Raw genomic sequence first — 144,179 nt, forward strand, 5'->3', positions numbered from 1 at the left:
TGCCACATATATCTGTTCTGGTGGCTATGCCACGATTATCTGATTTGGTGGCTCTGCCACATATATCTGTTCTGGTGGCTCTGCCACAATATCTGTATCTGGTGACTTCGTCACAATATCTGGCAGCCTCGCTGCGATTTCTGTGGTGTGTAGCGGTTGGGTGGGTCGAGTAGTCTCCCCACATGGTGTAAGGCTGGTACGGAGGTGTTATGGATGAATCTGGATTGGGTTTCTGCATAAACATGTAATATCTGTTCTATTCTGTTATGGGCCTATGGGCTTTATTCTGAATTTCTGTTCTGGGCTAAGGCAAACTTATTCTGTTTCTGTGGTTTGAGCTGATTTAGAATATGGTTGGGTTTTTTTACACATTGAGTTTTCTCAAACTCACCCCTTATTTTTCATCCACGTAGGTAAGCCCCAACCATAGTGGGCTTGGAGCTGTGAGGGAATTCGGTGAATTGGACATCTTTTCTTTTATTTTTATGATTTGGGTTTTAAGTTGTATTAACTGTTGGAATTGGATAGCTTTAGGGTGCGTTTTCAAAAACAGTAATTGATTTCAAAATAACACAACAACAAGCAAAGCTTCTGCAATGAAGATATTTTCCAAAATTAATCAGTTTTCCTAAAAAAGACTTAATCAAATCGGTTTCCTAGAAATATACACGACGTTAAGGTGTGGCAATGGCGGTGTGCATGTCTAGGATTGGATCCGAAGGGAGCTTGGTACTTAAGCAGTCCGATGGACTCACCTCCTCTTTTCTGATTTCCTACCTGGTGCACAGCTTCCATTCACTTTAACCTATACTGAAATTATCTTTTAAAACACTAAGTAAGTTTTTCTGGATCAACAATATAAAATGTTTTGAACGCTTCGATGTGGCATGTCAGATCCGGCCATAACGTCTGGGCCGGGTTTGGGGTGTTACATTGGCGGTCCTTAAAGATTGTTTGGAAGGATATTCAGGGGAAAATGTCTTGGAAGGTGGTAACTAGTCGAGAGGTGAAATTCTAGACAGATACCTGGTTCAGGGACTTAGGTCCATTGAGTGAGTATTGCATTATACTACAGCCAACATTTTCAAATACTACGGTTTACACAATGGTGACACCAGAAGGTGATTGGAATTGGTTGTGTTTCATTGGTGAATTACCTCACCAGATTATTCATTTGTTGGTTGAATCTTGTCCACACTTTGAAAGTGAAAGAAGAGATATTTTCTATTAGATGGCGGCTGGATCTGGTAGATACACAGTAGTAGGGGTTATAAAAATCTCAATTAGAATTCTTGGACAGGGGTGGAGGCAAAATGGAAAATGATTTGGAGAGTGAGGGTGTGTTAAGTTTAAATCAGTATCCAAAGATCAAAACATCAAAAACTTGTGTTTGAAAGATGAAAAAAACAGAAGCAAAAAAAGATGTTGGATGAGAAAAAAGTGTTGACTTATCTCATTACTTGAATAAGCAATATAACATGTACATAAGTAGCTCTAATACATTGGAAGAAAACAAGCTTACCTTGTGCTAGTATCTAAGCTGTAAAATCAGCTTAATGATAACCTATGTAATAGGCCCAATTCGCCCGACCCATTATAGACCAAAAATAATAAATATAAAATCAAAAATAAAAAAAACAATAAATGGCCCAAAATTAATCAAAGTCCAAGTTCTTTTACAAATTATAAAACCTAACCTAACTATTAAGCCCAAATCGCCTAGCCCGGTTGTTAAAACTAACCCAATTATCAAATAACCTAAATTCCAGGCCATTTGAAACACAGCCCAATCACAGCACTGGCCCAAATGTCTGAAGTCTGGTTTCAGAGGCCGAAATCCTAGCCATCTTCCCTCGCGCCGCAACCAGTAGTCGGTCTTCAGCACCACATGTGCACCACCAGTCCCTCGCGCTCCGCTCGTGTCTTTGTACGACCATTCCTGCGTTAGAATACACGAGAAGAAGCAGACTAACAGAATACACAACAAATGAAAACAGAAAAATGTAATTTTTATTTTTTATTTATTCTATAAAATCCGGTTATAAAAAGCCACCAAATGTACTGGAAAATCTTATGCACACTGAATAAAAAGGAAGCCATTAAAATTTTAAAGGTGATTTCTTACTCGAATTTTTTTCAGTTTTTGAGTTTTCTTCCGATTTATTTCTTTTTGGTCTTTCATTTTTGCATTTGGAAACAGAAAAAAAGAGGAAAATGAAGTCTGACCTTGAAAGAATGCCATGAGATTCCTTCTTCTTCGTTGTAATCGAAGTATAGAGGAGGTCCTAAGGCTAAAAAAGCACCTTCGAGGCTTGAGCATGCTGATCGCCGTTCATGGTGGCGAATCAGTGCTTAAGAGGAGCATTTAGGGTTCGGCTGAAGGAGAGGGGAGAAGCTAGGTTATTTTGGCCGAATGGTTCAGTTTTAGTCTTTATATAGGACCAAATACGGTGTCGTTTTGAGCCTGATTTAGTGGTTCCAAAACGGTGTCGTATAGAGCTAACTCGGCCTGATCCGATCCCTTGCCCCCAGGATCCGTTCGTTTTTGCGGAGAAGGGATAATTGCGCGCTAGGTCCTCCTCTTTTATACGGGCATTCAATCGCGCATTACTTGTTTTCTTTCATTTTGGAATTTAGCCCTGTAATTTGAGCATGTTTGCACTTTGGTCTGCATATCAGTGCCGCGTTTTGGGGCCTGGAATAATTCTAGCTTTAGTTCCTGGGCAGTTGCGCGCATTGCGCGTTGGACCTCATTTTAATTTCAAAAGTTTATAAATTATCCCTTTTATTTCAATTTTATTTTAATTAAGTTTTTTCCCCTCCATCAATTTGTTTTAAGATCCATTTCACATTCATTTTCAACTCTTGTTTACTTATTTTTATATTTTGAGCTACTTTGGATAATTGTATTTTTTTTAAATCATTATTGCAAAATTTTTATATCATATCATTTTAACATTTTGAATAATATTTTGTTTTTATACATTATTATATATAAATAATTCATGATAAAGTTAATTTTATTCTATGTATATTATTAATCTTATGTCATTTTATACATATAATTTCTTTTAAATCTATTCACATACTTTATTATGTATCTTTGTTATTTAAAGGAAAATATCCTACATATCTTATGTACTATTTAAATTATTATTATATATACATATATGTTGGTACATATGTTTGATCTATAAATCTATTTATACATATAATTTCTTTTAAATCTATTTGTATACATAATTATGTTATTAAAATCTATTACATATTCAATTTATGATAAAATTAATTTAATTTTATATGTATTATTGATTCCATGTTATTTTTACATATAATTATTTCTAAAGTTTATTTATGTACATATATATGTTTTTTAATCTATTATGTATGTAGTTTATTTTCTAAGATTATATTTTATTATATACTTTTATTATTCTTTCATATTTTAGGTATTATTTAAGTTATCCTTTATTGTGTCAATATTGTCAATTTTAAATAATTTTTTAAGCATTTTGCATATTATTTGATTCAAATGCCTTCACTCCATAACATTTATTTTAATAATTATATATCCCTAGCTTTTTATGCAAATTATCTCAAATTCATCAATTCATATATATGTGTATTATGTGTTCATCAATTCATCATTATTTTAAAATTGTCTTATATCACATTGGCTTCTAATTTCTATTTTGTTTTATACATTTTGCATTGATTGTTTTATATTATGCCATATATATTATTGTTGTATTTTTTTTGTATTATTATATCAATTGTTCTCCATCCATGCTTGAAAATTTGGTTACATTTCTCTTGAAAATTTGGTTATATTATCTTCATTCACCAAGTATTGTACTTTATGTATGCATATTATCCCATGTTTATTATTCCTCTTTTTTTTACAAATGTTGCTTTGTAATTTCCAACTTTTTAAAATCAATTATTCCATTTTATTTCAAGTCAAATTAATACGTTTTGAGTTGGTTTTACAATTATTCATTTAAATTTTTTTTAAGATAAGACAATGTTCAATGTTTGGAAATACAAGGAACCGTGTCCTACCGTGCTGGGTTTCAATTTTTTTCATTGGACTAAATAGTTGAGCATCCTTTTGTAACTTTCAACGTATGAGCTTTTGGAAGTAAAAAAATAATCGCGTTTTCAGAGGTATAAAGGATTGTGTCCTATTGTGCTGGATATGATGCTGTATTCCTTCGAAACGAGAGCATTTTGACAACTAATGTGAGCCACTCAAATGTTTTTAAAGGAACCGTGTTTCAAAATATTTTAAAATCTTAGACATAAGTACAGTGCTTAATCAATTTGGTACCAATTTTGGGCGTAGCGGGGGTGCTAATCCTTCCTCGCACGTAACTGACTTCCGAACTCGTTTTCTCAAATTTTGTAGACCAAAAATGTTTTATTAGGTGATCCAATCACACCTTAAAATAAAAAAGGATTGGGGGCGACTCCACACTTTGTTTTAAAAGTCGATCTCCGCTTTTTTTTCCAAAAAAAACAAAAAAATGGTTTCGACAGCCTAAAAAGCTACTAAATCAGCTAAGTACCTTAGCAAAACAAAAGTTACAATTAAACCAACAAAAATTCACATGTTACAAAAGTTTAATGGCCAAAATACACAATGGACATTTGCTTGCTGCTGCATTGTTGACAACTTTCAACACTCCTCATTGGCTACAAAGCATCAAACTCTAATCTTTTTTCTCAAATACTCAAATCTTGTAGTAGCCAATGGCTTAGTCAGAATGTCTGCAAGCTGAACCTCCGAGCAGCAATGAATCAGATTGACTTCCTTTGACAATTCTGCCTCTCTTACAAAAAGATACTTAATCTTGAAGTGCTTGGTCTTGTCATGAAATACAAGATTCTTGGTAATAGAAACAGTTGATTGGTTATCTACTTTGATCTCTGTTGCTTCCTCTTCATCAGCATTCAGATCACTTAAAAGTTTCCTAAGCCAAATGGCTTGATTAACAACTGTAGTAGCTATAATGTACTTTGCCTCTGCAGTGGATTAAGCTACTATTTGTTGCTTCTTAGAACTCCAGTGGAAAACTCTTGATCCTAGAATGAAAAAATAGCCCAATGTGCTCTTCATGTCATCAACTGAGCCTGTCCAGTCACTATTTAAATAGCCAACCAGCTTCACCTCCTCAGCCTTCACAAACTTAACTCCATAGCTTAAGGTCCCTTTGACATACCTTAAGACTCTTTTAGCAGCTTTGAAATGAACAGCATTGCAGCACTGCATGAACCTCGATAGAAGGCTGACTGTATACATGATATCTGGCCTTGTTGCTGTCAAATAGAGCAGGTAACCAACTAGACTTCTGTAGCTCTTCTCGTCCACTTGTTCATGGTCACTGTTGCTGGAGAGTTTTTCTCCTTATGCTACAGGAGTGCTAGAAGGTTTGCTGTTTGCCATGCAGCACTTGCTTAAAATTTTTGAGGCAAAAGCCTATTGGCTTATGAAGATGCCATGTTCATTCTGTTTTACTTCCATACTAAGAAAGTAGGTCATCAATCTTAGATCAGTCATTTCAAAAACATCTTACATCTGCTTCTTGAATTCTTCAATCAACTCACTCCTACAACCAGTAACTAATAAATCATCCATCTATAAAGACACAATCAACAAAGTTTTTTTCTCAACTGATAACATATTAATTTGCATGATATTTTGTGTTTAATTCGATTTATTTATGAATTGATCCCTGTTAAAATTAGTACTTTTATGTTTTAATCTTGCTATGGATGCATTTGGAATGCTAAGGGACAAAAACGAGCAGAAAAAGGACCAAATTGAAACACAATCAATAAAAATGAGGCAGAATAAAAAATGTGGAGAGAAGGCAAGTGCTCATCAGAATTTTTAACTTTGTAAAAGCCAAAAACAGAAAAAAAATATTATTTTATTTTTATTTATTTTATTTTACTTTGATTTTATGTTAAATTAGTTAAGGCCAAAATTGCAAATTTTATGTATATAAATAGGGCCTTAATGTTCTTTGGAAAATCATCACTTAATTCTACAGTCCTACTTCAATTTGGAATTGAATGATTCTCTTTTGTCTTTCAAATTGGCATGAGCATACTTCTATTTTCATTTGTATTTTTCTTGGTTTTATAAAATTAGGCTAATTTCTTTCTAAGTCCTTTCTGTTCCTTTCTTCACCATAATCATCAAACCACTTCCCAAAGTTTACAAAGTATGAATAATTTCATGCTTCACTAAATTTCATCTTAGCCTTAGGCCAGTGTTCTTTCCGGTCGAGAATCGTGAGATACGAATTCGTGCTAAAAATCCTTCCAATTGGTATTCATTTTTTTCCTAAGTATCGAGATAGACCAATCATCCCTTAAAGTTAAACTCAATTTCAAGTCAAAGTGCACATTGGGTTGGAGTTGTGTTTGCTGACAATTGGAGAAACGAGTTAGCCGTGCTGTATTCGAATCTCCAAGAACAAATCAAGGAAGAAGTGATCGGGTTTAAACTACCCACACTGTGAGGCCATTAATTCGATTGGGTTCTTCAGAATGCAAGGCTACAAGAATCTTGAATTGGGAACTCGTGTATCTCGGTTAGATAATCTGTAAGGGTTGGTTTGCAGGTCGTATCGGGACCAGCTACGAAAGGAAGGATTGGTGGTTAGGAATTCTTAACTGCTATAACCAACTTATTATTGGAGGAGAAGATTAATTTTCAAGGATCGATCCTTGATACAAAATTTACCGAGTCTAAGGCTAAGATTATTATTTCTATTTGCAAAATTCTGAATTTATTTCCCTAACTAAATTTATTTCTATTATTATTTAATTGTTTATTTACCTTGATAGATTATTTACTTTCTAAACATTCTCGAAACCTTCTGATTACTTGTTTATTTTTGTTACAGGTACGTTTGGAGTCGTGGGCACGACTCTTGCCATAACCTTGATACAATGAACATTCTGTTCGTAAGTAAACACGGAAGTTGATTACGACATCCAATCCCTATGAACTCGACCCTACTACCACTCTTTACTACAATTTAGAGTTATTTTTGTAGGAATTATTTTTGGTGGTTTCGACGCTCATCATCAACCTTATTCATATAGAGTGTAGGCTCACTAATGCTCTTTTCGAACCCCAGCCTTAATAGGTAGGCATCAATTCTGTCATACTAGACCCTTGGAGCCTGTTTTAGGCCATACAAAACCTTCTTAAGATTGTAAACCTTGTGCTATTCACCGAGAGCTTTGAAACCATCTGGCTGCTCAACAAAGATCTTTTCATTGGGAAATCCATTCAAGAAAGTTGATTTGACATCCAGCTGGTGTGCTTTCCATAATTTTTAAGCAACTAAGGCAAATAAAAGCCTTATGGTGTCCAACCTTGTAACTGGTGCAAAGGTTTCAGAGAAATCAACACCATGCTGTTAATTATATCTTTTCACAACCAGCCTTACTTTGTGTAACACCCCTATCCCGTAACTATCGCCGGAATAGGACGAGATGTTACCAGAAATTAGGAATCGAATTAGAACAATAAAATTTTGAACCTTTTCTTAAATAAAAGATCATTTATTTATATAACTAATAGACAAAAACAAAGATCTAATTAAAAACTTATAAAAGTAAACTTCCATAAGATGCTATATTCACATGGCTTATATACAATAGTCAAAATATCATTCTATTTATAGTCTATCCTATACATGCCATAAGCTAAGTCCAAATCACATGATTACTACAATAGTAGATAGTGTGACAAAGTGCTGACGATCCCCGAGCTAATAGTAAGAGTCAACGATCTACAAAAATAAACAGAGAAACATAACATTCAAAGTAAGCTTTCATAAGCTTAGTAAGTCTTAAGCAATTTAAACAGTTGAACTTAAAAACAAACCAAATGTTCGAAATCACATAACACTTTCTAAGTACAATACTATTTGGCTAATTATGCACAAACACATATCATTTTACTCCGTTTATACTCAAACTCATATAAACATAGTATTTACAAGCTTCCGGATTAACTTTAATTCTTTCAAATTTCACTAGCGTATCATTTCTTACCCACACTTACTTTCAACATTCATAGTTAAATAGCATATCAAAAACTATCTTGTAACTTTGCATAATAACTGAATGCACACATATACAAATATACATATGAATTTACAACATCTTTTCATATGCTTCTCATTACACATTCTTAATTCCCTTCAGATCAATCTCACATAATATATATATATCACATACCTGAATCACTTAATGTGTAATACGAGTTCAATTTATCATCTTAGAATAGGATCTCATAGTCATATACTTTATCAAATTCACTAACACTTGGCCTGCGAGGTATAAAACCCAAACATAACACCAGCACGAAGCCTACGGGACTTTAAACTCAGATATAATACCAGCACTAGGCCTGCGGGATTTAACCCGGATATAATACCAGCACGAAGCCTACGTGATTTAACCTGGATATAATACCAGCATGAAGCCTGCGGGATTTAACCCGGATATAATTCCAGCATATAGCCTGCGGGTCTTTAAGCCCGGATACACATCAAATATCATGCATATTTAATCATATATTAACACATCTCATTCAACATATCACATTAGTAGTCATTTGCTACATTCGGATATAAGCTCCATATGAATACCATAATTTACATTTCGGTTCAAAAGTCATACATAAATATCACATATCCATTTCACCATTCAAGCTTAACCCATAGTGACTATTCGACTATAAGTCATATACATAAATTATTTATCACACAACTTAATTCAAGTAGAACCAAAAGGTCACAATTCACCTAATATATACATATTGCTCACCGATTCGCACACAACCTTTCAAATTAGCAATTATAAGTTGGTTCCGCACATAGCCCATCCTTATCGATAATTTACGATGGTTTTACCCTTACTCACATATATGACATAGGCATTTTTACCTATGCTTCTCAATTCACATTCATGATTCAATTCCAATTGATTTAACATGCATAAGTACATATCGCATACCTGACCAACTTAATGTATTGAACGAAATTGATTGTCGATTTAACACAAGGTCTCATAGTTGAACATAAACATGAAACCATTTCTTATATGTTCGATTCACATCAATCATCAAATTCATTTAATTCACATATACTTAATTAGGTTATTCGTACCTGAATAATTTACTTTACGGAACGAATCCACATATCGTATTAGCCCATAGTATTAAAACACCACACTTTTAATAGTTTACCTCATCGAAGTTCACATTTAATCACTTTAGTGCCAAGCCATATTTGGCTACCACAAAGGACTAATAATAATAATTTTATACACATCATGGTTTCCTTTAGATATTTAATAATCACAAATCGTGATATCTCTACCAACACATATACGGCATAGTTTACTCATTGTAACACTCATTTAGTGCATCAAATTTCCAAATCCAATTCAACTTAAGCATAATAGCCATAATCGGGTTATAGCCTTCAATCATTACATATTCGACACATTAACTAAATAAAATTTACATTCTCTTTGCCATATTAATTTAACTCTTAGGCATATAAAAAGGAATCAAGCTTAAACACTTAAGAACTTACCTCGAATGTTGCCGAATGATTACAACGGCTATTCGATTACTTTCTCTTTTCCCTTATCCGAATTTGTCCCTCTATGCTCTTGAGCTTAAATTCAAAGATTTTAAACTAATCATTATTCGACTATTCAAGCATCACATTATAAATATAATATATATATATTCGACTTTCACACTTACTGATCATAGTAAGCTTATAAGAAATCAATAAGCAACTCATTAACAAATTTTTGTCAATGTTTACCACATAATCATAATTTCGCTGCAAGCTGTCTTCCTAAGCAACAGTCACTAAATCATTTATGACTGGAGCTACGAAACTCCAAATCAAGTGCCGTTAATTTTTCCTGAAAATAGACTCATATATCTTTTATCCATAAAATTTTCAGAATTTTTGGTTTGGAAAATCAATACCATATTTCTTCTTAAATTTTCCCTTGTTTCACTGTTTGACTAATCTGACCACTCTTCACTACGAATCAAAATTCTCATTGTACCAAATTCAAAATATGTTCTCGTTTATTGCATTTGAAACTAGACTCATTAATGAGTTTAAGAATATAAACTTCATCTTATAACCATTTTTGTACAATTTATAATGATTTTATAAAAACAGAACAGGGGATCTAGAAGTCATTTTGACCTTGTCCTACATCACTTCAAATATCTCATTATCAGAAATTCTTTTGCTTTCACAGTTTCTTTTATAAGAAAATAGACTCATTAAGATTTAATTACATAATTTATTCAGCTTCTAACTCAACTCCAACAATTGATGGTGATTTTCCAAAATCACATTATTGTTGCTGTCCCAAGCAGATTTATTACCAATTCATTCTTTCACACATTCTTTGCATGCATGTTATTTAAACATGCATATCACCAATCAGTCATCACATATCTATAATTTCACTTAAGCATAATCTCTATTTCATCATTCTAAAACATTCAACACCGACTAATCATGCTTACAAGCCTAAGCCGAATATCATTTTAGACATTTGAGAAATCATTTCTCACTCAACTTAATAGTGTAAACCTCACTCAAAACATTCACACCAATTTATTATATTAAAACCCTTGTTCAAATTAATAGTCACTATAATACTATGGCCGAAACCTATGCATAACATTATTCAAGATTTATGCCCTTAAAAATTCATTTACAAGGCCGAACCTCTTGATAGGAAAAGCTCTAATTATTTCATTCAATCACCCAACGACATTTGCTCACATTTAACACTTGAAAACCAATTATTTGTTCAAGTAATTCAACAAGTCTGAGTTCATCCATTTCACATGTAAATACTAACAATTAAGTATTATCTAGCTCAAACTTCATTAAACTATAAGAACAACAATCTATCCCCTTCAATTTCTCCCATGGCCGAATGCTCAAGACACCACACAACTCAAAATTTTGTCATGGGCTAAGTAAGAAACTTAATACCTAACTTAAAATATGATAAAAATCCAAGAAATGACATGAATTACTTACCTTATTCAAGACTATAAAGGAGTAGCCGAATGCTTGTTTCCCTTCCCTTCTCTTCTTAGAATTTTCGGCCAAAGAAATAAAAAAGATGAGCACTTTTCTTTCTTTTCTTTGTTTTATTCACTTCATTAATTTAACACAATTTTTTATTACATGTTTCTTACCACTATTTATTATAATAATATTAACCCATGCATGTAATGCCCATAAGTATGAGGTTGGCCGGCCACTATTGTCAAAAAGGGATATTTGACATGCAAGTCCCATCTTTTTATAACATGCATTAATAGACCACTTTTAAATTTAGCTATCACATTTCACAATTGTCTCACATAAGTCCTATTTAATAAATTTCACATTCAAATGACAAAATCAAAGTATGAAACTTTCACACATGCATGTTCACATACAATAAGCATAAAATATAACGGTTAATTATTTTTATAACTAGTTTTGTGGTCCCAAAACCACTTTTCGACTAGAGTCAATTTAGGGCTGTCACACTTTGTGCTTGTTCAATGACCTATTTGCATTGTGTTTGGTCCTGAATACCTATTTCACACTTATAACTTTTTTATTTGCTAGGCTATTAACCAACTCCCAAGTGTCATTCTTGTGGATCATTTTTATTTTTGCCTCCATTGCTTCTTTCCAACAGCCCTCCTTTGCAGCCTCATCAAAGTTGGAAGGCTCAACAATAGTCATATCACACCTTTCATAGATGTCCATAATAGTCTTTGTACCTTTGACAGGTACATCATGATATCCATCCTCAGTTTTAGCTTCATTCTTAACATGCTACAGGTCAAGGTCTTGCTGGTCTTGCTCAGACAGGCTTGCATCTGTTCCATCTCATTTCCAACAGCTGCCCTCATTGAAATTCACATCTCTAGTCACAAAAATCTTTTTAGTGGATAGATTAAAGACCATATACCCTCTTTTTATGCTGCTATAGCCAACAAAGACTCTAGGCATGGACCTTTTTTCAAGCTTGGTTCTCTTTTTAGTTGGCACAAGTGTGTAGCATATGCAGCCAAACACCTTTAAGTGTGAGACAGTTGGCTTGTGTCTAAACCAAGCTTCAAATGGTGTTTTACCTTTGACAGCATTTGTTGGCAATTTGTTAAGCAAATACACAGAGGTATTTACTGCCTCAGCCCAAAAAATGTTATGCATTTTGCCTTAAAAAATAGGCACCTTGCCATATCTAGAATAGTTCTGTTCTTTCTCTCACAAACACCATTCTGCTGTGGTGTGTAGATAGTGGTTAATTTATGATGAATTCCAACTTTATCACAAATCTTCTGAAACTTTTAAGACACATATTCAGTCCCATTGTCTGACCTTAATATCTTCAGCTTACAACTTGCTTGAGTCTCAGCCAATGCCTTAAACTTGCAGAAGAAATCAACCACATCTGGCTTTTGTTTCAGAAAACTCACCCAATAGAATTTGGTGCAATCATCAATAAAAAATACAAAATACTTGCTGCCTTTTAAGGAAGAGGTTTTCATGGGTCCACAAATATCAGAATGGACCAGTTGGAGCCTTTCTTAAGCTTTCCAAGCTTTGTTGATAGGAAAAGGTATTGCCAAGCTGACAGACCTCACATACATCATTCTTAGGCTCAATCTTGAACATGTCTTCAACTAGGCTTATCTTATACAGTAAACTAAGTGACTTATAGTTCACATACCCCAATCTTTTGTGCCATAAACATGATTCATCAGTCAGAGCAGTATGTGCCTTTGCTTCTAACCGATTCACATATAAAATGAAGGATCTGTTATGCATAGTTATTGTAACTACCTCTTAATCAAAAGAATCATTGATCACACAAGTCTTTCCTTCAAAAATAAGGGAGTAACCCTTCTCTAACAACGGACCAACTCTAAGTAAATTCTGGTCAATACCAGGTACAAAAAGAACTTCTGAAATGGTTTTGTTACCTAATTGAGTGCAAATCACAACCTTGCATTTGCTTTTGGCCTCAATAAACTCACCATTATCAATTTTGACTTTAGACACAAAACTGGTGTCTAACTCCCTAAAGATACCTTTATCTGATGCCATGTAATGAGTGCAGCCACAATGAATCAACCAATTATTTCTAACTTTGATTGAACTTGAAAAACAAGAAGCAGTAAAAACATGCTCCTCTTGAGCTTGAACATCCTTAACAACTTGAGCTTGATTCTGCTGTTGTGGTTGTGTTTTTGCCTTGTTCTTTCAAACTTTTTCAATGTGGCCAAGTTGTTTGTAGCTTTTACATTGAATGTCTGGCCTGTACCAATAATATTTTTCTAAGTGAGTGGACTTTTTGCAGTGAGTGCATGGTGGAAACTTCCTTTTAGCAACATCCTTCTTTCATTTTTCTTTCTTTTTTGACCAAGGCTTCTTGCTCTTGTATCTTGAGCTCGAGCTTGAGCTTTCTTTTTTTCTGGCCTGAAAGGCTCATTTAGAATATTCCTCCATCTTGTTTGTCCTTCTCTGCTCTTGTGCATAGAGAGCATTTATCAGCTCTATCAAGGATATAGTTGATAGGTCCCTAAAGTCTTCTAAGGAAGAAATCTTTGACTCATACTTCTCTAGAACAGTTGTAATGACCTTTTCAACTATTCTTTTGTCATTGAAATCATCCCCAAGAAGCCTTATGTTGTTGACTGTAGCCATAATCCTGTTAGAATACTGCTTGATGGTTTCAGACTCCTTCATCTTCAGATTCTCGAAATCCCTCTTTAGGTTGATCAACTACTGCTTCCTAGTTTTGTCTGACCCTTGAAACTCTTCTTTGAGTCTATCCAGGTTTGCTTTAGAGTGTCGTAAGCCATTATCCTTATGAAGATCACATCTAAAACTCCATTTTGAAGGCATGGCACAGCCTTATAATTTTTGGCACAGTCCTCATTATGCTGCCTAATTTGAGATATGGTTGGATTAGCTCTCAAAGGTGGTGGCTCTGTGTCAACTTGAACGACACTCTACAGATCATGAGCTTGCAAATATGTTTTTCATCTTCACAGGCCAAATGTTGTAGTTTTCACCAGTAAAGACAGGTGGTGGTGGTGGTGGTGAAAAACTCATTCTTTTGTAACAACTAAATAAACCAACAAAAACAACTTCTATTTCTTTTTTTTTCAAGCACGAATCACTCAAAAAATAACACACAGCAAAAGGCCCTCAAAGATGACAGCTCTGATACCATTTGTTAAGTTTAAATTAGTATCCAAAAATTAAAACTTCAAAAATTTGTGTTTGAAAGATGAAAAAAAAGCAAAAACGGATGTTGGATGAGAAAAAAATGTAGACTTATCTCATTACTTGAATAAGCAATATAACATGTACATAAGTAGCTCTAATACATTGGAAGAAAACAAATTTAACTTGTGCTAGTATTCAAGCTATAAAATCAGCTTAATGATAACCTAAAAAGCTACTAAATCAGCAAAGTACTTGACTAATCCTTAGCAAAACAATAGTTACAATCAAACCAACAAAAAGTCACATGTTACAAAAGTTTAATGGCCAAAATACACAATGGACATTTGCTTACTGCTGTATTGTTGACAACTTTCAACAGGGTTCCATAAAGAATAAGGCAATTCATGTGGTTATGCATTTATGGTATAGTGTTAACTAATGAAGAAAGGTGCCGAAGGGGATTATTCGACGATAAATCTTTCTATATGTGTGGCCATATGTTAGAAAATATTGATCATGCTCTAAGAACTTGTCCATTAGCAAGCAGTTTAGAAAAGGTTAGTTCCTGATGGCCTGTCTAATGGTTTTTTTACTCTTGATTTTGAACATTGGTTACTGGTTAACATTAAGAATGAGGATAATTTGTTAGTTAAGGGGGTAAGATGGGAAGTCATATTTTATAATATTGTTTGTAGGTTATGGAAAGGTAGGGATTTGGCGATATTTACTGACCAACATCTGTGTTCAGATGATATCGTCATGACTAGTTGGTCTTAGGCTATGATGTCAATGAAAGCGGGGGAATGATGTCAGAAAAATTCCATGGGTTGGGAAAAACCTTCAATTTGATAGGTTAAATTGAATGCAGATGGTGGAGTTGATGTTAAATTTGGTAATGCCATGACTGAGGTTGTGGTGAGAGGTCCTAAGGGGGATTGGATATTTGGTTATGGTCACAACTTAAGGGTGAGCTCGATTTTGGACGCTAAACTTCAAGTGATTTTGGAAGGTGTTAGAATAGCGTGAGACAAAGGGGTGTGTAGGTTGTTAGTTAAGAGTGATAGCAAGAGTGCAGTGGAGACAATACTTGGTATAGTGAAGACTGGAACTCATAAGGTGGGGTTGGAGAGTTGTAGCTGGATGAAGAGGGATTGGTAAGTTCAAATCAAGCATGTGGCAAGGATGACAAACATGACGGCAGATGCGATGTTTAAATGGGCTAGAGATTGCACAATCGGGTTGCACGTCTTCACACAACCACTTCCATTGGTGCAGGACATTTTGTTAGAAGATCAGTGTTAAATAGTAATTTTGGTTTTTTGGTTGAGGCTTAAACTCAACTTCCTCTTTTGTAGCTATAAAAAAATATTATAGTTAAATCATTATTTATAATTGAATAAGTAAAATGAAAATTTCATTTATTTATTTAAGTTTTATTTGTCTAAAATTAATTTTTTTTATAAAAAGGAAGAGGTTATCATTTGTGGAAATATGAATTTGTGTACCTTATTATATTGAATATATATGATATATTAGATAAAGTAGAGAAAGATTAACAATATAAGTGATGATGAAGTCTGCTAGTGAGAGGAAGCATAGCTGGTTTACTTTTTAAAGTGAGGATTATTCTATATTTTGGAAAAGTAAAGTAAAGATTAATAATATAATGGACAACTTAATTAGTGCAGTCTACTTTATCAATTTGAACGTTGAACAGGGGAGTGGGGGAAAAAACACGTTTCTACGAATGAGATTCCCTTAATACAAGTTGGAGATTCACATCCGGATGGTTTATTCCAGAAACACAAAAGAAATCATCACAAAAAGATTAATGGATAAGTCTATGAGCTATCTTATTGGCTGACCTATGAATGTACTAAAAACAAAATAAAAGAAAGAGCAAAGGCTATAGGCCTCCTCTTAGATTCGACCATATAAAGTTGAGTCTAAAATCCTACTAGTCACAAAAGCATAACGATCACTCTTCCGGGGGAGAGTGCTTCTATAATAGCAAATGCCTCAGTCAAAATAAGGTCAAATCACTGAATCTAAGCCACACCACAACCACATACGATCCCTTGTACTCCGCCAACCTCTAAGAAGCATTTGTTTTGATTTTGAGCTTGTCCCTCTAGGTGCTTCCCATTTTATCCATTCATTCGACTAAAGTCTAATTTACTTTTGATTAAAGTCTAAACTACTTTCTCCCAATTGATAATTTTAGTCTCAAAATCAAATTTAAATTATTATTAATCATTATTCCCAAATATCTCATTTTACATCCATGTTAGCTCCCTTTCCAATCCCTCAACTTGGTCATCGGAACCAAAAGGGACTTTATTTGTTAAGCTAAATCACCAATACTTCTAAGAACCGAAGATACAACAGACAAATCCATGAGTGAGCAATTTTTTTGTGATAAAAGACAATTAATATCGTGGAAATTTTTTGGGTTTCTAGCACCATTGATTATAAAGTTCAAAGTTTACTTAAACTGTACAATGCTTGCTTGTGGACACAGGTTTGGGCGATTCCCATGGAGGAATAAGAGTATTGCACAAAGGATACTAGATTCTTACCCAATTCATTTGGCAATTATTTTTCTTTTTCGGTAAATGTCTCAATAGTTGGTTCTATGAAGAGCAGCAGCAGAATAAAAAAATGGCAATGGCTTCCATACCTAAAGACGAAAAGTTAAAAAATGTTAATATCATATGAAGTAGTTGAAGAATGTTGAAATAATCAGTCTTCCCAATTGCATCACTTGACCATCACCAATTGAAAACATTCTCTATCTTTTTTTATTCAAAGGACAAATCATATGGGAATATGAGACATTGCCAAAAATTGAGAATAAGAGCCGAAACTAGGATCTTCTCTAAATTATTATCTGCTTGAGAAAGAATCTAAACATGCAAAATAGTTGTGGACTTTTATATATAAACAAAAGGATTAAGTATTTCCTAAAAAAAAGATTATGAATTACCTGGAATTAATCATAATTGCTACCACTCGCTGTCCATCTTCAGTTCTTGAAGGGTTGCAATGAACTTCAGTCTATCTGGAAGATTTTTTAGCTGTCTGCATTTTTGTATCTCCAATCGCTGAAGAGAAGGCATGACTCCTTCACCCACTTTCCACATCTCCAGATTGTTAAGCTTCTTAAGGCTTAGAGACTCAAGGTTAGCAAAAGCTTGTCCACAGCAAAACATTTCCTTTCCTATAAAACCCTCTTCATGTAATTCAAGCATCTTTAAGTAGCGCAGTTTCTCAAGTGTTGGCATTGGATGCTTGCACCTTCTCAACTTTGTTGGAACATTGGCAGCAACATGAACAAGAATCAAAGCAAAACAGAACTTGAAAAAGACTAAAAGAGAGGAAAAATTTTGAACAAAGTTGTAACAGGTTGTTTATTTTCATTGAATGAAATCAAATATATGTGAAGGTTACAAAAATAGACAGTTACCTAACAATGTAACTGCTCCCACTAATATTCAACTAATACAAGTTAAATTTCAAACTAAAGCAAGCTGATATATCAGCCATTACATCCATTACATCAAAAATCTTACTAACTTTGATTACAAATTACAAACAAACTAATGCTGGTTACATTGGAACAAAAAAAAAAAAGAACAAAATGATCCAAAGCTAGTTGCTGCATTCGGTTCTGCTCCACTGCTGTTCTGCTTGCTGACTTGCTGGCCATATGTTGCATTGCAGGCCAATGCTCAACACTCCTCATTGGACTGTATGCAACACATACCAATCTTGTTTCTTAAATTCTCAAAACTTGCTGTGCCAAGTGGCTTAGTCAAAATGTCAGCCAATTGGTCTTGTGAACTACAATGAACGAGACTAATTTCTCCACATTGTTCAGCTTCTCTAACAAAATGAAATTTGATTTTAAAATGTTTAGTCTTACCATGGAAGACTGGATTTTTAGCTATGGCAACTGCAGATTGGTTATCAACTATGATTTCAGTAGCTTCACTTTGTTCTTCAATTAGATCAAACAATAATTTTCTGAGCCAGATGGCTTGATTCACTACTGCTGCTGCAATATACTCTGCTTTAGCTGTGGATTGAGCAACAGTTTGTTGCTTCTTTGAACTCCAGCAAAATACTCCTGAGCCAAGTGTGAAGAAGTAACCCGAGGTGCTTCTCATGTCATCTGTAGAACCTACCCAGTCACTGTCTGAATATCCCATAAGTTTAAGCTCATTTTTCTTTTTGAACATGACACCAAGCCTCAAAGTTCCTTTAATGTATCTGAGTACCCTTTTTACTGCTTTGAAATGAGATGTATCACAACAGTGCATAAATCTAGATAACAAGCTAACAACATGTATGAGATCAGGTCTAGTTGCTATCAAATAGAGCAAACAGCCAACTAAGCTTCTGTACTCCTTCTCATCAACCCTCTCTTGGCCTCCAAAGCTGGTCAGCTTCACTCCTTGACCCATTAGTGTACTCACTGATTTGCAATTAGACATACAGAACTTGTCTAGAATCTTCAGGGCAAAGGCATGCTGGCTGATAAAAATACCATGATCAGACTGGTTCACTTCCATCCCAAGAAAGTAAGTCATGATTCCCAAGTCTGTCATATCAAACACTACTTGCATTTGTATTTTGAAATTTTTGATCAAGTCAATTTTACTTCCAGTCACCAGTAGATCATCCACATTGATTGAAAATAACAGTAAGGTTTCATCTTTAGATTTCTTTACATAAAGTGTTGGCTCACTCAGACTTTTCTCAAACCCAAGCCTAGACAGGTATGCATCAATCCTGTCATACCAGGCTCTAGGTGCCTGTTTTAGGCCATACAATGCCTTTTTCAGTCTGTAGACTTTGTCTTCTCCCTGAACCTCAAACCCTTCTGGTTGTTCAATAAAAATTTCCTCCTCAAGAATGCCATTAAGGAAAGCTGACTTGACATCTAACTAGTGAACTTTCCACTATTTTTGTGTAGCCAGAGCAAATAGCAGCTTGATTGTATCAAGTCTTGCTATTGGAGTAAATGTCTCTATAAAATCAGTACCATACTCTTGACTATAACCCTTCACCACCAACCTTGCCTTATGTTTGTTTAAAGAGCCATCAGAATTGAATTTGGCTCTAAAAACCCACTTAACACCAATTACTTTCTTGTGATCTGGCCTGTCCACTAACTTCCAAGTATCATTTTTCTTGATCATATCAAGCTCAGCTTCCATTGCTTTCTTCCAGCATTTATCTTCTACAACTTCTTCATAGCTTGAAGGCTCAACTATTGCTGCATTGCATCTATGGTAGATGTCAGCAATGGTTCTGGTTCCTCTCACAGGAGGATCATCAATGTTTGCACTTTCTGGCTCATTAATGTTTGCACTTTCTAGTTCATTTTCAGCTGGTTTTAGGCTGATATCAAGGTGGTCTTCATCAAACTGACTTGTATCTGCATATTCCTAGCTCCAAAACTTTTCCTCATCAAATTTGATGTCCCTAGTCAGTACAATCTTATTTTTTGAGGGATCATACACCCTATAGCCTTTTTTGGTACTACTGTAACCAACAAATATGCCAGGGGCAGACCTTCTTTCAAGTTTGGTTCTTATTTCTGCTGGAATAAACACATAGCACACACATCCAAACACCTTTAGATGGGAAATTGTTGGTTTGAGCCCATAGCATGCCTCAAAGGGTGTTTTATCCTTTACAGCTCTTGTTGGAAGCTTATTTAACAGGTAAACTGAGGTGTTGACAGCTTCTGCCCAAAATTTGCTTGGAAGTTTGCTTTGAAACAACAAACATCTAGCCATATTTATCACTGTTCTATTTTTTCATTCATAAACTCCATTTTACTGTGGACTATAGATAGTTATAAGCTGATGTTGGATCCCTGCATGCTCACAAAGCTTTTGAAACCTCTCAGATAAGTATTCAGCCCCATTGTCAGTCCTCAATGCCTTGATTTTACAGCCTGTCTGGTTCTCTACTAATGCTTTAAATCTGCTAAAGACTTCAAATACCTCAGACTTCTGTTTCAAGAAGTAAACCCAACAAAGTCTGGTAAGGTCATCAATGAACAACACAAAATACTTGCTGTCATTCAGGGAAGGGGACTTCATTGGTCCACAAATATCAGAATGCACCAGTTCAAGCCTTTCTCGAGCTCCCTAAGCTTGGTTCACAGGAAATGGCAATCTAGCTTGCTTGCCAAACTGGCAGACATCACAAACAGTATCACTTGCTTCCACTTTGGACATATCCTCTACCAAATTTTGTTTGTACAATAGATCAAGTGATCTAAAATTGGCATGACCTAATCTTCTATGCCATAGACTAGCATTATTAGTCAAGCTTGCATAAGCTTTCTTCTCGAGCTGGTTTACATCAAGCATGAAACATTTATCTACCATGCCTACAGTGATCATTTCCTAACCTTGAATATCCTCTATAACACTTGAACCATTCTTGAAAACTAGGGAATACCCTTTTTCAACTATCTAACCAACACTTAACAGATTCTGATCAATATCAGGCACAAAGAGCACATCTGAAATGACTTTGTTACCTGAACGAGTGCTGATTAGAACACTGCCTCTGCCTTTGGCTTCAATCAATTCACCATTGCCAATTCTGATTTTTGAGTCATAGCTTCTATCAAGATCCTTAAACAAGCTTTCATCACTTGTCATGGGGTGTGAGCAGCCACTATCCACCAACCAATTGCTTCTAACTTTACTTGAATATGCAAAGTAGGAGGCTGTGAACACATGCTCCTCCTGAGCTTGAAGGTCCTCAGCAGCTTGAGCTTGGATTTGCTGCTGTGCTGGTGCCTTTGGTTTGTTTTTACAAACTTTCTCAACATGGCCAAACTGCTTGCAGCTCCTACATTGAATGTCTGGCCTAAACTAGTAAAATTTTTCAGAATGTGTGGTCTTCCTACAGTGAACACATGGTGAAAACTTCCTCTTGCCTGAGTCTCTCTTTGACTTATCCCTCTTGTCAAGCCAATGCTTCCTTCCTTTCTGATTTGTGCTGGAGCTCTCTTTGGTCTTTGCTTGGAAGGCTCCTTCAGGATGGTCTTCCTGCCTGTTGGCCCTTCTCTGCTCCAAAGCATAAAGAGAGTTCACCAATTCTGACAAGGAAATGGTTGTCAAGTCCCTTGAATCCTCAAGTGATGAGATTTTGGGCTCAAATCTCTCAGGAAGTGTGGTGATAACCTTTTCAACCACTCTGCTATCGCTGAAATCTTCACCAAGCAGCCTTATACTGTTGACAGTGGCCATGATCCTGTCTGAGTATTGCTTAATGCTCTCAGACTCTTTCATCTTCAAGTTTTCAAAGTCCTTCCTCAAGTTGATCACTTGTTGCTGCCTTGTTTTATCTGACCCCATGAACTCCTCCTTCAGACTCTCCCATGCTTCCTTAGGTGTGCTACAGGCCATGATCCGAGTGAAGATTATATCTGTCACTCTATTTTGTAGGTAGGCCAAGGCTTTGTGCTTCTTGATGCTCTCCTCAGCATGCTGCCTCATTTGAGCAATCGTGGGATTGGCCTTCAATGGAGGTGGTTCGATGTCATTCTCAACTACACTCCATAAATCTTAAGCTTGAAGATAAGTCTTCATCTTAACTACCCAAATGTGGTAGTTTTCACCAGCAAACACTGGAGGAGGAGGTGGAGTGAAGCTCATCCTGCTGAAACAAACTCAACAGCCTCGATTTCTTCCTTCTCAAGCTTAAGTTTTTCTTAACAAAGTAACCAACAAACAAAGGCCCTCAAAGACTTAGGCTCTGAATACCATTTTTTGGAACATTAGCAGCAACACGAACAAGAATCAAAGCAAAATAGAACTTGAAAAAGACTAAAAGAGAGGAAAAATTTTGAACAAAGTTGTATCAGGTTGTTTACTTTCATTGAACGAAATCAAATATATGTGAAGGTTACAAAAATAGACAGTTACCTAACAATGTAACTGCTCCCACTAATATTCAACTAATACAAGTTAAATTTCAAACTAAAGCAAGCTGATATATCAGCCATTACATCCATTACATCAAAAATCTTACTAACTTTGATTACAAATTACAAACAAAATAATGCTGGTTACATTGGAACAAAAAAAAGAACAAAATGATCCAAAGCTAGTTGCTGCATTCGGTTCTGCTCCACTACTGGTCTGCTTGCCGACTTGCTGGCCATATGTTGCATTACAGGCCAATGCTCAACAAACTTTATGTAAGTGAGATTTGAAGACAAGTAGTGATGATCTGGTAACCTTCTTACTTCCACATCTAAGCTCAACTTAAAAATGCTATCGCAGCTTGAAAGAAGGTGAGTCAAATGTCTTGGATCTATTCTTCCTTCACCATTGATGATAGACAAGGAATGAAGATATCTACTTTGGACGATGGGTGGATTCTTACCCAACTCTTCCGTGTAAAAATCTTCAATATTGAAAGCCCCTCGAATCTCCAACTCTCTAATATTTGTCATAAGATCCTTTACATAACAATTTTTGGTGTTGAAATTCACAAATGTTTGGAGGTTTCTCAATGTACCCAACTTCAACTTTGTTTTACGACTACATTTGTTAGGGAGATATAAATGTCTTAGTTTCTCCATCCTCCATATCACGTTAGGTACATGAATAGAGTTTGACCATTTTCCTATAATTCTTAAATCCAAAGTTTGCAAGCACCTTAAGTTACCTAGATATGATGGCAACTTTGAACACCAGAAGTTCAAATCCCTTAGCCTCAAGAATCTTAAATGGATGAGTTTACCAATGTTATTGGGTAACTTGCCTCCTGCAACTCCTCCTCTTTCGTAATCTAAGACTCTAAGAAAATTAAAATTATTGAACATATATTTCCAAACTAGTGGATTGAAAAATTCATCTTCGTCGTTATAGTAGTACCTTAACATTGTCAATAGCAAAATCTTTCCCAGTTCCTCGTCCGGTAAAAACACATCGAAGAACAAAAGTGATCAAAGACATGGACTTTTAATGCATTGTATAGGAAACAATTTGTGTCCAGAAACTCTGCGAGCCCTCCCACTTGTGGTTAACTGGCACGCATTTGATTGATTAGCAATATAGAGGAATTTTTCTTGTTTTGCCTTTGACAAGCAAACATCTCTCATTAGATCATGCATCTGAAAACTTCTCATCTTTAAGGTTGCAACGTCTCTTTCTCGTTCTTGAATCATGCACCTCTACAAACTCCATTAAGTATGTTCTGCCACATTTTTCTCTATTTTCCCTTTATCTTCTTTTTCTTGCTTTGATGAAACAATACCTTTCGCAACCCATAACTGAATCAATCTATCCACAGGTATCTCATAATCCTCCAGAAATTGACTTAAATAAAGGAAACATGCATGATTTTAAATAGGGAGGCAAATCATTATAACTTAATACTAACACATGTCTTACTACTTCACCTTTATCGTTGTTCAAATATGATTTCACAATTTTAGGTACCTTCAGCCATTCAGTTAATGAATAATACTTTGTAGCCAAAATTCCTCCCAATATAATGATGGCTAATGGAAGCCCTGCACAATGTTTAACAATGTCTTCTCCTAACTTTTTCATTTTTGCATCAATTTTATACCTTGTATAATACCAAAACAAAGTTTCAAAAAGATGACTGATAATTTCAAAACTAGACTACAGTGTAATAATTAACCACAGTACATCTTAAACAATTTCAAATAAATAGTGAAGCAAGATGGTATGCAAGTTACCCACGATATTATATTTTAGTAATTAACCATAATATTACCACCAATTTAACAATTTTAAAAGTTATTAAAAATAAATAGAATGTTTTTTAACAAGTGATTTCTTACATGTGATTCACTTATACACTTGGTATTTCAAATGTAAATTCTAAATACAACACCCCTTGAACCTAATGTTATTTGTAAAACGAGAAATTAGAAAGTTTTATTGTACTATGTTTTAAGGCTTTATTTTAATAGGAGAAACTAGAAAGTAGATCAACTAAAAAGATTGCGAGGAGCAATTATAAATCGTAGTTTTATATAGATTATGTATAGACAATTATATTTTTTCAGTACAAATATGATTACATGATTTTGTTATTAATGAAAGTTAATCTACTAAATCCTATAATTGATTTATGACATTGAAATCAATAAACATATTACCCAGGGAATTTGTTGGGGGGAAAGGCAATTTTTCGAAATAGTTTCCACCTTTGTTCGTAGTTTAGACACTGCAACTCATATGAGAAACCTTTTCTGTCAGCATGTGAAACTGTTGCAACATTGGCAGCAACTTAACATTCAAAACAAGAACAAAAGCAAAAGAATCGAAAAAATGAAAGAAGAAAGTTTGCAAACTTGAGTAATATAACCGGATGATAATTTCATTGATTGAAATCAAAATATATGTGAAGGTTACATGAAACTAGACAGTTACCTAACAACGTAACTATTCCCACTAATACACAACTAATACAAGTTAAATTTCAAACTAAAGTTAGCTGATACATCAGCCATTACATCAAGTACAAATCAAAAACTAATCCTACTAACTTTGATTACATGTTACAAGCTAACTAAACAAGTTACATTTGAACAAAATCAACTAAACAAGCTGCTGCATTCGGTTCTGCTCCATTGCTGGCTTGCTTGCTGAGTTGCTGGTCACATGTTGCATTGCAGGCCAATGCTCAACACTCCTCCTTGGACTGTATGCAACATATACCAATCTTGCTTCTTAAAATCTTGAACCTTGCTGCATCAAGTGGTTTAGTCAAAATGTCAGCTAATTGGTCTTGTGAGCTACAATGAACAACGCTGACTTCTCCTGATTGCCCAGTCTCTCGAACAAAGTGGAACTTGATCTTAAAATACTTGGTCCTTCCATAAAAAACTGGATTCTTAACAATAGCCACTGCTGATTGGTTGTCAACTTTGACTTCAGTAGGTTCAAATTACTCTTCATTTAGATCACATAGCAACTTTCTAAGCCAAATGGCTTGATTCACTGTTGTTGCAGCTGCAATGTATTCTGCTTCAGCTGTGGATTGAACAACAGTTTGTTGCTTCTTAGAACTCTAATAAAAAACTCCTGAACCGAGAGTAAAGAAGTAGCCAGAGGTGCTCTTCATGTCATCAACAGAACCCGCCCAGTCACTATCAGAAAATCCTATTAGCTTGAGCTCATTTTCCTTCTTAAACACGACTCCATGGTTCAGAGTCCCTTTGATGTATCTGAAGATTCTTTTAGCTGCCTTGAGGTGAATTACATTGTAGCAGTGCATAAATCTTGATAGGAGACTAACACCGAACATAATATCAGGCCTAGTTGCTGTTAAGTAAAGCAGGCAACCTACCAGGCTTCGATATTCTTTTTCATCAACTCTTACTTCATTCCCATCACTAGACAACTTCTCCCCTTGTGCTACTGGTGTGCTCACTGATTTGCAGTTTGACATGCAAAATCTGTTAAGGATCTTCAATGCAAAAGCATGTTGGCTAATAAAAATGCCTTGATTAGATTAGTTCACTTCCATACCAAGGAAGTCTGTCATGATTCCTAGATCTGTCATCTCAAATACTTCCAGCATTTGCTTTTTAAATTCATTGATTAATTCATCTTTGCTTCTAGCCACAAGTAGATCATCTACATAGAGTCATACAATCAATAAGGTTTCACCTTCTAATCTTTTCACATAGAGTGTGGCTTCACTGACACTTTTTAAATCCATGCTTAGGCAAGTAGGTGTCTATCATGTCACACCAGGCTCTTGGAGCCTGTTTCAGGCCATACAAGGCTTTCTTTAGTCTATAAACCTTGTCTTCTTGTCCTTGAACTTTAAAGCCTTCTGGTTGCTCTATGTAAATTTCTTTCTTGAGAAAACCATTCAAGAAAGCTGATTTGACATCAAGTTGATGAATCTTCCATTGTTTCTATGCAGCCAAAGTAAACAAAAGCTTGATTGTGTCAAGCCTTGCTACTGGAGCAAATGTCTCCATAAAGTCAGTGCCATATTGCTGACTATAGCACTTCACCACAAACCTTGCCTTGTGTTTGTTCAAAGAGCCATCAGAGTTGAATTTGGCACTAAAAACCCACTTAACACCTATGAATTTCTTCTGGTTTGGCCTATTAACCAAGTCCCATGTCTTATTCTTCTTGATCATCTCAAGCTCCGCTTCCATAGCCTTTCTCCAGCATTTGCCCCTTCCAACTTCTTCATAGCTCGATGGCTCAACTATAGCAACATTGCATCTATGGTAAATGTCAGCAATGGTTCTAGTTCCTCTTACAGAAGGATCATTAATGTCTTCATTTTTGGTTCATTCTCAGCTGGCTCTGGGTTGATGTCAAATTGGTTTTCATCCAACTAGCTTGCATCTGAACCTTACAAACTATAAAACTTCTCCTCATCAAATTTGATGTCCCTGCTCACCAAAATCTTCTTTGTTGAATGGTCATACACTCTGTAGCCTTTTTTGGTACTACTGTAGCCAACAAATATACCAAGAGTAGACTTTTTCTCAAGTTTGGTTCTTCTTTCAGCTGGAATAAGCACATAGCACATACATCCAAAAACTTTCAGATGGTAAACTGATGGTTTAAATCTACACCATGCTTCAAAAGGTGTTTTTTCCTTCACTGCTCGAGTTGGAAGCTTGTTCAGTAGGTAAACTGAGGTGTTGACAGCCTCATCCCAAAATTTACTTGAAAGTTTGCTTTGAAATAGCAAACATCTGGCCATATTCATCACTGTTCTATTCTTCCTTTCATAAACTCCATTTTACTGTGGAGTGTAAACAGTGGTTAGCTGATGATGGATCCCTGCATGCTCACAAAGCTTTTGAAACCTCTCAGATAAGTATTCAGTCCCATTGTCAGTTCTCAAGGCCTTAATCTTGCAACCTGTCTGGTTTTCTACTAATGCCTTGAATCTGCTAAAGGCTTCAAACACTTTAGACTTCTGTTTCATGAAGTAGACCCAGCAAAATCTGGTCAAATCATTAACGAACAGAACAAAATACTTGCTTTCATTCAAAGAAGGGGACTTCATTGGTCCACAAACATCAGAGTGCACAAGCTTAAGCCTTTCTCGAGCTCTCCATGCCTGGTTCAATGAAAAAGGTAATCTAGCTTGTTTACCAAGCTGACAAATTTCACAAACAGTCTCTCTTACCTCAACTTTGCACATATCATCTACCAAATTCATCTTATGTAACAGATCAAGTGATCTGAAATTAGCATGGCCTAGTCTTCTATGCCATAGGCCAACATTATCAGCTAAGCTTGTATAAGCTTTCTTCTTGAGCTGATTCACATCAAGCATGAAACATTTGTCTACCATGCCTACAGTAATCATTTCCTGGCCATGAAAGTCTTCAATAACACATGAATCATTCTTGAAAACTAGGGAATACCCTTTTTCAACTAACTGACCAACACTCAACAGATTCTGATTAATGTCAGATACAAAAAGCACATCTGAAATGACTTTGTTACCTGAGGCAGTGTTGATCACTACATTCCCCTTTCCTTTGGCTTCAATCAGACTCCCATTGCCTATTCTGATTTTTGAGGCATAGCTTCTGTCAAGGTCTTTGAACAGGCTTTCATCAGCTGCCATGTGATGTGTGCAGCCACTATCCACCAGCCAGTTGCATTTGAATTTGCTTGTGGTAGTAAAGCTTGTGGCTGTGAAAACATGCTCCTATTGAGCCTGAAGGTCCTCAGCAGCTTGAGCTTGGATCTGCTGCTGTGCTGGTGCCTTTGCTTTATTCTTGCACACTTTCTCAACATGGCCAAACTGCTTACAGCTCCGAAATTGAATATCTGGCCTAAACCAGTAAAATTTTTTAGAATGTGTGGTTTTCTTGCAGTGGGCAAATGGTGGAAACCTTCTCTTGCCTAAATCTTTCTTTGGCTTATCCCTCTTATCAAGCCAAGGCTTCTTTCATTTCTGGCTCGAACCTGGACCATCTTTGGCTTTTGCTTGGAAGGCTCCTTCAGGATGTTCTTCCTGTCTGTTGGCTCTTCTCTGCTCCAATGCATAAAGGGAGTTCACCAACTCAGACAAAGAAATGGTTGTTAAGTCCCTTGAATCCTCGAGTGATGAGATTTTAGACTCAAATCTCTCAGGGAGTATGGTGATAACCTTTTCAACAACCCTGCTATCACTGAAATCTTCACCAAGCAACCTTGTGCTGTTGACAGTGGCCATGATCCTGTTTGAATATTGCCTGATGCTCTCAGATTCTTTCATTTTCAGGTTCTCAAAATCTCTTCCCAAGTTAATCACTTGTTGCTGCCTTGTTTTATCCGATCCCATAAAATTCTCCTTCAGCCTCTCCCATACTTCTTTAGGTGTGCTGCAAGCCATGATTCGAGTGAAGATTACATCTGTCACTCCATTTTGCAAGCAGACCAAGGCTTTATGCTTCTTTGTGCTCTCCTCAGCATGCTGCCTCATCTGAGCAATTATGGGATTAGCCCTCAATGGAGGTGGCTCGAAATCATTCTTAACTACACTCCACAAGTCTTGAGCTTGAAGATATATCTTCATCTTGACTACCCAAATGTAGTAGTTTTCACCAGCAAACACTGGAGGTAGAGGTAGAGTGAAGCTCATCTTGCTGAAACAAACTCAACAGCTTCGATTTCTTCCTTTTCAAGCTTATATTTTCTCAACAAAGCAACCAACAAACAGAGGCCCTCAGAGACTTAGGCTCTAATTACCATTTGTTGCAACATTGGTAGCAACTTAACATTCAAAACAAGAACAAAAGAAAAAGAACCGAAAAAATGAAAGAAGAAAGTTTGAAAACTTGAGTAATGTAACCGGATGATAATTTCATTGATTGAAATCAAAATATATGTGAAAGTTACATGAAATTGGACAGTTATCTAACAATGTAACTGTTCCCACTAATACACAACTAATACAAGTTAAATTTCAAACTAATGCTAGCTGATACATCAGCCATTACATCAAGTACAAATAAAAAACTAATCCTACTAACTTTGATTACATGTTACAAGCTAACTAAACAAGTTACATTTGAACAAAATCAACAAGCTGCTGCATTCGGTTCTGCTCTATTGCTGGCTTACTTGCTGAGTTGCTGGTCACACGTTGCATTGTAGGCCAATGCTCAACAGAAACTATCTCCTTATTTTGAGAGGTGAGCAATATCTTGTTTCTCGTCTCCCTTGCTGAAAATGCTGGTTTTAAGCTATCCCAAGCCTCAGTGTTCCAAATATCATCGAGTATAACCAAGCATTTGTTTTCCTCTAAGAAACTAGATAACTTCTCTACTAAATTTTCAACCTTCATCTTCTTGTCAGCTTCACTTAAGATGGTAAGATCAGATAGAATGTCTTCCCAAACTTTTCTTTTTTGAAAGTTTTGAGAAACATATATCGATGCCAAGTGTTTGAAATGACTGGCAACTTGGCTTTGACGATATATTTTCTTGGCAAGGGTGGCTTTCCCCAGACCACCCATGCCACATATGGAGAGAACCCTGCATTCACTTCCCTTATCGACAAGAACTAAGACCAGTTTCTTGATATCCTTACCCAATCCAACAATGTTATCATCCATAACATGAGGATAAGACCACCTTGATTCCCGCCTTTTAGTTGAAGAACTTGGTCCTTTTCCATCAAACCCTAACTTTGATACATCATACGCCTTCAATTGTCGAGTCAATTCTTTGATCCTGACAGTGATTTTCTCTATCTCCGACTTGATCTGATGGAGCAGGCATCCCTCATTGAGGAAATAAGCAGACCTTTTGATGTAATTTGAAAATCCATCTTTTCGTTTGAAAGCAACTTTGAGGGAAAACGTCTCGATCACATCTTCAGCATCGTAGGCCAACTCTCTGATTTCAACAACGCTGGTGCGTATCACCTCATGATCAACTCTTCTTACGTCTACTACTTTCAATAAGCGTTGCATCCATCTCAGCTCATTTGCCAAGCCCTGAACTTTTTCATCCACACCCCACAAGGATATGACTTCTTGTGTTAGCTTGCCGATTATTTTGAGAGCAGAAGAAACAACAAAGAATTCCATGAGAGAGCAACTTTTTTTTTAGACTAAAGACAGTTGATATCTTGGAATTTTTGGTTTCTGGTACAATTGATTATATGGTTCAAAGTACCGCAGAAGGGAAATTAGATTCTTATCCAATTGTTTGTGGAAACACGTTTAAGTCAACTTAACTAAATGTATTTAAGTCAATTCGAGATTGATGGGCCCCACGAACTTGTAAGTTTCCTTTTCCATAAAACTTGCAAGAGGCATTTTCTTGGTATGAAAAAATTATTTAGTAAAATAGATGAGTTTGAAAATTAATAAGGAAATGATTAAAGTCGTTACTTGGAGCACCCGACTTTAACTCGGCACCTCTAGGCACCGTTTTTATATAATTATTTTTTACTTAAATGAAAAAGAGGAAAAAGAGGTAAATCTTATAAATAGTCTTTATATTTTATCAAATTTTAGTTAGTTTCAATTTGGATTTTTTATGTTTCAATATAATATTAATAGGTTTCAAACCAAGACTTTAGTGGGAACTACAAATAAATATGACATTTTTTTTATTAAGTTCTCCTTTTTTTTAAAAAGGAATTTATCTAAAATTTTGATAAAATTATGAGGGACCAATTGTGATAATATTTCATTTTTTCCGAAGCATAGAAACAAGTTGTTTTTATGCTCAACTATATGTAAAATAGAATTACTAGCTCTAAGCATCTTAATTATCCATGTTTCAATATAATATTAATAGGTTTCAAACCAAGACTTTAGTGGGAACTACAAATAAATATGTCATTTTTTTATTAATTTCTCATCTTTTTTTTAAAGGAATTTATCTAAAATTTTGATAAAATTATGAGGGACCAATTGTGATAGTATTTCATTTTTTCCGAAGCATAGAAACAAGTTGTTCATATGCTTAACTATATGTAAAATAGAATTACTACTTTAGCTCTAAGCATCTTAATTATCACTTGCACATAACAGAATTCATAAAAAGGACTAATGAGTAACTAATAAGCATCTTACCACCGAACCAACATGCTCATTCTGGCATAATTTGCCCAAAAATAAAATTTAAACCAAAACAATCAGGGATAGGAATATAACCAAAAATTAACTAAATTTTTAAAGAAAAGACTTGAAACTAGAACCTCTCACACATAACAATATCACCCAACCATTGAACCACGTTAAATTACATGACAAAGTTCAACATTCCTTAATAAAGAAATTCAGAGTGTTACATAAGAAGCTTTTGATTTTTACGGTGGCGTCTTAAATGGAGGAAGAATTAACAAATCTTAATGATAAACATGTTAATTTACATATTTTTGGTGTTTAATTTGGCTTATTTCTGAATTAATCCCTGCTTAATTGATGTTTTTATGATTTAATCTTGTCAGGGATGTAATTGGTCAAAAACGAGTAAAAAGGGGCCAAATTGAAAGACAAATCATTGAGTTGGGGCCAAATCATAAAGATGGGAAGGCCAAAGATTTAACATCAATTTTGACTTTGTAAAAATCTAAAAAAAGAAGATATTATTTTATTTAGTTTTTTTATTTTTATTTTTATTTTTATTTTATTAATTTAGCTTTAGCCTATTTTTAGTAAACCCTATGAATATAAATAGAGGCTTTTAGTTCTTAGGAAAATCATCCTTTAATTTGTATTCCTCCTTCTACTTGGAATAGAATTACTTTCTCTCTTGTATTTTCTTTTTCAATTTAGAGTTGGAATATCATTTCTTTTCTCTTCAATTTGACGTTGCATTTTGTAGTTTTGTCTCCAATTTTTGTTTCTTTTCCATAATTGGGTCAATTGCTCTCCAAGTCCCCTTTCCTTTTCAAAATTCCATCATCCTTTACACAAAGCCAAAACACAATCCACAACCTTCAAGCATGATTAAATTCATGCCACACTAAACCCTTTTCAGCTTTAAGCCGGTGTTAACCCCGTTAAAAAACCCGTGAGTTACAAACCCGAGCTGTTTAACTCCCAACTTTCGATATTTATTATTTCTCCAGATTAAGAGTATGACTTCGTCAACTCACAAAGTCAAGACAACACTAAGTCAAAAAAGAGACGTCGTTTGAGTTAGTGTGGCTAGACGTACAGTTGGAATTCCAAAAGGATCGATTGTCTAATTGGTCTTCCGTGAACTCATTGGCGTGCCAAGTGGGGATTACTGTTTGGTTCCGTGAAGGGAAGTAGTAACCAGATTTAAATGTCCCAAATGTTTGAGGGCATTGGTTCAAGTTAGGCTCTTCTAGAACGCAAAGCTGTCGGAGTTCTAAATCACGAACGTTTCGTAGGTTGTTCGATCGGTAAGGGTTAGTTATAGGACGTTCCATAACTAATTTACACAAGGAAGAGTTGGTGTTCGAGGCGTCCTTGGTAGCTATAACTAGCTTATTGGAAAAGAGGAGTTCACCTAATTTCAAGGATCGGGTCAAAGACGAAAAAACCCGTGCTTAAGGCCGAGCTAAGATTAATTGATTTTTCTTCAGATTACTTCGTTTTTTGTTTTTTTATCTTTTACTTTTTACGTTTTTTTGAGTTTATTTTAGGTTCCATATTTTATCCCCCCCAAACATCACGGGCACGACAACTACCCAGACATAAATCTGGTCGAGAGATAAGCAATTTTCAGTAAACCAATCTCTGTAGGATCGACCCTACTCCTTATACTGCTTTAATTTGCAAATTAGGTGTAGGTTTATATTGGTGGAATCGATAGCCATCACTTAATATTATCGAGGATGAAGAGGAACTGGTGTAGGCCGTGGAAGATGAAATCGGGGCTGAGGAAGATTACAACTTGTGTTTGGTGGGACGAATTTTAACAATAGTGTGGCTCACTTTCGATTTATGAAGAATAAACTGGCATATTTATGGCATCTATTAGGGGAATAGTTATCACTAATTTTGGGGAGAAGAGAGTTATGTTTCGATTTTTCAATATAATTGATCTAAAGATGGTGATGGAGGACATGCCCTTCTTATTTAATAAGCACCTTATCGTTTTCCATAAATTGGAAGAGGGAGAAGATCCAATGCAAGTCCTACACATTTATGCCTTATTTTGGGTGCAAGTACATAATTTGCTAATGGGGTTTATGTCAAAAGGTATAACGCGAAAATTTGGTAATTTCATTGGTCAATTCATGGAGTATGATGCTGCGTTAGTAACAAGATAAGAGAAATTTTAAACGTATTAGGGTGAAGTTAGATGTTTGGGTTCCATTAAGGAGAAAAGAGAAGATTATTTTTTAACAGAGTAAGTCTACACACATTCAATTTCAGTATGAGAAGATTACATTATTTTGCTTTTTATGTGGTAGATTGGGTTATGGGGAAGGTTTCTGTCTCATTCGTTTAACAATGGGACAACAGGAAGAGGAGTTTGGTTGGGACAATTATTTAAGGGCTCCGCGACGTAAGGCAGCGTTGGTTTTTAGCTGATGGCTGAGGGAAGAATCGGGGAATGGATTGAGGATAGGAATGAAGTTGGATAAAAATCAAGAGGGAGGACAACTAAAGAGAATCAAACCGCTAAACCTAATTAACTAAATAAGTGAAGATTAGGGGGTTATCAAGGTAAGACTAGTAGGGTGGACGCTCAATAAAAAAAACGGGTTTCTTTAATGTGTTAGCTAGTGATAAAGTCACTAACATGAGTAAGTGAATGGGGCAGGAGGTAGAGGAAAGGCCAATTGAATTTATAGAAGGGAAGATAAGGCAACGAATACAGGAGGGGCCAATTGGCATCAGTTGCAAAAAAAAACAATGGATTTAGATGGACTTAATGAATTATTAGGGGATATTAGAAATCAAACTAGTCATTCGCAATGAAAATCTTAAGTTAGAATGTTTGTTGTCTATGGAAATTACAGGCAGTTAGACGTCTCAAAAATAGCTTGAGAAAAATTCGGTCTCAGTTGTAGTTTCTTATCGAAACAAATGTTAGTGCAAGATGGATTAAGAAAATTAGAAAGAGATGTGGTTTTATAAATGGTATCAACGTTGGAGCTCATAGGTCTAGATATGGATTGCCCATAGGTTGAAATGAGGAGATAGTGATTACAGTTAAAAGTTTTTCTAGCTCACATATTGATATTGAGGTAAATGAGGGGGAGGGTATGAATTGTGGAGTTTTACTGGATTCTATGGTTCACCTGTAAAAAGTTTAAGCAGATATTCATAGAGACTATTACAACATCTACAGAGATGTAGTCGACTACCTTGGTTAGTTATAGGGATGTTCTCTTATGAAAAGAAGTGGGCATTTGTATGAGGAGAGGCAAATGGTTGCTTTTCGAGATGTCTTAAGGGAAGTGCAATTTGAGTGATTCAGGGTTCTCGAGGTGGTGGTTTACTTGGGGGAGTGTTGAGCATTGGTCTACAATGCAACATGTGACCAGCAGCTCACCAAGCAGACTTGCAATGTAGCAGAACCGAGAGCAGCAGCAACATGGTCCCCTTTTGTTTATTTTGTTCAAATGTAACTTGCTTAGTTGATTTGTAACTTGTAATCAAAGTTAGTAAGATTTTTGATGTAATGGATGTAATGGGTGATCATATCAGCTTACTTGTTTATGTGGTTCACATTTTGAAATTGTTAAGTATTAGTGGGAGTAGTTAAGTCATTAGGTAATTTGTCCATTGACTTTGTAATTTATATAAGCTACTGTTTTCTTAATGAAAGATGTTTTTTTTTCAGTTATTCTTGAACTCAAGCTCTCCTTGTTTTATTTTTTTTCAATCTTTTAATCTCTTAAGCTTGTGTGAGAATCTTGTTGCTGTCAAATGTTCCAGTAAATGGTATTCTGTTTGAAATTCATACTTTACCCGTTTAAGTATGTTGAAACTCCAACAATTGGTATTCAGAGCCTAAGTCTTTGAGGGCCACTGTTTTGTTGGTTGCTTTGTTGAGAAAATATAAGCTTGAGAAGGAAGAAATTGGGGCTGTTAAGTTTGTTTCTGCAAGATGAGCTTTATAGCACCTCCACCTCCAGTATTTGCTGGTGAAAAGTACCATATTTGGGTAGTCAAGATGAAGACATATCTTCAAGCTCAAGATTTGTGGAGTGTAGTTGAGAACGACATCGAACCACCTCCATTGAGGGCCAATCCCACGATTGCACAAATGAGGCAGCATGCTGAGGAGAGCACCAAGAAGCACAAAGCCTTGGCCTGCTTGCAAAATGGAGTGACAGATGTAATCTTCACTCGAATTATGGCCTGCAGCACACCTAAGGAAGCATGGGAAAGGTTGAAGGAGGAGTTCATGGGGTCAGATAAAACTAGGCAGCAACAAGTGATTAACTTAAGGAGAGACTTTGAAAATTTAAAGATGAAGGAGTCTGAGAGCATTAAACAATACTCAGACAGGATTATGGCCACTGTCAACAGCATAAGGCTGCTTGGTGAAGACTTCAATGAGAGCAGAGTAGTGGAGAAGGTCATCACCACTCTTCCTGAGAGATTTGAGTCTAAAATCTCATCACTCAAGGACTCAAGGGACTTAACAACCATCTCTTTGTCTGAACTGGTGAACTCCCTATATGCTTTGGAGCAGAGAAGGGCCAACAGGCAGGAAGACCATCCAGAAGGAGCCTTCCAAGCAAAGGCCAAAGAAAGTTCCAGCACAAGTCAGAAAGGTAAGAAGCCTTGGCTTGACAAGAGGGATAAACCAAGGAGAGGTTCAGGCAAGAGAAAGTTTCCACCATGTGCCCATTGTAAGAAGACCACTCACTCTGAAAGGTTTTGCTGGTTTAGGCCAGACATCCAATGCAGGAGCTGCAAACAGTTTGGACATGTTGAGAAAGTTTGTAAAAACAAACCAAAAGCACCAGCACAACAGCAGATTCAATCTCAAGCTACTGAAGACCTTTAAGCTCAGGAGGAGCATGTGTTCACAGCTTCTTGCTTTGCATCTTCAAGCAAAGTCAGAAGCAATTGGTTGGTGGATAGTTGCTGCTCACATCATATGGCAGGTGATGAGAGTCTGTTCAAAGATCTAGACAGAAGCTATGTCTCAAAAATCAGAATTGGCAATGGTGAACTGATTGAAGCCAAAGGCAAAGGCAGTGTTTTAATCAACACTTGTTCAGGTAACAAAGTTATTTCAGATGTGCTCTTTGTGCCTGAAATTGATCAAAATTTGTTGAGTGTTGGTCAGTTAGTTGAAAAAGGGTATTCCCTAGTTTTCAAGAATGATTCATGTGTTATTAAGGGCTGTCATAGTCAAGAAATGATTGCAGTAGGCATGGTAGATAAATGTTTCATGCTTGATGTTAATCAGCTTGAAAATAAAGCTTATGCAAGCTTGGCTGATAATGCTGGTCTATGGCACAGAAGATTAGGCCATGTTAACTTTAGATCACTTGATCTATTACAAAAACAGAATTTGGTGGAGGATATGTCTAAAGTAGAAGCAAGTGACAGTGTTTGTGATGTTTGTCAGTTTGGCAAACAAGCCAGATTGCCATTCCCAGTGAACCAAGCTTGGAGAGCTCGAGAAAAGCTTGAACTAGTGCATTCTGATATTTGTGGACCAATGAAGTCCCCTTCTTTGAATGACAGTAAGTATTTTGTGTTGTTTATTGATGATTTGACCAGGTTTTGCTGGGTTTACTTCATGAAACACAAATCTGAAGTGTTTGAGACCTTTAGCAAATTCAAGGCACTAGTGGAGAACCAAACAAGCTGCAAGATCAAGGCATTGAGAACTGACAATGGGACTGAGTACTTGTCTGAGAGGTTTCAGAAGCTTTGTGAGCATGCAGAGATCCATCATCAGCTCACCACTGTTTATACTCCACAGCAAAATGGAGTTTGTGAAAGAAAAAATAGAACAGTGATGAATATGGCCAGATGTCTGTTGTTTCAAAGCAAGCTTCCAAGCAAATTTTGGGCAGAAGCTGTCAACACCTCAGTTTACCTATTGAACAAGCTTCCTACAAGAGCTGTAAAGGACAAAACACCCTTTGAGGCATGGTATGGGCTCAAACCATCCATTTCCCATTTGAAGGTGTTTGGATGCATGTGTTATGCACTAGTTCCAGCTGAAAAAAGAACTAAACTGGAAAGAAGGTCTGCCCCTGAGATATTTGTTGGCTATAGCAGTACCAAAAAGGGCTATAGGGTGTATGACCCTTCAACAAAGAAGATTTTGGTGAGCATGGACATCAGATTTGATGAAGAGAAGTTTTGGAGTTGGGATGATTCAGAAACAAGTCAGTTTGTTGAAGATCAACTTGATATCAACCTAGAGCCAACTGAAAATGAACTAGAAAGTGATGACATTGATGATCCTCCTGTGAGAGGAACCAGAACCATTGCTGACATCTATCATAGGTGTAATGTAGCCATAGTTGAGCCTTCAAGCTATGAAGAGGCTGCAAGGGACAGAAGCTGGAAAAAGGCAATGGAAGCTGAACTTGAGATGATCAGGAAGAATGAAACATGGGACTTGGTTGAAAGGCCAGACCAAAAGAAAGTCATAGGTGTCAAGTGGGTTTTTAGAACCAAATTTAACTCAGATGGTTCTTTGAACAAACATAAGGCAAGATTAGTGGTGAAGGGCTATAGTCAAGAGTATGGCACTGACTTCATGGAGACTTTTGCTCCAGTGGCTAGGCTTGACACAATCAAGCTTCTTTTTTCCTTGGCTGTACAGAAACACTGGAAGATTCACCAATTGGATGTCAAGTCAGCTTTTTTGAATGGTTTTCTGAAAGAAGAAATTTACATAGAGCAACCAGAAGGGTTTAAAGTTCCAGGAGAAGAAAACAAAGTCTATAGGCTGAAGAAAGCCTTGTATGGTCTAAAACAGGCACCTAGGGCCTGGTATGATCGAGTTGATACTTACTTGTGCAAACTTGGGTTCGAGAAAAGTCTGAGTGAACCAACTCTTTATGTAAAGAAGACTAAAAATGAAACTTTGCTGATTATTTCAGTTTATGTAGACGATCTACTGGTGACTGGAAGCAGAACTGATTTGATCAATGACTTCAAGACTCAAATGAAGGAAGTATTTGATATGACTGACTTGGGAGCCATGACATACTTCCTTGGCATGGAAGTGAACCAGTCTAATCAAGGAATCTTCATCAGCCAGCAAGCATTTGCCCTGAAGATCCTAGACAAGTTCTGCATGTCCAATTGCAAATCAGTGAGCATACCAATGGCTCAAGGAAAGAAGCTGACTAGCTTTGGAAACCAAGAAAGAGTTGATGAGAAGGAGTACAGAAGCCTAGTTGGCTGTTTACTCTATTTGACAGCAACTAGACCTGATCTTATGCATGCTGTTAGCTTGTTGTCTAGATTCATGCACTGCTGTGACACATCACATTTTAAGGCAGCAAAAAGGGTACTTAGATACCTTAAAGGAACCTTGAAACTTGGAGTCATGTTTAAGAAGGAAAATGAACTTAAACTGGTGGGATATTCAGATAGTGACTGGGCAGGCTCTGCAGATGATATGAGAAGCACTTCGGGTTACTTCTTTACTCTTGGCTCAGGAGTATTTTGTTGGAGTTCAAAAAAGCAACAAACTGTTGCCCAATCCACAGCTGAAGCAGAGTATATTGCAGCAGCAGTAGCGGTGAATCAAGCCATTTGGCTCAGGAAGTTATTGTCTGATTTAAATGAAGAACAAAGTGAAGCTACTAAAATCATGGTTGACAACTAATCGGCAGTAGCCATAGCTAAAAATCCAGTCTTCCATGGTAAGACCAAACATTTTAAAATTAAATTCCATTTTGTTAGAGAGGCTGAGCAGACAAGAGAAATCAGCCTTATTCATTGCAACTCACAAGACCAATTGGCTGACATTCTAACAAAGCCACTTGGTACATTCAGATTTGAAGCCTTAAGGGAGATGATTGGTGTTTGTTGCATACAGTCCAATGAGGAGTGTTGAGCATTGGTCTACAATGCAACATGTGACCAGCAGCTCACCAAGCAGACTTGTAATGTAGCAGAACCGAGAGCAGCAGCAACATGGTCCCCTTTTGTTTATTTTGTTCAAATGTAACTTGCTTAGTTGATTTGTAACTTGTAATCAAAGTTAGTAAGATTTTTGATGTAATGGATGTAATGGGTGATCATATCAGCTTACTTGTTTATGTGGTTCACATTTTGAAATTGTTAAGTATTAGTGGGAGTAGTTAAGTCATTAGGTAATTTGTCCATTGACTTTGTAATTTATATAAGCTACTATTTTCCTAATGAAAGATGTTTTTTTTTCAGTTATTCTTGAACTCAAGCTCTCCTTGTTTTATTTATTTTTTTCAATCTTTTAATCTCTTAAGCTTGTGTGAGAATCTTGTTGCTGTCAAATGTTCCAGTAAATGGTATTCTGTTTGAAATTCATAGTTTACCCGGTTAAAGTATGTTGAAACTCCAACAGGAAGGGAGAAGCTGTCGGGAAATAATATCGAAAAGAGACTTGATAGAGGAGTAATTGATTCCGGGTGGTGGGAATTGTTTTTGAGATATTCAGTAAAACACCTCCAGCATAGTATGTTAGACTATTGCCTGATGTTAGTTGATACAGTTGGAAGAGATGGGGGTGGAAAAATTTCAAAACCTTTTTACTTTGAGTTTAATGCAGACTGGGTATTTAAAGACAGTTTTGAGGAGCAAGTTGTTGTTAGATGGGATATGAGTGAAGAGGATATTCCAGCAAGATTGGATGCGCTTGGCTCTAAGCTAGGTAGATGGGAAAATAGGAATAAGGTCATTAGAGAAAGCAGAAAACAAGGGTTGTATGCAAGGTTGAGTGAATTGAATGAGATGGATTTAGTTGATGAGGTCCTGACGAAGTTAACAGATATCAAGTTAACAAAGGGCAAGAGTGTATTGGCTAAAGTTAGGGGATTGAAACACTTCGTTTTTTCATAAGGCTGTGAGCTATAGAAAGGAAACAAACATGGTGAGGGGTTTGGAGGATGGAAGCGGTGATTGGGCTAGTAGGGAAAGAGAAATTGTTGAAGTAGCAACAAAATACTTCCAAGATTTATTTGAACCAAAGCTAGTAAGAGATTGTGGAAGGTTGATTGAATGAGTTCGACCATGCATTTCTGAAAGCTTGAATGAAGGATTATTGACTGAGTTTTGGAAAGAAGAGTTCACAAAAGTAGTGAAATAAATGGCTCCATTGAAGGCGTCAGGTATAGATGGGCTTCCAGCCCTTAATATTGGCACATTATTAGGAAGATATTGCTAGTTATTGTTTGGATGTGCTAAATGATAGGAAGGACATAGAGGTGATTAATAGGAAAAATATTGTGTTAATTCCTAAAATGAATTCACCACGGAGCATGGGTCAATTTAGGTCTATTAGCCTTTTTAAACGTCATCTATAAGATTATATCCAAGGTACTAGTAAATAGATTTAGAAATGTACTTGATATCTGTATAAATGACAATCAAGGTGCTTTTGTGTCGAGTATACAAATCACTAATAACATATTATTGGCATATAAAATTCCACATTCGTTTAAAAAGAAGAGTGAGGGTTCGGTGAGATCTTTTGTCTTAAAACTTGATATGAGCAAGGTGTATGATAGGGTTGAATGAAGTTTTCTCGAACATATATTGCGCCGATTGGGGTTCTGTAATGAATGAGTTACTTTAGTAATGAGGTTTGTAACTTCTGGATCTTATTCAGTTGTGCTGAATGGAATTAAATGGGGTGAATTTAGGCCTACAAGGGCTTGAGACAAGGTGACCCATTAACCTCGTATCTATTCATTATTTATGCTGAGGGCTTCTCCACTTTAGTTAACATAGCAAAGTGTGAAGGATTAATTGGTGGGGCTAGAGTGGGGAGGGTTGGGATAGTTGTGCCACATTTGTTTTTCGCTGATGACACCATATTGTTTGGTGAGACTACAGAGGAGGGGGCGAATGCAATGAAGTTAGTGGTGGTCGAATATGAACAAGTGTCAGGTCAGTTGGTGAATTTTAAAAAAATTGCTCATATATTTTAGCAGCAACGTGGGGGATGGAACAAGAGAGCAAGTGGGGAGAGTAGTCAGAGTGAGTTGATTTATAAGTTTTTTTAGTATTTTATTAATTGAATTGGTGTAGAGTTAATTCATTACACTAATTCAGTTATACACTAATTTTGTATTTGGTCATATTTTACAAAGCTTTTTTTTTTAATTATTTTCCAAAGTTTGTCACTTTCATACAATTTAAAGTTTGTCACTTTCATACAATTTAGAGGAATAATTTTGTTTTAGTATTGCGTTTAAATTTTATCTTAGATTTTATATAATTTATCACAACTATTTAATGTATAACAAAATGTGGTTGTATTATTTTTGCATGTTGAAAGTATTATATATTTATGAAAGAAATCTACACGTTCATAGTTCCTTTTATAAAATGCCTTTTGATTCTTTTTCTTTTTCTGTAAATATATCAAATCAATTTATTTTTTTAATTATTGTTATAATGATACAATTTTACATTTAAATTCATTTACTTAAAATTTGAATGAATGCATCACACATTAATATTAATATCATATTATAGTTTTTAAGCAGTTACAAATTTGAAAATTATACCAAAATGAAAAAAAAAAACAGTTTCACCTGAACAACAATAGAATCCACACATATAAAAACTACAAGATAATTTCCACTCCAATTTCACAATACAAAACTCTCACATCACGTAAACAATTTCACACAGTACTGTTACAACTTTTCTAAATATATTTGGTCCCATGAAGAACAGCAGCAGAACAAAAAAAAAAAAAAAAAGAGCAATGACTTCTATACCTCGAGAGGAAAAGTTTAAAAATGTCAATATCATATGAAGTAATTGAAGAATCATATTGGAGAACAAATTTTTTCACTTGAAATAAAAGATAATGCCAGTTAATTTCAATCTTCCAAATTGCATCTGCTGACCATCACGAATGTGCTTAACACCCTATTGAAAACATTTTCTACCACTTTTAATTCAAATGACAAATCCTGTGGGAATATGAGACATTGCCAAAAACAGAGTATAAGAAGCAAATCTAGAAAGAATCTAAACATGCAAAATAGTTTATATATAGAAAAAAGGGTTAAGTATTTCCTACAACAAAGATTTATGAGTTACCTGGCATTAATCATAATTACTATCACTCGCAGTCATGGAATATGATAGAAGGAACATGTCGGCCTTTCCAGAAATCTTCTCCCCCTTCTTCCACTTTATCTTTGAATGTCTTTGGCATTGAATCAATCTTCAGTTCTTGGAGGGTTGCAATGAACCTCAGTCCATCTGGAAGCTTTTTTAGCTGTCTGCATTTTTGTATCTCCAATCGCTGAAGAGAAGCCATGGCTTCTTCACCCACCTTCCACTCCTCCAGATTGTTAAGCCCCTTAAGGCTTAGAGACTCAAGTTTAGCAAAAGCTTGTCCGCAGCAAAACATTTCCTTTACTATGAAAGCCTCTTCATGTAATTCAAGCATCCTTAAGTAAAGCAGTTTCTCAAGTGTTGGCATTGGATCTTCCTCAAGCTTGCATCTTCTCAACTTTATGTAAGCGAGATTTGAAGACAAGTAGTGGTACTCTGGTAATCTTCTTATCTCCACATCTAACCTCAACTTAGAAATGTTTTCGCAACTCAAAAGGAGGTGTGCCAAATGTCTTGGATCTATTCTTCCTTCATCATTGATAATAGACAAGGAATGAAGATATTTACTTTGGATGATAGGTGGATTCTTGTCCAACTCCTCCGTGTTAAAATCTTCAATATTGAAGGACCCTCGAATCTCCAACTCCCTAAGGTTTGTCATGTTGATAAGATCCTTTACATAACAATTCTTGGTGTTGAAGTTGACAAGTGTTTGGAGGTTTTTCAATGTACCCAACTTCAACTTTGCTTTACTACTACATTGCTGGGGGAGATATAGATGTCTTAGTTGCTGCATCCTCCATAACAAGTTAGGTACATGAACAGATTCTGAACATAATCCGTTTATTATTCTTAAATCCAAGGTTTGCAAGCACCTTAAGTTGCCTAGAGATGAAGGCAACTTTAAACTGTCGAATTCAAGACCTCTTAATCTCAAGAATCTTAAATGGATGAGCTTACCAATGTCATTGGGTAACTTGCATCCTGCATATCCTCCTCTTTCGTAATCTAAAACTCTTAAGAAAATTAAAATTATTGAACATATATTTCCAAATTCCCCTCAATTTAGTAACTAACACACTACAAACTAAAACTGCCGCAAACCAAACCCATGGATTGAAAAGTTCCTCCTTGTGGTTGTCAAAGTACCTTACCATTGCCAATGGCAAAACATTATCCTCTTCCTCAACCGGTAAAAACTTATCGAAGAACAAAAGTGATCGAAGACGTGGACTTTTAATGTAGTGTATCCAAAAATATTTGTGTACAGAAACTCTGCGAACCCTCCCAATTCTGGATAACTGGCAGGCATTTGACTGATCAGCAATGTCGAAGAATTTTTCTTGTTTTGCCTTTGACAAGCAAACACCTCTCATTAGATCATGCATCTGAAAACTTGTCATCTTTAAGGTTGCAACGTATCTTTCTCGTACTTGAATCATACATCTTTTTGCAAGCTCCATTAAATAACCTTCAGCCACATCTTCCGCTATTAGCCCTTCATCTCCTTCTTCTGGCTTTGTGAAACAATTCCTTCGGCAATCCATAACTGAATCAATCTATCCACAGGTATCTCATAATCCTCGGGAAATTGGCTTAAATAAAGGAAACATGGTCTTAAATAGGGAGGCAAATCATCATAGCTTAATAACAACACATCTTTTAGTACTTGACCTTTATCGTTCTTGAAGTATGATTTCACATTTACAGATACGTTCAGCCATTCAGTTAATGAAGGATACTTTGTAGCCAAAATTCCTCCCAATATAATAATGGCTAATGGAAGCCCTGCACAGTGTTTAACCATGTCCTCTCCCAACTCCTTCATTTTCGCCTCAATTTTATAGCCTGTATAATACCAAAACAAAGTTAAAAAAAAATCAATGATAACTTCAAAACCAGACTACAGTTTAGTAATTAACCACAACATTGACATCTTAAACAATTTCAAATAATTAGCGAAGCAGGATTTTATCAAATGATAAAATGATATTTTTATTTAAATTATTGAATATTGTAACTTATGAATTCAAATATTATAATATAAAATTATTAAATCAGAATTAAAATATTTTAAACATATTCAACATATAATATATTTTTACTTTATGTAATTAATGCAAAGAAACATTATTCAAAGCAATATTTAATTACGAGATAATTAATATGCTTAAAATTTTATTAAGTAAGAATTCTATTTTTCATCAATAAAATTAACATGACTTCTTTTTTACATCAAAATGCTTTAACTAATAATTGTAATATAAATTGTAATTATAATTATTACAAATGTTTTCCTATATTTTATTGTTAGAGTTATGTTCAAGTAATAAATTTATTTTAAAATTAGCATGCCTTTTTTTAACTAATAATTAAAACTTAAATTATATTTATTTTTAAATGTATAATAATAACAACTTCTATTAAATTGTATTTAACTTATAATTTTATAATTATCTTAATTTCTAGTGCACTTCAATTTTTTTTTAAAATGTGAATTTAATAATATGATAAAAATAAAGGGTATTCTAGATTATAGATTGTAGATACAAATTATAGAGATATTTTATGGTTGGAGTTTTATTCAAGTAGTAACTTTATTTTAAAATTAGCACAACTTATTTGAACTAATAATTTAAAATTAAATTATAATTATTTTTAAAATTAATTTAGTATTATTACAGAAAATTAATGAATATTCATTGAGTTTCTCCAATGTCGTGCTTTTATATAAATTATAGATTTATAGCATGAAATGATACCAAGTGCAAGGAACCTAGAAATGTTTATAGGCCACCCAAAGTAACACTTAGAAAAAAATTAAAATAAAGTAATTACTCAATTTGAAACAAATGTACAAGGCATGATGGCTTATTTGACCCTTCAACTTTATAAAAAGGGTCATTTTAGCTCATTTATTTAATTTTCCGATTCTTTTAGTCTTTAAACTTGAGTTGTTTGTCAAATCATTCCAAAATGGATGAAAAAATTAACATCTGTTAACTTTGTTGAAGTGACATACATGTTAATTGCATGTGATTCTCACGTCACAACTTAATTAATTTTAAAAATTTTAAAAATTTAAACAATTATAATTTTTTTAAAATTAAAAATTATTTAAACACTATAAAATTTATAAACATATATTTAATAACTTTAATTTTAAAAAATTAATTAATTGATATTGTCAATGCCATGTGGATGTTGCATCAACAAAGTTAAGAAACATTAACTTTTCCATCTATTTGAGAGTAGAGGTGTGCATGGTAGCCCGGCCCGAAGGCCTGCCCAAAAAATGGGAGGGTTCAAGTAAAAATATAGGCCTGAAATATGGGTTTGGGCAAAAAAATGAGGCCCGTTTAGAAAATTGGCCAGCTCGGGTAAAACTTTTTTGGCCCGAGCCCGGCCCGAATTATATACTAAATATATATATTTTATTTTTAATCATATTTATATTTTAATTTTAATTTTAATATAATCAATTTTTATTATATTTTTAATTTGTGTATTATTTTAAGAATTTTTTTAATATATTTTTTATTTATTTCTTGTTTTAATATTTATTTTAAATGTATTTGGTGATTTAATATATTTTAAAATTTTTTATTTAATGAAATAAGTTAAAAACATTTAATATGGGCCGGGCCGGGCCAGGCTTGGCTCGGGCTTAACAATTTTATTTCGGGCCGGGCTTAGATAAAATTTTAGGCCCATATTTTAGACCGGGCCCGGGTCTAGAAAATGGGCTTAAATTTTTCGATGGGCCCGGCCCGACCCATGCACACCTCTATTTGAGAGTGATTTAACAAACAATATAAATTCACGGATTAAAAGAAATGAAAAATTAAATAAAAGGTTAAAATGACTTTTTTTTGTTTGTGTAAAGTTGTTGAGTCTAAATAAATCATTATGTGAATTTAGAATATAAGATTTTTTAGCAAAAAAAAAAGAAAAAGAAAAAGAAGAATGTAGAGTAAACGTTGCAATATATATTAAGATAGAATAATTTTGGGATAATGAAATCAATAAACATATTACCTGGAGAATTTGTTGGGGGAATGGCAATCTTTTGGAATAGTTCCCAACTCTGTTCGTCGTTTAGGCACTGCAATTGATATAGGAAACCATTTTTGTCGGCATGTGAAATTATCTCCTTGTTCCGAGAGGTGAGTAAGATCTTGCTTTTCGTCTCTCTTGCCGAAAATACCGGTTTTAAGCTATCCCAATCCACGGGGTTCCAAATATCATCGAGTATCACCAAACATTTGTTTTTCTCCAAGAAACTAGATAACTTCTCTGCTAATTTTTCAACCTTCATCATCTTGTCAGCTTCAGTTAAGATGTTAAGATCAGATAAAATGTCTTCCCAAACTTTTCTTTCTTGACAGTTTTGAGAAACATTTGCCCAAGCCAAGTGCTTGAAATGACCAACAACTTGGCTTTCATGATATATTTTCTTGGCAAGAGTGGTCTTGCCCAGACCACCCATTCCGCATATGGAGACAACCCTACATTCACTTTGCTCATCGAGAAGAACTGGGACAAGTTGCTTGATATCCTTACCCAATCCAACAATGTTATCATCCATAACGTGAGGATAAGACCGCCTTGACACCCGTCTTTCAGTTGAAGAACTTGGTCCTTCTCCATCAACCCCGAACTTTGATACATCATACGTCTTCAATTGTCGAGTCAATTCTTTGATCCTGACAGTGATTTTCTCTATCTCCGACTTGATCCGGTGGAGCAGGCATCCCTCCTTGAGGAAACAAGAGGATCTTTTGATACAATTTGAAAATCCACCTTTCCTTTTGGAAGCAACTTTGAGGGAAAACGTCTCGATCACATCTTCAGCATCGTAGGCCAACTCTCTGATCTCAACAACACTGGTACGTATCAGCTCATTGTCAACTTTTCTTGCGTCTGCCACCTTCAGGAAGCTTTGCATCCATCTCAACTCACTTGCCAAGCCCTCAACTTGTTCATCGACGCCCCACAAGGATGTGACTTCTTGTGTTAGCTCGCCGATTGTTTTGAGAGCAGAAGAAACAGCAGAGAAATCCATGAGAGAGATTTTTTTTTTGTGACCAAAGACAGTTGATATCTTGGAATTTTTGGTTTATGGTAAAAGTGATTATATGGTTCAAAGTTAAATTAAACTAAACAATTCTTACTTGTGGACATAGGTTTAGGTGATTCCCATGGAAGGATGAGAGTAGTGCACAAGGGAAATTAGATTCCAATCCAATTGCTTTGGCAAGTATTCCTAAGTAATGGAAGCTAAAACAAGAACAACTAATTTTATTGAAACCAATCTTTTATTTTTTATTTTTATCAATTCCTTGCAGCATGTTTAAGTAAAGCACCGAAAAACAATGTATATTGGCAAAAGACAACATTGTGCAATGTTTGAACTATAAATTGTTGCTTGTGCAACAGGTAAGTGATTCTCATGATGTAACAAAGTACTTTGCAACGAAAATTGGATTCTTAACCCAATGATGTAACAAAGTGATTCTGAATAATAAAAAATAAAAAAAGGCAAAAGAATAGAGAATAAATTGATGTAATCAAATTGAGCAACGAATAAAAGGGGAGTCAATAATATTTGATCACCAATTAAATCAGATTGCACCAATTGCCAAAATAGAGTTATTCTTTTTTCATGAAAAGATACGAATAATATGCTCATTTTAAAAAAAAATTATTTTATATTCATGTCTAAATATATGTAAAATATAAATGTTAAAATCATTTAAATTTCAAAGATTAAAACTTTTTGGTTTTCCATTTGTTAATGCATGCTTGTTTGCTTAACGTTTTTGAAGTTTTAATTGGTTTTGATTGCAGCATTCAAGAAAAAAAGATAAAGCTTTTAACTTCGGTAGAGAATGAAGTTATAATTTTAACAGTTGTAATGAGAAGTGAAATTTAAATAAACTGCATATATTTTCATTCAAATTTGACGAGAAATATATTTGCATCTTGGAAGTAGTAATTTTATGGGCAGAATATCTGCTCTGTTCTTGTAGGATTCTTTGGACTTCACCATGCTTCATGTCTGCTTTATAGAAGAGAACAAGGTCATCGGTGACAAACAAATGCGAAATTTGTGGCTCATCTCTAGACAGATGGGCTTTCATTTGTCACCTTTAACCACTTCATCGATGAGGTGTCCTAAATGCTCTAGGGCAATGGCAAAAAGAAACGAAAAGGTGAAAGGGGTCATCTTTTCGAACACCTGGAATGGTTTGAACCCATTTCAAATGGCTGGTATAGAAGTAGTAATACAGTTCATAATTATCTGAATGAGGCTTTTAGGGAGCCTCAGTCTACAATGAAGTCCCACCACAGCCTATCATAAAATTTTAAATCCTCTTCATTAAACTTTTCAAAAATATTTTTCAAAAGCATTTTTCAAAAACAATGCTAAATTAGTTGGAAATCCAAAATCCAAAAACCATTTAGTCTTCTTCAGTTAGTATGAACTATGGTGTAATAACATTTTATTGTATAGAAGTTCCAGAATCATGTCTCCGATAACGGTTTTTGTGCTGAATATCCCGTTTTCAATGCATTGGAAGGGATTACTGGCGATGTTTAGGTTTCATGGAGAAGTTTTAGATGTTTTTATACCGGCGAAAAGGAGTAAAAAGATTTGGATTTGTGAGATTCAGCAATATGATGGATGCAAGAAGGGCGATAAGTAGGTTAAATGGTTTTGTGGTTATTGGCAATAGACTATCGGTGGACTTAGCAAAGTTTAATGGAGGGAGACAAATATGGAAGAAGAAAAGGCGAGGAGAAGACAATGCGGTTATGGGGAGTAATGGGAAAATGGAAAAAAAGGATTATGAAAAATTGAAAGATATTGGTAGAGTGGAAAGAGGCGAATGTTCTTCGAAAAGTCAGTTTCGAAAGACGAATGTAGAGAATGACAACGTCAGAATAGAGAAACATTTTATTGCGGTTCAGGGACACGTTGAGGAGGAACAACTATGGAAATTACAAAGATGTCTGGTGGGTGAGACAGCTACCTGCTGCGATATTAAGAACCTACAAGAAAGAATTGTAAAGGTAGGATTAGGGGAGATTAGAATCAGAAGAATCCAAGGTAGATTCTTTTTGGTCGACATACCAGACGATGAGCTGTTTGGGATTTTGAAACAAAATGATTGGGGTTATTTGCGAGAGTTCTTTGTTTTAATCGAACCTTCGTCGGAAGTTACAATAGTGGAAGAGAGGGTAGCATGGATAGAGGTGGCTGGAGTTCCATTATGTTGTTCCAATAGGGTCGGAAGCGTGTAAATTATTGTACTAAAAAATCACACAAAGTTCAATTCCCAGGGAAGAGAGGTGGATCACAAGGATCTCTTAAATACCAAGTCTTTCCTTAGTCAGAATATCCCTTTTATAGTAATTTAATAGCACAATTAAATACTACTATTATACCCTCAAATATTGAAAGAAAAATAGGACAAGAAAGAACACAAGAGTTTTAACGAGGTTCGGTAAATTATACCTACGTCCTCGGGCACTAACACCAGATGATAACTTTACTATCTCCAAGATATTACAAACAAATAGAATTCCTTAAGAATTCTCAAATGGGAGAAGAGAGAAAATTAAGAGAGAAAAATTGGTTGGGATGAATTGAAATAAGAAATGAGAAGGCCTATTTATAGTTGAGGTTCAAGGACCAAACAATAAATAGCCCATTATCTCAAGGACCAAAAAAAAAATTATCCCATGCCACTTTTCCAAAGTTGGTGGTTGGCATTATTGATTGTCTCCCGTTAATGTTAATGGAAACCATTATTAATTTTCTTCCATTAATGTTAACAATCTCCACCTTGAAGATTTGATTAGGATAATCACATCTTCACACACTTCCTTCAACTCCCCAAATTCGATAAAGCTATCTTTTGTAGTGCTTACAAATGCGCTCTCGAGCGCCATACACCTGAAGGTGCTCAAATTCTCAGGATGTTAATCAAGTTCAAACAATGATTAAACTTGATTGTTGTTACCACCTTGGTCATCATATCTGCGGGATTATTTGCTGTCGGAATCTTCTGAAGTAGAATTTTTCCTTTTTCAAAGACTTCCCGCACAAAGTGATATCTTACGTCGATATGCTTGGTTCTTGAATGATAGACTTGATTTTTCGCTAAATGAATAGCGCTCTGACTGTCACAATATAGACTAATGTGACTTTGAACAACTCCCAAGTCTTTCAACAATCCATTAAGCCAAATAGCCTCCTTAACAGCTTCTGTAACTGCCATATATTCCGCTTCTGTAGTAGACACAGCTACTGTAGACTGTAAGGTAGACTTCCAACTCACTGGGGCTTTCGCAAGAGTAAACAGATACTCCGTAGTTGAACGACGTTTATCTAAATCACCAGCAAAGTCGGAATCAACATATCCAACTACAAACTGACCAAGTGCTTCATCCTGCTCAAAAATTAAACTAACGTCTACGGTTTTTCAAAGATACCGTAGAATCCATTTCATAGCTTGCCAATGTCCTTTTCCAGGATCATGCATATACCTGCTCACAACTCCAACAGCTTGTGAAATGTCAGGCCGCGTACACACCATCGCATACATCAAACTCCCAACTGCATTAGCATATGGGACTTTTGCCATATATTCTCTTTCTTCTTCAGTTTTCGGAGATAATTGAGCACTAAGTTTCAAATGAGAAGCAAGTGGGCTATTTACATGTTTTGTGTTTTCATTTACACCAAAACATTGTAATACCTTTTTCAGATATTGCTTCTGATTCAAACAAAGCTTGCCTCTCTGTCTATCTCTACTTATCTCCATGCCGAGAATCTTCTTGGCCTCACCTAGATCTTTCATCTCGAACTCTTGATTCAACTGAGCCTTCAGCTTATCTATCTCTTTTTGGCTCTTTGAAGCGATTAACATATCATCAACATACAAGAGTAGATAAATGAAAGATCCGTCATGCAGCTTCTGCAAATACACACAATTGTCATATTTGCTTCTGGTGTACTTTTGCCTTTTCATAAAGCTATCAAATCGCTTGTACCACTGCCTCGGGGATTGCTTCAATCCATATAGCGATTTGTTCAGCTTACAAACCCAATTTCTACCACCAGCATCTGTGTATCCTTCGGGCTGAGTCATATAGATCTCCTCTTCTAACTCACCATGCGAAAAAGCCGTCTTAACATCAAGTTGAGCTAGCTCCAAATTCAACTGTGTTACCAAGGCCAACAAAATTCTAATGGAGGAATGCTTCACAACAGGGGAAAATACATCATTGTAGTCAATTCCCTCCTTCTGAGCGTAGCCTTTTGCTACCAATCTTGCCTTGTAGCGAACATCTTTCTTGCTAGGAGATCCATCTTTCTTTGCAAATACCCACTTGCATCCGATTGCCCTTTTACCTTTTGGTAATTGCGCCAATTCCCAAGTATTGTTCTTCCGGAGAGACTGCATTTCTTCATCCATGGCGCTTTTCTATTTGTCATTTTCAAAGCTTTGGATTGCTTCTTGATAAGTGACAGGAATATCATCATCAACAACGGGAAGGACGTAGGCCACCATATCAGTAAATCGAGCAGGTCTACGAATTTCTCTCTGTGGCCTTGCAACTGCAACTGGTTCTGGTGTACTTAACGGTTCTTGGGTCAGAACCTCTTCAACCTCTAATTCCTCCATTGTGGCTGGAGAATTAGACTTATTAACTGGGCAAATCCCCATCTGCTCAAACTCCACCTGTTTTGGAGTACACTCCACTTGCTGTGGAGTATCGCTTGTCTGAATATCTTCATCTGTTACCTTTTTCAATATGGTAGATTCATCAAAGGTAACATCTCTACTACAGATCATTTTCTTTGTGCTTAAGCACCAAAGACGAAATCCCTTCACTCCAGAAGTGATTCCCATAAAGAGAGCTTTCTTTGCCTTCGGATCTAACTTTGACTCCTTCACATGGTAATATGTAGTGGATCCAAACACATGTAAGGAATCATAATCTGTAGCCGATTTTCCAGACCATACCTCCATAGGAGTTTTTCTTTCTAATGCAGATGATGGCAAATGATTAACAAGATGGCCAGCGTATGTCACAGCCTCAGCCCAAAATTGCTTGCCCAACCCAGTATTGGACAACATACATCGAACTTTCTCCAGTAATGTTCGATTCATACGCTCTGCCACTCCATTCTGCTGCGGTGTATCCCTAACTGTGAAGTGTCGAACAATACCATACTCTTGGCACACATCGAAGAATGGATCACTTTTATATTCCCCTCCATTGTCCGTCCTAAGCCGCTTGATTTTCTTGCCAGTCTGGTTTTCGATCATAGTTTTCCATTTAAGAAAAACTCCAAGCACTTCATCCTTAGTTCTCATGGTATACACTCAAACTCTTCTGGAAAAGTTATCAACAAAAGTAACAAAGTAGTGTTTTCCTCCCAATGAAGGTGTCTTGGAAGGCCCCCACACATCTGAGTGAACATATTCCAAAATACCTTTTGTATTATGGATAGCAGTGTCGAATTTCACTCTCTTTTGCTTTCCCAGAACACAATGCTCGCAAAATTTTAATTTGCAAGCCTTTGCACCTTTCAACAATCCTTGCTTTGCCAGAATTTACAAGGATTTTTCACTGGCATGTCCCAACTTCATATGCCACAACTGCATTGAGTCCAAGTCTTTGTTACCGGAAGCTGCAGCGACTGCTCCAATAACTGTACTACCTTGGTAGTAATACAAGTTATTTTTCCTGATGCCCTTCAATATCACAAGTGTGCTAGATGTTACTTTCAAAACCTCATCTCTCATAGTAACAACTGAACCATTGGATTCCAAGGCTCCCAATGAGATGAGATTTTTCTTCAAACTAGGCACGTACCGAACATCAGTCAGAACTCTGATTGATCCATCTTGATTCTTTAATTGGATTGAACCTATCCCAACAGTTTTACAGGCATTATCATTGCCCATATAAACAACTCATCCATTTAGTTCTACTAAATCAGAGAACCACTCCCGGTTAGGGGACATATGATAGGTAAAACCCGAATCCAAAATCCACTCATCTGAATGGAACGACGATGATGATGCAACCAGTGATAGTTCAGAGTCACTAGTATTATGCTTTGCAACACAAGCATCTACAGCAGCTTTTCCCTTATTCTTCAGCTTTGGACAATTTTTCTTCCAGTGGCCTTTCTCATGACAAAAGGCACATTCATCTTTCCCAAGTCTGGACTTTGACTTTGATCTCCCCTTCTAAGTTTTCTTCCGAGTGTACGAATGACCTCGGACTACTAAAGCTTCTGTATCTCTGATTGAGTTTTTCTGTTTGTCCTTCTTTCTCTGTTCATAACTGTATAAGGCCGCACAGACTTCGCTCAGATATATATCACTCCTACCATGAAGTAGAGTAGTTTCTAGGAACTCAAACTCCTCAGGAAGTGACCCTAACAGCATCAAAGCCAAATCTTTATCTTTGAATGTCTCATCCATATTTAGCAAATCAGTGACTAACTGATTAAATTTGGTGATGTGATCATTCATTGTGGTACCTGGGACGTAAGTGAAGCGAAACAGTCTTTTCTTCAAGTGGAGCTTATTTTGACTGTTTTTCTTCAAAAAATTTTCTTCAAGTGCCACCCACAACTTATTTGCAGAAGTCTCCTTTGAAAAAGCATACCTCTACTCTTGAGAAAGGCATGATCGAATTGTGCCACATGCCAACCGATTGATCGCCTTCCAATTTTTCTCCTGTACATCATCTGGTTTCTCTTATCAATGGCAATGTCTAGACCCTGCTGAAAAAGGGCATCTAGAACCTCACCTTGCCACATACCAAAATGGCCCGTGCCATCAAAGATCTCCACGGCCAATCTTGCATTTGCAATTGTCAGTCTTGTCCACATGGGCGATGTTGAAGCTCCTACACCGACCGTTTTCTCCATAATCTTTCAATATACCTAAGGAAATCTTTTCTGATGTGGAAGATCAGTCTAAACTGCAACCACAGAGCATACTACGATTAACCTTCGACTTTGATACCACTTGTTGTTCCAATAGGGTCGGAAGCGTGTAAATTATTGTACTAAAAAATCACACAAAGTTCAATTCCCAGGGAAGAGAGGTGGATCACAAGGATCTCTTAAATACCAAGTCTTTCCTTAGTCAGAATATCCCTTTTATAGTAATTTAATAGCACAATTAAATACTACTATTATACCCTCAAATATTGAAAGAAAAATAGGACAAGAAAGAACACAATAGTTTTAACGAGGTTTGGTAAATTATACCTACGTCCTCGGGCACTAACACCAGATGATAACTTTACTATCTCCAAGATATTACAAACAAATAGAATTCCTTAAGAATTCTCAAATGAGAGAAGAGAGAAAACTAAGAGAGAAAGATTGGTTGGGATGAATTGAAATGAGAAATGAGAAGGCCTATTTATAGTTGAGGTTTAAGGACCAAACAATAAATAGCCCATTATCTCAAGGACCAAAAAAAAATTTATCCCATGCCACTTTTCCAAAGTTGGTGGTTGTCATTATTGATTGTCTCCCATTAATGTTAATGGCAACCATTATTAATTGTCTTTCATTAATGTTAACACGTTACACTGCTGGAATTACAAGTCCTTTAAAAAATAGCAGGGGTATGGGGTGATTTAATCTCACTGGGCAAGAACCCCGACAAGGCGAGTTGTTTTGCTAGTATGCCAATGCTGGTGAGTATCATGAAACCAGAAAAGGTTGACGGTCTGATTTTTCTAGAGGTGGGGAGTTCCAGGTTTCCCATTAGAGTGGTAGAAAAGGGGCTGTCTGAAGTTGAAGATGTGAGCCGGTCCTTGATGGGTAACAATGGAGGTAATGGGAAGAAAATTGAGCAGGGTAGGGCTGAGTCCGTTGTGTCGGAATTCGAATCGGTGCTAGGCCTTAGGTCGGATAAGCTATCATGTGGGGAACGTGGTTGGGAAGAGGAGGCAATCAATGCTATGTTAATTAAGAAACCAAACGACATAGTTGGAAGCCAATCTTTGCATCAGAACGTGATTAGTTTGGAAGGAGAGTTTTTTTTTTGATAAATGTTTGGAAAAAGAGTTATTTGGTGCAGTAAGGGTCGAAACTAAGGAGGGTGAAAAGGACTTCTATGGGTCAATTAATTGGGCTAGGGCTGATGTGGTAAATATGGGCTTTTCTTTGGGTGAAATAGGAGTGGGCATTGAGATGGGAGTCCAATAAGATATTAGAAATCAATTAACCCATAAGGCTGTGTTGGGCATTGAAGCAGATTTAGGCTTAGTTTGGATGGGCGGTGTGTTTAGCTCCGGTGAGGTTAAAAACAGCGGTGACAGTGAGATTAGGTACTGTAGCGGTGAGATTAGATACTGTAGCAGTGAGATTAGAAACAGTGGTAGAGTGTGTGTTTGGATTCAAATGCAGCTGTAGCGGTGAGGTGAAAATAAAAAATGACTTTTAAGGACATTAGATTAAAAATGATATATAATAGAAGTTTTTAAAATTATTTAACAATTACAAAATTAATAAATGATTAAAAATTATTATTAAATATAATTTAATAAAAATATATAATTTAATAAAATATATGAATTTACTAAAATTATAATATATAATATTATAAAATATAATTTAAAATAATTATTATTAAATATAATTTAACAAAAATATATAATTTAATAAAATTCTTAATATTAAATATTCTTATATGAATTTACTAAAATCATAATATATAATACTATAAAATATAATTTAAAATAATTATTATTAAATATAATTTAACAAAAATATATAATTTAATAAAATTCTTAGTATTAAATATTCTTATGATTGTATCAACAAACTTCATCAATTTCTTCTATCAAATATTAAAATATTTGGACTTGACTTTGAATATTGATTTTATGATTGTTACTTTACCATCACAACCCAAGTTCAATTTACTTAACAACATAATGAATTAAGGTTTTTCTTCATATTCCCAATTATGTATTCCATTTCCGACTGTAAAGCACCTTTTAACTCATCTCATCAGTGATTTTCTGTCCATTGACAAATTAGGATTCTATTGTTTGTGCATCAACAATTTCGAATTCTAAAATTTAGAACGTAAATTTTATTTTCTCAATTTCAATTTTGTTTCTAGATTTAAATTGCAGCAATTTTGGTCTTCAATGTTGTTTTCTTCTTTCATTTTAACTTCTTCTTTTTTGTTATATTTTCTGATGGATTTTTTATGATTAAACTTTTAGACATGTTTATTTTCAATTTTTTCCACGAGCATTTAGATAAGAAAAATATTAAAACTATTCAAAAGTTACTTGTTTGCTTCAAAACGAAGCATATAAGGACTAAATTGCTCATTTTTATATTAGATGTCCCAATTTGCTCTTGAATTTCTAATAGTTTAACCAACAAAAATCTTACATGAGTTAACAAAAAACCTCTCCAACTAAATTGCACGCATAACTTGTTTAGCAAGGTTCATTTTGTCTAAAGATTGAACAGACTTGGATTAACAATTTTAATAGATAAAATGTACTCTTATTGTAATCGACTTGGACAAATATGAATGGTGGTCATCTTTTATAAATACAAGTTTGTCATCACACAGGTTTAAAAGAAAGTAAAAAAAAAAAGATGATCATTTCATCATTCAATTTTAAACATTTAAGAAAGGTATAGGTTTTCTGTCTGGCCATGATTCTATTTTCTCAAAGCACTTGACAGGTACCACCCCATCAATACCTTAAGTCAATATCACTTTGTTGTCTGAAATGTAAAGCTTCATGCCTTCTGCAGTCATCAAGAAAACAAGCGAAGACAACTTAAGAACCGTAGTTTGGCAAGAACAAATCAATATATGTTCGGCCACGACTCTAAAGAAAAGTGAGAAAGATGACTTGCTTCTTTCATGATTCTATGAACCGAAGCAATAACTACAAGCATGCTTACCTTCCAAAGCTTTTCTAACATCAAGATAGATCAAAACGTTAACATCTCGTCTCATACCTGAAGAGGGTAAAAGATACAAATCATCATAGGCCCTCTATAGCATTTAGATTCACTAAAACTCAATTTATGCCGATTAGTGCTTGTCATTTCCCATTATCGCTTAAAATTCACGTTTTATATCGGCACCTTAGTAATCCCCTTTCATAATCTTTAGCATGAATCCTATGGTGAAATGCAGATAACAAGCATAACAACACCCCTAAGCAGTTTGTTACGTATACAGTGCTGGCATATTAAAAATAGAGAGTAAAATGAAGGAGTTCGTATGTCAAAGTTCAGAGGAACAGTAAAGAGAAATTTCATGATATCTCACCACTTATCACTTCACCGTCAGTCGGCAAGCCACTTGAGAAGTGAACATGCAATCTTTTCATGCGCTTCAAACCCGACTCTAAAATTGATTCCAAATTCCTCTTATAGGTTCCATGTACGCAAACTATCATCTCAGGGAAAATCAAGAGGATTATGCAAAATAAAAGGCATAAAGAAAGTCCATAAATCTAAGAGACATGATGTTCTTACATTGCACTTCATCAGCTGAAAGTATTTGTTTTAATAATCTTTCGGACTCAACTGTCTGCCAACGTGACATACAATATCTTCCTTAGAAGTGCATAGACATAAATAAAGATGCTTAAAACAACAGCTAAAAATAATCTAAGGTGACAATTCAGATAAAGCATGAAGAAATTAATAAATTTTTAAGAAAGATTCATCACCATGACGGTATGGCCTTGGTTTGCACGTATCAGAAGCTCCCCATTTTCCTCAAGAAGGCTAAACCGTTGTTTATTATCTTTTCTGACAGCCTACAATCAATAAACATAAAAACCATGAAATTTCTTTTGGCTGCAAAACGAACATTTTCCTTCTCATGATTGTTTATACACCAACATTTTGGAGACCAAGAATCTAAATTACTACTGGTAACAGCTCAAAGATCACTTATAAGTAAACAACAAATAGTATTTAGCTCAAAGAAGGAAAATGTTTATACATCAATAGCTCAAAGAACATTTCTGAGGCAGTACATGAACTGTCCTCTTTCTCCTCCCGCGTTCGGCACAACTCATCTACTTCTTCCCTGCATTAGTAAACTGATCACTTAATTTGCTTATATAAAATTCAACATGCAAATACATGGATTTAGCGGCACTAAAAGGAATAGAATTATGGAAGAAGAAAACAGTAATTTTTTTGTCGGCATCATCCAGCTTTTGCTTTTGAGCACCGTCAGCTGCTGACTGCTCACTAGGCGATGGATACACTGGAAAATCATTACCGAACATAATATTAAGTTGCTACCAACTATGAATTCAGTCAATTGATATAACAGTAAGTCCACATCTTCATCAACAAAACAACTGCACAATATATTTGCTACTTGAAGAGATTTATGTGCTTCACCTCATTTCTTTCCCATTATTTACATTTTAGAAAAGATTTCCATTCATTTCCTCGGCAGGGGTTTCATTAACATTGTCTTTTACAAAAAGTAGAAGTTTTTCATAAGAATTTCACGACACTACTTATTAATGTATTAGATGCTCAAAGAAAGAAATTGCATCAGTTGCTAGTTTCAACTGCCTAAAACCTCATTAGCACATTCATCATAAGAAGCCTTCTTTTCTGGAAAGATTACTGAATGCAAAACAATGATCTGAATTTATCTGTAGGACTATTTTTGAAATTTAACCAAATAACAGAGGGGTCATTAAAATAAAATGAAAATTTTAGCAAAAAATAGACCCTTTGGTTGCGTCCTCTAAGGTATACAGTAGTTTCATGGCATCAGTGTATCTCAATTCACCAGCAATAGTTGAAATCTGCAAAAGGAGAAATGCATGTTAACCCGTAAACAGTCACCACCATCACCTTGACCAAACTGATTTGCAAACCAAGGGGAAGGGGAAAGGGGAGAAGAAGGGTAACCAAACATCAGAAGAAACAAAAGAGGAAAAGAAACAAAAGAAATAATATGGGTAAAAGAGGAAAAGAAAAAGCTACTGGAGTTGCTAAATTTTTACCGGACCAACAATCTCCAGTTGATTTGGGGCTGACCAGCGTGGTGGAGGCTGCTTCTCACCGGACTGGCATGCTGAACCAAAGGGCTGACCAGTGCGGTTGCTGCCATTTCCCCCCCCCCAACCGCACCTCACTAGTATGCAATGGCAAACCAAAGGAGCCCTTAGAAATTGCAAAAAATTCATCTAACGTAGTAGGAAGGAGTATTTCTAAAATCTAAAGTGAGAAGTCGGATGAGGCAAAAGAGGGCAGCATTCCAGAAGGAGCAAGTGATACAGTGGAGAATCATTTAGTATTTTCGAATTGCAAGAACCAGAAACCAAATGGTAGGAAGGTTCGATCCATGCTTGATATTCAAGTCAAAGTTCTTTCGATAAATGAGAAGAGGAAGAGAAATAGGGCAATGATAAAAACAAAGAGGAAAAAGAAAAGTGGACAGAGAAGATGCGGTCGTGAACGCTTCGTTGTCGGATTCGGATATCAGCAACAGGAAAAGAGTGCTACTCAGAGAGGCAAGGAAAGCTTGGGAAATTGGCAAAAAACTTGGGTTTAGTGTTCAGGGAGATGATCGAGAAGTGGTGGAGGATATTATGAGACTTGAAGAAAGGCATGGATGAAGCTTTATCGATCCAGTAGATGTCCGATTGGGGTCCAGGTGAGTAGTATATTGTGCATTTTTAATGGTGAATTCGGCTTTGGCTTATTGTTCATTAGAATAAGGATTTTGTCTTGGAATATTTGGGGTTTGTCGTCGGAAGTGAAAAAAAAGTTCTATTAGAAGGATGATTGGTAAAACTAGAACAGATGTATGTTTTTTTACAAGAATCTAAATTAAAAATAGTTTCAGAAGCAATAATTAGGAAGGTTTGGGGTGACAATAACTTCGATTTTAGATTCTCGGTTGCAGAAGGAAATTCGGGAGGAGGGGATTATTACAATATGGGATAAAGGCAGATTTGTTCTTGGAAGTCACTTTTGTACTAAACACTTTGTGGTTATAGAAAGTACTTGGGTGGATGAGGGTGTAGCTACATCGCTTACTAATGTGTATGCTCCAAATGGTTGTTCTGAGCAAGAAAAGGTTTGGGAGGAAATTGGGGATTCGCTATGGAAAAGAATGCTTTGTGGAGGAAGGTGATAAAATCAAAGTATGGTTCGTCAACGCAAAACTGGTGATTGAAGATGACCAAGACAAAGGAAATATCAGTAGTTTGGTGTGGTATTATGGAAAATTCCAAAAGTGAGAAGGTGTCTAAATGGGTTGGGCAGAATTCGTTTAGATGGGTTCTTGGAAATGGTGAATCGATGTTATTTAGGGAGGATGTGTGGTGCGGGAATTGGTCACTAAAAGTGGAATTTCCAAGACTCTTCAGATTAGCAACGGGTAAGAATAGTTTGGTTTATGAAGTGGCTACGAATAATAACTTTGAAGAGGTACAATGGGATAAAGTTTTTTCGAGAAAGTTGTTAGATAGAGAGTTGCATGGTGGATAAATTGAAGTCATTGGTGGGGACTTTAGAATTGAACGTGGATGTAGAAGATCGGATATTGTGGATTCACGATAGTGGGGGGAGTTCTCAGTAAAGAAGTTGTCGTACTTGCTGTCTATTGATGGAATGGGTGCTATTGATTTTTCGTTCGGTAGAATTTGGAAATTGAAGGTTCCACCGAGAGTGCGTAATTTTATGTGGATGTTGGCGATTAATCGGGTACCAATGAAAGATTTTTTGATTTGGCGGGGGATACAGATGGATCCATTATCTAGTGGCTGTCCATGGTGTGATAGAGTTACAGAAATGTTAATCATTTGTTTTTTCTATGTCCTTTTATTAATAGTTTTTGGTCTCGTATTTTTAATTGGTGGAGTTTTGATTGGAAGAATATGGCGAATTTTGAAAAATTCTTTATTTTGTGCTGGAACATGCCCCTGATAGGTCTGCAAAAAAGCTTATGGCTAGTGGCTTTTGCGGTATCTTGTTGGACTTTGTGGCTATCTCAGAATGGTGTTGTGTATGAAAGGTTGGTTACAACTCTTGCTGCTTTATTGTTTCATTCTAAGATGAGAGCGTTAATGTGGGCAAGAGTTGCCCATAATGAATGTATCTTCTCGGAAAGTGATTGGTGGAGCTGGCCGGTGAAATGTTGTGTGGGTGGAAAATAAATGAGGACTCGAGACTTAGTTTCGGATCCTTCTCCCACGGGTAGGATAAAATTCAATGTGGCAGGGGTTGTTATGAATGAAATAGCGGCTTGTGGAGGAGTGTTGAGGGATGATAAGGGGGTGGTTTCGGCTGTATTTTCTGGTAGATATGTAGCAGGGGGTTTGGAAATGGCGATTCTATTGGCAATTAAAGAGGTTGTAGAGATGGTTATAGAGTTGATTCGGAAGAAGCAGGTCCCTTTAATCATAGAATGCGATTCAATTACTGTTTCGGATTGGTTGAAATATAGTAGTCTTCGGCCGTGGTCATTTAGGAATTTGTTTGTGAATATTGAAGGAAGTTTAAGGCGAATGGCTGAGGTTCGGATTGAAGTCACAAATCGAGGTAAGAGGAATGGCAGAAGCCTTGGCTAAAGCAGGTTTGTCGAGGAATACCTTGTTTAGAGCATATTGGTAATATGTTTTGGAGTTGCTATTTTTCTAGTTGTTTGTGCTCTGTTTTGGAATAGGTTGGTTGCTTTTGATTCCTTGTTCGAACTGGTATGGGTTGGGTGATCCCAATGCCTTTTCCTATAATCAATTGACTGAGCAAAAAAAAAATAAAAAAATAAAAAAAAAACCACAGCCTATCATGGGCTTTCTTCAAATCCTCCTTAATAGTCATCCAACTTTATTTAATTTTCCTTGTTCTGAATAGAGACTCAAGTTTAGCAAAAGCTTGTCCACAGCAAAGCATTTCCTTTCCTATGAAAGCCTCTTCATGAAATTCAAGCATCCTTAAGTAAGGCAGTTTCTCAAGTGTTGGTATTGAATCTTCTTCAAGCTTGCACTTTCACAACTTTATGTAAGCGAGATTTGAAGACAAGTAGTGGTACTTTGGTAGCCTTCTTATCTTCACATCTAAGCTCAACCTAGAAATGCTATTGCAGCTTGAAAGGAGGTGAGTCAAATGTCTTGGATCTATTTTTCCTTCATCATTGATGATGGACAAGGAATGAAGATATTTACTTTGAACGATGGGTGGATTCTTACCCAACTCCTTCGTGTAAAAATCTTCAATATTGAAGTGTGCCCTTGAATCTCCAACTCTCTAATATTTGTCATGTTGATAAGATCCTTTAGATAACAATTTTGAGTGTTTGGAGGTTTTTCAATGTGCCCAACTTCAACTTTGTTTTGCTTTTACATTTGATAGGGAGATATAAATGTATTAGTTTCTCCATCCTCCATGTCACGTTAGGTACACGAATAGAGTTTGACCATCTTCCTATAATTCTTAAATCCAATGTTTGCAAGAACCTTAAGTTGCCCAGAGTTTACCAATATCATTGGGTAACTTGCATCCTGCATCTCCTCCTCTTTCGTAATCTAAGACTCTTAAGAAAATTAAAATTATTGAACATATATTTCCAAACCAGTGGATTGAAACATTCATCTTCGTGGTTATCGTAGTACCTTACCATTGTCAATAGTAAAACCTTTTCCAGTTCCTCGTCTGGTAAAAACGTATCGAAGAACAAAAGTGATCGAAGACATGGACTTTTAATGCCTTGCATCGGAAACAATTTGTGTACAGAAACCCTGCGAACCCTCCCAATTGTGGCTAACTGGCACGCATTTGACTGATCAGCAACATAGAGGAATTTTTCTTGTTTAGCCTTTGACAAGCATACATTTCTCATTAGATCATGCATATGAAAATTTCTCATATTTAAGGTTTCGACGTCTCTTTCTCGTATTTGAATCATGCACCTCTCCAGAAGCTCCATTAAGTATAGTTCTGCCACATCTTCCGCTATTTGCCCTTCATCTTCTTCTTCTTGCTTTGATGAAAAATACCTTCGGTAACCCATAATTGAATCAATCTATCCACAGGTATCTCATAATCTTCTGGAAATTGGCTTAAATAAAGGAAACATGATTTTAAATAGGGAGGCAAATCATCATAGCCTAATACTAACACATCTCTTACTACTTCACCTTTATCATTGTTCAAGTATGATTTCACATTTGCAGATACCTTCAACCATTCAGTTAATGAAGGATACTTTGTAGCAAAAATTCCTTCCTATATAATGATGGCTAATGGAAACCTTGCACAGTGTTTAACCATGTCATCTCCTAGCATTTTCATTTTCGCATCAATTTTATAGCCGGTATAATACCAAAACAAAGTTTCAAAAAGATGAGTGATAATTTCAAAACCATACTACAGTTTAGTAATTAAGCACAACATTGACATCTTAAACAATTTCAAATAATTAGTGAAGCAGGATACCATGCAAGTTACCCACAACATTACATTATAGTAATTAACCACAATATTACCACCAATTTAATAATTTTAGAAGTTATTAAAAATAAATAAAATGTTTTTTAACAAGTGATTTCTTGCATGTGATTCACTTATGCACTTAGTATATCAAATGTAAATTCTTAATACAACACCACTTGAGCCTACTGTTTTAAGTAAAATGAGAAATTAGAAAGTTTTATTGTACTAAGTTTTAAGGCTTTATTTTAATAGGAGAGATTGAAAAATAGATCAACAAAAAATATTGCGAGGAGCAATTATAAATCGTAATTTTATATAGATTATAGATAGATTACAGATTATAGTAATTTTTTTGTAAAATTAACACAATTTTTTTAACTAATAATAGATTACAGATTATAGTAATTTTTTTGTAAAATTAACACAATTTTTTAACTAATAACTCTTCACTTAATTTATGAGATGAAGGATGAAATGATTGAAAAAGTGAAGACAATCATTTATAAGCATGAAGGAAAGAAAGGAGATGAAAATGATATTCTTATTGATTAGTTGACTAAGAGTAGTACATCACTTTATTGCATGGCTCATTCATTGAATCCGAGGTAAATTTTAATGACATCTTCGTTCAGTAGTTGTTATTATAAGATAAAATATATATTTGTTTTTTTTACTTATTATAAATTAATAAAATTTGATTATATTTGTTTACATAGGTATTATTGCTGTGAATGGCTTGATGAAGTACCAAATCGCCTTCCTCAATATAAGAGTGTAGAAATCTCAGAGGAAAGGAACTAGTGTTGAAGAAGATATTTTCCTTCTACCGAAGAAGGGACGATGATTTTTCAAGAATTCGCTAGATTTTCAAGAGCACTTGATAATTTTGATTCATTTGATTCACTACAAGATAGATGACTTTTGGATCTTAAGTCTTGGAGGTTAATTCATGGGGTTTCCATACCTTTGCTTCAAAACTTAACCTTAAAAGCTTCCTGGACAACCTTACTCATCATCTTGTTGTGAGAGGAATTGGAGCACGTATTCTTTTATCCACTCAATGAGGAGAAACAAGATGAGCCCTCAACGTGTTGAAGATTTAATATTTGTGCATACTAATCTTTAATTGCTTTCAAGAAATACTCATCATTACAAAGGAGATGATAAGGTATGTGATATTGGAGGTAATGCATTTGACTCATTTGAAGGAGTTGGAGTTCTTAAAGTTGCTAGCTTATCTTTTGATAAACTGGACATGAAGAGAATGGAAATGCTAATGCTATGAATTGAACTTGGAGAGTGTTCTCTTTTTGCATCTTTTTGTACAAGCCTTTTTATTAGGGGTATAGATTGAACTTGAAATTGACCTTTGCTATGAGTTATGACATATTTTGTTTAATGAAATTGAACTTAGAAAATGTATTACTTATGTTATGTCATATTTTGTGTAATGATAGAGAGCTTTTTGTAAAAAAAAAAAGATTATTTATTAATGGGAAGTATCAACATTTTCATTTATATGAAGTATTTTAACATAATATATGTAAAATTTTATTGTCGTGTTCTGTTGTACCCGTATCCTCAATTTTAAAAAATTATCGTGTCGTCGTATACGTATCATGTCATACCCGTATTGTGTGTCTGTATCAATTACTGTTTTATTCAAAAATTTGTCAAAAGGGAAGATTGTTAAAGCATTTTTGAAGGAGTCTCTGTACCAGTGCTAACTAGGAGTAGCACTGGCTACATAGATAACTGTCATATTTGCGTTGACAAATTTTAAGAACAAATATCTTTGGGCTATAGTTTTTTATTATTATCTTGGGCTATCTGTCAACCCATTCTTAATATCTAAACTTCACTTACCAAGAGTTCTTGGAGATTTTTTTCGAATGGGTCAAAGCAATCATCATCCCTTAACTTATGGATTGAATCAGATCAAGCTATAGAAGGAAGGATATCCGGTTAATTCAGCCTTATCTTATGCTATTTAGAAGATATTATTTGTGTATTTTATCTTGCGTTTTTGGAGGGATAATGGATTGTAACAGATTTAGTATGTAAGCAAGTCTCATTCACTTGTATATGGCGGGGACTTGTATAGGTTTTATACTGAGAGAGAGAGAGGGAGCACTTTAATTTGTTTAGTGAGGAACGTTTTTGTGAGTAAATTATACTATAATAATTAAGTGTGTGACTTGGTTAGAATCATACGTTTTCTAGGAGAGATGTTTAGGTATTAGGTATGAAAGTGAAAAGTTTAAACTGATCAATTTTAGAGCTTGAAAACACTTGTTGTATGGAGTTCTTGGATAATGGATATTTTCTCTAGCTAAAGCCCTGCAGATGTAAGGAAATCTAACTACATAAACATCCCTTGCGTTCTTTATTTTTTTCCTGCATTTTTCATTACTCATGCATGAAGGAATTGATATGGCTCTTAACACTGCTGGAATCAAACTTCAAATATCAATTTCATCTCAACAACAAATAAGAACAACAATAATAAACATTTCATTAAAACATAATAAGCTGAGTTGTCTAACAACTTGATAATATCGTAACAAACGGATTTTTTTTTTTAAACCTCTGAAATCATTCAACGCGGAATGATTATTTTACGTCCATTCACTTTAGAATGAATTGAAAAAAAAAACTATGTCCTGTAAATTAAAGGACTTAAGAAAAAGAAATGGAAGAAGAAAGGAGAAAAACATGTACAGGAATTAGAAAAAAATAATAAAAGAAGAGAGAAAAAGGTTAAATTCTATTATTAGTCCCTGTACTTTTTGAATTGGTTAATTTTAATCTTGACTCAAATAGTAGTAGTTAAATCTGTTTGGTTAAGTTCAATTACTAGTCCTGTACTATGCACACAATTATAGATTTAATCCATATTCTCCAACTAGATCATTCTAAGTCCCCATATTTATTGAATTTTGAAATTTCAATCTTAACGCAAAAGATCTTCATTAATCCATTAACTAAATTTTTAGCGAGTAATATGTGAAAAAAAGTTAATATGATATTACACATATGATAATATATCTCCCGCATCAAAGTTGGGAAATAATATAACTTAATTGAATGAAATTAATAGTTTATCATTTGGAGAGGACTAAAATTTTAAAATTCGAAAAGTACAAGAATTAAAAATAATCAAATTAAAGTACATGGATTAAAAAAAACTTTCACAAAGACAAAGTTTAACACTTTTGTATATATCTATGGGTAGGGCGAGGCAAATTGCCCCGACTAATTTTAAAATCAAAATCCGTCCCATCTCACCCCAAACTCGATTCCAAAAATAAAAAATTTGACCCTAATTTTTTTTTTGCCATCCCTAATTATTAACAACCATATTATTATTGTTACGTAAAGTATTTGGCAACCACATTTTATGGTTGTTAAAATAAATTCTTGGCAATGATATACAAACGTCGCATAATGTAATACACAGCCAAAAAATATTGTTACAAAATAATATTTGACAACCAACATTTTTATTGTTATGTAAGAGATTTAGCATCTAAATTTACATTGTTGCAAATTCTAATTTGCAATTAATATATTATTGTTACGTAATAATTTTTGTAACTAAAATATTATCATCGTGATGGAGATATCGTAAACATTTTTAGACAAATAAATTAAGTCATCGCTAAAAAAACATTATATTTGAAAATGACATTATTTTCTAATTTGCAAAATCGTCGTGTATACTCAAGAAAACGAAAGTGTATACATCATTTAACAATGACAGTTAGCATTAGCAATTCATATTAGCATAGACAGAAGTTAATTGTGTTAGGTTAGCAGGATCTTTCTCGGCATTTTAGGATCATTTATTTAAGGCAACACGAAATATCATAAACAAACTTACTCTTGGATGTATTTGTGGAAAATCAAGATAATGACAAAACAAGAGTGCAGAATCCCGTCACTTAAGAATTATAATACTCCATGTGAACAACTTTTGCAGTATACATCGTTAATCGGGTCTTTGTTTACAGAATATTTTTTTTATCTTGAAACCAGGATCATTCCATCGATGTGTCCTTTTCAATCTCATTAATTTCCTCTAAATTTTCCTCAAATTATTTTATTGAAATTGTAAAAATCTACATAAGTTTACGATATGACATGTTAATGATAATGTTTTCTTTTTATCAAAATTAGTAAGATCTAGAATCTATGACAAAATATAGAAGTAGGGTACATAGTAACAAGGTAGATATGAGGTTTTTATTTTTCACCTTACGTTAATTGTTTAGACTCTTTTTATATTTGGAATTTTCGCAGAATATGATCACCTTTTTACTTGTACAACGATTGGAGGCCTGAATTATTATTATTATGATTTATGAAGGGGCTGGAATCGAAGTATTTAAAGAATATTCAACTAACATTACGAAAGTATTAAATTCAGCTGTTTTGCTCTTTATGATTTGCTTTATACCCACACCCAACTTTATGGCTAAAACCATCTTCCTCCCCTTTCTTATGTTTGCGCTGTTGATGATTTTTGGTGCTATTTTGTCTGTAAATTCACTCAATATCACCGCTGATCAATTAAATCTTCTAGCACTGAAATCTTATATAAGTCATGATCCTCATAATCTCTTAGTAACCAATTGGTCTACTTCTACTTCAGTTTGCAATTGGATCGGTATCACTTGTGGATCCAGACACCATAGAGTCATTGCTTTGGATTTGTCAAATATGGATCTCACAGGCACCATCCCTTCTCAATTGGGGAATTTATCTTTCCTTACTTGGCTCGACATTCATAGCAATAATTTTCTTGGCTCTTTACCCATTGAGCTAACTAATTTACATAGTCTGAAATATTTAAACTTTAATAACAACAGTTTCGATGGAGAACTCCCATCATGGTTTGGTGACTTTCCTAAACTTCAAAGTCTATCTTTATCCCAAAACTACTTCATTGGTGTTGTCCCATCTATTCTAGGTAATTTGTCAAAATTAGAACACTTGTTATTGTATAACAACGGTTTTAAAAGATAAATTCTCAGAACGATTGAAAATCTTTCAAACTTGATATCGATATATTTGAATGGTAACTCTTTTTAGGTTTCATACCTTTCTCGATTTTATTTTTTTTTAAAAATTTGAACCAATTCAGTCCTCAGCCGATTATTTGATGTCAAATAAGTACCATTGTTAGTCATCTCAGCAATTTTAGTTCAATTTGTGTTATTTATTGTATGTGGGAATTTAATCATGTGAGGCCCCTTGTCTAAATTATGTCAGTTAATGAATTGATTTTATTAACTGCAGGTTCTGTTCCTTCCTCACATTTTTCCATTGCAATAGCAACATATTTGACTGCAATACAAAATATCTTTTGGTTATCTCTCTTTGAATATGGTTGATTACTTTATCTTGACTTTTTTGGACGTCAACTTTTTGGGAAAATATCCAAAAACTTCATTCAATATTTGGAGACCATTTAATTATAAGTTTGAGGAAAATTTTTAAAAATTTTAAAGAGTTCTAGCTTCGATTATAGATCTTATACTGAACAAAACAAAACATAATTCTGTCACCAAATTAATTTGAGAAATTTAATTATATGTTTCAGGCGATATTTCATCAACCAGAAGAAACGTGACTTCACTCAAGGTCATTGAGCTTTCTATGAACAACTTAACAGGTACAAAATTGATTTTCTTCTCCTTGTAACAATTATGCAATCTTTTTTTTTTTCTCGTGGCACTCTGTTATATATTATTAATTACCTTCATAATCTCATCCTCGATGCCTTTACCACTAACGGTGGCTCCTTCAATTTGTTCCAAAGCTTTACGAGCCCCTATCCCTGCAACAATCCATCCGGATGTACATCAGACTACAACAAATCTTGACTACTGTTGGTACCAGAAGTATTTTCCAAGGCCACCGCATTAATTGCTTCTTTCGCAACATCGAGGCACATGTTTCCTTCTTCTACCCATTTTTTGCTGCCAGTCTCCTCTAATGAAGATGCACACTTCATGGAGACCTTTTGATTATCATGAACACTAAAACAGATTCCATGAACCCAAATTTTTTAAACTTCCCTAGATTCTTACAAGTATGAGTTCTTCATTGAACGAAACTATAGTGACCCTTTTTTTTTTTATCTCTTGTGGTGTTTTTTTTTTTTTTTACTTATGGATTTATAAATTTAAGGTTTCTTTCATTATAATTAAATTGTTTGGTGCTATCTAAGTACTATTAAATTGAATGAAATTTACATTTAAAAATTAAAAAAAAAGGACAAGTAAGCATATGCCTATAGTGCTCAACAAAGAAACCATGGGTATGCTAGAAAAATATTAATAAATTTTAACATATTTAATTATATGCTTCAGGTGAAATTTCATCCGTTATTGGAAACTTGACTTCTCTCCTTTACATCGATCTTTCTTATTGTTGAAAAGTCAACAAAGGTAGGAAGCAACTTGTTAAAAAGGTTGAGCAAGTTGCACCGAATGTTGAAAAGTTGAATGGGATAATTGCAATTTTGGTCCCTAATTTTTTAGGCCATTTGCAAGTTAGTCCCTGAACCTCAACTATAAATAGGCCTTTTCATTTTTCATTTCAATCATCCCAACCAATCTTTCTCTCTTAGTTTTCTCTCTTCTCCCATTTGACAATTCTTAAGGAATTCTATTTGTTTGTAATACTTTGGAGATAGTAAAGTTATCATCTGGTGTTAGTGCCCGAGGACGTAGGTATAATTTACCGAACCTCGTTAAATCTCTTGTGTTCTTTCTTGTCCTATTTTTCTTTCAATATTTGAGGGTATAATAGTAGTATTTAATTGTGCTATTAAATTACTATAGAAGGGATATTCTGTCTAAGGAAAGACTTGGTATTTAAGAGATCCATGTGATCCACCTCTCTTCCCTGGGAATTGAACTTTGTGTGATTTTTTAGTACAATAATTTACACGCTTCCGACCCTATTGGAACAACAAGTGGTATCAAGAGCCGAAGGTTAATCGTAGTATGCTCTGTGGTTGCAGTTTGAACTGATCTTCCACATCAGAAAAGATTTCCTTAGGTATATTGAAAGATTATGGAGAAAACGGTTGGTGTAGGAGCTTCAACATCGTCCATGTGGACAAGACCGACAATTGCAAATGCAAGATTGGCCGTGGAGATCTTTGATGGCACGGGCCATTTTGGTATGTGGCAAAGTGAGGTTCTAGATGCCCTTTTTCAGCAGGGTCTAGACATTGCCATTGATGAAGAGAAACCAGATGATGTACAGGAGAAAGATTGGAAGGCGATCAATCGGTTGGCATGTGGCACAATTCGATCATGCCTTTCTCGAGAGCAGAGGTATGCTTTTTCAAAGGAGACTTCTGCAAATAAGTTGTGGGTGGCACTTGAAGAAAATTTTTTGAAGAAAAACAGTCAAAATAAGCTCCACTTGAAGAAAAGACTGTTTCGCTTCACATACGTCCCAAGTACCACAATGAATGATCACATCACCAAATTTAATCAGTTAGTCACTGATTTGATGAATATGGATGAGACATTCAAAGATGAAGATTTGGCTTTGATGTTGTTGGGGTCACTTCCTGAGGAGTTTGAGTTCCTAGAAACTACTCTACTTCATGGTAGGAGTGATATATCTCTGAGCGAAGTCTGTGCGGCCTTATACAGTTATGAACAGAGAAAGAAGGACAAACAGAAAAACTCAATCAGAGATACAGAAGCTTTAGTAGTCCGAGGTCGTTCATACACTCGGAAGAAAACTCAAAAGGGGAGATCAAAGTCAAAGTCCAGACTCGGGAAAGATGAATGTGCTTTTTGTCATGAGAAAGGCCACTGGAAGAAAAATTGTCCAAAGCTGAAGAATAAGGGAAAAGCTGCTGTAGATGCTTGTGTTGCTAAGCATGATACTAGTGACTCTGAACTATCACTGGTTGCATCATCATCGTCGTTCCATTCAGATGAGTGGATATTGGATTCGGGTTGTACCTATCATATGTCCTCTAACCGGGAGTGGTTCTCTGATTTAGTAGAACTAAATGGAGGAGTTGTTTATATGGGCAATGACAATGCCTGTAAAACTGTTGGGATAGGTTCAATCCAATTAAAGAATCAAGATGGATCAACCAGAGTTCTGACTGATGTTCGGTACGTGCCCAGTTTGAAGAAAAATCTCATCTCATTGGGAGCCTTGGAATCCAATGGTTCAGTTGTTACTATGAGAGATGGGATTTTGAAAGTGACATCTGGCGCACTTGTGATATTGAAGGGCATCAGGAAAAATAACTTGTATTACTACCAAGGTAGTACAGTTATTGGAGCAGTCGCTGCAGCTTCCGGTAACAAAGACTTGGACTCAATGCAGTTGTGGCATATGAAGTTGGAACATGCCAGCGAAAAATCCTTGCAAATTCTGGCAAAGCAAGGATTGTTGAAAGGTGCAAAGGCTTGCAAATTAAAATTTTGTGAGCACTGTGTTCTGGGAAAGCAAAAGAGAGTGAAATTCGGCACTGCTATCCATAATACAAAAGGTATTTTGGAATACATTCACTCAGATGTGTGGGGGCCTTCTAAAACACCTTCGTTGGGAGGAAAACACTACTTTGTTACTTTTGTTGATGACTTTTCCAGAAGAGTTTGGGTGTATACCATGAAAACTAAAGATGAAGTGCTTGGAGTTTTTCTTAAATGGAAAACTATGATCGAAAACCAGACTGGCAAGAAAATCAAGCGGCTTAGGACGGACAATGGAGGGGAATATAAAAGTGATCCGTTCTTCGATGTGTGCCAAGAGTATGGTATTGTTCGACACTTCACAGTTAGGGATACACCACAACAGAATGGAGTGGCAGAGCGTATGAATCGAACATTGCTAGAGAAAGTTCAATGTATGTTGTCCAATGCTGGGTTGGGCAAGCAATTTTGGGCTGAGGCTGTGACATACGCTGGCCATCTTGTTAATCGTTTGCCATCATCTGCATTAGAAAGAAAAACTCCTATGGAGGTATGGTCTGGAAAACCGGCTACAGATTATGATTCCTTACATGTGTTTGGATCCACTGCATATTACCATGTGAAGGAGTCAAAGTTAGATCCGAGGGCAAAGAAAGCTCTCTTTATGGGAATCACTTCTGGAGTGAAGGGATTTCGTCTTTGGTGCTTAAGCACAAAGAAAATGATCTGTAGCAGAGATGTTACCTTTGATGAATCTGCCACATTGAAAAAGGTAGCAGATAAAGATATTCAAACGAGCAATACTCCACAGCAGGTGGAGTGTACTCCAAAACAGGTGGAGTTTGAGCAGATGGGGATTTGCCCAGTTAATAAGTCTAATTCTCCAGCCATAATGGAGGAATTAGAGGTTGAAGAGGTTCTGACCCAAGAACCACTAAGTACACCAGAACCAGTTGCAGTTGCAAGGCCACGGAGAGAAATTTGTAAACCTGCTCGATTTACTGATATGGTGGCCTACGCCCTTCCCGTTGTTGATGATATTCCTATCACTTATCAAGAAGCAATGCAAAGCTTAGAAAGTGATAAATGGAAAAGCGCCATGGATGAAGAAATGCAGTCTCTCCTGAAGAATAATACTTGGGAGTTGGCGCAATTACCGAAAGGTAAAAGGGCAATCGGATGCAAGTGGGTATTCGCAAAGAAAGATGGATCTCCTAGCAAGAAGGATATTCGCTACAAGGCAAGATTGGTAGCTAAAGGCTACGCTCAGAAGGAGGGAATTGACTACAATGATGTATTTTCCCCTGTTGTGAAGCATTCCTCCATTAGAATTTTGTTGGCCTTGGTAGCACAGTTGAATTTGGAGCTAGCTCAACTTGATGTTAAGACGGCTTTCTTGCATGGTGAGTTAGAAGAGGAGATCTATATGACTCAGCCAGAAGGATACACAGATGCTGGTGGTAGAAATTGGGTTTGTAAGCTTAACAAATCGCTATATGGATTGAAGCAATCCCCGAGGCAGTGGTACAAGCGATTTGATAGCTTTATGAGAAGGCAGAAGTACACAAGAAGCAAATATGACAATTGTGTGTATTTGCAGAAGCTGCATGACGGATCTTTCATTTATCTACTCTTGTATGTTGATGATATGTTAATCGCTTCGAAGAGCCAAAATGAGATAGATAAGCTGAAGGCTCAGTTGAATCAAGAGTTCGAGATGAAAGATCTAGGTGAGGCCAAGAAGATTCTCGGCATGGAGATAAGTAGAGATAGACAGAGAGGCAAGCTTTGTTTGAATCAGAAGCAATATCTGAAAAAGGTATTACAATGTTTTGGTGTAAATGAAAACACAAAACATGTAAGTACCCCACTTGCTTCTCATTTGAAACTTAGTGCTCAATTATCTCCGAAAACTGAAGAAGAAAGAGAATTTATGGCAAAAGTCCCATATGCTAATGCAGTTGGGAGTTTGATGTATGCGATGGTGTGTACGAGGCCTGACATTTCACAAGCTGTTGGAGTTGTGAGCAGGTATATGCATGATCCTGGAAAAGGACATTGGCAAGCTGTGAAATGGATTCTACGGTATCTTCGAAAAACCGTAGATGTTGGTTTAATTTTTGAACAAGATGAAGCACTTGGTCAGTTTGTAGTTGGATATGTTGATTCCGACTTTGCTGGTGATTTAGATAAACGTCGTTCAACTACGGGGTATCTGTTTACTCTTGCGAAAGCCCCAGTGAGTTGGAAGTCTACCTTACAGTCTACAGTAGCTGTGTCTACTACAGAGGCAGAATATATGGCAGTTACAGAAGCTGTTAAGGAGGCTATTTGGCTTAATGGATTATTGAAAGACTTGGGAGTTGTTCAAAGTCACATTAGTCTATATTGTGACAGTCAGAGTGCTATTCATTTAGCGAAAAATCAAGTCTATCATTCAAGAACCAAGCATATCGACGTAAGATATCACTTTGTGCGGGAAGTCTTTGAAAAAGGAAAAATTCTACTTCAGAAGATTCCGACAGCAGATAATCCCGCAGATATGATGACCAAGGTGGTAACAACAATCAAGTTTAATCATTGTTTGAACTTGATTAACATCCTGAGAATTTGAGCACCTTTAGGTGTATGGCGCTCGAGAGCGCATTTGGAGGCACTACAAAAGATAGCTTTATCGAATTTGGGGAGTTGAAGGAAGTATGTGAAGATGTGATTATCCTAATCAAATCTTCAAGGTGGAGATTGTTGAAAAGTCAACAAAGGTAGGAAGCAACTTGTTAAAAAGGTTGAGCAAGTTGCACCGAATGTTGAAAAGTTGAATGGGATAATTGCAATTTTGGTCCCTAATTTTTTAGGCCATTTGCAAGTTAGTCCCTGAACCTCAACTATAAATAGGCCTTTTCATTTTTCATTTCAACCATCCCAACCAATCTTTCTCTCTTAGTTTTCTCTCTTCTCCCATTTGAGAATTCTTAAGGAATTCTATTTGTTTGTAATACTTTGGAGATAGTAAAGTTATCATCTGGTGTTAGTGCCCGAGGACGTAGGTATAATTTACCGAACCTCGTTAAATCTCTTGTGTTCTTTCTTGTCCTATTTTTCTTTCAATATTTGAGGGTATAATAGTAGTATTTAATTGTGCTATTAAATTACTATAGAAGGGATATTCTGTCTAAGGAAAGACTTGGTATTTAAGAGATCCATGTGATCCACCTCTCTTCCCTGGGAATTGAACTTTGTGTGATTTTTTAGTACAATAATTTACACGCTTCCGACCCTATTGGAACAACACTTATAACAATTTATCAGGTACAATATCACATTTTATATATTATTAATGCAAGCCGCTTAAAAAAATCATTTTTTTAGTTGCTTTAGAACTTTGTTATATTATTAATTAGTTTTATAACCTTTTAGGTTATTAATATTATATTGTTGGATTAGAAAAACAAGAGAGAATTCATTACACATTTTCTTACAAATATATAAGAGATTCCCCTTAAAACCAGCAATTATAATAGCAATACAATATAATAATAAAGTCCACTCTAAAATGGACCGATGGAGATATGTCTCCAATTCTTTCTCGATCCAATCTTCATAATGCAAGAGATTTGGTTGCTTGATCCAATCTAATCTAATCTTCAAAGTAAGTTACTTTAAATGGATTGATCTTCTTAGAGAAGCTATCATAGTTTCATAATATCAGACACGTTCACTACTTAAAGATTTTATTTAAAAAATTGCCAACTATAAACATGAAAAGTTATAAAGCTTGTTGCAATGCTAGCCCATGGCCACTTCCGTTGGCATTACACAAGCCATTTCAAATACACTTACCCTAATATTTTGTATATTGTACCAATATCATGAAATATTATTAATAATTTTTTGTTTGGGTTATGGAGATTTGTTGTTTCAAAGGGTTCTTGGGGAGGTCTGTAAGAAATATATAATGCCATTTATTCTTTATATGTTAGAGTTGTGTGACCCAAATTCCATCACTTATTAAAGAAATAAAATATATTGGCAAAAATTGTACTGGGGTGTGGGGGTAGAGCCCCCGTGGTACGGACCATGCCACACAAGTAAAATCCGTACATAACTACATTTTTATTTGACATTGATTAAAATAAGATTTTTCAACCTTTAAATAAATATAGTTGAAACTCCTCTTGTATCATTCGATTTTCAGCATTAGTGAATTTCTCATCCTCTGCCCGTGGTTTTTCTTGAAAGAATTTTCCACGTAAAATCTGTGGATTTTATTTTTCTTTTCTTATTCTTTTGCGACCATTCTATTGCCATTATCGACATTTATTATAACATTATATAATGTGGAATACTATTATTCATGAAAAGAAACTCATTAAGTTAACTAATTTGCATAGGCTAAAATATTTGAACTTTCATAATAAGATAATTCGATCATGGTTTGGTTACTTCATTAAACTACAAAGTTTGTATTTGAATGCTATCAAATTTAATATTGTTTTGTTACCCATCTACTTTGAGCAATTTGTCAAAACTAGATAAAGCAACTATTTTAGACGCATATGCCTTGGAAATCTTTTAAACTTGACTTGGTTATACTTGGAGAACTTTGATGATCTTGAATATATTTTTCCATAAAAAAATTGGTTTGACAACTAACAAATTTTTCATTGCAGGTGGTCTGCGATCAAGAATATTTGATAACTTTTCGAAATTGCAAGTACTTAACTTGCAATGGAATCGGATTTTCGGTAAACTTCCAAGTAGTTTATTCAAGTGTAAAGAACTGACGTATTTATCATTGTATCACAACGCTTTGGAGGGAAGTATACCTAGAGAGATTGAAAATTTACCTTCGCTCGAATATTTATATCTTGATTACAACAACCTCAAGGGTAAGCAATTCCTCATTATATTGTGTCATTCATTTTTCTTATATAATTTCAATCAACAATTGTTTTAAATATTGAAGGATGAAATTGAACAGTAACTGTTTAGTTTAATGCTAATAAAAATGAACTTAGTCATACAGTAAATCTTTATTTGTTTTTGTGTCAATTGAGTCATCTTATCAAGTATGACTTCACTCCTCTTGTCAAGTTTGCCATCTTATAAGGAGTCGTTTTAAGCCTTTAACTAAACTCTTCAGATTTTGCACTTTCGTTACCTTAGAACTTTTTAATTGAAGTGATGAATATCATATTTGTTCATCTAGAACTGTTGTTTGTTCATATTGATGGTGGCCATTGTTATACGATGTCTTTTCGAGTTCAGTGCCTGATAGATTTTTTGGATGCTTCAGTTTTTTTTCTGGTGATATCTTGTGGTGGCTTTGTGGCATAGGGTTTTGTAAAATTTACGTTTTTTCTGAGTAATTAAAATTAGTTGGAGCTGGCATAAGTACTATCAAATTGAATGAAATTTACATGTTAAAAAAACACAACAACATACGCCTATAGTGCTCACAAAGAAACTAAGGATATGGTAGAAAAATGTTAGAAAATTTTAATATATTTAATTATATGTTTCAGGTGAAATTCCACTCGTCGTTGGAAATTTGACTTCTCTAATTGAACTCCATCTTTTTTATAACATCTTAACAGGTATAGTATCTTATTTTTATCTTTTCTTTTTGGTACATTTATGCAAATCTCTTTTAGTAGCAATAGAATTTTCTTATATTATTAATTAGCTTTATAATTTTCTGGTTTCTTAATATAATACTATTCATTGATACCTTAACAATTTTGACATTAGAAAAATGTAGGAAATACTGATAAATGGGAGAAAATTCAATAATTTGAAATAAAAATTAGTTAAATTCAATGATCCAAATATGAATTATTTGAATATTAAACTCAAATGAAAATTCCAAAATTATTTAGACTTGAATTGATTTTTTAAACCATGTTCAAAAAAAAAATTGCACACAGAGAGAGAGAGAGAGAGCGCGCTCATGATCATCTGATTTCTGATAGTTTCTTTATTGCTCGTGTCCTAAATCTTTGTTAATGGTTGAGTGAAATGGTAAAGCACATTACATTCTCAAGTGGAGAACGTAGGTTCAAACCTTGAAAATAACATTGTTGGGAGAGGCAGCCATAAACCTCGAACATTAATTGTAAAACGAACATGAACCGTAAAACAACATGCGTAATATAAAAAATAAAAAAAATATACATGTTCTGCTGCATTCGAATTCTCCTTTTGGTTTTTACAAGTCACCTTCGTCCAAAATATGGTTATAGCAAATTTGTAATCAATACGGTTGCCCAACACCCTAAACCTATTCAATATGTTGTTAAATTTTTTGTCCACGATTTGATAATTTGTTCAAGGTCAAGTTGGTGTTGATACGATATACACGTAAAAATTTCAAAAATGTCTTTATGTACAATATGTTTGTTGATTTCCTAGCAAAAATGGCATCCATATATCTTGTTTGCTTTATATACGTGGTTGTAGAAGAGTGATCTGTTTTGTAATTGTCATCTTTATGTTTAATGGAATATAGCTATGATTTTCTTTATGAAAAAAATTGTTCATCCACAATTGTTATTCCTTCTTGACTGGAATGAATTGAAGTGATGAATTTCATTGTCTTGGTTGATTTTTGAGATTTTTGGTGATATCTTGATTGCGGCTGGAGTATCTAATCCCCCTCCTCTACAGCTATGAATTGTGTTATATGGTATTTTCGTGTTCAGTGCTTGAAACTTTTTTCATGTCTTGGGATAGGGAGTTGTAAAATTTGAGTTTCTTCATACTTATTAAAACTATTAGATGCTGTTATAAATAATATAAAACTGAATGAAATTTACATGTTTAGAAAAAAAAAAAGAAAAAAGAAAAAAAGAAACAGATGCAGAAATTCTACTAGAAAAATATTAGTAAATTTTAATATATTTAATTTTATGTTTCAGGTGAAATTCCACCCGTTATCGGAAAACTCACTTCTCTTGTTATCATAGATTTTTCTTTTAACAATTTAACAGGTATAATATCATTTTTTTTCCTAAATTTATGCAATCTATTTTAGTTTCTTAATACAATGCTTTTGGCTTAGAAAAACATGAGATAATTAATTACATATAATTTCATAAAAAATATTACGTATACTTTAATTACTTTAACATTAGAAAACTGTAGGAAATATTAGGATAAAAAATCAATAACTTAAATTACAAATACCTTAAATATATTTAATTGGTAGATTTATTGTTTATTTGTTTAATTAGTTTTTTTCCCAGCCATAAGTTCATAATATTCGTCTATGGGGGAAACAGAGCATATGAGTTCTAACTTTTATTACAGACCAAGCAAAATTATCTAAATTCCAAAAATATGTTAAGTCCGTCGAGACCTACAGAAATAAATACTTACTCGAAAGCATGAGAATTAGTAGAAAACAACAATTAGAGTTATATCTAAAAAAGACTGGTGATAATTTTATTTCTTTAATAAACAAGAAAAATAAAAATAACAAAGTTTTAGAATTAAAAAACTAAAACTAAAACTAAATAAAGTAAAAAAATTATAAAATAAAATGAAATCAAGAAAAGACTCTAGCCAAAGATGAAATCTCCGTTTGATTCACAGATTCGATCATTGATGCAAGGATAACTTCAATACATTTAATAAATTTTCAATTGCTAACTCAGTACCGGGCAACCAATCTCTCCTTATCTATTCGGTAACCAAAAGGCAGCTCATTTAAAATTACTTCCCTAACCGGTAAATAAACTTGTATCTCAGTGTCCAAGATTTAACTTACTGGTAGCATTAAGAATGAGAGAGATCTAATTCTAACCAACAAACTCACCTCAATGGGGTTTGTTTAAGCTAGATCACATTCACACCATATAATTGTAAACTACAACATAAACGAGTTATGCACTTTGTCACTAGTATTAAATTGAATTAAACAATTACAGATTTAACTATTTTAATTGACAAAATAATTGTTCTAAGCTATCGAATACCGGTCACATACTCAATAAACTTGATCAATTGTAATTAAAATAGAAGATGCATGAATACTGAAGAAAAAAAGAAGAAGAGTTAAAGCACAAATAAGTCTCACGAATTTATTAAATCAATCTTTGATAAAATCTTTGACTATAAAGTTGGATTTGGAAATCCATTAAATAAAGAAAACAAAATAAAACTAAGAATGGGTAGGTCTTTGCCCTGTTTTAACCTAATAATATCTATTTATAAGGAAAAAATAATATAATAGATAAAATAAAAAAGTGCCATCAATTAATTAATGCAGAATTTTTCAAGATTTCTTGACAATTTTTGCTTCAAATTTTCATGCCATTTTTAAGTGCCTTCTTGACGTTTTTGGGCTTTATCTATAAAATAATCTTTAGATAGATCTTTCAATTCCCTTTGGATCGATAATGGAAGTCTGTAACTCAAGTTACAGTCAAAATATTGAAGTTGCACTGTGTTAAAAGTTCAAACTGTAAAAACTTGTCAAAAATAAACTTTAAGTTGATTTTTCTTTAATTATTCCCTAAATTAATGATAAATAAAATATAATCATATAATATAATTAAGAACATAAATAGCATAATTTAAAGGAAGTATTGCAAATAATTAAGAAGTTATGCACTTATTAAAATACAAACACAAATATTTGTTCTTACCACAATACTCTATTTAATTATATGTTTTAGGTGAAATTCCATTGGTCATCGGAAACATGACTTCTCTTGAGAGGATGTATTTTTCTGGTAATAAATTAACAGATATAATATCAATTTTCTTCTCCTTTTTTATGTTACAATTATGCAATCCCATCCAGTTGCATTAGTTATTTGTTATATATTATTGACTAGCTTTACAATATTTTAGTTACTTAATATAATAATTTTGGCTTTAAAAATTTTAATTATACATCTTTTACTTTGACTACTTTGACCGTAGACCAAGCTCGAATTAGTAGCTTTAACAAATACAGTAGGTGGATCACCTTTCTCACTTTCTAAAGGATAGCTAAGGCCCCTTATGCCTAAGCTCGAATCTCATTGTGGCCAAAATTTCACCAAGCTTCTCACTCTGCCCACTGAACCTCTTTAGAATAGCTTTGGACTCAGCAAGCTCTTTCTCAGTATTCTTTAAAACCTCATCTGTCTCTTGCACTAGTCTCTCAAGCTTCCCTTTATTTCCCTTCAAATTGCTCACTTTTCTCTCAAGTCATCATTCATTTGACACAATTTTTAATTTTTTGATCATTTGGAAATATGTATCTTCAAGTGTTCTAATGTCACAATCAGGTTCTTCAGTTGTTTCATAGCCTGTCTGAATAGGACTTTGAACAACAGCATTGAAGGCCTCATAGTTATTTATCTCCTCATTAGAGTCTAAAAATTCACTTTTATCCTCTTCGTCACTCCAAGTAACTGCTAAGAACTTCTGCTTGTTCTTAGTGTTGGCACATTCTGATTGAATATAGTCAAAGCTTTTACATTCATAGGACTGAACCTCTTTCTTCTTATTCTAAGAGTTATATTGTTTTGGTCAAAACTTTTTGTTGGTGTTGCTGGACACCAAATCTACTTGAGGTCTCCTTTTTGAAATTCTTTTTAATGCCTTGTTAAAATTTTGGGACAGCAAAGTTATTTGCTGTTTGATTTTATCAATGGCCTCAGCCCAACAACTTTTTTAGGGGCCAAAATTAAATTGTAAATTTTACGAGTAAAAATGCAGTTTTATTATTTTAATAATTTATATATCTTTATAATTTTTAAAAGATTAAAAAAAATTATTATTTTTAAGAGTGTCAAAATATAATTTTATCTTAATTAATTTAAAATTTTAAAAATTTTAAAAGACCTAAATAAAAATTTTTCCATTTTAAAGGTAGATAGGGGCCCATCAACTACTCCACTGAATGCCTCCCCTGTCTACTTTCCTTTTAGAATAGTAGGTTGAACATTGAAGGCAATATGTTCTTCTCTGCAAAGGTGGATTTAGCCTGCCCGCACCGCTAAAATATAAAATTATTATATAAGCTCTTAAAATTTTTTAAAATTTTAAATTATTAAAGATAAAATTATATTTTACCTCTTTAAAATTATAAAAATTTAATTTAATTATTTAAAAATTATAAATATATATTATAAAAAATTAAAATTTCATTAAGCCCTCTAAGTTCTAGCTTTGCCTCTGCTTCTCTGGTCTCAACTTGTCATGCTTTCCTTCTTCGAGATTTAGCTCAAAGGCTCCAAGAGAACCTAACGGCTCATCTAATCTAACAGCGATGATATCCTTGGCTTCTTTTATTACTGTGACTTTAATAACAAAATATTCTGGAAGTAACCTCAAAAACTTTTCTCACCAGTTTAACCTCGAAAAAAACGTTCACCAAGATAAAATATCTCATTAGATTTGTCACATAATCTAACATGGTAGGCATGATCTGCAATTTGGACATTCAAAAAGTTGCATTCCCTCCATGGTGGTTCTGTGAAATGGTCCAAGCTTCTTTTGTTGATTTACAAGTTGAGACCATTTTGAACTGCCCCATGTCAACTCGGCCGAATATAGTATACAAGGCTTTGGAGTTTTCTAGACAACCCTTCTCTCATCAACAGTATATTGATTCTTTTCATTAGCCTTTGTTGTTCCATAAGAATCAATATTTACCTCAAGTTTTGTCCATCCTTCCTCAACATCTTCCCATGTAGCTTCATAAATGGACATTATAAATCCCTCATTCAAGTTTTCCAATAAGCATAGTTTGAAGATCCAACAAGTAATCTTGAGATATGAACTTCCTACTTTCATGGCCTCAATGGTAGCAAAATGTGATAGGATCATCTTCAAACAACTCTTGAAGCCTACTCTAATACCAATTGAAAAAACAATAAGTTTGCTTCTTGTTTAAATTGATGTCTAGACACGAGTTTGAACAAGACAGTGAACAAAGGCAATAAGCAAAGAGAGTAAAAGAAGACATAAGCATATAAGCTTAATTGATGCAGTTAAAAAATAATTCTACTCTACAGAGCCTCACTTGATGAATAGTTTGATCAAGTAAACTATTGACTAAAGCCTAATCTACTCTTACATAAGAAACATTTGCAGCCTTAATAGATAACCCCAACTTGTTATAACTATTCACTCAAATTACCTCCCTTATAGCTAGTTTAAAACTCTCCAACAAACCTATGAAATAAGTATTAAATACAAGTAAAAATTAGCAACAAAGATACTAGCAAAAGCAACATAAGTAGTTTTCCAAAAATTTGTATCTAACCATGCGAATAAGGTGCTTATTTATGGGCAATATCAGAAACTCCCCTTGGTAGTTTTGTGAAGATAGAATTATCATTTTAATTGCATGATTATCCAGAATAAAAACCTCCAATCAATATAAATCCTTATAAGCCAAGTAAAATCAACAGCTTAATCACCGAGTAAATGACTTATAAGATAAAGATAAATATTTAAGGAAAGGCATGTTGATCAGCATCATTTAGGAAGAGATAAAACATGCTTCAAGAATCATTTAGATTTAGAGAAAATAATTAAGGAGGTGAAAGTCAAAGCGCCAACAATCTACTCTACTTGAGTTGTCTTAAAGACATGTCCAAATTGTTGCCTAAAGGTTTGTCTGGACATCTATTCGAACATGGATTAATAACCAAGTAGTGCAATGAGCTATTTGAATATGAGTTAAACATTAGCAATAGGACAACTATAGTCCCAACAAGATTCAATAATAAGCTTTGATTTGCCAACTAAAATTTCACAACAAAGCAATGCTAGAAAATGGTAAATCAATAAGCTCTCCCTATCAATAAAGTTGTTGGCCTTTTTCATTTCCATATTTCTACTTCCACAACCCTTCCATTCTTCTTTTTACACACTGCGTCAAAATCCTTAGGAATGCACCAACAACGATTTATAAAGATTTTTCCGAACAAAAGGTCCATAAAGAAACCCTGCACTTTTTTCATATTCAAGAGTGTGGAAGAGAGAGTTAATCATCATGTGAGTTCTTACTAGTTTCTTTACTGACTTTCTACTCTAACCCTTTTGGTCGTACACACTACACTTTCCTTAAAACTGTGGGATTGTGCGACCTTTTGTGTTGCATATAGATTGTCCTTGTTGAAAAGTCAACAAAGGTAGGAAGCAACTTGTTAAAAAGGTTGAGCAAGTTGCACCGAATGTTGAAAAGTTGAATGGGATAATTGCAATTTTGGTCCCTAATTTTTTAGGCCATTTGCAAGTTAGTCCCTGAACCTCAACTATAAATAGGCCTTTTCATTTTTCATTTCAACCATCCCAACCAATCTTTCTCTCTTAGTTTTCTCTCTTCTCCCATTTGAGAATTCTTAAGGAATTCTATTTGTTTGTAATATTTTGGAGATAGTAAAGTTATCATCTGGTGTTAGTGCCCGAGGACGTAGGTATAATTTACCGAACCTCGTTAAATCTCTTGTGTTCTTTCTTGTCCTATTTTTCTTTCAATATTTGAGGGTATAATAGTAGTATTTAATTGTGCTATTAAATTACTATAGAAGGGATATTCTGTCTAAGGAAAGACTTGGTATTTAAGAGATCCATGTGATCCACCTCTCTTCCCTGGGAATTGAACTTGGTGTGATTTTTTAGTACAATAATTTACACGCTTCCGACCCTATTGGAACAACAAGTGGTATCAGAGCCGAAGGTTAATCGTAGTATGCTCTGTGGTTGCAGTTTAAACTGATCTTCCACATCAGAAAAGATTTCCTTAGGTATATATTGAAAGATTATGGAGAAAACGGTCGGTGTAGGAGCTTCAACATCGTCCATGTGGACAAGACCGACAATTGCAAATACAAGACTGGCCGTGGAGATCTTTGATGGCACAGGCCATTTTGGTATGTGGCAAAGTGAGGTTCTAGATGCCCTTTTTCAGCAGGGTCTAGACATTGCCATTGATGAAGAAAAACCAGATGATGTGCAGGAGAAAGATTGGAAGGCGATCAATCGGTTGGCATGTGGCACAATTCGATCATGCCTTTCTCGAGAGCAGAGGTATGCTTTTTCAAAGGAGACTTCTGCAAATAAGTTGTGGGTGGCACTTGAAGAAAATTTTTGAAGAAAAACAGTCAAAATAAGCTCCACTTGAAGAAAAGACTGTTTCGCTTCACATACGTCCCAAGTACCACAATGAATGATCACATCACCAAATTTAATCAGTTAGTCACTGATTTGCTGAATATGGATGAGACATTCAAAGATGAAGATTTGGCTTTGATGCTGTTGGGGTCACTTCCTGAGGAGTTTGAGTTCCTAGAAACTACTCTACTTCATGGCAGGAGTGATATATCTCTGAGCGAAGTCTGTGCGGCCTTATACAGTTATGAACAGAGAAAGAAGGACAAACAGAAAAACTCAATCAGAGATACAGAAGCTTTAGTAGTCCGAGGTCGTTCATACACTCGGAAGAAAACTCAAAAGGGGAGATCAAAGTCAAAGTCCAGACTCGGGAAAGATGAATGTGCTTTTTGTCATGAGAAAGGCCACTGGAAGAAAAATTCTCCAAAGCTGAAGAATAAGGGAAAAGCTGCTGTAGATGCTTGTGTTGCAAAGCATGATACTAGTGACTCTGAACTATCACTAGTTGCATCATCATCGTCGTTCCATTCAGATGAGTGGATATTGGATTCGGGTTGTACCTATCATATGTCCCCTAACCGGGAGTGGTTCTCTGATTTAGTAGAACTAAATGGAGGAGTTGTTTATATAGGCAATGACAATGCCTGTAAAACTGTTGGGATAGGTTCAATCCAATTAAAGAATCAAGATGGATCAACCAGAGTTCTGACTGATGTTCGGTACGTGCCCAGTTTGAAGAAAAATCTCATCTCATTGGGAGCCTTGGAATCCAATGGTTCAGTTGTTACTATGAGAGATGGGATTTTGAAAGTGACATCTGGCGCACTTGTGATATTGAAGGGCATCAGGAAAAATAACTTGTATTACTACCAAGGTAGTACAGTTATTGGAGCAGTCGCTGCAGCTTCCGGTAACAAAGACTTGGACTCAATGCAGTTGTGGCATATGAAGTTAGGACATGCCAGCGAAAAATCCTTGCAAATTCTGGCAAAGCAAGGATTGTTGAAAGGTGCAAAGGCTTGCAAATTAAAATTTTGTGAGCACTGTGTTCTGGGAAAGCAAAAGAGAGTGAAATTCGGCACTGCTATCCATAATACAAAAGGTATTTTGGAATATATTCACTCAGATGTGTGGGGGCCTTCCAAAACACCTTCGTTGGGAGGAAAACACTACTTTGTTACTTTTGTTGATGACTTTTCCAGAAGAGTTTGGGTGTATACCATGAAAACTAAAGATGAAGTGCTTGGAGTTTTTCTTAAATGGAAAAATATGATCGAAAACCAGACTGGCAAGAAAATCAAGCGGCTTAGGACGGACAATGGAGGGGAATATAAAAGTGATCCGTTCTTCGATGTGTGCCAAGAGTATGGTATTGTTCGACACTTCACAATTAGGGATACACCACAACAGAATGGAGTGGCAGAGCGTATGAATCGAACATTGCTGGAGAAAGTTCGATGTATGTTGTCCAATGCTGGGTTGGGCAAGCAATTTTGGGCTGAGGCTGTGACATACGCTGGCCATCTTGTTAATCGTTTGCCATCATCTGCATTAGAAAGAAAAACTCCTATGGAGGTATGGTCTGGAAAACCGGCTACAGATTATGATTCCTTACATGTGTTTGGATCCACTGCATATTACCATGTGAAGGAGTCAAAGTTAGATCCGAGGGTAAAGAAAGCTCTCTTTATGGGAATCACTTCTGGAGTGAAGGGATTTCGTCTTTGGTGCTTAAGCACAAAGAAAATGATCTGTAGCAGAGATGTTACCTTTGATGAATCTACCACATTGAAAAAGATAGCAGATAAAGATATTCAGATGAGCAATACTCCACAGCAGGTGGAGTGTACTCCAAAACAGGTGGAGTTTGAGCAGATGGGGATTTGCCCAGTTAATAAGTCTAATTCTCCAGCCACAATGGAGGAATTAGAGGTTGAAGAGGTTCTGACCCAAGAACCACTAAGTACACCAGAACCAGTTGCAGTTGCAAGGCCACGGAGAGAAATTCGTAAACCTGCTCGATTTACTGATATGGTGGCCTACGCCCTTCCCGTTGTTGATGATATTCCTATCACTTATCAAGAAGCAATGCAAAGCTTAGAAAGTGATAAATGGAAAAGCGCCTTGGATGAAGAAATGCAGTCTCTCCGGAAGAACAATACTTGGGAGTTGGCGCAATTACCGAAAGGTAAAAGGGCAATCGGATGCAAGTGGGTATTCGCAAAGAAAGATGGATCTCCTAGCAAGAAGGATATTCGCTACAGGGCAAGATTGGTAGCTAAAGGCTACGCTCAGAAGGAGGGAATTGACTACAATGATGTATTTTCCCCTGTTGTGAAGCATTCCTCCATTAGAATTTTGTTGGCCTTGGTAGCACAGTTGAATTTGGAGCTAGCTCAACTTGATGTTAAGACGGCTTTCTTGCATGGTGAGTTAGAAGAGGAGATCTATATGACTCAGCCCGAAGGATACACAGATGCTGGTGGTAGAAATTGGGTTTGTAAGCTGAACAAATCGCTATATGGATTGAAGCAATCCCCGAGGCAGTGGTACAAGCGATTTGATAGCTTTATGAGAAGGCAGAAGTACACAAGAAGCAAATATGACAATTGTGTATATTTGCAGAAGCTGCATGACGGATCTTTCATTTATCTACTCTTGTATGTTGATGATATGTTAATCGCTTCGAAGAGCCAAAATGAGATAGATAAGCTGAAGGCTCGGTTGAATCAAGAGTTCGAGATGAAAGATCTAGGTGAGGCCAAGAAGATTCTCGGTATGGAGATAAGTAGAGGTAGACAGAGAGGCAAGCTTTGTTTGAATCAGAAGCAATATCTGAAAAAGGTATTACAATGTTTTGGTGTAAATGAAAACACAAAACATGTAAGTACCCCACTTGCTTCTCATTTGAAACTTAGTGCTCAATTATCTCCGAAAACTGAAGAAGAAAGAGAATATATGGCGAAAGTCCCATATGCTAATGCAGTTGGGAGTTTGATGTATGCGATGGTGTGTACGAGGCCTGACATTTCACAAGCTGTTGGAGTTGTGAGCAGGTATATGCATGATCCTGGAAAAGGACATTGGCAAGCTGTGAAATGGATTCTACGGTATCTTCGAAAAACCGTAGATGTTGGTTTAATTTTTGAACAGGATGAAGCACTTGGTCAGTTTGTAGTTGGATATGTTGATTCCGACTTTGCTGGTGATTTAGATAAACGTCGTTCAACTACGGGGTATCTGTTTACTCTTGCGAAAGCCCCAGTAAGTTGGAAGTCTACCTTACAGTCTACAGTAGCTGTGTCTACTACAGAGGCAGAATATATGGCAGTTACAGAAGCTGTTAAGGAGGCTATTTGGCTTAATGGATTATTGAAAGACTTGGGAGTTGTTCAAAGTCACATTAGTCTATATTGTGACAGTCAGAGTGCTATTCATTTAGCGAAAAATCAAGTCTATCATTCAAGAACCAAGCATATCGACGTAAGATATCACTTTGTGCGGGAAGTCTTTGAAAAAGGAAAATTCTACTTCAGAAGATTCCGACAGCAGATAATCCCGCAGATATGATGACCAAGGTGGTAACAACAATCAAGTTTAATCATTGTTTGAACTTGATTAACATCCTGAGAATTTGAGCACCTTTAGGTGTATGGCGCTCGAGAGCGCATTTGGAGGCACTACAAAAGATAGCTTTATCGAATTTGGGGAGTTGAAGGAAGTATGTGAAGATGTGATTATCCTAATCAAATCTTCAAGGTGGAGATTGTTGAAAAGTCAACAAAGGTAGGAAGCAACTTGTTAAAAAGGTTGAGCAAGTTGCACCGAATGTTGAAAAGTTGAATGGGATAATTGCAATTTTGGTCCCTAATTTTTTAGGCCATTTGCAAGTTAGTCCCTAAACCTCAACTATAAATAGGCCTTTTCATTTTTCATTTCAACCATCCCAACCAATCTTTCTCTCTTAGTTTTCTCTCTTCTCCCATTTGAGAATTCTTAAGGAATTCTATTTGTTTGTAATATTTTGGAGATAGTAAAGTTATCATCTGGTGTTAGTGCCCGAGGACGTAGGTATAATTTACCGACCCTCGTTAAATCTCTTGTGTTCTTTCTTGTCCTATTTTTCTTTCAATATTTGAGGGTATAATAGTAGTATTTAATTGTGCTATTAAATTACTATAGAAGGGATATTCTGTCTAAGGAAAGACTTGGTATTTAAGAGATCCATGTGATCCACCTCTCTTCCCTGGGAATTGAACTTTGTGTGATTTTTTAGTACAATAATTTACACTCTTCCGACCCTATTGGAACAACAGTCCTTTGGGTTCCTAGATGTCACTTTCCTCTAGAATTTGGTTCTAGTATACAGAGTAGAACTACGAACATGAATTCGGTCGCCGAACACCTTATACCCATTCAATATGTGCTTATGGCTTTCTCAACTTCAATTGAATTTGCATATCTAACAAACCTGAATCTCTTTCCCACTTTGCTCCTTTTTCTGGGAAAGAATACGTCCATGACGTTACCATGGTAATGAAAGATCACCCATAATCCCTTCTACTGCATCTTAGGTGGAAGTTGTTAATGAAACGTAGGGGAGAAGGAAAAAACGCAATTTCTATGGGTAAGAATTTCATTATATATTTTTAATGGGTCCAAAAATTATTTTACTATTTTATTAACTTAAAATTACAATCTCTAAAAGGATTAAACAATAAATTTTTTAGAGTCAATAGGCAATTTTACTCTATTGACTTAATTTTTTTATTTTTTAAAATGGACTAACAATAAATTTTCCATTTTGGGAGAATGATGGAATGAGTAACAAACTTACCTCCTCTCATCACACTGTTGTTTAGTTTGTCTTTATATATTAATTTTCAAGTAGGCATTTTGTAAAAACTTATAAACACTATGTCAACTAACTAGATTCATCCATGTGTTACACTAGAAATGTAGTTTATTTACTTCTTTTGTTTGTTTTTTTTTTTTTGTTTCAAAGAATCTTCAAATTCCTAATTCTAATATAGTCCAAATTTTCTTTCAGGACGAATTCCAACTCCACCACCTTCACTGCTTTGGTACTTTGTTTCAAGAAATAAATTAGTTGGAGACATCCCTTCTTCAATATGCAATTCAAGTTCCCTTAAAGTTCTCACTTTATGGAACAACAGTTTTAACGGAACAATTCCCGAGTGCATTGGAAACTTGAGTTCTTCTCTTTCACACGTTGATCTAGGGAACAATAATTTTCATGGTAAAATACCAGAATGTTTTGCTAAATATTGCACGTTACAAAGTTTTCGCATCAACAACAACCAAATAGGACGGTCACTGCCACGATCTTTAGGTAATTGCAAAGATTTGAACCTTCTTGATGTTGGGAACAACAATTTGAATGACACTTTCCCGAACTGGTTAGGAAATTTAGATCATCTACAAGTTCTTGTCTTGAGATCGAATAAATTCTTTGGCCAAATGGATAACTCTGATGTTACAGTTTCCTTCACTCGTTTGCACGTCATTGATCTTTCTTGCAATGACTTCAGTGGCTACTTACCTACCAATTTTTTTAAAAATCTACATTCCATTAGAAAGGGGCATGAAAATAAACTTGAACTAGAGTACATGGAAGATGTATCAGATTATATTGCTTTCAATTATGTTTATGGTTTATCTTTAACAGTAAAAGGGTCGGAAATAGAGTTTCAATCGTTGTCAACCATATGGATGGTAATTGACTTTTCAGACAATCAATTCTTCGGAGCATTGCCCAAAACACTTGGTGAGCTTCATTCACTTATTGTCCTAAACCTCTCTCATAATTGCTTAACAGGTCCTAGTCCATCATCATTAGGTGACCTGTCTGAACTTGAATCATTAGATCTCTCATCAAACAAGTTCCAAGGAAGAATTCCAACAGAGTTAACAAATCTTGGATTCTTAGAGGTGCTAAACCTTTCTCAAAATAATCTCAAGGGACCCATTCCTCAAGGCAAACAATTTGATGGTTTTACTAATGATTCTTACAAAGAAAACTTGGGTTTATGCGGCTTTCCATTGTCAAAAAGATGTGATAATGATAGGGGAACTTTGGTCAAATTTGATAGAGATGATGATGAATTGAATTGGAAATTTTCTATATTGATGGGGTACGGATGTGGATTGGTGTTAGGATTGAGTATGGGATACATCGTATTCACGACTGGAAAACCATGGTGGTTGATTATGATCATCAAGCTAGTTCAGCAAAGATTTACAAGAAGGTAGAGAGGTGAGCCCTTCTGCGATTTTTTTCTTTTTGAAATAGAAGCTATGGGTAGAGCACAGAAAACCTCATTGCTTGGTGATATGTGGGCCTTTTTCTATAGATGTTTTATAAGTGTGCTACCTGGGTTTTTTATTGTATGTTGTGTTGTTCTGTAACTATATAAGGTGGCCCTTGTGTGTTTTGACTTAATGGACACTTTCCGTGTGTTTCCCTATCTTTTCAATAAAACTAATATATATATGTGTGTGTGTGTTTTCTCTTAATGGACACTTTCTGTGTGTTTCCCAATCTTTTCAATAAAACTAATCTATATATATATAGATACACATTTATATCAAACATATATCTACATGCAAATACAAATCACAAATCAATCGCGATATCAAATTCATTATCTCATCGTTTTAGAGAGATACAATTACCTCGCATTTATTTCATACTTATTTATAATGACTTACTTCATATTTATTTATAATGACTTACTAGACTATGAACCAGTTATTAATAGTTATTATTCATTTTCAAACCTCAAAATTTTTATCTTTTACAACTAGGTCCTCAATAGTATATATTTTATCAAACAATTTAAGCTTGATTTACTTCTACCCAATACATTTCTAACACACTATTATCATGAATTAATTAGCCTTTCTCGTGCATGACTTTAAACTGTAGCATTCAAGATTTCCTTAAAACTTCCAACCATGGAGATTCAATCAATATCTTAACAATTCTCAAATCTAATACATGGGCTAATTAAATTCAACATCCTTAAAGCATAAAGTAATAAAAATTAAGAAAGAAAACTTACTTAGAACCTTTGGCAAGCTCACGGTTATGATGATTTGCAAGGAAAACCTAAACTTTTGTTTTGTTTTGCCTATAGCCAAATGTTGAATAAGAAAATGGGAAAGATAAGTTTTCTCTTTCTTTCCGTTACCATACTTTTAATATGATAAATTTCTATTAATTAAAATACAATCCTAAATGAAAAACCTAAATTCGAGGAAACAGATGGCATGGAATTGAATATTGAGAATAAAAAGAAGGAACCAGCCAGTATAGTGGTAAGCGACGCAAGATAAAAAAGATATGACCAAAGAAGGCTTGAATTTTGGTATATTCTTCCACATCCATAGTCTCTCTGCATTCATGGTGGAGGTGACCCCTCCATCTCACACTTCCCTAGAGATATAGAATCGAAACAGAGAATTGACTGCGGCCTCTAATCTATTTTTCTCACTCGGATAATTAGAATGACCTAACGAAAGAAACTCAGAATGAGAATTGAGTGTGGATATTCAAATCGATTATGAAAAAAATATGTAGAGAAAATTCAAACTAAAATTAAGAAAAAAGCAAGAATAACGAAAAGAGAGGGATCTAAGGAGAGCGGTAACTCACAACGGGTCTTTATTGAGTTTTTCACACAGGAAGAAAAACAGATCTATTTTACCCGGGTAAAATATGAACAACTTGTTGAATTTGGAGCAACAAAGTAATATTCCCGGATAAAGTATGAAGTAAGTTTTTGATTCAAGAAAAAGAACAGACATAAGCAAAAAGAATGAGGAGTTGAGAGAACAAGAAGATGATCAGTACATTACATTGATCCATCAAATATGATATACATAGAGAGCTTACAACAAACATTTTAACTTGTTGAAATGAACAAACATTAAATTTTCTAATGATAACCTAGGACCTGTTTAAAACTGGAAAGTAATTGACCAACTTTATCCAGTCAAAAAGTTTCTGTCAAATCATATACAGGTCGTCTGTCACACCAAAACGTACTTTACCCAGGTAAAAACGTACATTTGCAGTTGCTGTATTTTATCCGGGTAACATACATACTGCTGTTTTTTGCCACCTTTAACACTCCTCCTTGGCTACAAAACAGTAGACTAAAATTTGCTTCTTCAAATACTCGAACCTGGTGCCAACTAACGGCTTGGTCAAAATGTCTGCCAATTAAACTTCTGAGCAGCAATGGACCAAGTTGATCTCCTTTGACAACTCTGTCTCCCTCACAAAATGGTATTTGATCTTGAAATGCTTAGTTTTGCCATGAAACACAGGGTTCTTGGCAATTGCAACAGCTGATTGATTGTCAACTTTGATCTCTGTTGCTTCAACTTGTTCTTCATTCAAGTCATACAAAAGTTTCCTAAGCCAAATGGCTTGATTAACAGCCCCAGCAGCTGCAATATACTCTGCTTCAGCTGTTGATTGAGCAACAGTTTGTTGCTTCTTTGAGCTCCAGCTAAAAACTCCTGATCCCAGAGTGAAAAAGTATCCTGATGTACTCTTCATATCATCAACCGAGCCAGCCCAGTCACAATCTGAATAACCGACCAGCTTCAGTTCCTCAGCTCTCTCAAACTTTACACCATAGCCTAAGGTGCCTTTAACATACCTTAGGACTCTTTTAACAGCTTTAAAATGTGTAACATTATAGCAGTGCATGAATCTTGATAGAAGGCTAACAGTATATAAGATGTCTGGCCTTGTTGCTGTCAAGTAGAGTAGACAACCAACCAAACTTCTATACTCCTTTTCATCTACTCGATCATGCTCACTAGTGCTTGAGAGTTTCTCTCCTAATGCAACAGGAATGCTCACAGGCTTGCATTTTGACATGTTGAATTTACTTAAAACTTTCTAAGCGAATGCTTGTTGGCTTATAAAAATGCCATGCTCATTCTGATTAACTTCCATACCAAGGAAGTAGGTCATCAAACCTAAATCAGTCATCTCAAACACATCTAGCATTTGTTTCTTAAAATCTTTAATCAGCTCACCCTTGCAACCAGTTACTAATAAGACATCCACATAAAGTGAGACTATCAACAAGGTTTCTTTTTCAGCCTTCTTCACATAGAGTGTAGGCTCACTTATGCTCTTCTCAAATCCAAGATTCGACAGGTATGCATCAATACTGTCATACCAGGCCCTTGGAGCCTGTTTTAGGCCATACAAAGCCTTATTGAGCTTGTAAACCTTGTGTTCTTCATCAGCAACCTTAAATCCTTCAGGCTGTTCTATGAAGATTTCTTCCTTGAGAAATCCATTTAAGAATGCTGACTTTACATCCAATTGATACACCTTCCACTGTTTTTGAGCAGCTAAGGCAAACAACAACCTTATGGTGTCTAACCTTGCAACAGGTGCAAAGGTTTCAAAATAATCAACACCTTGCTGCTGACTGTACCCCTTCACAACTAGTTTGGCCTTATGCTTGTTCAGAGATCCATCTGCATTGTTCTTGGTCCTGAACACCCATTTGACACCTATTATCTTTCTGTTTACTGGCTTATCAACCAGCTCCCATGTGGCATTTTTATGGATCATCTCCATTTCAGCTTCCATAGCCTTCTTCCAGCATTCTTCTTTAGCAGCCTCTTCAAAATTTGAAGGTTCAACTATTGCAACATTACATCTCTAGTAGATGTCTGCAATGGTTCTGGTGTCTCTCACAGGTTCTTCATCAAAGTCTTCATCAGCTGGCCCTTCTTCAGCTAGTTCCAGACTATTTTCCAGCTGATCTTCATCAGTCAACCTTGCATCAGCATCATTCCAGCTCCATGCTCTACCTTCATCAAACCTCACATCCCTGTTCACTAATATTTTCTTTGTTGAGGGATCATACACCCTGTACCCCTTATTGGTACTGCTGTAGCCAACAAATATTCCTGGAGCAGCCCTTCTCTCAAGCTTGGTTCTCTTTTCTGCTGGAATAAGGGCATAGCAAACACAGCCAAACACTTTTAAGTGTGAAACAGAAGGCTTGATTCCATGCTAGGCTTCAAAAGGAGTCTTTTCCTTCACAGCAACAGTTGGCAACTTGTTGAGCAGGTACACTGAGGTATTGACAGCCTCAGCCCAAAACTTGCTTGGCAGCTTGCTCTCAAACAACAAACATCTGGCCATATCAAGTACTGTTCGATTCTTCCTCTCACATACTCTATTTTGTTGAGGAGTACAGACTGTTGTTAGCTGATGGTGAATCTTAGCTTGTTCACACAACTTCTGGAATCTTTCAGACAAATACTCAGTGCCATTATCTGTTCTTAAAGCCTTAATCTTGCAACCAGACTGATTTTCAGCCAATGCCTTAAATTTGTTGAAGGCTTCAAACACTTCTGATTTCTGCTTTAAGAAATAAACCCAGCAAAACCTGGTTAGATTATCTATAAACAACACAAAATACTTACTGTCATTTAAGGAAGAGGTCTTCATTGGTCCACAGACATCAGAATGGACTAACTCAAGTCTTTCTCGAGCCCTCCATGCCACATTAGCAGGAAAAGGTAACCTGGTTTGCTTACCGAGTTGGCAAACCTCACAGACAGTGTCTTTTGGTTCAATTTTTGACATGTCTTCAACCAAGTTCAGCTTATGCAACTGATCAAGTGACTTGTAATTCACATGTCCAAATCTCTTGTGCCATAGACTAGCATCATCAACAAGGCTGGTGTAAGCCCTCTTCTCTAGATGATTGACATCAAGAATAAAACACCTATCTGTCATTGTTACTGTGACCAACTCCTAACCATAAGAGTCTTCAACAATGCATGAGCCATTCTTGAAAGCAAGTGAGTAACCTTTTTCTACAAGCTGACCAAAACTAAGTAGATTCTGATCTATGTTAGGCACAAAAAGTACATCAGAAATCACTTTGCTACCTGACTTTGTGTTGATCACCACATTGCCCCTGCCTTTGGCTTCAATCAGATTCCCATTGCCAATCCTGATCTTTGAGGCAAAACTTCTGTCGAGCTCCTTGAACAGTCTTTCATCAGTTGCCATGTGGTGTGTGCAGCCACTATCCACTAGTCAATCACAACTGACTTTGCTCGAGGTTGCAAAACAGGAGGCTGTAAAAACATGCTCCTCCTAAGTTTGAAGATCCTCAGCAGCCTTAGCTTGCATTTTTTACTGAGCTTGTGCCTTCCCTCTGTTTTTGCACACCCTCTCAACATGTCCCAGCTGTTTGCAGCTCCTGCACTGAACATCTGGTCTGTGCCAGCAGTTCTTCTCCAAATGTGAAGTTTTCTTGCAGTGAATGCATGGTGGAAATCTATTCTTCCCTGCATCTCTCCTTGATTTCTCCCTTCTATCGACCCAAGGTTTCTTCCCCTTTTGACTAGAACCTGAACCTTTCTTGGCCTTTGCTTGGAAAGCTCCTTCAGGATGCTCTTCCTGCCTATTGGCCCTTCTTTGCTCAAGTGCATATAGGGAATTTACCAACTCAGACAGTGAGATGGCTGATAAATCCCTCGAGTCCTCCAATGAAGAAATCTTTGACTCAAACTTCTCTAGAAGAGTTGTAATGACCTTTTCAACAACTCTGCTCTCACTGAAATCATCACCAATGAGCCTAATATTGTTGACTATGGTCATTATTTTGTCAGAGTACTGCTTAATGGTCTCTGACTCTCTCATCTTTAGATTCTCAAAATCCCTCCTAAGATTGATCAGCTGCTGCTGCCTTGTCTTGACTGACCCCATAAACTCCTCCTTTAGCTTCTCCCATGCTTGCTTTGGTAAGTCACATGCCATTATCCTAGTAAAAATCACATCCGATACTCCATTTTGCAAGCAAGCCATTGCTTTATGCTTCTTGGCACACTCTTCACTATGTTGCCTCATCTGAGCAATGGTTGGATTGGCCCTCAATAGAGGTGGTTCAGCATCATTCTCGATCACACTCCACAAATCATGTGCTTGAAGGTATGTCTTCATCTTAACTACCCAAATGTGGTAGTTTTCTCCAGCAAACACAAGTGGTGGTGGTGGTGTAAAACTCATTTTTGCAGCAAACAAACAGATCAATAAAAAAACAGCTTCTGCTTCTTTTCTCTCAAACACAACCAAGGTCCTCAAAGACTTAGGCTCTTGATACCATTTGTTGAGTTTTTCACACAGGAAGAAAAACAGATCTATTTTACCCGGTTAAAATATGGACAACTTGTTGAATTTAGAGTAACAAAGTAATATTCTTGGATAAAGTATGAAGTAAGTTTTTGATTCAAGAAAAAGAACAGACAGAAGCAAAAAGAATGAGGAATTGAGAGAACAAGAAGATGATCAGTACATTACATTAATCCATCAAATATGATATACATAAAGAGCTTACAACAAACATTTTAACTTGTTGAAATGAACAAACATTAAATTTTCTAATGATAACCTAGGACCTGTCTAAAACTGGAAAGTAACTGACCAACTTTATCCAGTCAAAAAGTTTCTGTCAAATCATATGTAGGTCGTCTGTCACACCAAAACGTACTTTACCCGGGTAAAATACGTACATTTGCAGTTGCTGTATTTTATTCGGGTAACATACATACTGCTGTTTGTTGCCAGCTTTAACAGTCTTACATGCCAAGTGGCCAGCCGAATCTGGAGAAGGCTATCTTAGATCAGATTAAAAAGAATTTGGGTAATTGGTCTAATTTGCTTCCGATCCTTGTACGTTTCATTTAGTATTTTTCTTTTTAATCTCTAGAATTTCCTCACTCTATTATTTTGATTTAATAATTGAAGTCTAATTGGTAACATCCTCAAAGGACTTCAATTAAATTAGATCATGTGATATTTTAAAAATAAAAAAGTTTGCTCATGTGGCTTATATTACATGCATCGGAAGCATTTTTTAATTAGCCATGTGAATAAATAGGTTAAAATATGTTCCAAGTCCATTACTCTTTGAACATTTAGAAATTAATCTTTTTATTTTTATTTTAAGAAATTTAACCTCTCTATTTTTAGGATTTAAAAGTACAAGTCCAATTATTAATATCGTTAAAATTCTTCTATTAAATTCAAGCTCATTACAATGTCAATTTTTTTTGTTACACGACTTTTAAGTGAACTTTTCTTTAAAAAGAAATTGAAAGTGTTGTACCCGGGAATTTAACAAAAATATTTTAAAAATAATAGCAATTAGATTTATATTTTGAAATATAAAAAATTAAATTAAATTTCATATGCATAAAAGGTACAGAAACTTATAACATATTTTAAGTGAGCAAATAGTTTAATTTTGAAAATGTGACATAATCTAATTTGGGTGTTTAGTCACTTTTTTCAAATTATATTTTGCCTGTTTAATATTATTAGTATTTTGTTTGCAGTTAACATATTCATGTCTTTTTCTTTGGTTAGATTTGTGTTTTGGCAGCATATTTTACATTGTAGAAACTCTATGCTTGATCCTAATGTTATTTTAAGTGTTACTTGGGTTATTGTATATATTATTGTTGCTCTTATAATTTTTATTATCATATAAAATTTCGATTTGGATTGTATTCATAAAAGCATATTTTCTTGTTCCATTAAAATATAACGATATTTTTAATTATTGATTTGAGTTAAGTATTTCTTTAAGTTGTTAATGCATATGCATTTTCATTAGTTTTATACTTGAGGACAAGCATAGTTAAAGTGTAGAGAAATTTGATAAGCATGTAATTTTTTAATTTTCTAATTTTTTTATATTTATTTTATTCAATTATTCTATTTAAATAATTAATTATATTATTAAGAATTATATTTTACTTATTATAATTTAGGGAATAATTGAAGAAAAAGGAGTTTAGTTTATTTTTTACAAGGTTTAGTATTTTTTTGTCATAACTTGGGCTACAAAATTCTACTTTGGCTCATAATAAACCGATTCAAAAGGAATCAAAATATCTAACAAAAGTTATTTGACAACTCAAGCTCAAAAAATATTGGGAATGTGTCTGACATTGGCTTCAAATTTTGACGTGAAAATTACCGAGAAACCTAGAAATTTTCTTTAATTAATGACACTTTTGTTTTTTTTGTTTTTTTCATTATGTGAGTTTTGCTCTATAAATAGATATTATTAAGTTCAGTTAACAGCCGACCACTCTACCGCTGAGCTACGGAGGAACAACGGGAGATTAGATCTCATAAAGTTCAATTCTCGTTCTCAACCCATGACCAATATAAACACGAAGTTTCCTTCATAACCTCCGGAACTTCTTCGTAGTGGCTCCGTTTCATGCCTCATTTTATAGGGAACCTCAAAGTGGCTCTATTTCATTATATTTATACCTAGACATAGTCACCCCTTAGCATTATTTTTATTTTTGTGTTCTATTTTCTCCATAAATTGCTAAATTTTTTTCTAGTTGAAGGAAATTTAAAGTTTGACTTGAAGATTTTGTCACATCTAAATAAAATAGCGAAAATTAGATGGAACATTATTTGTAAACCTAAGGCGAAGGGGGAGCGGGAGTGGTGAACTTAGGTGTTAAAAACAAAGCTCTATTGGCTAAATGGACCTGGAGATTTGCTGTTGAAAAAAGAAGCATTGTGGCGAAAAGTCATTTTAGCAAAATATGGTTCAAATGTCCAAAGATGGTGTCTAAAGACAAATTGTTTAAAAAATATGTCTTCTATTTGGAAAGGAATAATTGAAAATTCTTTGGATGCGGAGGTATCTAGATGTGTAGGGGGGATTCATTCTATTGGATGGTTGGGAACGGAAAGACTGCTTTATTTTGGTGGGAAAATTGGTGTGAGGATCGACCTCTAAAATTGATCTACCCAAGACTTTTCCGTTTAGCAAAGAGCAAGGATTGTACTGTTGCGGAAGTGGTTTGTATGCTAGGAAAAGATAAGACTAATTGGAATGAATTTTTTACAAGACCGCTGCTGAGTAGGGAGGAGGGGTTATGTAAAGAATTGGCTGAAAGGGTGTCTAGCACAGAACTGAAATCGAGCATGGAGGATAGGCTGTGCTGGAATAAAGATAAAAAAGGGGATTTTTCGGTTAAAAAATGTACCGAATTATCGATGCTGGAAGACGGGGAGAGCAATTTGTTTGATTGTGGTAATTTATGGAAAATTAAGGTGCCTCCTAGAGTGCACTGCTTTTTCTAGATGCTTGCGATTGACAGACTTCCAACAATGGTATTTATGGCTAGAAGAGGGGTGTGCTTTCAAAATGTATCGTTAAGCTGCCCGTGGTGCGAAGGTGTTCCGGAGTGTGCCTCTCATCTATTCTTTCAGTGCAAATTCATTGCTGGTTTTTGGAGGAGAATTTTCATGTGGTGGGAAATGGGTTGGAAGCAGGTGGAAGGGTTTTCGGATTTCTTTGCCTTATGCAACAATGTGCAAATGGCTGGTTTTAGGAAACGGCTATGGTTGATTGCTATTGCAGCAACTTGCTGGACAATCTGGTTAGCAAGAAATGGATTGAAAATTGATAATCGGAGAGTATGCATGGAAAACTTGATGTTCCTAACAAAAATGAGAGCTTTGTTGTGGATCAGATCCATCCATGATGAAATCATGTTGAAGGAGGATCTTTGGTGGATTTCTCCACTCGGTGTCGGTTGGAATCAGCAAAATCCAATTCCGCTGTCTCCTGTTGGAGGTCCCCTCCAGCTGGATGGTTAAAATTCATCGTCAGTGGGGTTGAGTTTGAAGAGAAAGCAGGGTGCGGAGGAATATTAGAGATATGGAGGGGTCGGCTAGAGCATTATTCTCGGGTGCTGTAGCTGCAAATATTGCAGAGGAGGCGGAGATTGGGGTAGTAAAGATCACTTTAGATGTCTTTATTGCTATGAACTGGAAGCCAAAAGAGTCTCTAATTATTGAAGTAGGTTCGGTGGTGGTTTTTGCGTGGTGTGTTAACAAGGAGCTGAGGCCTTGGTCGCTTTTGCCAGTTTTTGCAGAAATTGAGTCTGCAATTTTGAAGGTGGATAACGTTGTTTTCTCTCTGGCAGATCGGAAAAGTAATGTTTTGGCATCGTCTTTGGCGATAGCTGGTGTTAATCGACCACAAATGTTTAAAGCTTGGCGGTGAGGTTTTCTGTTTAAGAATTAGCAGTTTCGTAGGTTGTATTTGGACCGTGACTTTATTATGCTTTTTGTTGCTTGTTTTTCTGTTTTTGGATACTGCTCTGCTTTCTTTGACGGTGCAGTCGAATGTAGCAAAAAAAAAAATGTTCTTCATCTTTCTTTATTCTTCAGTATTCATATATCTTCTGATTTAATTGAAAATATTTAGGTTTGTTGAATATATGACCCATATTCAATTGCTTAGAATATTTGTCTTGTCAATTAGAAGTGTCAAATCAGTAATTGTATACTAGTGATAAACAACATAGGTTGGTAAGACAAAGATATGCATTCTATGTTGTGTGGGCAACGGTCCAACTTAAATAAACTTTGATTGTATATATAAATTTGTTGGTTGGAATTGAGGCTCTTTCATTCTCAATGCTATTGATAGATTAAATCCATAGTGGTCATTATATGATTGTTTATCAATAAGGGAATTAATTAATAGCGTTTTTCTTATTTATCGAGAAGGTAAGAAGAGATTGGTCGCTAGATGATCATCTGGAACTATAATCAATTTATTAAAGCACACTGAAAATCATCTTTTTTTAATGATCAAACTCATAAATTGAACGATAATTTTACCTTTGGTGAAAGTTTCACTTATTGATTTTCTCTCAAATTTTGATTATTGTTTTTCTATTAAGTTTGAATTTTAATTTTCTTTAGTTATAGTTTTAATTTTAGTTTTATAAAAGTCCCCTATCATCTTTAATTTGTTTATTTTTATTGAAGAAATAGAATCACTGGAGTATGTGGATTCGACCTTACTCATTGCTATTTGTAAATTTACTTTTGAGTAGGAATTTATTTTTGGTAGCACTACAGGAGAACAGACTTTTAGCGGCATTTTTTTTGTCTTTAAGCGCTGCTAGAACTATTAGTGGCGTTTTTACAAGCACCGCAAAAAATGCCACTATAGCCAACGCTGCAAAATTTTGAGGCGTTTATTTACAAAAATGCCGCTAAACACCGTGATTTTTAGCAGCGCTTTTCCCACAAATGCTGCTAAAGACCATGACCTTTAGCTGCGCTTTTCTAAAAAACGCCGCTAAAGGCCATGACTTTTAACAGCGCTTTTCTCAAAAACGCCGCTAAAGACCACGACCTTTAGCGGAGCTTTTTTCACAAACGCTGCTAAAAATCATAACCTTTTGTGACACTTTTCCCACAAACGCCGCTAAATAATATAACCTTTAAAATATATATTTTAATTAAATAATATTTATTTTCTATGATAAATATTATATTTTTTTATTTTTTAAATTTTAAATTTGAACTTTAAACTTTATACTTTATACTTTTAAGGATAAATAAAAAAATATTAATTAAATTAAATTTTCTATTAAAATTTTAACTTTAAAACTAAATAAAAAAATTCATGAATTTAAATTTAGAATTTAAATATTATGTTTAAATAAATGGGCAATCTACCTCACAAGCTCACAGCTCATTTGATCTATATAATTAACTCGGCCAATTAGAAAAGAAGCTACAAAACTCGTAATAATTAACCATCATGGTTAAAGAAGCTGGTACACAACGTAGCTACAAAACCCTGTTTCCATAACACAAAATTCAAGTTCTGACTAAGATGAATGACCATGGAATGCAATATTAAATAACGTTCCACTTGAAGAAGTGCTAAGCCTTGGCTTTTCCAGCTTGAAGAGATTGAATCCTCTGCTGCACCTTCAATATCTAAAGGATGCAAAACCAAATGATCAGATTCATCGTCACTTTGGCAGATAAATCTAGTTACAATCTATTATCCACACCGAGGTGCCTGGATTCTAGACTCTAGAGTTTGATATTAAGAGGACACAAACATTTTCCGGTGGTTTTACAATATAATTCAACATAATTTACAATCAAATATTAAAGCTTTGTTTATTTTCTCAAGCTGTAGTCCGTGAACTAGAAACACCTGTAGCAGAAATATGTTTAACGCAAAGCCAAAAGTTTTAAAAAGAAAATCAACATAAGAAAAGGAATCAGGAACCTTCTACAGCATTAGTGACAAGATCAACAGATACATCAGGCATGACCGACACATCACCTGTTTAACCACCAATAAAATACACAATCAGAGATTCTAAATTTCCACTCCTCACTAAATTTAAGTAATTAACTCGATAATCACTAAATTCACACTCAAATTAAATTTCCTAACTAATAAACTCATACCGGCGACCATCAACACTGTAAAGTGAAAACAACAATCAACACTGACGGCTGCTTCAATTACTCTGAAGTAGTAGCAGTTCAACACAAGACAAAAATCACTTTAAAAAAAACCTACATGAAAATTGTCAATTTCTTTTCATAAAAAGGACCTTAAGATAAAGAATTTAATTGAAATCAAAACATCTAAGGGAAACCAGTAGGAAGAAGATGACAGAGAATATGTCCAAATCAACTAAACCTCTATTATATTACAATATATGTAATCGAAATTCGAAACCCCTTTGGCCTTTTACCCCCCACACAAAATACATATTGCAAGACAAAAATAATAACCCCCTTTTAAATGAAAAATTAAAAATGAAGGAGATCAAAGACATACACACACACATTGACATTGACATTGACATGGAAACAACAACGATTTACAGGCAAATGTTTGTCTAGAGTAAAAAGTAACAAACAACAATAAATTACTATATCTAGATCAGAAAAAATATGCTTAAATTTTGGCTCAAGGTTGGATTATAAGTAGGCTAATATAGTTTACCTTTCCTTCTCAAATTTTGACTTCAGATCATCAAGCTTCGACTTATCTCAGCAGCCACACTGTCAATGCAATATACAAGAGGCTAAATAATGGCAGAATTTGATAAGAATTAAAAAAAAAGGTTAAACAAACAAATATAACAGTTTTGTTACTTCATTTGCTCAAATTAAAGTTAGTCAAGCATCAGTTTGTGAAACCATTAGCATAGACGTAATGATCTTCACGAATCAGCGAAGGAATTGATAGAAAATAGAATAATAACACATGCACCATTCATTCAAATCTGAATACAGTAAAAGTGATGGAGTTCAAATTAAGAAATTACTACTTGTTAACTCGTACAAAATTCCTTGAACTAACCAACCAAAATCATGCATCAAATCGCATAAAAGTAAAAGAACACCTGCAATCAATATGAAAATTATATAAAAAAAAACAGCTTCATCTTTGAAATTGAGGAGGAGGAGGTGGTGAGGAAACCGCAAAGAAATAACAGCTCTAATGTAAAATTCTCATTGACTATAAAATTCAAACAAATATCGTTTTTAAAAGAAAAAAAAGTGAAATCAAATTTTAATTTTACCTGGAAATTGTCTCTTCGTTCTTCTTTTGCCCGTCCTTTTGTGCTTTTTCTTTGATCAGTTGCAGAGCCGACATGATCCCTTTGAGATCACTGAAATTTCATCAACAAACAAAATGCTTATCAAATTAAAGCACATAAACACATACAAAGAAAACATAGAAGAACAGTAGTCGTGAAGAATGACTTAGAAAGATCAGGATCAGGATCGAAATCATCAATGAGTCGGGTTTTCGAATCCGATTTTTTGAGCAAGGACTCCGATCCACGCTTTTTGTTTCTTGCTTTGCTCGTTGACATTGTTTTGATTTCCTTTCTTTTTACAAAAATTTGGAGTTCAAAATGGAGAAAAAGGAGAGCGAGAGACGTTTCTTTTCTCTGTAAATAATAACTCCATGATTTTATATCTCAATCATACTTTATTAATCGAACCACAACAATTAGAAAAAAAATCGCAGAAAAACCTTAAAAACTAAAACAAGATGAATATCATAAAATAAACTGAAATTTCAACCAAACAAAATTAAAAAAAAACATAGTGAACAATTTAAAAAAAAAAAGAAAACCCTAAAGCTTGTAATCAAAGAATGTGAGTATATAGAAATAATATACCTATGGTGGCGGAATTTAGTGCAGTGAAATGAAAAGGAAAAAGAAGTATGATTGGTGTAGGTGTATTGACTTGGTGTTGCTGGAAATTTAGGGGCAAATTTTGAGAATAAAAGGAGATGAGAAAGAAGATGAGAAGCGGGTAACCAAAATTTATTTTTTGGTTGTGAGCAGGATTTTGAAAACGGGATAAAAAATAATAGTTTTTTGTGGCGTTTTTATTAAAAACGCCACTATAGTTCAATTTTTTTGTCGCATTTTGCTCAAAAACGTTATTATTACTCAATTTTGATTTTTATATTTTTAACATATTTTTTTTCTATTTTTTCTTATACATTTTTTGTGCTGACATTATCATTTTTTAGAATTTTTTTTAAATTTTGAATATTGAATTTTTAACTGAAATATGAACTAAAATATTAAATATTAAAATTTTAAGTTTTTTTATTTTTTAATTTTTAAATTTTAAATTTTTAAAAATAAATACATCAATATATTTTTCTATTGGATAAATATAAATATTTATGTATGCAATATATAAATATAAAATGATGTTATATCAATAATTGTGTTAATAATTTACAAGAACTAGATCAAATTAAAGTTCATGTATACAATTGCACACTAAACCATTGTTAGAAAAAGAAACATTTACCGGGGATTTTGGATTTTGAATTGGGGAAAAAGGGGTGATTATTTTAAAGATTCGGATTAGGGAAAATGGGAAAATTATCTCTTACATAACCATAAATCATAATCCTTAAACTCATAATCCATAAACCTTAAAATAATAACTCGTACACTTTAAACCCTAAACTATAATGATAATTAATTCAATATTTTAAAATTAATACTATCTCTTTTATAATTATATAAGAAAATATTTATCATATAATTAAAAAACACTAATTAATCTAAACCCTAAACTCCTAATCCCTAAACCTTAAACCCTAAAATATAAACCCTAAACCCCTCACCCTTAACCCCTAACCCCTAACCCCTAAACCTTAAACCCCAACCCTTAAACCACCTTTAAACCATAATCCATAAACCTTAAAATAGTAACTCATAAACATTAAACCCTTAACCATATATCATAAACCCTAAACTATAATGATAATTAATTCAATATTTTAAAATTAATACTATCTCTTTTACAATTATATGAGAAAATATTTAACATATAAATTAAAAAAAATAGTCATATACCAAAAATCTTTAAAATTATTTTAAATAATAGTATTTTAATTTTTTTCATTTCTTGTGGCATTTTTCAAAAAGCGCCGCTAAAGGGACACTAAAGATCAAGCATTAGCGGCGTTTTTTAAAAAGCGCCTCTAAAGGTGTACTTATAGCGGTGTTTCTTAAAAAAACGCCGCTAATACTCAATCTTTAGCGGCGTTTTTGAAAAGCGCCGCTAAAGCCACTAAAAGCTCAATAAAACGACGTCGTTTTGAAAAATTCTTTTGCAATTTTTTTTGAAAAACGCCACTAAAGATCAAGCATTAGCGACATTTTTAAAAAAGCGCCGCTAGTACTCGATCTTTAGCGGCGTTTTTTGAAAAACGCCACTAAAGATCAAGCATTAGCGGTGTTTTTTAAAAAGTGCCGCTAAAGGTGTACTTATAGTGGCGTTTCTTAAAAAAGCGCCGCTAATACTCAATCTTTAGCGGCGTTTTTGAAAAGCGCCGCTAATGCTCATTCTTTAGTGGCGTTTTTCATTCAAACACCGCTAAAAACCTATTTTGGTGTAGTGTAGTTTCGACAATAGTAGAATATAATTTTATAAATTTTTAGAGTTTTTATATATCATTTTAATATTTTTAAATTTATATATATATTATTTTCTAGAATCAAAGCTAAATTAAAAACTTAATTATTGTGTGCTTGGCTGTTGCTAGATGGATATTGACCATTGAAGCAACCAAAGTTTTATGTTGGGGGCTAGTCTTTCATTTTTTGGCTGTGCCGTTTGTTGTATGTATTCCTTACTCAAATTACTAGTCACAGGGGGTATCTGACACCACTTGGGTTCTGTGAACCAGATCCATAGGACAACCACTTCAAAGACTTCTTCAGGAGATGATAGCATCATTTGTTGGGGCTCCTAATTGATTGCTTGACAAACAACATTTCAAAAACTTTTCCAAAAAAGCCGACCCTCCCTCAATTAATTAGGTAACAACTTGATTTTGGGCTAGAAAAGGATATGGCTATGATCCTAATTAATGAGGTCAATGAGAGATATTACGTGATGGTTGAAGAAGTGAGAACTTACAAGGATGGGAAGAACTACATTGTTTTACCGGGAATATGTATCAGAAGCGAATATAGAAATTTAGAGCGAATCATGCCCAATAACAGGAAAGTAAGAAGCATCTATGATTTCGATGATGACGAAATTGTGAGATTAAGGAGAAAAAAATAAGATGAGGCAATGGAAAAGAGACGAGGCAGACCAAGAAAGGGTTATTCTAGATTATTAGCTTGTACTACATCGTTAAAGAAATTTGTCATTGAATCACTTTGGGTTTCTGATTTCAAGAATGGTAAGAATGTAATTTAGAAGAGGCTATAGAAGCTTGGGAACTAGGTAAACTGTTAGGTCTTAGAGGAAAAACCACGTTTCTCTAAATGATATCCCCTTCATTAAAATCCCCTACGACTGAAAATCAATAAATTATTACTGCTTTTTGTTTTATCTTAAAAGTATCACAAAATTTTCTGAACTATATATAAGGTATTAGCTTCCCTAGGCGAGATCTTTCACTAAAATTTGAAGTCTATATATAAGATATAATAATAAATTTAACTCTTAACCTTTACACATTTATTCAATTTGACCTTAGTCTTTTATTGGAAGTAAATTAGAAAATTTTGAAATTAATAAAGCTAAAGGGTCAAAGGGCCTTAGTAAAAAATTTTAAAAATCAATTAAGCCCTTTTAAAATTTATAAATTATTAAAAAAATTTATAAATTTATATTTTTTTAATAAATAACAATTCTAGCTCAATAAAAGAGTAGAGTCATTTTTTAAAAATCTTATAACTATTAGATTTAATGGATTGGTATTCTTATTTTAATAAAGATTTTATAATTTTAAAACTTTTATAACATTTTATTTATAATTTTTATGAATTTTTAATAATTTTTAAATTTTAAAATGGCTTAATTGATTTTTTTAATTTGTTACTAAAGCCTTTTTAACTTTTTAGTCTTATTAGTTTCAAAGTTTTTTAATTTACTTCCAATAAAAGGGTAGGGGTCAAATTGAACAAATGTATAAAGGTTGAGGGCTAAATTTATTATTATATCTTATATATCAAACCAAATTTTAACGGAGGAGCTATTTTTTTTAACTCATCTAACCTATAGTGTTCAACTCGTCTATTTTTTTAATAGAAAAACTAAAATGTAATCCAAAATATAGTACATGTGATACTTTTATCGATCAAATACTCTGGAAAACGAAATCAAATCCCTCGAATTAAAAAGAAAGAAGAAGAAGGAAAAGAACCAATCAAATTACATATCCAAAACTAAAAAAATAGTACCATCAAGAACCAAATATGATTGCATAACTTTGATAAAAATTTAAAATTATAGTAAAACTTTTCCTTGATGAATTTAAAAGGTATAATGCTAAAAATAGTCCCTAATGTTTTCCTGGTTAGTCATTAGCCCTTATTCTTTTTTTTAGCACTTTAATCTTTATAGTTTTGTTTTTTTATCAAATTGATCATTTTTTGACGGAATTGATAATGTGTCTGTTAGTTGACTAATAGTCAATGGCATGTGTTGACATGCCACTCTACGTGTGCATAATTGTTGATGTGTCGTTATTTTATCTTATATGTCACGTTAGGAAAATAATTAAAAATAATTAAAAAATAAAAAATAATAGAAAATTTTAAGAAAAAATACATGCAAATAAATTTTAAAAAATAAATATTTAAAACCTAATTGTTTTATTTAGATTCTAGCTAATGCCATTCTTCTAAATTTTTCCAACCTGTTAAATTTTTTTTAATTTTTTTAAGAAAACTTTTAAAAAAACTTAGAATTCTTTTTAGAATTCTTTTTTTTGTTTTTATTTAAAAACAAATAACTAAACATATGGTTAATAAAAAAGAAGTAAATATTAAACTTCCAAGAACGTACCAGTACTTACGTGGATAATAAAAATGTATAATGACTTTTTTGACCCTCCAACTTAAAAAAATGTTATTTTAGGCTTCAATTTTATTCTTTTTTTTTTGTTTCTTTTAGCCTTTAAACTTGTATTGTTTGTCAAATCACCCCAAAATGGATGGAAAAGTTAATATTTGTTAACTTTGTTGACATGAAATACACATGGATTACCACATGTATACTACATTAGCAATTAATTATTTTTTTAAAAATATTTTTATTAATTTCAATAATTCTTAATTTTTTAAAATTTTAAAAATTAATTATTTGCTTACGTAAAATTTAAGTGTCAATCCATGTGTATGCCACATCAACGAAGTTAATAAACATTAACTTTTCTATCCATTTACGATGATTTGACAAACAATAAAAGTTTAAGAGCTAAGAAAGGTAAAAAAAATTTAAATGGAGGGCTAAAATTACTTTTTTTGTAAAGTTGGAGGGCTAAATCATTGTGCCCATAAAAAAATATTATTTAAAAATCAATTAAAAATATTATTTCAAATGGAAAACTCTTTGGAAAAGATGATGTTTCTACTTATGTAAGTTTAGTATTTATTTCCTTTTATAAACCATATCCTTAGTTATTTGCTTTTAATTTAATTTATTCTTTTATTTATTTAGCTTTTCACATAATGTTATATTATCCCCATGAATTTTAAAATAATTTTACTTGCCGAATTTTCATTTGCTAGTTTAGTAATTCACTAGCGTAGTTAACATTAAGTACCATAATAAAACACATTAATAATTTAGGTATTACATTGAACATTTTCAAAGCATAGGTATCACATTGAATATTTTATAAAAGTACATTTACCGAATACGCATTACCCATAACTTATTTAAAATATGTAAGGTTATTTTTGTAAATTCATTAACTGAGTTGATGTCGAGTTGATTCATGACACTAATCCAGTCACGTACTTACCATGTTTTTTTATTAATTATTGTTACCTTTAAATTCATTTACTTAAAAATTGAATTATGGCATCACACTTTGATATTATCATATTAAAATTTAAAATTATTTAAGCAAGTGCTATACAGTATGATAGAAGTTACCTAAAAAGCTTTTCATAATTTTGCACCTTACAAATTTGAAAATTATAACCAAAAAAACAAAAAAAAAACCAATCTCTAGCGAATAAAAAATACAAGACAACTTCAAATCTCTAATTTTACAATACAAAAAATTTCGCACCACGTACACAATTCCACACGGTACTGTTACAACATTTTTTAAATATATTTGGTCCCATGAAGAGCAGCAACAGAATTAAAAAAAAATGGCAATGGCTTCTATACCTGAAGAGGAAATATTAAAAAATGTCAATATGATGTGAAGTAGTTCAAGAATCTTGAAATAAAAGACAATTTCAGTTAATTTCAGTCTTCCAATTTGCTTTTTTTGACCATCACGAACGTGCTTAACACCCTATTGAAAACATTTTTTGGCACTTTTAATTCAAATGACAAATCCTGTGGGAATATGAGACATTGTCAGAAACAAAGGATAGGATCTTGCCTAAATTATTATCTGCTTCAAAAAGAATCTAAACATGCAAAATAGTTGTGGATTTTTATGTATAAACAAATGGGTTAAGCATTTCTTAAAACAAAGATTATGAATTACCTGGCATTAATCATGATTACTATCACTTGCAATTTTGGAATATGATAGAAGGAACATGTTGGACTTTGCAGAAATCTTCTCCCCCTTCCTCCACTTTATCTTTGAATGTCTTTGGCATTGATCCAATCTTCAGTTCTTGAAGGGTTGCAATGAACCTCAGTCCATCTGGAAGCTTTTTTAGTTGTCTGCAGTTTTCTATCTCCAATTGTCGGAGAGAAGGCATGGCTCCTTCACTCACCTTCCTCTTCTCCTGATTGTAAAGCTCCTTAAGGCTTAGAGACTCAAGTTTAGCAAAAGCTTGTCCTGAGCAAAACATTTCCTGTCCTATGAAAGCCTATTTATGTAATTCAAGGATCCTTAAGCAAGGCACTTTCTCAAGTGTTGGCATTGGATCTTCCTCAAGCTTGCACCTTCTTAATTTTATGTAAGCAAGATTTGAAGATGAGTAGTGGTACTCTGGTAACCTTCTTATCTCCACATCTAAGCTAACTTAGAAATGCTATCACAACTTGAAAGGAGGTGAGTCAAATGTCTTGGATCTATTCTTCCTTCATCGTTGATGATAGACAAGGAATGAAGATATTTACTTTGGACGATGAGTGGATTCTTGCCCAACTGTTGGGGATTTCAAGAGCAAAACAGCTTCCAAAGCTGAGCCTTAAGCAACAAGGCTCGTTGCTTGTGAAGGAAACAAACAGAACTTTGCAAAAAGAAACAATAACAGAATTGAAAACAAGAAATAATAGAGCTTATGGAAAGAAAATCAGATGAATTTTCATTCAAAAAACAACTTGACATGAAGCCATTACATATACCAAACATAGGCTGGTCATTACAAGTCAAATTTACCTAAACATTTACCTAACTCCACTAAAACACATTGAAACTTGATAAGTAAACTTGTACAAACAACCAAGGCTGATTTAGCAGCTTAGTCATCATCAAAATACATCAAATATCAACCTAACATGGTTCAAAATGAACTAAATTACATTTCATCAACTAAAGAAAACAAAAGAAATAGTAGCAAAGTTTTAAGCAGCTATATGCTTGGCTCGAGCTGCATGATCTGCTGCTTGTTACTCTTAGTGTCACATGATGGCTAACTTCAACACTTCTCATTGGCTAGCATGTTTCATACTCCCATTTGAGCTCTCAAGTGAAGGCATTGTGTCACACTAAGAGGTTTTGTGAAAATGTCAGCAAGTTGCTCCTCTGAACTACAATGAATCAGTTTTACCTCATGTGCTTGCTCCATTTCTCTTACCAGATGAAGCTTAATGCTAAAATGCTTTGTTCTACCATGAAAAACTAGATTCTTTGCAATTGCAATAGCAGATTGATTGTCACAGTAGATCTCTGTTGCACCCTCCTGGTGTAAATTTAAATCTGTTAAGATTTTTCTCAACCTATGGCTTGATTCACAGCCCTAGCAGCTACTACATATTCAGCTTCTGCAGTTGACTGTGCAACCACATTTTGCTTCTTCGAACTCCAGCAAAAGATAATTGAACCAAGGGTAAATGCATGTCCTGAAGTAATCTTCATGTCATCTCTTGATCCAGCCCAGTCACTATTAGTGTATCCAATAAGTCTTAGCCTTTCAGCCTTGCTATACTACATGCCATAGCTCAGGGTGCCTTTGATGTACCTAAGCACCCCTTTTGCTGCTCGAAAATGCTCCTCATTGCAACAGTGCATAAACCTTGATAACAAACTCACTGCAAACATAATATCTGGTCTAGTGGCTGTTAAATATAGCAAGCATCCAACTAGACTTCTATAGTTTGTCTCACAAACCTTTTCTGAGTTGCTTTGACTTGTTAATTTTTCTCCAATAGCAACTAAAGTAGTTGTTACTTTGCAATTCTACATTGAAAACTTATCCAGAATCTTCATAGCAAAGGTTCTTTAACTTAGAAAGAATCCTGCCTGTGATTGTACCACTTCCATGCCTAGGAAATAAGTCATTCTCCCAAGATTAGACATCTCAAACATTTGCTGCATTTTAGTTTTGAAATCAGCAAGTATTGCTTGATCTCCTCCTGTAACCAATAAGTCATTCACATACACAGACACAATAAGACGTGTTTCACCATTTTCTTTCTTAACATACAAAGTAGGCTCACTGAGGCTTCCTTGAAATCCCAAACTGAGCAGGTAGCTATCAATTCTGCTGTACCAGGCCCTTTGTGCCTGTTTTAAGCCATATAAGGCTTTCTCCAGTCTGTAGACCATGTCTTCCTTGTCTGGCACTTTGAAACCTTGAGGTTGCTCCACATAAATCTCTTCTTCAAGAAAACCATTGAGAAATGCTGACTTTACATCAAGCTGGTGAATTTTCCACTCCATCTGAGCTGCTAAAGTAACCAGTAGCCTGATGGTGTCTAGCTTGGCCACTGGTGCAAAGGTTTCCAAGTAGTCCAGGCCATACTTTTGGCTGAATCCCTTCACCACTAGCCTTGTTTTAAGTTTTGTTCAAGCTTCCATTAGCATTATGTTTGGCTCGATAGACCCATTTTACCCCAATGACCTTCCTGTTGGCTGGTCTTGCAACTAACTCCTAAGTCTGGTTCTTTTTTATCATAGCAATCTCATCAGCCATAGCCTGTTTCCAGCCTTGATCTACTTCAGCTTCATCAAAACTACTTGGTTCAACTAATGCTACTTGAGCCCTTTCATAAACTTCAGTCAATGATCTTGTGCCCCTGTCTGGTTCATCATCAACATCCATTTCTGGACCATTTTGACCAGGTTCAGTCTGATCAAGCATATATTCTTTAGAACATCCTTCTGGCTCATTTTTGTTCCAATTCCAGCTTGCTTTCTCATTGAACACTACATCTCTGCTCACTATTACTTTGTTTGTTGAAGGATCAAGGATCTTGTAGCCCTTTTTAACTGAGCTATAGCCTACCAGAATGCCTGCTTGAGCTTTCTTATCTAGCTTACTTCTCTTAAAAGCTGGTACTTGAGCATAACACAAGCAGCCAAAGGTTCTCAAGTGAGCCAGTGATGATTTGAACCCGAACCAGGCTTCAAAAAGTGTTCTGTGAGCCAAAGCCTTGGTTGGAAGTCTGTTTTGAATGTAGACTGTAGTGTTGATTGCCTCAGTCCACAAGGTTTTGGGCAGATTCTTCTTAAACAGTAGGCATCTAGCCATATCCATCAAGCTCCTATTCTTTCTTTCACTTACACCATTCTGTTGAGGTGTGTAAGTGTTGGTAAGCTGGTGTTTGACTCCTGCTTCATCACAGAAGGCTTGAAACTAAGCTGAGGTATACTCAGCTCCATTATCAGACCTTAAGGTCTTAAGCTTGTAGCCTGTCTCAGTTTCAGCTAGTCCGGTTACTCAGTTCAAATAGTATTTATTTATTTATTATTATTTTTTCCTTTTTTTTGAAAGCTCAGTTAGCGGAATGTTTAAAAGTTATCGACTTGTCACTCGAACCTTTTTACGCGAGGTAAGATGACAACCCAAGCACCTTACCCCGGTTACTCAATCCGGTCACGTTTTTGAAACTCCATTCATAACTTGAACCTTTATTTTATTTATTTTTTTATGTATTTATTTATGCACAAGTAAATAGTTTTTCCAAACAATCAATTTATACGAAAAATCTAGCTACATATATCAACTTTAAAACATAAATGTTGACTAATCTATATAATTGAACATTTTAATTCAAAATTTACCAAATTGTCCAAATTAACTAAGTACAAGATTAAAGGCTCACTGTCAAATAAACTATCGAATGAATTCCACGTAAGATTGAACATATGCAAAAGAGGGACATGCAGCAAAAAATATCATGCCATATGTACTTACCAATCCGACCCCCTACTTAGTCTATGCTTGTCCTCAAGCATATATTATATGAAAAAGTCAGCAGCCCAAAATAAAAAGAAAAAGTTAAGAACACTCCACATGTATTTAAACGATGTCATTGGTGTTGGGAGTGGCAATTTTACAGAATGTCGAGGATTGTGGCGACTTGTGTTTCCATCGTTCCAAGTCGAGCTTCGATTCGGCTTAAATGGGCCTCCATAGTTAGAGGTTGTTCCTCTTGCTCTTGAGTATTGAAGTGTGGGCGTTGGTGAAAAACCATATTCCCATGAGCAGTCCATAGGGATTGGTACTCTAATCAACTTTTTGCGTTTGCCGTATGAACAGAATGTCGTGTCAAGGGTCGTGGCTAGAGTCGTGCCCACGACACAAAACGTACCAGCTGAAAAAAAAAGCAAATAAATAAGTAAAGTAGGGACTTTGAAATTGATTAGAAACTAAATCATTAAAACTGCTAAGATAAATAATTACATTAATCAGAAATTAAATTCGGATTTGCAATCAAATGTAATAAGCCTTAAGCTTAGACTCGGTAAATTCCGTGTTGAGAGTCGATCCTCGAAAATTGATCTTCTCCTTCAATCGATAAGCTAGTTATAGTGATTAAGAACGTCCTAATCACCAATTCTTCCTCTCATAGCTGGTTTCGGTATGACCTACAAACCAACCCTTACTGATTATCTAACCGAGATATGCATGTTCCCGATTGAAGATTCTGACAGCCTTGCATTCTGAAGAACCCAATCGAATCAATGACCTCAACCGCGTGGGTCATTTAAATCCGATCACCTCTTCCTTGATTTGTTCTTGAAAACCCTAATACAGCACGGCTAACTCGAATCTCCAACTGTAAGCTAACACAACTCCAACCCAACGTGTACTTTGATTTGAAATTAAATTTAACTTTAAGGGATGATTGGGCTATCCCGATACTTAGGAAAAGAATGAATACCAATTGGATGGATTTTTAACGCGGATTCGTATCTCACGATTCCTGATTGGAAGGAACATCGGCCTAAGGCTAAGATGAAATTTAGTTAGCATGAAATGGTTCATGCTTTGTGAGCTTGGAAAGAAGATTGATGATTGTGGTGGAGAAATGAATGGAAAGGACTTTGAGAGCAATTGGCCTAATTATAGAAAAGAAACAAAAATGGGATGCAAGTAACGTCAAATTGAAGAGAAATTAAAGAGAAATAAAAAATGATATTCCAATTCCTAATTGAAGAAGGAAATACAAGAGAGAGAGTAATTCAATTCCAAATGGGACTAGGAATGTAGAATTAATGGATGATTTTTTAAGAACAAAAAGGCCCTATTTATATACATGGGCTTTATTAAATTTAGCCTAAACTAATTTGATATAAAATCTAAAATAAAAAATAAAAATAAAAATAAATAAAATCAACTAAAATAAGATTTTCCTATTTTGGGTTTTACAAAGTTAAAATATATGATAAATCCTTGGTTCTCTCCATCTTTTTAATTTGGCCCCACTTTAATTATTGCGTTTCAATTTGGCCCCTTTTTAGCTTGTTTTGATCAATTGTATTCCTGTCAAGATTAAATCATAAAAAACACTAATTAGCAGGGATCAATTCAAAAATATACCAAATTAAACACAAAATAACATGCAGATTTATATGTTTATCACAGTAGCAGCCTTGAACTTCCAAAATACTGAGGCTACCTCAGATTTTTGCTTCAAGAAGTAAATCCAACAGAATCTTGAGTAATCATCAATAAACAAGATGAAATACCTGCTGTCTTTCAGTAACTGAGTCTTCATGGGGCCACACACATCACTGTGTATGAGCTGGAGCTTTTCTGAGGCTCTCCTGGCCTTGTTTGGAGGAAATGGAAGTCTGGCCTGCTTCCCTAGTTGACACACTTCACACACTTCACCATTTTCAACTGAACCAGTAAAATTTTCAGCCAAATCTTCTCTGACCATTTGAGCCATTGAATTGAAATTGACATGACCAAGTCTTTGATGCCAAAGCTTAGATTCTTCTGAAGAAACAATATAGGCACTATCTAGGCCTTCATTCCAGTCCACAACAAAGCTCTTGTCTGTCATTGCTACTGACATGAGCATAAATCCACTTGGATCACTAATCTGACATTCATTTTCTTTGAACACCACAGTGTAGCCCCTTTCAACTAACTGAGCTATACTTAACAAGTTTCTGTCAATTTCAGGAACCAACAAAACATTTGAAATAATCTTGTTACCTATGGGAGTGCAAACAACCACATCTCTCTTTCCTTCTGCCTTGATAAAGTGGCCATTGCCACCTTTAACTTTAGTTTTACAGCTTCTGTCTAAGAACTTGAAAATAGCTGTATTTGGTGACATATGGTTGGTGCAACCACTATCTAGGAGCCAACCATTTGAAATTTTCTCCCGAGCAGCTGAGCAAGAGACAGCAAAGACCTGTTCCTCATTGTCACTGTCTTCTTTAGCTACCCGAGCTTCAGCCCTTGGCTGCTATTGGTTCTACCTTGGTCTACCTTTTTCTTTGCAAACCCTCTCAACATGGCCTATTTTTTTGCAGTATTGGCATTGCACATCTGGCCTAAACCAGCATTTGGCCTCTGGATGACCAGGCCTCTTGCAATGCCTGCATGGTCTATCTAATCTTCTTAGAGTATCAGACTTTGGTCTGTCTCTCCAAGCTTTCTTGCCTTTGTAGGAAGTGGTACTCGAGTCAAGCTTTGTTTTAGCTTGGAAGGCACCGTCCTAGTGCTCCTCTTGTATGCTGGCTCTTCTTTGCTCTTGTGCATAAAGAGCATTGATCAGCTCTGTCAATGAGATACTAGTCAAGTCTCTTGAGTCCTCGAGAGAGGATATTTTTTCCTCATACCTCTCTGGTAAGGTTGAGAGCACCTTCTCTACTATTCTTGCCTCATTAAACTGCTCTCCAAGGAGCCTTATGCTATTAACCATAGCCATAATTCTGTTTGAATACTGCTTGATAGTTTCTTCTTCCTTTATCTTTAAATCCTCAAAGTCTCTTTTCAAGTTTAGGAGCTGCTATTGCCTTTTTCTTTCAGTTCCTTGAAACTCTTCCTTCAATCTGTCCCATGCTTGCTTTGGTGTCTTACAGGCCATGATCCTTGTGAAGATCACATCTGATACACAGTTCTGAATACAGGACATGGCTTTGTGCTTCTTGGTCCTTTCATCAGCATGTTGCCTGATCTGAGCCACTATTGGATTGGCCTCAATGGTGCTGGTTCAGCATCTGAGTTAACCACTTCCCATAGATCGAATGCCTGGAGGTAGGTCCTCATCTTGACTACCCAAATGTGATATCCTTCTCCATTGAAGAATGGAGGTGCAGTTGGTGAGAAGCTTGATGAAGCCATTGTTTTTGAAAGTATACAAAGATAGATCCACTAAGATTACAGCTCTAGATACCAATTGTTAGGGATTTCAAGAGCAAAATAGCTTCCAAAGCTGAGTCTTGAGCAACAAGGCTCGTTGCTTGTGAAAGAAACAAACAGAACTTTGCAAAAAGAAACAATAACAGAATTGCAAGCAAGAAATAATGGAGCATATGGAAAGAAAATCAGATGAATTTTCATTCAAAAAACAACCTTGGCATGAAGCCATTACATATACCAGACATAGGCTGGTTATTACAAGTCAAATTTACCTAAACATCTACCTAACTCCACTAAAACACATTGAAACTTGATAAGTAAACTTGTACAAATAACCAAAGCTAATTTAGCAGCTTAGTCAACATCAAAATACATCAAATATCAACCTAACATGGTTCAAAATGAACTAAATTACATTTCATCAACTAAAGAAAACAAAAGAAATAGTAGCAAAGTTTTAAGCAGCTACATGCTTGGCTCGAGCTGCATGATCTACTGCTTGCTGCTCCTAGTGTCACATGTTGGCCAACTTCAACTCCAACTCCTCTATGTTAAAATCTTCAATATTGAAAGGCCCTCGAATTTCCAACTCTCTAATATTTGTCATGTTGATAAGATCCTTTATATAACAACTCTTGGTGTTGAAGTTGACAAATGTTTGTAGGCTTCTCAATGTACCCAACTTCAACTTTATTGTAGGACTACATTGCTTGGGAAGATATAGATGTCTTAGTTGCTGCACCCTCCATAACACGTCAGGTACATGAACAGAGTTGGACCACACTCCGTTTTCGATTCTTAAATCTAAGGATTGCAAGCACCTTAAGTTGCCTAGAGATGATTGCAACTTTGAACTCATAAAGTCCAGACCCCTTAACCTCAAGAATCTTATACGGATGAGTTTACCAATGTCATTGGGTAACTTACATCCTGCAACTCCTCTTTCATAATGTAAGACTCTAAGAAAATTAAAATTATTGAACATATATTTCCAAACCCCTACATTTAGTAACTAACACACTACAAATTAAAAGTGTCACAAACCAAAGCAGTGGATTGAACTCATCATGGTTGTAAAAGTACCTTATCATTGCCAATGGCAAAACCTTATCCTCTTCCTCAACCGATAAAAACTCATCGAAAAACAAAAGTGATCGAAGACGTGGATTTTTAATGTAGTGTATCCAAAAATATTTGTGTACAGAAACTCTGCGAACCCTCCCAATTCTGGATAACTAGCACACATTTGACTAATCAGCAATATCGAAGAATTTTTCTTGTTTTGCCTTTGACAAGCAAACATCTCTCATTAGATCATGCATCTGAAAACTTCTCATCTTTAAGGTTGCAATGTCTCTTTCTCGTACTTGAATCATACATCTTTCTGCAAGCTCCATTAAATAACCTTCAGCCACATCTTCCGCTATTTGCCCTTCATCTCCTTCTTCTTGCTTTGATGAAACAATACCTTTAGCAATCCATAACTGAATCAATCTATCCACAGGTATCTCATAATCCTCGGGAAATTGGCTTAAATAAAGAAAACATGGTCTTAAATAGGGAGGCAAATCATCATAGCTTAATAACAACACATCTTTTAGTACTTGACCTTTATCGTTCTTGAAGTATGATTTCACATTTACAGATACCTTCAGCCATTCAGTTAATGAAGGATATTTTGTAGCCAAAATTCCTCCTACTATAATGATGGCTAATGGAAGCCCTGCACAGTATGTAACCATGTCCTCTCCTAACTCCTCCATTTTCGCATAATTTTATAACCTGTATAATACCAAAACAAAATTTCATAGAAATCAATGATAACAGTTTAATAATTAACCACAATATTAACATACTCAACAATTTCAAATAATTAGTGAAGCAGGATGCAAGCAAGTTGCCGACAAATTATCCACAATATTACCACCAATTTAACAATTTTAAAAGTTGTTAAAAATAAATAAAATGGTTTTTGACAAGTGATTCCTTGCATTGATTCACTTATACACTTAGTATATCAAATGTAAATTCTTAATACAACACCACTTGAGCCTAATGGTTTTAGTGAAGTGAGAAATTAGAAAGTATATCAACTGAAATATTAAGAGCATAAATTACGGATTCAAGTAATTATTTTATTTTAAAATTAGCATAATTTTTAATTAATAATTTTAAATTAAATTAGCTCTACAAATGTGTTATGGTGTTATGATTTCTTCTCGTAATATGTATTTCTGTAATGAATCATCCGAAAGAAAGTTAACTTAATTTAGTAAATCCCTAGAATTGATTTATGGCATTGAAACACATGGTTTTATAGTATTTTTATTTGTACAAAAAATAATTTAACCAACTTCATGAAAATGCAATAATTATGGTAAAAGTTTACAACTTTTATTATATTAACTTCTATTATCATATGTGTTGCACGTGATTTTATATGTTTACTATTTAATCAATATTTTAAAATATTTTATTTTTAGTTGCGGTAATTAATGTAAAATAATATTTCTTGTATGAATTATTGAGTATAATTAAAATATATAACTAATTAATTCAAATATTATAATATAAAATTTTCAAATCATAATTAAAATATTCTTAACCTAGTCAACATATAATATAGTTTTATTTTATGTAATTAATGCAAAGAAACATTATTCAAAATAAAAACTAATTAATATAATTAACTCTAATATTAATTAAGTGATTGTTAAGATGCTTAAAATTTTATCAAGTAATAACTCTATTTTACATTAATAAAATTAATGTACCTTCTTTTTTACATCAATTTTTTAACTAATAATTGTAATTATAATTACAAAGTACAATTAGCACAACTTTTCCCTATATTTTATGCTTAGAGTTACATTCAAGTAATAACTCTATTAAAGTAAAATAAATTATCTTAACTTCTAGTTTACGTCAATTTTTTTAGATGTGAATTTAGTAATATGATCAAAATAAATTAATTGCTCAATTTGTATTAGATACTACAATTATTTAAATTTAATATTTAGATACTACTTTTTATAAATTTACCAAAATAAACTACAAATATGATCAAATTTATCATAAAAAATTACAAAATTCATACAATAAATCAATTAACAAACTCTGAAAAGCTTTTGGGGGATAAGACATAAACTCAGAAACAAATTAAGAAGAATAATGACTAAACATATATTAACTTTATTGAAGTGAAATCTACATGGATGTCATGTAAGCAATTAATTAATTTTAAAAATTTTAAAAATTCAAATAAATTATAAAAATTATTTTTAAAATTAAATATTCTTAAAATTCATAAATAATTATAAATATATATTTTAATATTTTTGATCTAAAAAAATAATTAATTACTGACGAGTGAACTGTCATGTAGATGTCACATCAACAAAGTTAACAAATATTAAATTTTTCATCGATTTGGGAGTGATTTGACAAAAAACTACAAATTTAATAATTAAAAAAAGTGAAAAATAAATGGATGGCTAAAATGAATTTTTTTATAAAGTTACTGAGCCAAATAAATTATTATAACAATTTAAAATATAGAATTCTTTTAGCCAAGCAGAAAATTAGAATGTAGGGCAAATGTTACAATATATCTTAAGATAGAATAATTTTGCGATTATGAAATCAATAAACATATTACCTGGAGAATTTGTTTGGGGGAAGGCAATCTTTTGAAATAGTTCCCAGCTCTGATTGTAGTGTCGTAACCATTTTTTTGAAAAAATAGGAATCGACTTAGATTTTGAAAATGAAAGTTAAGATTTACTAAAACGATAATTTTCTGGTCTACGAAAAGTCAGAAAATGAGTTTGGGAGTCGGTTACGCACGAGGAAGGGTTAGCACCCTCGATACGCCCAAAATTGGTACCTAGTTGATTAGTTAGTGTCTTAGTGTCGAAGATTGAAAACTTGAAAAACTTTTGAAATACGATCCTTCTTTATAAAAAAGCTCAAGTGTTAAAGACCTTCTCGTCTCAAAATATGAAATGTCACATCCAGTAAGTTAGGACACGACATCTTGAATTTTCGAGAGCGAGCTTGCCTTTTATATAAAATTTGCGTATTTTAATTTATTAAAAGGGCATTCGATTATTTAGAGTAAACGAGAGAAATCGAAACCCAGTAAGTTAGGGCACGTTTTCTCGAATTCTCAAACACCGAATATTATCTTTATTTTAAAACAAATTCTCATTTTGAGGTGACAAAATGTCATATTGGTAAGTTAGGGCACAACACTTCGTATCTCCGAGAATAAGCATTTTTCAAAACTCGTATAGCGATTTAAAAGAGTATTCCATTATTTAGGTTAAATGAGAAAAAACGAAGCCCAGTAAGTAAGGGCACGATTGTCTCGAATTACCAAATACGGCATATCACTTTTATGAAAGAATTATTTTAAGGCATCGAGTAAAAAACATAAAGTGATTTATAGGATTATGTCATTATTTAGATTAAACGAGAAAAATCGAAACCCAGTAAGTTAGGGCACAATTTTCTCGAATTGTCTAAATACGAAACTTGTTTTATTTTAGAAAACACAATTATATGCGTCGAGTAAAGGACCAATGTAATCATAATCACATGGTGAAATGAGAAACAAATCGCAGCATTAACATGCATAATAATAACAAAGGTGATGATATAAACACAATAATAATGATGAATAACATAAACTTGCAGATATATAGATACATATATGAATAAACGAATAAATATAATGAAATAATGATAATGAGAACAAAACGAAATAAAATGAAATAAATATGATGATAAATGAAATAACAAAACAAATTGTAGTGTAAATTTGATTTTAAATCGAGGATAAGCAATTAAACATATGAGAAAATAAACAAACTTATAAAAAATGATAAAATAATAATGGTATAAATATAAATAAGTATTATATGAAACAACATAATGATACAAAATAAAAAATTTTCAAAGTTCGAAATTACATAAAAGTATAAACGAATACATAATAAAATCAATGTATTATATAAAAAAACGTAAGTGTATAAAAAAGAAACCATAATAGTAGTAGTCATAATGAAAGTAAAAATAATACTAAATATAACAATAGTGATATCAGTAATATAAAATAAAAAAATAATAGCTATAAAAATATGAACCATGGCAATAAAGAATAATGGTAGTAATAATAATATAATGATAATAAACAATAATAAAAGGAACAAAATAATAGTAATAATAAAGATACTTAATAATAGTAATAATAACAATAATATAAATAATAATATATACATAAAAATAATAATAGTTAGAAATAAAAAATAATGGAAGTAGTAATAACAATGGTAATAGTAATAAAGATAACAGTAAGAATAATAATAATAATAATAATATATTTAATTCATTAATTTAATTAAAATATCGAAAATAATAAGAAAAAGGACTAAATTAAACCTAAAGTAAAAGTTCGGGGCCAAATCAAAAAAATAAAAATAAGGGGAAGGACCCATTTGGAGTGCGCGAATAACATGGGGGGCTAAAAAGGAAATTTTTCCTTCCCCCAAAATGCTGCACTTTAATCGGGACCAAAATGTAAACGAAATAAAATTAAAGGGGCGAATTTAAAAGCATAACAAATTTAATTGAAAAATGATGAAAAATCGGAGGGGCCAAAAGCGCAAATAACCCCTCCGCTTCAAAAACATGCGGATCCCATGCCTGCCAGGTTAGGTCGGCCCACTCCACCCCAAAACGGCGTCGTTTTATGCCTGGGAAGAGGACCAAAACGATACCTTTTTGGTACTATTATAAAACCCCAAATTTTTTCTTTAATGTTCATTTCTTAGCTGTTTTAGAAAAAAAAAGGGGAGAATTCTCCCTTTCTCTCTGGGACAATCCCAGAATCCAGCTAGGAGGACCGCCTCGCGCCACCGCTGTCGCTGGCGCCGGCCACCGCGGTGGCCGGAAAAGGTAAAGTTTCTTCCTCTTTTTCTTTTTCTTTTTTATATATTATCTTATATATTTTATGTGTTTATAATATATATATACGCAAATAGGAGATTCGAAAAATGAAAAAAAGAAATAAATCAAAAATGTATAGAATGAAATCACCTTTGTTTTCTAGATGTCTGATTCTTGGTATTTGTTTTCCAATTTAGTGTTTTTCTCTTGATTGGCTATTTTGTGCTTTTGACTCACTGATTTTTTGTTTGTGTTTCAAAAGTCAAGTGCTGTTTTTTTATTTCTCCAGTGCCCGAAAATACAATGATTTTGGGAGTGGCCTTTTATAGGCAATTTCCCTTACAACTTGCTTCTTAATAACTTGTTCTGTATTTCTTGGAGGAAAATGGGCGGCGGATGTGACAAGGGCGGTGCTGCGGGCGTCGGTTGGGGTTAGGTGATTTAGGGTTTTAGATTTTAAAACCCTAAATTTACTAGTTGGGTCAGTTTTGGGTTATTTATGTTGTAATGGGTTTAGTGGGTTTAGTGAGTTTATTGGGGGTTAGAAAATGGGTTTTGGGCTAGGGGCCAAACGGGCTCGTACATGTAGTTTAGGTACTGCAACTCATATAAGAAACCATTTTTGTCGGCGTGTGAAACTATCTCCTTGTTCCGAGAGGCGAGTAATATCTTGCTTTTCTTATCTCTTGCTGAAAATGCTGGTTTTAAGCTATCACAAGCCTCGATGTTCCAAACATCATCGAGTATCACCAAACATTTGTTTTCCTCAAAGAAACTAGAAAACTTTTTTGCTAATTTTTCAACATTCATCTTCTTGTCTTTTTCACTTAAGATGAGAAGATCAGATAGAATATCTTCCCAAACTTTTCATTTTTGACAGTGTTCAGAAACATATACCCAAACCAAGTGCTTGAAATGACCTACAACTTGGCTGTGATGATATATTTTCTTGGCAAGAGTGGTCTTGCCCAGACCACCCATTCCGCATATGGAGACAACCCTACATTCACTTTGCTCATTGAGAAGAACTGGACTAATTTCTTCACCTCATCATCCAATCCAACAATGTTATCATCCATAACATGAGGATAAGGCCGCCTTGCCTCCAGCCTTACAGCTGAAGAGCTTGGTCCTTCTCCATCAACTTCGAACTTTAATACATCATACATCTGCAATTGTCGAGCCAATTCTTTGATTTTGGCTGTGATTTTCTCTATCCCTGACTTGATCTGGTGGAGCAGGCATCCCTCTTTGAGGAAACAAGAGGATCTTTTAATGCAATTTGAAAATCCACCTTTCCTTTTGGAAGCAACTTTGAGGGCGAACATCTCGATCACATCTTCAGCATCGTAGGCCAACTCTCTGATCTCAACAACACTGGTACGTATCACCTCATGATCAACTTTTCTTGCGTCTGCCACTTTCAAGTAGCTTTGCATCCATCTCAGCTCACTTCCTAGGCCCTCAACTTGTTCATCGACGCCCCACAAGGATGTGACTTCTTGTTTTAGCTCGCCGATTGCTTTGAGAGCAGAAGAAACAGCAGAGAAATCCATGAGAGAGCAATTCTTTTTTTTTTTTGTGACCAAAGACAGTTGATATATTGGAATTTTTTGTTTCAGCTACAATTGATTATATGGTTAAAAGTTCAATTAAACCATACAGTTCTTGCTTGTGGACATAGGTTCAGGTGATTCCCATGGAAGGATAAGGGTACTGCACAAGGGAAATTAGATTCTTATCCAATTGCTTTAACAAGTAATCATAATTAACGGAAGCTAAAACAAGAACAACTAAATTTATTGAAACTAATCTTTTTTATTTTTATGTTTATCTTTATCAAATCCTTGCAGCATGTTTTAAGTAAAGCACAAAAAACGATATATATTGGCAAAAGACTATATTGTGCAATGTTTGAACTATAAACTCTTGCTTTTGCAATAGGTTGAAGTGATTCTGATGATGTAACAAAGTACTTTGCAATGAAAATTGGATTCTTAACCCAATGCTTAGGCAACTCATGATTCTGAATAAAAAAAAAGGCAAAAGGAAAAAGAATAAATTGATGTAATCAAATTGAGCAAAGAATAAAAGGGGAGCCAATAATATTTGATCACCAATTAAATCAGATTGCACTAACTGCCAAAATAGAGTTATTCTTTTCTCATGAAAAGATAAGAATAATATACTCTTTTTTTTAAAAAATTATATATTTAAAAATTTTATTTTATGTCATATCTAAATTGATGTAATCAAATCCTTGTTCGTTAATCATCCCTTGCTCAAATATTGAGCAAAGAATAAAAGGGGAGCCAATAATATTTGATCACCAATGAACTCGGATTGCACTATTTCCAAAATAGAGCTATTCATTTTCTCATGAAATGATACGAATAATATACCCTTTTTTATTCATGTCTAAATATATTAAAATCATTTAAACTTCAAAGATTAAAATATATGTCTAAATAACGTTTCTGAAGTTATAATTGGTTTTGATTGCAGCATTCAAGAAAAAAGATAAACCTTTGATGAGAAATATGATGAGGGAAGAAAACTGGAACATAAATAATTATGGAAGGAAGAAGCAATCGGAGAAGAAGATGAGATTTTAGAGAAAGAAGAGTAGAAAATTCATGTGTATTTCCATAGTTGTCTCACCCTCCATGCTGATAGCTTCATAAAGGGTGAATAACAGACAATTTTTGACAGACTGGCAAAATAGAAATGACTCAAAAATGCACCGTATCACTAGTACATCCACTCCTTCTCAATTCCCCGTTTTGACACTGATCTATCTACCCTCTTACACGCACTGTTTTCATTAACAACCAATGTTCAAAACGTAGCATTTTGACAACACAGAATTTAACAGAAATAAATAGAATTGCAAAAACAGTAATCGTTATTATGAGTTCTCCCACATCAAATAGTTCCTTCCATTACCCATAATTCAACCTCTATTTCCAGGACGATTAAATCAATGTCAAAAGGGTAAAGAAGACAATAAGATCCTCGAAACATTCAGAAATGTCGAGATTAATATACCACTGTTGGATGTTATCAGACAGATTCTGCGGTATGCCAAGTTCCTTAAAGAACTCTGCACCAACAAATGAAAATTAACTGGTAATTAAAACGTAAGTGTTGGTGAGAATGTATCCACAGTGTTGCAGCGGAAAATGCTAGGAAAATGCAAAGATAGAGGCATGTTTGCAATACCATGCAAAATAGGCCACTTAGGAATAAAAAAAAGCTATGTGTGATTTAGGGGCCTCCATAAATGTCATGCCTTTTTCTGTTTATGAATCACTTAACGAGGATTTTTTTGACAAAGACAGGTGTTATCATTCAGTTGGCAGACAGGTCTATTGTGCATCCCAAAGGAGTCTTCGAAGATGTATTAGTGAAAGTCAACGGTCTTATTTTCCTTGCAAATTTTTATGTAATAAAAATGGAGCTCTTGGGTCTTCAGACATCTTGTTGGGGCGACCTTACCTTAGTACTGCAATTACTAAGATTGACGTACGAAGCGGAACCCTCACGATGGAGTTTAATGGAGAGATCGTGAAGTTTAACGTTTATGGCACTATTAGTCACCCAAGTGAAGTCTTAGATGTAAACTGTGTTGACATAATTGACTCATCAGTAGAAAAAACTTTTTAGTCATCTTATGGAGATAAATCTAAAATGATGTTTGATGATTTTGAATCTGTTAATAAATTATTGGCTCCTATGGATACAAAACTTCTACCTTTTATTGTTCAGGCACTGGATCTGAAATTACAATCGCTTCTCGAGCATCTCAAATGCACACTTTTGGAGAATGATGCCGACTTAAAAGGGATCAACCCCTTGGAGAAAAATACGAAACCAAAGAAAGAGGTGCAAGGACGATTAAACTCAAATATGGTGGATGTAATAAAAAGGAGAATTTCCAAGCTCATATGAACGAAAGAATTCAGCTGAAACAGCCCCAATACTAGTTGGGGCGTCAAGCTAGCAATGTTAAAAAAATGCTTATTAGGAGGCAACCCAATTTTTATTTTTTATCTTATTTTTATATTTTATTTTTATATTTTTTTATTACTTTATTTTTTTACTATTTATTACTTTATTTTCTTTGGATATTAATAAATCTCTCTTCCTCTGTATAGGTAAATCAGCAAGAAAAAAAAACTTAGGAATTAGCATGCTTTCACAAACATCCCCTATTCTATCCCTTATCCTATCCCTATCCCAATCAGAAATAGCACATCCCTACACCTAAATACCCAAAAACCTACAGCCAAACAACCCTTCTTCCATCCCTATTCTAGCTAGGAATAGCGCGTTCCTACCTTAGACTCCCCAAAACCTGCAACCAAACACATCTTTTTAGCCAAATAAAACCCCAAACCCTAAAAATTTTTTACCATTTTTTCCCAAATGCCTCTATAGCCGCCAAACCTTCTTCCCCACCCTTCTGTCACTGATTTTCAGCCCCATGGTGAGGACCTGAAGCCGAGTCGTCACCGCACGCATCATCTACCTCATCGCCACCCCTCTTCGTTTCATCTTCTTCTTCCCTTCCGCACAAAACCACCCGCTATCACCCTCCTCTCCGCTTATGCCGTCCTCTACGACAGTAATTACACGAGGAGTTCTTCTAAACTTTTTCCACCTATTTGTTTTTTTTTCTTCCACATCGAGGATAATGTGTTTTAAGTAGAGGGAGGTATTCCTCGTTATTACTCTCATTTTATTTGCTGTTTTTGCTGCTTTGGTTGTTGTTGCCCATATTATTTTTAAGAAAATTCTGTCTCTTTTCATATCCAAGAATTTGACCATGACTTGGCCACTGTTTAACCTTCTTGCATGTTTTTTATCTACTGAGTTAATTATGATTTTGCTTGATAGATTTCATCTCTACTGTTTTATTTCTTTTAGTTAAAATAATTATGATTAATAGAGTTAACCCTATTTTGCTTTTAGTAAATTTGATTAAGTCTAAATACAAAGAGGACACTTAATACAATTACATGCTTAAAATATGTTCATGACTATCATGGTGGTTACTGAAACTTTTTTTTGACACTTCATTGTTTTTCCTAAGTCCTCCAAAATTAAAATTTTGTTTAATAATAATAACGTTTCTGTGGTTATGAGTGCAGCTTAAGACATGACTAACTGAGTAACCGGGGTAGGGTGCTTGGGTTGTCATCCTATTTCTTGTCAAAAAGTTGTGTGACGTGTTAGGTAAAACTCCGCTAACCAAAATTAATTTTTAAGAATGTGTTGGGCTGAGTAACTGGGGTGAGGTACTTGGCTGTCATCTCTCTTCGCGTCAAAAGGTTTGATATATTCTTAAGAAAAATAAAAATTAGGAATGTGTTGGACTGAGTAACCGGGGTGGGGTGCTTGGCTGTCATCTCTCTTCGCGTCAAAAGGTTCAATATATTCCTAAGTAAAAATAAATTAATTAATTAAAAATTTTAAAAAAAAAGAAAAAAAAGATGTATTAATAAAATGTGGGGACTAAAGGTAGAAACAAATAGGGTGTCTTGGTAAGTTTGGTAAATTACCTAATTTTCATGAAATAATCTAAGTCGATATAAATTTTTGTGTGTGTTAATTGAAATAATTTTTCAATTTTACTTAAAGCAAGCTAAGGGTTCTCTTTATTTTTCATATACATTTTGACTAATTTTTATAAAACTTTGGAGTGGTACTTCTTTTATGGTAAAATCTAACCATACTTGAAGGCAAGCATGGGCTAAGTAAGGGGAATTTGATAATACTCTAGAATGACATATTTTTATGACTTAATTATATATTTATTTGGAGTATGATCCTACTAATTTGGGCTATTTATGATTCTTTATCTTGAAGGGACTAAATTAAAGGCAAAAGGAAATTTGGGGGCAAAAGCGTAAATTTAAAGATGAATTGGGCCAGCATGCGAAGTAGGAGAGAAATGGTGCCGAAAATGCAAAGTATGGACGACTTTTGAGGCAAAAATGCAAAAGAAGAGATTTTATAGCACAAGACTCTATTTTAATTCCAATTATATTAGGGTAATTATTAAGGATTATTATTTATATATAATTTTAGAATTTATCTTTATTTATCTTTATTTATTTGTATTTATCTTTTAGAATTTAATTAGGAATAGACTAGGTTTATTAGTACTATAAATAGGGGATTGAGTGACACAAATTGGACTCATCTTTTCTGTAAACACTCTCTCTCCTAAAAAGGTTTTGTTATTTCCCTATCTTTCAATAAATTTTTCATCTTCATTATTTTTATTTATTTTCCCCAAACAGCATGATCCACTAAATTTTATCTAGCCGAAGGTTATCGAAATTCCCCAAAAAGGGTTTGTGCGGCTTAGAATTCGCGTTTAACCTTCTCAACGAGTATTCATCACTTCTCCGCATTACAGGGCTGACGCTTCCGTCCAAGTCCCTTAATAAGTGATCTTTTCAACTTGTGCAAGGAATGGCCGCTTTGTACATTTTGAAAAGGTTGCACAGTCGGTTCATTGGCTTTCTGCGTCAGAAGTTGGCGAGTCCAAGGGACAAAATGGCGTGGTATTAGCCATTGGGAAGTGATGATCTAGCAGAAGATAGTCCCACAAAAGCGGTTATTGGCTAGAGTCAGGTTTCGCCAAATCTTAAGTCTAAAATCTTAGAGCTGGTGGTTGTAGGCGTCCTTTTCCACTATAACTGGCTTCACTATGGAACGTATCAAATATCTTCTTCCTCAGTTCCAGGTTTTCCCTAACCACTGCTTTGCATTTCCTTCATAATATTTTCTCATCCCATGAATATTTAGGATGAATGTGAGGAGAATGTTGCAAGTCCAAACAGATCTGTTGTAACCAAGTGTCAGTGAAACAAGCATCCAGGATTTGGCCCCAAATTTCAAACCATGAAATACTTATAATACACTGGAACATCTGACCCTCAAGTGAATGATCTCGTCGTGAAAGTGCATCAGCTACAATGTTTTGTCCTCCTTGTCTGTAAGTGATGGTGTAGTCATAGCCAAACATTTTGACCACTTATTTCTACTGATAAGAAGTAATGGCCTGCCTGTCCGAGAGGAATCGCAGACTCTGGGGGTCAGTTTTAATGTGAAAATGCCTTCCTATCAAATAGGGATGTCATTTCTTTCAAGCTAGCAAAACTGCTAACATTTCCTTGTCATAAATGGACAAGGCTTGATGCCTGATGCCTAACCTCTTATTGAAATAGGCAATGGGATGACCCTTCTATTGTAAGACAACCATATCCCCTAACCACAAGCATCTATTTCAACACAGAATTCCTCCTTAAAATCTAGTAGGACCAAAACTAGTGCTTGAGTGGCGGCTGCCTTGAGCTGACCAAAAGTTGTCTGAGCACTGTCAAACCACTACCAATGGATCTCCTTCTTTAATAAAGTTGTTAATGGTTTGTCTATTACCCCATAGTACCTTATAAATCGTCTGTAATAGCTAGATAGGCCCAAGAAGCCCCTTAAGTCCTTGACTGAAGTTGGGGAAGGCCAATGAATAACTCATTCGATTTTTGTAGGGTCTATAAAAACTACCCATGCAGAAATGATATGTCTCAAATATTCCACCTAAGTTGTGCCAAATGAAAATTTTCCTTTCTTAGCATACAACTGATGCCCCAAATGCTTAGTACAATTGGTCAAGCAGACCAAAATGTCATAAAAAATAACACTATCTTTATCAGTAAAGGCTTGAAAATTTTGTTCATTAAGGACTGAAAACTAGAGGGTGTGTTGGTCAAGCCAAATGACATGTCCAAAAATTCATAGTGACCCTCGTGAGTGCGAAATGTAATCTTATGAATGTCACCCTCCCACATGCAGATTTGGTGATAACCAAAATGTAAATCCAATTTTGAGAAATAAGCATCTTGTCCCAATTCATCAAGTAGCTCATCAATTATTGGTATTGGAAATTTGTCCTTTATAGTCAGCTAGTTGAACTGCCTATAATCCACACATAAATGACAGCTTCCATCCTTACTCTTTACCAGAACAATTGGTGGAGCAAATGGACTGTAGATGTCCTTTACAATCCCAGCTTGCAACATTTTCGATAGTAGTTTTTCGATCTCATTCTTCTGGACTGTAGGGTATTGATAAGGCTTGATCTTGACCACTTGAGACTCATCATTCAAAGGAATTTTGTGGTCCTAGTTTCGGACAAGTGGAAGTCCAGTAGGGAATTGAAAAACATCATCGAACTCAGTGAGGATCAGCTCAATGTCCTGATGCAATGACTGAAATGACAATGATAAAACAACTTGAACAGTGGTAGGAAGTAACATGGGACTAGGACCCTGTCCTTACCAATTGAAACACTTGGATAATTGTGTTCTAGATAATAGCTGAAGGCTGCCAAGAAGAATTCCTTGGAGAACACATGTTTGTTTCAAATGTTCAAATTCCATGGTCAGAAAGGAAAATTTTCCACACAATAGACCCCAAAGGCAAAAGCCATTGAATCCCAAAGACTAAATTACACCCTTTGATAGGTAAAACCAAGAAGTTGGTGGAAAATGTATACCCTTGTGCCTCCCAGCTCACAGATCAATAGACCCCTTGAGTTGCTAAATGTACACCATTTGCTACTATGACTTTGAGTTTACAAGAAGAATCTATTGGTAGTTGCAACCTTCTCACCATTCGAGAATCAATAAAATTGTGAGTGCTACCAGAATCAACAAGAATGATGACCTCCAAGTGTCCAATTCAAGCTACTAACCTCATGATGTTATGACCTTGAGACCCATTGAGAGTATGTAGTGATAATACTACTGCTACTGAGTCAACTTCCCCTTCTGTGGTTTCTAATTTCTTAGGGTAGTCTTGGAAATCCTCCGATGAAAGACTAATTAACTCATTGGTTGGTACACTAGAAGCCTCCTTAATCACCAATTGATATAATTAGGATTTAACACATTTGTGTCCTGGAGCATATTTCAAGGCACACCACAAATAGAGTTATTTTTTTATATTGTCATCTATTTAAGTTTGATAGAAGGCCTCAATAGGGCCTTTGGTACTAGGCAAATTAAGAAGTTGGCCTTTAGTCACAAGGGCATTCCCAGCATTGTTGTAAGTTTTAGTTTAAGGAAATAAGGGTTTAGACCAACTAGAGTTTCCCATTACAGAAACATGTTTGGAGAGACAGTGATGACAATATCCTCCATTTGTAAAGCAATGATTAATCCTTCTTCCAGGGTTGTTGGTTTAAACCATCGCAAATATTGGTCAATCTCAGACTTAAGGTTATGAACAAATATACTCAATGCATAACTCTCAGGAAAGTACAGTTGGTTCAAGAGACTTACAAATTGATCATGGTATTGCACAACCGTGCTCATTTGTTTCAGGGCAACAAGTTTAGTCATGGGATCTAAAAATCTAGAAGACCCAAACTGTTCCTGGAGAGCTGGAACAAATTTACCAAATTGTTCGCTCGTGTGGTCTCTCTTCATCACGTTAGGATATGGCACTCGAGGTTTATATTCTTTGACAACTGACTTTTGCTCTTTTTAGCTTACCTAAACTTTATCGTTATTCACCACAATCTCTTGCCTCGATTTTTGTTCAGATTCAACTAACCCTTCTTTATCTCGAATAATAATTTCATGAAGCTACTCTATTGGGTTAGTTTCAGTATTGCTAGGCAATCTACCTTATGGTCTTTCCGAAATTAACTTAGCAAGCTGACCTATTTGATTCTCGAGCCTTTGAATTGATGCTTGTCGATTTTTTAGTGCTGCCTCAGTGTTTTGGAAACTAGTTTTTGACATTAAGAAAAAATTTGTCAACATCTCCTCAAGGTTTGACTTCTTATTTTGCTGATAAGATAGTTGTTGGAAGCCCAAAGAGGGTTGTGCTATCTGATTCTCTTGACCACCCCAAGAGAAATTGAGATGATTCCTCCAACCTACATTATAGTTACTACTATAAGGGTTACTTTGAGGCCTAAAATTATTACCCATATAATTAACTTGCTCATTTTCTGTGCTAGGACCAAAAGGTAAACATTCCGGGTTATTAATTCCACCATCATTTATGTCGCATTGCTTCATCGGATGTACTTGCATAGAAAGATATAAACCATCAATTTTCTTATTTAATTGTTCTACCTGATTCGATAACATGGTGACAGCATCTAAATTAAAGACACTGACTGCTTTCATTGGCTTTGTCTTCATGACTTGCCATTGATAATTATTTAGTGCCATCTCTTCAATAAATTCATAAGTTACTTCGGGTGTTTTATTGTTTAAGGTTCCACTAGCTGCCGTATTGATTAATTGCCTAGTTGAGGGATTCAAACCGTTGTAGAAGGTTTGAACTTGTAGCCATAAAGGTAACCTATAGTGAGGGCACCTTCTCAATAAGTCTTTCTACCTCTCTCGTGCATCATATGGAGTCTCTAGGTCGACCTGAATAAAGGAAAAGATATCTGTCTTAGCCGGTGGAAAGTACTTCAGAAGGAATTTCTCGGTCATTTGCGCCCATGTGATGGAACCTCATGGTAAAGAGTTCAACCATTACTTTTCCTTGTTAATCAACAAGAAAGGGAATAACCGTAAGTGAATGGCGTCATTAGTGGCGCCATTAATTTTGAAAGTATCATAAAATTTAAAAAAAATTGCCAAATGAGTATTTGGATCTTCGTCATACAAACCATCGAACAGAACAAACTGTTGTACCATATGAATTGTATTTGGCTTCAGTTTGAAATTATTTGCAGTAATGGTTGGTCTCACAATACTCAATTCAGCCCCAGACAAAGTGGGCTTGGCATAATCGTACATAGTATGAGGAACAAGAGTTGCAGTTGTAAGAGGTCGTTGAATATTTTGATTATCACCCATCTCCTCGGTAATTGTAATATCCTCTTGTTCGTCTACTAGATTTTGTCGACTCTGACTTGCTTCTTTATGATTTCTGCGAGCAATACTTTCAATCTCACTATCGTAAATTCACTACAGGAAAATTGGGTTTTAGCGGCGTTTTTAGTGGCGTTTGGAGAAAAAACGCTGCAAATATTATACAATAGTGGCATTTGCATTAAAACGCTGCAAAAAGCTGAGCAATAGTGGCGTTTTTGATCCAAACGCCGCTAAAAATACAGCAATAGTGGCGTTTTTAGTTAAAACGCCGCTAAAAACTAAACAATAGCGGCGCTTTTGAAAAAACGCCGCTATAGATCGAGCTTTTAGCGGCGCTTTTTAAAAAACGCCGCTATTGCTCAAATTTTAGCGGTGCTTTTGGAAAAACGCCACTATAGATCGAGGTTTTAGCGGCGCTTTGAAAAAATGCCGCTATTGTTCAGTTTTTAGCGGCGCTTTTGCAAAAACGCCACTATAGATCGAGGTCTTAGCGGCGCTTTTGGAAAAACGCCGCTATTGCTCAGTTTTTATAGGCGCTTTTGGAAAAACGCTGCAAAAAAATTAATTTAGTTAATGGGTTATGGGTTAGTGTTTAGGGCCTAGAGTTTGGGGTTTGGGGTTTAGAGGTAAATATGGTAAACTACTTAACTTGTGTATCTTAGATTTTTTTTATAATGTAAATCTAAATAAGATAAATATAAATTATTATTTTAGAAATATATATATATCAAAATGGGTAAAATCCCAAAAGTATACATGAACAATGGTTTAGTGTGCAATGGGTTAAATCCCAAAAGCATAAATTATGAACACAATTATTGATATAACATCATTTTATATGACTAATTATTTTTTAATTTATATGTTAAATATTTTCTTATATAATTGTAAAAGAGATAGTATTAATTTTAAAATATTGAATTAATTATCATTATAGTTTAGGGTTTATGGTATATGGTTAAGGGTTTAATGTTTATGAGTTACTATTTTAAGGTTTATAGATTATGGTTTTATGGATTATGGTTTATGGGTTAAGGGTTAGGGTTTAAGTTTTAGAGGGGTTGGGGTTTAAGGTTTAAGGTTTAGGGGTTAAGAGTTTATGTTTTATGATTTAAGGTTTAGGGGTCAGAGGTTAGGGATTAATTAGTATTTTTTTAATTTATATATTAAATAATTTATTATATAATTGTAAAAAAGATAATATTAATTTTAATATATTAAAATTATGATTATAGTTTAAATTATTTAAGAGATAATAGATAAACTTTATATATATTAAATGGTTTAGGATTTAAGGTTTACTTAAGATTTGTTAAATGATAAATTTTTTTACAATCAATTAATACTTTTATATTTAAAAATATTTAATCTAAACCTTTGATATATTTAAATATTATATTTAAAAAAATTGATAAAAAAAAGTAACAGATTGATATGGATAGGTAACTATTTATTTTGGATAGGACCAGATTATAACAAATAAAAATGAAATACAAAAACTAAAATCATTCCACATCAAATTCTAGCAAAATAGTTATATTTAAGTTAGGAAGAAATATCTCTAATGAAATGGAGATTAGATCGGAAAAGAATAATATAAAATCATGATTAATGTCTCAATCTTTAATAAAAATTTGATATGTGAGAGATTGATTGCTTACCTTGGATAATTTTAACTTAATAATTAATTACAACTATTTAATTATTTATTTTCTTATTAAAATACACGATATTTATTTTTAGAGTACTACTTTTTTATTTATAAAAACTAATTTATAAAAAATAGTAATAATAAATATTTTATAAAATTATTTAACTAATAATTTTTAACAGATAAAATAAAAAAACTTTTAACAGAGCAAAGCGGCGTAGTTTTATTTAAAATGAAATAATTTGTGGTGGCATTTTTATGAAAAATGCCACAAAAAATTAACAATAACGCAAAAAAATCATTTCACTTAAAACAAAAAAGCGCTTTTTTACCCCCAAATTTTCCCCCTCTGAAACCCCTAATTTTTCCCCCTAAATGGCCTCTCCGTTGCTCTTTTCAATCAAGAAACTCTCCAGCAGCAGTCTTGATTTGGTTTCCAGTTAGACTCTGAGATAGAAGAGATGGCAGTGAACCAGAAGGTGGCGTTGAAGGTGGGTCCACCTCTGTATTGGCATTTCATGGAAGGATTAGTAGCCTTCAACCACACTTCCAACACTTGCCCACCTTGCCTTTGCGATTGCTCTTCTCACAATCCTTGAAGGTATTGCCAGATCTGGCTCGATCTCATCTCCTCTTTTGTTGTTTCCGTTTCATATATATTGGATTTGATCAGTTTCACAAACCTCAAAATCATGTTGTAGTAGTAAACTATAATCCGAAATGAGTGCTTTATGCGCTCCCTGCCCAATTTATTTACACTTGGAAAATGGCGGTCCTATGATTTCCCCTCTTTTTTTGTTCATCGAATTTTCAATTAGTTACTGCCTAATTTTAATTTACAATAGATGAGCTTTGCATTTTCCGTCTTATTATCTGAATTTACATCTTAAATGGATTTGCTAACCTTTTTTTTTTGCTAGGGGATTTTATCTAGGATGGTGACACCTGCTATGCCATCTGCCAGATTTTATCGTGTTATTTTGGTATTTGTGTATTCATCAGATCAAAGGGAAAATTAATTTGGTTTTGGAATGAACTTACTTGGGTTGCATTTGCAGATGATGGAACTTATGCAATGAAGAAAGTTCTCATTCAGAATAATGAACAGTTAGAATTGGTTCGGGAGGAGATCCGTTTAGTCACCGTAATCTTCTTCCCCTTCTTGATCATGCTATCATTTCTGTTAAGGTAATTGTTCATATCTCTCATTCTAATTAGCGGTGAAAAATAAACTATTCTCTAAGATGCATTTTCTTTCTTTAAATCACTTTCCATGCAAAATTGTATTTGTCTAAAACAATTTGATTTAATTGGCTAGCCTACACAAGAAGGATCATGGAATCACGACGCATATTTACTATTTCCCCTTCTTTTCTACCTCGGATGTTCTTCAAATATTTCGGCAGGTAAGTAAAACTGTCTTTTTCTAACCATTTTCTTATAGAGGTTTAAATGATAACCATGTGGCACTTGTTATTAGTGGATCCGATGCATTCTTCTATTTTCTAATATGTGATCATTTTATGTATTAGTAATGGTGTTTTCTTTTCAGATTCATTAATGTCATAACTGGTTCAAATTGACTATAAGCATTTTGACTGTGCCAAATTATTTCCACAGCTGTCGTTCTTAGGCACTACAGCTTCAGGTGCTTTTTACTTCTTTACTTTTCTTCAGTATTGAAGAGTCTTCTTATATTCTCTGTTTTCAAACTTCTTTCTCATCCTCGCTGAAAACTATCCCAAGCTCTTCTAGTTCCTTAAACCTGTATGCTTCATGTTCTACCAACAAACATATACATGCTTAAACATGAACAAAATGATGTATGAGTACATAATTGGCTTATCTGTTTGATGCATTTTTGATATCCTAAAACATGCTGATGTAACAATGTTTGATTGCTAATCACATGATTTTCACTTTTGTTTTCTCTTCAATAATGATTGATTGCTAATGTAACAATGTTTTTTTTTTACCAGGATGCTGTCTAACAATTGCATAACCAAGCCATGTTTTTAAGATTGATTGCAAATGACTGATATTGTGGAATAACACTTACATAAGATAAAGTAGTAACTCTGGCTTTGGTATGCAGGATGAACTGCTTTGGTTGGAATTGCTTGATAATTAATGTTGCTCATTTTTATAAATTGGAAAATAATTTCAAACCGTTGGTATTTAAAATAAAGGCTATATTTTTATAAAAGTGACAAGTCTCTTTTTATTAGAATTTCTGAAATAAAACGATGAGATGGATTCACATTTTTCTTCTAAGAATAGACACGAACATAATATTACTGTTTCATTTGTTCCCTCTTCTGCGAACCCCCCTCCCCAATGAACTCAAGATTCACTGTGTTATGTCCTTGCTTCTGATTCCATCTTTTGTATATTTTCTGTAAAATGTGGTTTTGACCTGTAGAGGATGGAGAACTTTACATGTGGGGGAAGAACTCAAGCGGGCAACTTGGCCTTGGAAAAAGTAATAGCTAAATGAGCTCCTTTTTATTTGAATGCCTATTATATTTAAGTTAAATTATTAAGTTGCCTATTTGTCAATGCTTTTTTTCTTATTATTAGCTTTGTTGTGTAATCAGCATATTCTCACTTGTTTGGGATGAATGGCATATTGTACATACAGAGGCTGCGAAAGCAGTTCATAAGCCAACCAAAGTGGAATGCTTGAGCGGGCTTACAATTAAATTGGCTGCTTTGGGTTCAGAGCACACAGTTGTTGTTACTGGTATGAAACTGGAAATGCTTCACAAGATATAGATTCTATTTTCTTGCAGTACTATTTTGGATATGCTTTTGATATGTATGCTTGGATGTAATGTTTGTATTTCCTTTTTTATGTACTTCACCAGATCGGGAATCACCTATTTGATTAATTGAATATTTGAGTACTGCTGCTCTTTACTTTTATATAGATAAAGGAAGAATATGTTTGTGGGTCTAGATCGTAAAATTTGAGATTATATGGTGAAATATAATAATGAAAATACATTGCCATTTGCAACATTTTAAGGTGTTCCCACTATAACCAATGTGTGGAAACTGAAAATGAGATGTCTCCTAGGAATGCCAACTTTTATTAGTGTTTGACATGGACAAAGCTATATTTTTTTTTCCTTCTGCCTACAGATAGTGTACCGTTTGTTTTATTTTCTCCTTTCCCTTCTTTCACTTTCATATTTGTTTGTTTTACTCTTCCTTTTAGAAATCGGATTATTTTTTCTGTTCTTCGTTTATTTTTTATTATGAGTTTCTATTTTCATTTCATCTTGAGCTTTCTGTTTTCTCACAGTAAAGATTTTTAAGTTTATATATTTATAATTTTTTCAGTGAATATACACCAAGGCTTATAAAGAAATTAGAGGATATCAGGGTAATCTCTACCTGTAACTTTGAACTTTTTACTGGTGTAACCAAAATTGCGGTGGACGTGTCAATTTCTTTCTGCTAACTATGGACCTTTGGCTTCATTATTTATCCCTGCATTAGGTCAAAAGAGTTGCAGCTGGCTTGTTGCATTCAGCATGCATTGATGGTAATTTGAAATGATTTCTCTTATGGTCAATCAATTTTTATGACCTTATTACTGGACATATTCCAAACTTTTGTTTTCAGATCTTAATTTGTTTAGGTATTGCAGGAACTGGGTCTTTGTTTGTGTTTGGGGATAAAGTGGTAGGTAATCTTGTAAGTTCTAAACCTGTCAGTTTTAACATCACCTAATGTTTTTAATCATATGGCATTTTTGAGTGATGTTATCTTAATGAAAATATTTAGGGATTTGGGGAGGCCAAGAATGCAACCATGCCATCCATGATCAATACATTGCCATATTCAGAAGAAGTTGCATGTGGTGGCTACCACACTTGTGTTGTAACAAGTAATTCTCTTATCTTCATTATTAAATGTTTTTGCATGTTTTTATTTATATGACTCACGATTTGGAGCCATCATTTGTTGCAATTGTCATGTTAGATAGATAGAACCTAGACTATCTTACCATGCTCTTATTATTTCCTACTCAGGATAAATCCTCTGCAGAAAGTTTAAAGGTTAACTTCCAAAAGGAAGTCAGACTAGAAATACAAAGCAAACAGTTTTGTTGTTTGAAAATCTTAAATCGATGTATCTTTTAAAAATTTCATGCTTCAATAAATTATGAATATTCTCAATGATTATATAGGTTAGAATGAGTAAAGACCTAGAAGAATAGAAAATGATATGTCTATAATCAATGACAGGAATTGTAGGAAAATATGGTTTCATTTATGGACTTATGTCTGAATTGTGTTCCAGTGCTTGAAAATTAAGTGCAAGTTGATGTGAATGACAATGTCCTGGAGATCATATGGGAAGATAATAATTAAAACATGAAGGTTAAAAAGGATGATAAGGAGAAGGAAGAGTTGGACTTTAAGGGTAAAAATGTGTCAAATCTAGTGAGGTTCGTCATGACATCTCCTTTAACCTTCATTTGACCCTTTTGTCTTTTTCATATATGCTACTTATTTTCTTTTTGAGGCCTTTACAAGTCCATCAACATGAAACTGGACTTATGCCTGTAACTTATTTACAGCGACAGTAGAATTTACGATTAGCCTAGCATCAGTTTTTTTATTATGGGTTTACTTTTTACTGATTTCACTTTCATTACAGTAGATGGTATAGCTAATTTCCTTGTTTTGCTCAGTCAGGTGACCGGGATTCTGTTTAACAATTTTCTTTATTGCTGGAACAAGTCTTAACCAAGATCAAGATCAAAGTACTTCACTAAGTTATATATGCAGGCATTGCAATGAGAGGTGATGATGATTTGGCATTATGTTCTCATCAGGATGAATTTTATTTTAGAAATTGTAATACTTTGTGTGTGTGTTTTTTTTATGTATTGAATTACATATTGAATCAATGTTTATGTATTAAATTTAAATTCATTAATTTTTATATTTAGTTTTGAAGTTTAAATTTTAATGGAAAATTTAATTTAATTAATATTTTGTATTTATCCTTAAAATTATATAGTTTAAAGTTCAAATTTTAAAAATTTAACATTATATAATATTTAATATAAAAATAAATATTATTTAATTAAAATAAAATATTGTTTTTAAAGTTTATGATTTTTAGCGGCGTTTGTGAGAAAAGCGCCGCTAAAGGTCGTGATCTTTAGCGGCGTTTGCGGGAAAAACGTTGCTAAAGGTCGTGGTCTTTAGCGGCGTTTATTGTAAAAGTGCCGCTAAAGGTCATGGTCTTTAGCGGCGTTTTTAAGAAAGCGCCACTAAAGGTCATGGTTTTTAGTGGCGTTTGTAAAAAAAGCGCCGCTAAAAGTCATGGTCTTTAGCGGCCTTTTTTAAATAAACGCTACAAATTTTTGCGACGCCTGCTATAGCGACGTTTTTTGCGGCGCTTCTGAAAACGCCACTAATAGTTCTATTGGCGCTTGAAAAACGCCGTTAAAGGCAAAAAAAAAACCGCTAAAAGTCTGTTCTCCTATAGTGATTAATGGTCTCGACGGGTTTCTTCTAGTCATAAACTAAAGGAACCTACCAGAAGCAAACAAAAGAAAAATTAGAATGTAAAAATTAAATAAAACAAAAATATAAAATAAAATAAAATAAAATGTTCCTAATATTTTAGTCATCGGCAACAGTGTCAAGAACTTGATAATCACAAAACTAACTATAAATACGACAAAGGCAACCGCACCAATTGGACAATTGTATAGCTACGGTGAGTAAAGATATCGTATCCACGAGGACTAAAAGTATTAGTAATTACCGTCTTCTTATTATTTAGCCGACAGTTTGGAGTGATGTGTTTTAATCTAAATTTTCTAAACTAATTTACTAGGAACGTAACAAAGAACGAATAAAGGAAATAATCGAATATTAACCAATAAGAGAGACAATACTCAGGAAAGAATCCACCTAGACTTCACCTATTATTATGAATATGAATTAAATGATTTATTCAGTTATGTCTTGATCCATAGAAATCTCTAAATTATGTTAATATCTCTAGGTTTGACAATGGATTCCCTTATTAGATTTGACTCCAATCTGTTAGATTTATGTTGTCCTATTTCTAGGATTGCATGCAACTCCACTCAATTATGCTAGATCTACTCTTAAACAGGGACTTATGCTCCACTGAATTAAGCACGTTAAACATGAATTAATATCCCAAAAATATTAAAACAAGAAATAAGCAGACATAATTGAGAACAAGAATAAAGTATTTATCGCGTAAAATAGAAATTAAATAAAATGATTCATCATAGGTTTTATCCTCCCTAGGTATCTAGGAATTAGTTCATAATCCTAAATGAAAACATCTCAAAGTAAAAAAAAAAATACAAGAAACAAAGAAACTCATAAAAACTTCAAAAGGAATTAAAAGGAGGTCTTCGATCTTGATAGAAATCTGCTTTCGAGTTGGCTCCGGTGGTGTTCTTCGAGTGTTTTCTTCGATCTTCTCTGATGGCTCCATTCTCTCTACTTCTAATTGATAATTATATAATTTAGAATGCTCAGAAGCCAAATTCACTAATTCGCATAACTTAAAGGATTATGAGCATCAAATTCACCAATTTGCATAATTAATCATCCAAAATGCATTAAGAATGGGATTAAAATATATTACTTTTATAGGTTATCAAGAGCTCGAGCATATCATTCCCAAGTGAGGTGATGAAAACCCCAATGACGTTGTGCAAAGAAGTAATGCCATTCAAGTGCTCGACCATCAAGATTCAACATGACTAGTCAAACCTTAAGTTGATCTCTGACCTGCTCAGCCTTGAAAAATTATTCGAGCTTAACCCAGCAATTGTGAAAATTCATGCCATCAGACCGCAAGCATTGCAGCTGAAAT

At 34.5% G+C, this 144,179-nt stretch overlaps 7 protein-coding genes, 1 long non-coding RNA gene and 1 pseudogene across 21 annotated transcripts; 3 read left to right on the plus strand and 6 right to left on the minus strand.

The window, feature by feature from the left end:
- Positions 1-28,040: 28,040 nt before the first annotated feature.
- Positions 28,041-28,958, minus strand: LOC121210090 (uncharacterized). The gene is made up of 2 exons (XM_041082188.1): positions 28,301-28,958; positions 28,041-28,162 (listed from the first exon to the last, which is right to left on the minus strand). The coding sequence occupies exons 1-2, from the start codon at positions 28,956-28,958 to the stop codon at positions 28,041-28,043; spliced, it is 780 nt and encodes a 259-aa protein (XP_040938122.1).
- Positions 28,959-29,381: 423 nt separating this feature from the next.
- On the minus strand, positions 29,382-30,410 carry LOC107935641 (putative disease resistance protein At1g50180). Its single transcript, XM_041082189.1, has one exon. The coding sequence runs from the start codon at positions 30,408-30,410 to the stop codon at positions 29,382-29,384; it is 1,029 nt and encodes a 342-aa protein (XP_040938123.1).
- A 4,960-nt stretch (positions 30,411-35,370) lies between these two features.
- On the plus strand, positions 35,371-36,279 carry LOC121210091 (uncharacterized). Its single transcript, XM_041082190.1, has one exon. It carries the CDS (start codon positions 35,371-35,373, stop codon positions 36,277-36,279), a length of 909 nt encoding a protein of 302 aa, XP_040938124.1.
- A 5,753-nt stretch (positions 36,280-42,032) lies between these two features.
- Positions 42,033-47,689, minus strand: LOC107944014 (probable disease resistance protein At1g58602; annotated as a pseudogene).
- Positions 47,690-57,190: 9,501 nt separating this feature from the next.
- On the minus strand, positions 57,191-58,768 carry LOC107944016 (tRNA 2'-phosphotransferase 1). Its single transcript, XM_016877831.2, has 6 exons — positions 58,580-58,768; positions 58,302-58,391; positions 58,105-58,159; positions 57,896-58,018; positions 57,523-57,579; positions 57,191-57,363 (listed from the first exon to the last, which is right to left on the minus strand). Exons 2-6 carry the CDS (start codon positions 58,302-58,304, stop codon positions 57,317-57,319), a joined length of 285 nt encoding a protein of 94 aa, XP_016733320.1. The 5' UTR covers positions 58,305-58,391; positions 58,580-58,768; the 3' UTR covers positions 57,191-57,316.
- A 3,833-nt stretch (positions 58,769-62,601) lies between these two features.
- LOC107944015 (putative disease resistance protein At1g50180) lies at positions 62,602-70,063 on the minus strand. The gene is made up of 6 exons (XM_016877830.2): positions 69,946-70,063; positions 69,807-69,886; positions 63,731-63,789; positions 63,230-63,608; positions 63,069-63,137; positions 62,602-62,859 (listed from the first exon to the last, which is right to left on the minus strand). Exons 1-6 carry the CDS (start codon positions 70,061-70,063, stop codon positions 62,602-62,604), a joined length of 963 nt encoding a protein of 320 aa, XP_016733319.2.
- A 20,185-nt stretch (positions 70,064-90,248) lies between these two features.
- Positions 90,249-91,898, plus strand: LOC107941686 (receptor-like protein 9DC3). Its single transcript, XM_016875260.2, has 2 exons — positions 90,249-90,252; positions 90,676-91,898. The coding sequence occupies exons 1-2, from the start codon at positions 90,249-90,251 to the stop codon at positions 91,896-91,898; spliced, it is 1,227 nt and encodes a 408-aa protein (XP_016730749.2).
- Positions 91,899-96,837: 4,939 nt separating this feature from the next.
- On the minus strand, positions 96,838-97,713 carry LOC107941687 (uncharacterized). The gene has a single exon (XM_016875261.2). It carries the CDS (start codon positions 97,711-97,713, stop codon positions 96,838-96,840), a length of 876 nt encoding a protein of 291 aa, XP_016730750.2.
- Positions 97,714-137,569: 39,856 nt separating this feature from the next.
- LOC107941690 (uncharacterized) lies at positions 137,570-142,225 on the plus strand. Of its 14 annotated transcripts, XR_005904571.1 has the most exons (13): positions 137,570-137,892; positions 138,212-138,274; positions 138,350-138,479; positions 138,610-138,697; positions 138,844-138,939; positions 139,714-139,773; positions 139,933-140,034; positions 140,637-140,679; positions 140,796-140,841; positions 140,947-140,993; positions 141,084-141,186; positions 141,603-141,750; positions 141,997-142,225. It is a non-coding gene; the product is annotated as an uncharacterized lncRNA (long non-coding RNA). The 14 variants fall into 14 exon arrangements; XR_005904569.1 differs by having other exon boundaries at positions 138,212-138,479; XR_005904568.1 differs by lacking the exon at positions 141,603-141,750.
- Positions 142,226-144,179: the final 1,954 nt, after the last annotated feature.

Source organism: Gossypium hirsutum, chromosome A11, assembly GCF_007990345.1.
Source record: "Gossypium hirsutum isolate 1008001.06 chromosome A11, Gossypium_hirsutum_v2.1, whole genome shotgun sequence".
NCBI classification, from domain to species: Eukaryota; Viridiplantae; Streptophyta; class Magnoliopsida; order Malvales; family Malvaceae; genus Gossypium; species Gossypium hirsutum.

Coding starts and splice junctions, on each gene's coding strand:
- LOC107941687 (XM_016875261.2), bottom strand. CDS start 97,713: ATGAGTTTTACACCACCACCACCACTTGTGTTTGCTGGAGAAAACTAC.
- LOC107944016 (XM_016877831.2), bottom strand. Junction 58,019..58,104: donor TTCAGCTGATGAAGTGCAAT/GTAAGAACATCA, acceptor CTGAGATGATAG/TTTGCGTACATGGAACCTAT. Junction 57,580..57,895: donor TGACGGTGAAGTGATAAGTG/GTGAGATATCAT, acceptor TACCCTCTTCAG/GTATGAGACGAGATGTTAAC.
- LOC107935641 (XM_041082189.1), bottom strand. CDS start 30,410: ATGGAATTCTTTGTTGTTTCTTCTGCTCTCAAAATAATCGGCAAGCTA.
- LOC121210090 (XM_041082188.1), bottom strand. CDS start 28,958: ATGAGCTTCACTCTACCTCTACCTCCAGTGTTTGCTGGTGAAAACTAC. Junction 28,163..28,300: donor AAAAGCCAAAGATGGTCCAG/GTTCGAGCCAGA, acceptor GGTTTAGGCCAG/ATATTCAATTTCGGAGCTGT.
- LOC107944015 (XM_016877830.2), bottom strand. CDS start 70,063: ATGAAGTGTGCATCTTCATTAGAGGAGACTGGCAGCAAAAAATGGGTA. Junction 63,609..63,730: donor GGTGAAGTAGTAAGAGATGT/GTTAGTATTAGG, acceptor GGGTTACCGAAG/GTATTTTTCATCAAAGCAAG. Junction 63,138..63,229: donor AGGTTTTACTATTGACAATG/GTAAGGTACTAC, acceptor TAAGAGTCTTAG/ATTACGAAAGAGGAGGAGAT.
- LOC121210091 (XM_041082190.1), top strand. CDS start 35,371: ATGAGCTTTATAGCACCTCCACCTCCAGTATTTGCTGGTGAAAAGTAC.